The sequence below is a fragment of the Oreochromis niloticus genome, linkage group LG10 (genome assembly GCF_001858045.2).
Source record: "Oreochromis niloticus isolate F11D_XX linkage group LG10, O_niloticus_UMD_NMBU, whole genome shotgun sequence".
Classification (NCBI taxonomy): Eukaryota; Metazoa; Chordata; class Actinopteri; order Cichliformes; family Cichlidae; genus Oreochromis; species Oreochromis niloticus.
In genome coordinates this window covers 13249261-13372179 of record NC_031975.2, presented here as the reverse complement: position 1 = coordinate 13372179, position 122919 = coordinate 13249261, and the positions used below count along the sequence as shown (strand labels likewise).

At 40.9% G+C, this 122919-nt stretch overlaps 4 protein-coding genes across 9 annotated transcripts; 3 read left to right on the top strand and 1 right to left on the bottom strand.

The window, feature by feature from the left end:
• The first annotated feature begins 5622 nt into the window (after positions 1-5622).
• slc22a6l (solute carrier family 22 member 6, like) lies at positions 5623-10777 on the top strand. Its single transcript, XM_003446762.5, has 11 exons — positions 5623-6049; positions 6140-6633; positions 6721-6824; positions 6949-7103; positions 7197-7365; positions 7473-7596; positions 7682-7797; positions 7892-8106; positions 8191-8299; positions 9723-9926; positions 10173-10777. Exons 2-11 carry the CDS (start codon positions 6229-6231, stop codon positions 10258-10260), a joined length of 1689 nt encoding a protein of 562 aa, XP_003446810.1. The 5' UTR covers positions 5623-6049; positions 6140-6228; the 3' UTR covers positions 10261-10777.
• A 1570-nt stretch (positions 10778-12347) lies between these two features.
• Positions 12348-95004, bottom strand: nrg2a (neuregulin 2a). 6 transcript variants are annotated; one of them, XM_005472158.4, is made up of 11 exons: positions 93052-95004; positions 52847-53012; positions 51435-51553; positions 30749-30869; positions 25653-25711; positions 22139-22162; positions 20382-20484; positions 20007-20130; positions 19771-19898; positions 18764-18985; positions 12348-15594 (listed from the first exon to the last, which is right to left on the bottom strand). In XM_005472158.4, the coding sequence occupies exons 1-11, from the start codon at positions 93458-93460 to the stop codon at positions 14940-14942; spliced, it is 2130 nt and encodes a 709-aa protein (XP_005472215.1). In that variant the 5' UTR covers positions 93461-95004; the 3' UTR covers positions 12348-14939. The 6 variants fall into 6 exon arrangements, with proteins under 6 accessions (XP_005472215.1, XP_025766421.1, XP_005472213.1 ...); XM_025910636.1 differs by lacking the exon at positions 93052-95004 and adding an exon at positions 67035-67073; XM_005472156.4 differs by lacking the exon at positions 93052-95004 and adding an exon at positions 63016-63230.
• A 941-nt stretch (positions 95005-95945) lies between these two features.
• Positions 95946-104463, top strand: puraa (purine-rich element binding protein Aa). The gene is made up of 2 exons (XM_005472161.4): positions 95946-96129; positions 100239-104463. Exon 2 carries the CDS (start codon positions 100307-100309, stop codon positions 101162-101164), a length of 858 nt encoding a protein of 285 aa, XP_005472218.1. The 5' UTR covers positions 95946-96129; positions 100239-100306; the 3' UTR covers positions 101165-104463.
• Positions 104464-106031: 1568 nt separating this feature from the next.
• zgc:100829 (SH2 domain-containing protein 4A) lies at positions 106032-122383 on the top strand. The gene is made up of 8 exons (XM_003446764.5): positions 106032-106666; positions 107355-107893; positions 111707-111851; positions 112060-112162; positions 113075-113116; positions 113213-113254; positions 114632-114923; positions 121150-122383. Exons 2-8 carry the CDS (start codon positions 107707-107709, stop codon positions 121371-121373), a joined length of 1035 nt encoding a protein of 344 aa, XP_003446812.2. The 5' UTR covers positions 106032-106666; positions 107355-107706; the 3' UTR covers positions 121374-122383.
• Positions 122384-122919: the final 536 nt, after the last annotated feature.

The window sequence follows — 122919 nt, the reverse complement described above, 5'->3', positions numbered from 1 at the left end:
GGTGTGAATGTCTCAGACCAAACAATCAGAAACCGACTTTGTGAGGGTGGCCTGAGGGCCCGAAATCCTCTATTGTGGCCTGTGCTCACTGCCCAACACCATGGAGCCCAACTGACATTTGCCTTAGTATACCACAATTGGCAGGTCCACCAATGACGACCTGTGCTTTTCACAGACGAGAGCAGGTTCACCCTAAACACATGTGACAGACATGAAAGGATGCGGCGAAGCCATAGGAACGTTATGCTGCCTGTAAAATTGTTCAGCATGACTGATTTGTTGGTGGGTCAGTGATGGTTTGGGGATGCATATCCATGGAGGGGCCTCTTCAGACAAGGAGATGGCTCCCTGACTGCCATTAGGTAATCCTTGGATCCCTTGTCAGGCCCTACGCTGGTGCGGTGGTTCTTGGGTTTTTCCTGGTGCACAACAATGCCTGGCCTCATGTGGCGAGAATATGCACACATTCCCTGGGCAGCTGCATAGGCATGTTTTTCACCAGGTGAAATGCATTTAACCCCTTAAAATTCAATCTGTTACAGTGAAGAATACAAACATAAATGGGCCTCGTGAACTCATTATATTATTTATAAATGAAAAGAAAGAACACCCCCCCCCCCCAGTATTATTAGGGCTACTGTTGAGGTTGAATTTTACTGTAACATGGTTTTATGGTGAGTGTGGATGCTCTCTTATCTTGGCATTTGACCTTGTAAAACTGATCTTATATGACATATACGTCAGCAGAACTATATCTACACTGATCAGCATGAAAAGAAATCTCTCTGTATTAAACAGCAAACATTGAATATTACCTCAACCAATCACTGGGTGGCCAGAAATGAAAATGAAAAACTACAGCATAGAAGGCTAAAGCAACAAGGAGCTGGGTAAAAAAAAAAAATGTTGCAGAAAAAGTGTAGGAACCAGGCAAGAACAGCTTCTGATAGTAAAGACTAAAACTAAACTTCAGAAGAAGTGCTCAGTGATGACTGCAGTTCATTAAAGATACACAGATTGTCAGTGGGAAAAGACAAAGACAGTTCGTGTAACTTTTGTTCTATTTAATGTTGAAACATTTCGTGGGGGCCAAACTTCTGTTAAACCATTTTTATATTCTTTGTACTTTGAAAGTTAAAGTGTTACGAATCCACTTATGTTTAACAGGTTTTAACTGAGGAAGAGGTAAACGGTGAGAAGATGCACATGTTTTGTCACGTTTTACTGTATTACATCAGTAATACAGTAACCTAACTTTTAGAGCCTGTCTATCAGTTTAGCAAGTGCATATCATAAAATGCACCATCTTCAGAAAACCACAAAAGAAACTTTTTCTTCACTGTTCAAATGGCAATTTCCTGTTCTTTCAGACTTTGCGGATTTAATCCCCTGTGATCTGTAATTTGATGACACATTTGTAATTTTTTTTGCACGTTGTTAGCTTTCTACCTCTGATTACTTTTTGATTACTTTTACTACTTTATTTGATTGCATTTTTTAATCTGGCAATTAAAGAATAAAACCTGTGATAAATGTTTCCTTCAGGCTGTATCTGTCTCTCCAGGTGTGAGGTTTGAGCATTTCAATATTGAAAGTATTTTCGTTGCTTGTAAGTAAACCCTACAACTGAATTTTATCAGGATAAACTGAAAAAAAGATGGTGTTGCTGTTTTATTTTTCTTTCTCATTGAATAGAATAGAATAGAATAGAATAGAATAGAATAGAATAGAATAGAATAAACCTTTATTATCCCACGGATGAGAAATTTCAGTGCCTCAGAGCTCTTACAGCAAGGGACAATAAAATATGAAAGGAAGACACAAGGTGGTCCTATAAACATAAGCAACCAAAGTTTGTATATACAGGTAACAATGTACAGAATATGTATAGAAAAATTGTAAAATTGTATGGAGATATGTATAAAATGTACAGAGCTCTCTCTTGATTCTCTTGGTTGCTGTATCTGTTGATGATACTTTGTTTCTCCTCTGAACTGTCATGAAAATGTATGTGCTACTGTGCTACTGTGTGCTACTTTAATTGCAATCATCAGGTTATCCCCTCATCTTTCATGAAGTGACCAGAGCAAATTTTTCATTTGTTCTCCGCTGCTGCAAATCGGGGTGTCATTTCTATCGGTCTGAAAATAGTTACTGCAGCTGTTATTTTTACAAATTTTTCTTCGTATTAAAAAGCTAACTATTATTATCTATAATGCACTTTGCCTATTTTCTGTCATAAATCCAGTGGATGAACTGAATGACTGCACCAAAACCCAGTGAAGGATAAATGGATCATTTATAAAGGATTATTTGGAGATGTGAATCATCCAACGCTACTGTAGTAGAGTCCAAGAATAAAAAAATGAGCACAATAGGTCCTCTTTAAGCTGGAATCCAGCTGCATTTGAAATTCCTAATGTCTTTGTGAACCTCAGCAGAGAAAGGTAAATATGGGTGACTGTATGCTGCAGAGGCTCTGAGGCTGACACGCACACCTCTCGAGTCTCAACATGTTATTGCGCTGACCTCTGTTTCAAAGTGTCCTTCCAGTTGGCAGGTCTGAAACCAAGATGAAAGTGAATTAATTAAACTGAGCCCTGCATTAAAGAACCAACTCAGCAAGTGACACTGATGTCACAGTGATCTCTGGGTCAGAGCCATAGTTGACAGTTTGGCATTCAGTGTGATATTTAGTTCATTTCCCCATGAATGCATATTAATATTGTTATCCATATTCATTTTTTCATTTGTTTTGCTAGGGTTGCATCTAGCTGACATTTGGCACACATGCATCCACGCTGCTTTTATGGATCCCCAAATCTGTGTGTGGGCCATAGTCTGTATATGAGACTGACATAGCTTGTGGGTTTGCAAGTGAATCCTTTGCAGAAGTGGCTTAAACCTGCATTTTTTATAATGGCTCTCAGGAGGTAAGTCCTTTGGTTGCGAATAAACTCGATCTATCGTCTATGTAAACCAGTTTATGCTAGTTTATACTGATGTCCTATTTATTCATTTTGTAGGTTATGGTCACTATTAAATTATTATTATTACGATTATTATTTTTAATAATAACAACAGGTGAGTTTGAGGGTTCAAGACTGAACTTCACCAAGTGATCTCATGGGGGTAATGTCCATGTTTTATATATATATATATATATATTTGCAACCTCAATTGCAAAACAGTTGGGATGCTGTGTAAAATTTAAAACAAAAACAAGGATGCAGGGATTTGCAAATCTCATAAATCTATATTGTATTCAGAGAGCATAGAAAAACAGGACATAGAAATGTTTAAATGTACCCATTTTACAGTTTCATAAGAAATATTAGCTCATTTTGAATTTGATGGAAGTGACATGTCTCAGAAAAGTTGGAACCCCAGCAACAAACGGCTGGAAAAGTAAGTGATTAAAAAAAAACCCCAGCTGGACAGCCTCTAACTGAAAAAAATTCTGTTAACTGATAACAGATCAGTTACATTATTGGGTTAAAATAACATCTTAGAGAGACCAACTATTGGAGAAACAAAGACAGGCAGAGGTTCTGCAATCTCAAAAAATTGCATCTACAGTTGTGGAACAAGTTCCAAATAATGTTCCTCAGTGTATAATTCTGTATGCTTTAAATATCTAATCATCTACAGTATATAATATCATCAAAAGAGTCAGGGAATTTGGAGAAATCTTGAAATCAGTGCGCAATGAACAAGGCTAAAAATCAATAGTGGATCCTCGTGATCAGGCGGCACTGCACTAAAAACGGGGATGATTCTGTCATGGATTCTGTCTGTCATGGACTCAGCAACACTTCCAGAAATCACACAATTCACCCTGGCTTCCACAAATGCAGGCATTCATACAAAAAAGAAGCCATATGCGAACATGAGCCAGAAACACCGCCATCCTTTCTGCACTAAAGCTCAATTAAAATGAACTAAGGAAAACTGAAAACCTCTTTGGAGGTCAAATTAATACAAGTTTGAAACAGATAGGCAGCATCTGGTTTGTTATCAGTGCTCGGTTCAAACACTCTGTATCATGGTGCAGGGGTGTATTGGTCTCTGTTGGAATTGGGGTCATGCACATTAATGGTGAAAGGTATGTAAAGGATTTAGAGGATGATATGGTTCCGTCCTTTTCAGGGAGGCCTTGCATATTCAGCACTATATGCTATTACAACAGCATGGCTTCATAGCAGAAGTGTCCTGGTACCGAACTGGCCTGCCTGGAGTCCAGACCTTTGACCAGCTGAAAACATCAACACCCAGGACTGTTCAGCAGCTGTATCTCTTCTTTTTAACTATTTGATGTTTTTTCTTCTTTTTTCTGTGTTATTGTAAATAAAATAGGAGCTTTTGAGATTTGCACATCACTATGTTTCATCTTTATTTAGATTTTATATAGTGTCTCAGCTTTTTTGGAACTTGGAACAAATGAATAAAATCTAAGCATATGATAGGAATTCTTCTTCTGAAATTTTCCCGCTGCCTTTGTTTTGTCCATGACTAGCTGTTTATTGAGCCATAAACTTAAGTAAAAGCACACCATACCTAAGCCGTCTCCCTAGAGCTTCTTCATTGATATTCTGAGTGGTGCATGTCTGTAGTGCTCAAACGAAATTTACGTAACACTTAATAAATGATAGTGTTTCCCTCAGTTTGGTTCCTTTCTGGTTACTCTGTTGTCCGTCCACATGTCCAGAGCAGCTTTCTGTCTGTGTTTTTGTTGATTGTTAATTTAAATCCAGACTGACAGAACAGCCCGTCTCTGTAAAACATTAAGACTGGATGTAAAACTGCACTTCATGTTCTTTAAATTTCACAGGTCATGCAGAGAGTGTTCAAGACATCCTTTGAATCTTTTTCTCATTTTTATTATCAGCTGCAGTGAAAAAACAAGACTTTTAAGGCTCAAACAGCAAATACATCAAATAAAAAGGAATCTAAGGACAAATCTTTTCCTGGACACACTCACAGCTGAAAAAATGCAAAGTTTATTGTTTTGCCTTGGTGCACCTGCAGCTTCATTCGTCTTGACATCTCATGCTGATCCTTACACAAGAGCACACATTCCTCATAACTAATCACCAAGACACACACCAGGCAGTCTCAGATAGCAACATCTACTCCATAAGCGCAATACAAATACGAAAAACAAATAACTGGAAAAAGATTTTTATTTCTTTTGCCTTTTATAAATGTCTGTCTTACAGCCTTTCCTCTGCATTGCATAGGTGGAAGGACACCTGCAACTGCTGCTGATTGCAAAGCCATACGCGGTCACTGATTGACTGCTAATTCTGTTGTGCAACAAAAGGTTGTTACAGATCTTTCAAATAGTTGAATATTTATCAGCATGATGCAACAAGTCAAACACGTACTAGCTGTTTTTCAGTTTTATTGTCTGAAGGTGTCGTATACCTATTTTGTACATATATTAAATCCAGCAAACTGGCTCTGGCTTCATTTACGAATTCAAGAAGAAAGAAAAAAATATTTCAAAGAACACAAAAGAAAATGACAAAGAAAATCAAATTCAGCCGGCCTGACATGTGTGAACGCACACACACACACACGTTTGTGCTCACACACTGCCCTTCGTGTTATGTAGTCACTAAAGGGCAGGGAGTGCATCTCAGAGTAGCGAGCTGAGCATAGTTATGTGCTCACTCTTGATGCTGAAGCTCACTTGCAGTGAAGGACTTGACGCTGCCACTATACAACAAAGAGTACTCTACCTCGGCTTTCGCAGAACAAGCTGATAATACCTCAAGAATTCACAGTGTACTTCGAGTAATCCAAACTTCAGGAAAGCTTTTGGAATTTGTGAGCCGATTGCTCACTTTTCCATGGTGCAGCAACAAGACGACTTTAACTTTATTTAGCATTTATAGCTTTGTTTTTTTAAGGACTCTCTGTGGACCACTTTGCCAGCATTCATTTGAACTGCATTAATTGTTTTAATGGCGATGCTACAGTAACCAACAGAGTCACTGTGCATTCTTTTTCAAGTTTATCTAATTAGAGAAGACTAACTCGGCAGGTAAGTCTGTTAAACTCTATAATATTTAACACTTTCACAACATTCAGTGGTTGTTTTTCACAAGTAGTGTTTTTTTCAATGTTGTCATAGGTGCCGGAACCAAGTTCTTTGGGAAACAACACATAATCTAGTGCCATTAACATTAAAGTCACCTTGTAGTGTTCTAGTTGTACAAAAGCATGGGGTTCAGTGACCTCCTTGAGCAGGTGGGCAGCACAGGCCGCTTCCAAATCCTGCATGTAACCCTCCTCTGCACACCCGTCCTGATGATGGCCAGCCACAACCTGCTGCAAAACTTTGTGGCTGTGGTGCCTCCTCACTACTGTAGCGCTCACTCAAATCTCTCACAGTCCCAGCTGAGCCCAGAGGAAGCTTTGCGGATCACAGTACCACAAGACCACAGAGGAAAACCGCACAGGTGCCAGCGTTACGTTGTTCCACAGTGGCACCTCCTGGATAAAAATGGGACCTCCAATTTGAGGAAGGAGGGAAACAGTGTGGATGATCTGGATGCTGACCTGCAAGGATGCATGGATGGCTGGACGTATAACATGACTGACAGGAGCTCCACAATCATATCTGATGTAAAACTGCATTTTTATGACACTGTTTCAGTCACCTTGTCATCGCAGTGCAGATGCTCATATGTTGTAATGTGCATTTTTTGCTAGTGGCATTTAGTGTGTGACCTGCACTCTTTGAAGCAAATGGGACAAACCATCTACATGGGAGGCGTGCTTGTGGGAGCGTTTCTCTTTGGAACCCTTGCAGACAGGTAATGTGTAATATTTTGACTCGTCTTTGAAAAGAAAAGAAAAATCTTAATTGCCCAGTGGCATGAGTAATAAACAGTTTGGCAAGTCAAATAATGTTTCACCGATGGCCCTCATGTCTTCTAGATATGGTCGACGTATCCTCCTGCTCATATCTTACATTCTGATGGCGGTCTCTGGAACGTGTGCTGCATTTTCTCCTTCCTTCCCTCTCTTCTGCTTTTTCCGGTTTGGTTGTGGCATGGCTCTGTCTGGCATGGCACTCAACAGCTTCTCCCTCAGTATGATTTTTAGTTCCTTTATTTTACTTGACTAAAGGGATGTTGATGACATGGGCTCCCAATCTTATGAAAATGTCTTTCATCTGTTTCAAGTTGTTGAGTGGATCCCCACTCGTGTGAGAACTGTGGTGGGCACGATAACTGGCTACTGTTACACAGTGGGCCAGCTGATCCTGGCATTGATGGCCTACTACATCCGGGACTGGAGGTGGTTAACCCTGGCTGTGTCCTTGCCTTTCTATGTGTTCTTCCTCTACGCATGGTGAGATGCCAATCATTGAACTGAAGAGTTTCAACTATAGTCACCAATGTTAAAGCTAAAATGTAAAAAAAAAAAAACGTAGCAAAACTAACTAATATTCCTTATAGGTGGTTTCATGAATCCGCAAGATGGTTGGCTTTAAACAATAAGCCTGATCAGGCGATCAAGGGACTTAAAAGTGTGGCTAAGTTTAACAGACGGTGTGATGAGGGAGAAAAAATTGACATTAAGGTAAGGGAATATTTAAAGCTTTGGAACATAAATCTGTGTTGCACATAAACAGACTATATATTAACAATGTTTTTTCTGTGGACAGATGCTCCAGGAGTCCATGAAGAATGAGCTGTCCAGTTCAAAGGGCTCCTACACTGCCTTGGATCTGTTCCGCACACCCTACATGAGGATTACGACAGTCTGTCTGGCAGCTGTCTGGTGTGTGTGTGCTGCTCTTGTAGAAACACTCAGTGACAGATTTACAGCACCTTCTGTGAAACTGCAATGACACCCAGTGTATTTTTATATTTAGGTTATCAACCAGCTTTGCCTACTACGGCCTTTCTATGGATCTGCAAAAGTTTGGAGTGGATATTTACCTGATACAAGTGATCTTTGGAGCTGTTGACATACCAGCTAAAATCATCATCACTGTGACTATGAGTTATATAGGGCGCCGGCCGTCACAGTGTGGTGCTCTCATCATCGCTGGGGTCACTATCTTGATCAACCTGCTGGTACCTTATGGTATGTCAGAACACAGACATGTACACAAGATAAGGCTGAGGAGAAACAAGTGAGTGACCTGATGGATGTTCCACTTTTTTGCAGATCAACAAACTCTGCGGACCTCTCTGGCTGTTGTGGGTAAAGGTTGTCTTTCTGCATCTTTCAACTGCTGTTACCTTTACACTGGAGAACTGTATCCAACCATTATTCGGTAAGTCTCATCTGCCAAAACCATAAAACTGTCAGTAAGGAATCTAGATGACTTTGGTTTAACAATGAAATCTAGGTTTCGCTGAAGAGCAACAACTAAGGATGATCGCTAATCCAGGGGTGGCAAACCCCTGCTGCTTTTTTGTTTTTTATACAGTAGTAGATTTAAATATTCTGTGAGCTGGAAAATCTATTGGTAACACTTTATAACATGACCTGCAAATTGCAGGCAAGTAGCCTGTACTTACGTGCATTTTGAGGGCAACAAGTCAGGTTTTTGCAAAAAACAATGAACAAGTACACTGTAAGTACCCTGCACTTGCATGCAATTTGTGGGCAACAATGCGCAAGTACCCTGTACTTGCATGCAATTTGCGGGCAACAAGTTGCAAGTACCCTGCACTTGTATGCAATTTGCGGGCAACAAGGCGCAAGTATCATGCACTTGCATGCAATTTGTGGGCAACAATGCGCAAGTACCCTGTACTTGCATGCAATTTGCGGGCAACAAGTTGCAAGTACCCTGCACTTGTATGCAATTTGCGGGCAACAAGGCGCAAGTATCCTGCACTTGCATGCAATTTGTGGGCAACAATGCGCAAGTACCCTGTACTTGCATGCAATTTGTGGGCAACAATGCGCAAGTACCCTGCACTTGCATCCATTTTGCGGGCAACAAGGCGCAAGTATCATGCACTTGCATGCAATTTGTGGGCAACAATGCGCAAGTACCCTGTACTTGCATGCAATTTGCGGGCAACAAGTTGCAAGTACCCTGCACTTGCATCCATTTTGCGGGCAACAAGGTGCAAGTATCCTGCACTTACATGCATTTTGTGGGCAACATGTCAGGTTTTTGCAAACAAGTGAAACAAGTACAGGGTACATTCAGTGTACTTGTTTGAATGTTTTTGCAAAAACCTAACTTGTTGCCTGCAAATTGCATGTAAGTACAGGGTACTTGCGCCTTATTCGCAGGTCGTGTTATAAAGTGTTACCAAACTTTTTATGTTTTATAACTGAAGGACAGTCTAAGGATACAATGAGTTCCAAATAATGTCTTTGTCACGTAGAAAACCTGAACTGTACCGTTGAAATTGTGCTGATTTTTCTTATATTAAGAAATCTAAGGTATTAAATGTGTAGACAAACTTCTTTACACTGATATAAAGAGGAGTTTGAGGAGTTTCACTGGTCTGGCCCACTTAAGTTCAAAGTGGGCTGGATGTGGCCCATAATGACATCTCTGCTCTAATATATGGTTTCATGACATTTTAATAGTCTAAGACTGCACATGCACTTCTTTACTATCACTAAAATAATTTACATATTTACTGACCCTCTGTTGACACAATCTCTGACTTTACTGGTGTGTAGTTACGACTGTTTGCAGCTGTTTTATGGTTTTACATCTTCCCTCTTAGTCAGAATGGCATGGGGTTCGTGTCCAGTATGGCACGTGTAGGAGCTATGGTGGCCCCCATGGTGCGCCTCACGGGAGACTACATACCTTGGCTACCAGGTTTAATCTATGGAGGGGCTCCAATCCTCAGCGGGGTTGCTGCTATCTTTCTTCCAGAAACGCTTGGCACACCCCTTCCCGACACAATACAAGATGTGGAGGAGAGGTACGATTGAGTTCCAGGACGCAGCATGTGTTCCTTTTATTTTATCTCTGCATGTCCCAGAATCAAAACATTAATTTTAGAAACAGAACTCAGGAGGACTCGAGAGTAATGTATACAGCAAATAGCAAATCATCATGGTTTACTCAAGGCCAAAAAAAGCACATAAAGCTAGAAGAGAGAAAGAGAGAGAGAGAGAAGGGAGAAAAAATGATATATCCACATTTGAATTTTCTATTTTGCACACAGGGGATCTGGGAAACGCTCCAAAATGTCACCAAAGGAAACAATAATCTTGGAAGACACCGGGGCGAACCTCCTAAAGCCTGTTGCCTGAGGGCATTTGTGTTGTACTTCTGATGTTTTTGTACTCCACATGTTAATGAAAGTAGAGTGAGTGCTACTTTTATCTCTTCTCTGTTCATTTGATTTCCACAAAGTAGTTGGTTCACCTTATGATTGCTGGACGAATGTTTTTTCTTTCTTTTTGTGAACAAATGTGTTAAATCCGAAGAGAACACCACCATGAGAAGAACGCTGTGGACAATCAGACCTGTTTATCTGACAATCAGTAGATTTCAGGATCTTAATCTTACTTTGTACATTTCATTATTATTATTTTTTATTTGTATTTTGAAAGTGTAGAGCGATGTCTTTATTTGAGCCTTTCACAGGTTAAAGACGGCTTCCACTGGTATCTTTATTGTTCTATACACAAGCCCGTATTGGAAAACAATTGTCATATTTTCTTTTAAATCAAGACTTCTCATAATCCTTTTTAAATCTTCAAAGTCTGTCTTTTTTTATGGACGTTTGAACACAAATACTAGTAAAATCCTTTTCAGTCTACTTCATCTGGCATGAGTCATTTTGAGCTGAATTAACTAAAACAAGACAGAACAAGAAATCAAGGATTTAGATTTAAATGAAAGCAGCAGATGAGCCACCCAACAGAAGGCACAAAGTATAAAAACTAAATAAATAGATGCATAAATAAATAGAAAGTGCTTCACAGCAGGAAACTGACATGCCGTTGTTTTTCACTGCCTCAGGCTGAACCCATGCAACTTGCAAAAAAAACCCCCAAAAACAACTTGTGTTCACAAGGCAGATTTCCCATGAATTATGTGAAATGAACCCCCACTCTTTAAAAATTGACACTCTAGTTAATGTTTGAAGGGCAGATCAGTGTTTTGTAGCTGAAGCAGGTAGCTTGGCTGGGTGAGGATTTTGTTTGTGCTTTTCATAAGACAGGCTCCAAGAAATGTTGTAGTTTCTCAGATTTTGAAAAATGATTTCAGAGTCCACTTAATTTATTCAACCACTTTTGTTCTCAGCATGTTGCACGCTCTGGATTTAACACCGCTCTCTAGAGTTCTCACAGTTACCACCCGGAAAACGAGTCTTTTCCCATCAGTGTCATCACGCAAGCAAAAATGTAACGCACAGTAGTTATTAAACGGATGGTGGTCATTGAAAAGAATGATAAGAGTGAATATTATGAAAACATTACTTGGTCTCGTCCTTTTCTTTGAATCGGTTCAGCCGATTTGCCGCTTTTCTCTCAGTTACTGCTGTTACACGGATGTGAGGAGGGATGTTACTGGTAAACAGTGCTGCTGATGCAGAGCACCACTCACACCTGCATAGGGTGAACTCTAGTGTTTTGGAGACTTCCGCATCTTGCTGCTTGTGACACCATCTAGTGGTGCATATATGCCAATGCAGGAGCTGAACTTCCCATCACGGGACGATATCCATGTGAGGGGGAAAAAAAGGTGGAAAACTAAATCTAAAATGAAATCTTGATCATATTGAGGCTTTTGTCTTTCAAGGTTTAAATATTGGACTTGGATTTCACATATTGTAGCTGCTCTCATTTATCAGAAAAGTTGATATTTTGGCCATATTGTGATCCGTGATTAACAAAACAGGCAGCCTCACAATACTAGTATGATTTGGTTCTTGTTCCTTAAAAGATCCGTCTGGAGAGAAAAAACCCAAACAAACCAGGATTTACAATAAATAGACTCATACTTATATCAACATGTATGTTTTCAATTTAAGGATCAGCTCGTACTTTCCTCTTCGAAATAGTTAAAGTTCGCCAGTGCTCTAGCTCTCACGCAACAAATGCGTTTTTGTGTGTGTCTGGCACTAACTGCATGAGCCATCACTTTAGAGAGTGAAACTGCTATCTAAAACCTTTTGGTTACAACATATAAACCCTCGATCACCGTATTAAATAGATTTTATTTCACTGTCAGGTTTTATGCGCTTTCTCCTGAGACACAGTGTGTACCTTGCGCACGCCAGACGAGTCCAACCCCAAGCCAAGAAAAAAAAAAAGAGAGAGAGAGAGAGAGAGAGAGATGAATCAAAATACAGAGCAAGGCGGTCTACAGAAATGACTACAACGTAAAATGATATGAATAAAGATTTATTTTCTCATATGAACAGGTGGATTCATTTTTCATTGTATTTTACAATCTATGACAATCTCGCAAGTTTTTTCTTTTTTCTAGCATATTTCAGGAATGACATGGGGGAAAGGTTCTTTTTTATTGCTGAATGTTAAATGAAATACACTTTCACTGACTGGAAAAGAATTGTCTGCTGCTTTTTTTGTGTGATTTTTTTTTTAAATCTCTTTTTTTTTTAAACCATGCACCCATCTAACCTTGACCACAAGGACATGCAGAGGAGAGGTGTTCAAACATTTCAAGCGAGGGTGGGGTCGGGTGGGGGGGTCATAAATTTCAACAGAAGAGGCTGATTGGACGTGCCCGGTAGCATCTCAAGTGGGTGAGAGGACTGGCGGGGTGAAGGGGCTGTCACATTTAAACTGGAGGTGAAGTCTTCTTTTGCACTTTTCTGACATACAAAATTAGACCCAGAGGAGAGAAACTCAATGAAAACATCTGCATGTTGTGACCGATGTGTGACCAGAGAACATCCTCTATTGCAGTGCCACTGTGCATTTACCATATACCAGTCAGAATTGCAGATCAGTGTTTAAAAGGCATTTTTTCCCCCCTAATCGCAGCATTCCATTATTTTTAATAAGGAGGAGCAGAAATGTACCGACAGAGATGAAACATCAGCTGTCCTTTCTCTGCGAGCCACGCTGACGGCTGTGACTTTGAGATATCTTTCAAATATTTACTTCTCCCTCAGTGGAGGACAAAGGGCTTAAAATGAATTTATTCACTTTCAAAATCATCATTTACAGGCTAAATTTTAAATGACTCCATCTGTCAACAAGACAAAGCAGTACACATTACTATCAGAGGAGAAACTATTCGGATTCTATCGGCTATTACTGGGACGTATGCACGTAAGATGGAGGGATCTAAGCCAAGTGATAAAATAATTCACAGACACAGTCATTCAATGGACGTGACGTTAAGTGAACAAGAAAGGCTGAAAACATGATAGACGGCTGCATAATGGCTTTAAAAAAAATAACTCAGGTAAATATGCATTTGTATCATGTTATTTCATTCTACACTATAGGCATCACATTTTTTCCACACAACACACTACAGTCACCTCTTAGAAAATGATGTAATCAAACAGCAAAATAGAAAGTTTGCATATTTTTGCATCATATGATCCTCCAAAGTTTCACAGCTATTTCATTAATATTGTCTAGTATGCTCTGTACTGTGATCCACTGAGCTGCTTCCACCTGACTCTACTTTTCTCTGCATGGGAATGATCGGGAAACTAGTAACTGCGTGTTAACATATAGGTCCTCAGCATCTGAGAACTTGAATCTTAGGTAGGCCTAAACTTGAGGAAGAGGTTGAGCAGGACTTGAGGTGAAGGGGAGGCGGGGGGGATGCATGTGGAACTCCTGAGACGCTGGTGGCCTTAAACGTGAGCCACGAAAACAGAATGGACACAGAAGGATGATTAGGCGTGGGACTTGGGGTTCGAGTGAAAACAGACGCAATCTTTTTGTTTTGCCACTGCCTCTGACAGCAGGGGTCACCCTGTGCCAAGTGGCTCAGTGTTTGTTGGCCACATACCAGGCTAAAGCAAGGAAAACCTGCTGGGAAATAATCATTTTCAAAAAAAAAAAAAAAAGGACGTAAATGGGGCAGGCTGGGGAGGGGCAGAATAGCTGTAAACACATCAAGCAATGACCTGCATAACATACAACCCTACAGCAGCCTTGCCTGCTCACCTACACTGGGGTCACTGTTCTGATTAACCACTTTTCTGTGAACCTCCGAGACTCTTTACTCTCACTCTCCTGAGACGCCAGTAGACCCACACATTTGATGTTACCACAACAAACAGTGAAGTTCATCTAACAGTCACAAACGCATGCAAGCAACACGCACACACACACACACACACTCGCAGACATTTATGCACACGCAACACAATTTCTCACTCTCTGTGACTCTCTTTCTCTTGGTAGACATTAGTTAGCGGGCAAAAAAAAAAAAAAAGAAAAAAGAAAAGAATCTACATCGCATTTATGAGGCGTTCTAATAAATCCCAAATCATAAAAGAAAACCCTACAGGCGAATCATATTATCATATGTAAACATACACTTTATGTTGAAGTGGTTTATATCGCGTGATATGGAAGGGGTTAGACTTCTCGAAGAATGCAATTTGGAAAGAAAGTAAACAGGAAACCAGAGAGGAAAAACAAAAACATAAATGTGTATAAAAAAATGAGGCGTCCATATAAGAAAGGCTACAAAAACCTCCACTGGCCCTCTGGCATCGGCATACAGCAAAAGGCACCACAATATTACTCTATTTTTTAACATTGTGAAAAAACTGGCACATCTTTTTATGCTGTAAATCAAAATGTACATATAAATAGAGTTTTCCCTATAAAAAAGTCTTTGCTGTTAACTAGTAGACAACTTTTGCTAAAATGAAAATAAATATTTCATTTGTTTAGAATATCTGTCAGTTATATAAAATAAAAATATTTCTTATAGATGCAGGTCTATACTATATTGATTTTTGTCGGTTCATTATCACTCTTTAATGCGGTGTATTGTCCGGTTTGGAGCGTGACTGTGTGAGTCTCGTATGCGTGTTCCCATGCCCACTGTGTCGCCCTGACGAGTTAGAAGTCCGACTGTCCGCCGGCCTGTAGATGGTGGAAGGCTCGGCGTTCATGTTCTGCATACTGAGGAAGGGCGTGCTCTCGCCGTCCTCCTCTGACTCACTATCTGTTAGACAGCTTCGAGACCCATAGTCCCGAGATGCCTCGTATCCTCGTGGGGCCACGTGGCCATTCAGTCTGGATCTCCGCCAGCGCCGGCTTCCAGTTCCACTGGACCCACTTCTCTTTGGTTGCTCCCGAGAGGACAGATACTCCTGGGTGGTCTCATAGTCTTCATCCTCAGCCAGCCGGTAGGGGCTGGAGGGAAGGCTTCCCCTGCTGTCATTTAGATAGGTTCGACGCTGCTGCCGGTAAGGCTCCTGGCAATGAGCATCGTGTAGGGGCACCTGGTAGCGGCGCAGCAGAGGCTGGTCATCCTCCAGGGGGTAGGGATTGTGAACAGCAGGAGGGAGCGACATGGCGTGGCTGGCATTGGGGGATGTGATCTGGAAGGTAGGCACCTGCGGGGGCAATGAGTAATGGAAATCCACTGGGGATAGGCGGGCTGGTGTTGTCAGGGCTGATACGTATCTGTGGTAAATACAGAGAGGAGGAGGTCATAGTTAATTGGAGAAGAACAAAGAATAGTGCTGACAAAGACAGCTGCACATACAGTAACCAAGTGTAATATTCAGTCAAAGCTTAGAGTTTCACCTGAGCAGCACCGCTCCCTGCTGTAGGTGGAACACTGGGCGTTGGCTACAGGTTGCCCCAAAGTGTAGTTTACTTCCGGCAATCCTCTGCAGTCTGGATAACTTTATTGCTGTTATATTTCCTACTTGATTACTGCTCAGACTGCTTTTGCTTTTGTGTGCAGAACTTAAACATCTCTAATGAGAAATATAATATATAATATCTCCACTTGTAAAAGCACCATGGAGTCTCCTCTGTGATCTGCTCTGGATTGCATAACCCAACACAGGCACAATACTGCTTAATGTTCAAGACTGACAAAAGTAAAACCATCATTACTATGTCTATTAATGTTGGTACAGAAATCTTTCATAACAACATGGCTCAGGATTTAGTACACAGACATTCAATGTTTTTCCCCGCAGAGCTTGAATAGCTAACATTTACATCAGTTCTTTGATGATCTACTATGAGCAGCCAGGTTGCAGTCCTGACGAGGAAGAAGGACGAGGACTTAACTCTCTTCTTTAATAACCGTAGGCTCTGGATCAACCTGCCCAACAAGATCAACGAGTCAAATCTGTGACTATACTTTACAAAACTCTTCAAAACAAACTCGCGTTTAGCCGTTCAATGAGCGTACTAACACCGTGCCTAATTGCTGAAGTTAATGTTGAGAATCTATATTTAGACATCAGAAGCGCATACGCTACAGATGCAGTTTTCCCATCATTTGTAATATTACAATTAAAAAAAAAGCAACAACAATTCAATTCAAAACATTCCTGAAAGACAGGTTAGAATTTATGGATGGCTGACGGTGACTCACTTTGGACCTGTGTGTACAGAGTGTTTTATTTATGTATTTTTATTTCCTTTAGGAAACTAGGAAACCTGCTATATGAGACACAAGCCTCAGATATCCCCACAACACCACTCATTCAGCTGAGGCAGAAACTGCCACCATGGTCAAAGACGTACGTGCAACCTGGAATGACTCTGAGGACATGTAATCTGTCGCTGCATCACAACCTAGCGGTCATGCACAGACGCTACATGCGGGTATTGTGAGTTAAGTTAAGAACTCAAGCAGATAAAAGGCAGCACATGTCTTGCTTGGTTAGGTTTTCTTAGGTACTGATAGTTGGCTTGGATTCTGTATAAGAGCTCCAGCCTCCTTGATACATCCATTTCATACTTCCATTTTGGCTCAGCGTTAAAGCCAAAGGTACAGCACAGAATGTTAGTACTGATTAATATATTAATCAAAATGTGATTAGAGTTTGGTCTGACTGTTATGCATTATAAGTTTGGAAAGGTAAGAAAACCATGCTAAGGTAAATCCAATTGATCCCACCGAGCAGACTGTTCTGCTGGATGCTTCTAGACTGTACCACTTTGTGTGAAGCATTTCACTTAGGGGTTAAGTGCATATATTAGACAAAGTGACTTCTGAGAAGTAGTCTTAAAAAAATAACAGTTAAACATAATTAAACAGCAGCTTGTCCATTGGAATCTTATGTCTCTTTTAGGATCAGCTTGTCAGTTTGAGCTATCACTACATAGTACTGTTTTCCATCTGAAATGGATTAGTCGATGATAAGCGTTATCAAGCATGCATGAAGCAAGATACTAGAACTGATGTAGATCCTGAAGACTAAATCTGCCTGAATAGTTCAGTTTCAGCTTGGCAGCACTCACAGCTGCCGTAGGTCACAGAAAATGCAATTCATATTGACAGGTCACAAATGATCTGCGGCAGCAAAACAATCTGTTGCTGTTTTAATAAAACAGACAGACAATAATCGCCGCTGAAGAAATGATCTCTAAAACTCCTAACGGCTTACTGTAGAGCTGCTTTGTTGAACAACAATGTTTAGGAGTATAAAAGCTCACTGATACAATCTACATTATAGTAAAAGTCAGTTTTTACAGTAATGTGAAGCTGCAATGTAGTAGTAATGGGTAGAACACGTTCAGTTAATACAGCATTTTTGTTTCTGGGAATAATGCAGCTACCCTGTGCGTAACACTGCATAAATATTGCAATGCCTTTACAGCAGACCATAGGCTCAAATCACCATTATGTTACCACACTGTTAATGACTTTCATTTGACTAAAAAATGTTTGAGAGTGTGACGTTAAATAAGTGTTTAAGCAACATTCTCACACAGAGCACCCTTTTAAAGCAGGTCTTCATACTAAGAAATAATTTGTTTAAAAAAAAAAAGAAGAAGAGAGAAACCTTAACCCTAAGTGTTTTTTAAAATCTTTGTAGGAGTTGTGTTGAAGCAGTAGAAACCAACCATGCTCCCAAATTCCCAAATTTCCTCTCAGCTCACTGCTAATCTAGGCTTGCTGAGCGATGGATTGTCAGCTGTGAACAGTGCTGGAATTCAAGACATCAGCAGAGACCGAGGAGGGCATTTGGGGATTTTGGATACCACAGTCAGGCAACAGAATAATGTAATGCTGACTACTATTGAGTTACAATACTCACATAAAGAGAAAGACCTAGATGCACACTATTTAGATCTAAGTTTAGGTATGATCTGCTTTGTCATGTGAGAACTTTAGTTTCTCTGTGCCTCTGGTACAGACATATTTACATGAAGTACAGGAAATAAAAATGAGGTGATGAGTATTTCTTCGCATCTGCCAGACTGTTTCTGAATCTCTTCTTTGTGCTAACTTTCACTAAACCTGTCCTATTTCTGACGTAGGCGAGTTTAAATCTGACTGTGCAAAATGGCAGACAAGTGTATTTAACAAAATGTCACACCATCCCTTAAATAAAATAAAATAACATTAAAAGGGAACACTAGCCCATTAGAATTGCATACTGGCCAGTGAATACTCTTCCCATTGAAATGAGCACTGTTTCTCACTCTTGCCTACCTTAGCGTATTTCATCATCATGCCTGCTGTGTGTCAGTTTCCACTGAGTCTCTCAGAGTGCCCTGACTGGCCTCTCGAGGCTGAGAGAGAACCAGCAGAGAGAGGAAACTTCTCAAAATATTCATGACAAACCCAGTGCCATATCAGCCACACAGGTCTGGTCCCCACCTGTCGCTGTGCGGAGAGTCTCCCAGCGAGTCGAAGGAGTCCCCGTACTGCAGCCTCGGCCGATGGGGGTCAGAGTAACCACAGTGTGCAGCGCGCCGTGCTCGAGCCTCCATGCACGCAGGGCTGCTGCATTTACTGGTCCCCACGGATGATGACATCATTCCCGGCGAGTCAGAGAGGATACTGTCAGAATGTTCCAGGCTCCATGTCCGTTCCTCATGTCTGACAATAAAAAAAATAGGTGTTAACATGCACACACCCCACAATATGTCCAAATTTCACTTTTTTGTCATTTTTTTTAAAAGAGCGCTTGATAACAAATCTGCGGCTGTCTCTGGAGGAAGAACATTTCCACAATTCAACTGCAATTCCATGATCCGTTAGCAAAAGTACCCAGATATTCAGTTCTTATCTCTTTTGATCCTGTTCCTCTCTAACCTGCATATGAAAACTTAGTCCCTCACAGCAACAGGTCAGTCATAAACCCTTTGATTAAGTTGCTTCTGAAGAGAAGTCCACAAGAGCTTTCCAACAGAAACAACAGAAGAAAACCAAATCTTCAGTAGTGCAGACTAATACATTCAGCACTCGTTGGCCTCTGTCTCTTTGCAAATTCCCATGTGAGAAATCCTGGTAATACTTTCAGCTGTGACTCCTCTGTCAGCACTACTTTTTCCCCATCTTAGATCACTTACAAAATTAAAATCGTGTCTGTTACAGATAACAAAGCTTGCCTTTTTCAGCAGAAATCAGACAGACTGTCTTACCTCACCAGCAACTGGTTCAGCTACAGCAGCGAGACTCCTGGTGTGTGTTTTTTAACGATTCTATTCAGATACTCTGCGCTGTTAACAATTTACTTACATCTGATTGTAATGACCAACTAAAACCGAGTGTGCCCTTTAAATAAAGGAACTTGTCTCGATGAATCAAACTCTTCTATCACTTTGAGATTGATTCTCTATTTGCAAGAGGCAGTTATGATGACGCGTGTGCTGGATGCTCACCTGTGAGTTGATGAATGAGCTCGTGTGGAAGAGTTGTGAGATCTGGAAGAGGCATGACTGGCAGGAAATGAGCCCTCTGTAGCAGGCCGTATAACACGTTCAGTCGCAGGGACATTCTTTGATATGTACTGTTTTTTGGTGAGTGAAAAATAAAAAAGATTGTAAAGAACAAAATCCATTTAGTGTACATTAGTCTGTGTGTACTGTAATAATGTAAGGAATCCTCGGAAACATACATCTACCATAGGGATATCCTCCGGGCCGGGTCCTGGGTGATTGGGTCCATTAGCTAAGTTACGATTGGGATGTTCTGGACACATGTTTTGTCGCAGATGATTGTGCATCCTGTTTCTTTGTTTCCTGTTGAGAACATCTTGGTCACTCCCTTTTCTTGTATAACCACCTTTTATTAAGACTTTTTGATTTATTGTAACACCTACAGTAACTATTTAAACATGCCTAATAATAATATATTTTAAGACATAATCTATCATTTCCACCTGCTGCATGTCACAAGGACTGGGCAGTACACTAATATTTATGTTTTTGTATATTTATTAAATTAAAGAGCATGAGTACATTTTCAGAAATCATTCATCATTCAGACTTACTTGGTTTTACAGTAGGCAACCACACACACGATGCCCACGACCAACAGAGCCACACAAATACCCGTGATTGTCAGGACTCTTTTCTGGTAGAGTTCCTCTGCCTCTGTCAACATCACACGAATAAACACACACACACACACACACACACACACACACAGAAATGACAGGGAAAAAAAATTAAGCTTCTTCAAGGTGGTTATGGTGTCACTGTACATCTACACATCTATTTTTTTACTAAATCCTGAGCAGTATGAAGCATCATCCTCCCTTCCCTTCACATTTAAACCTCTTCTTTCACATAATCACAAATGCAGCAGATGCTGCTGCTGCTCCCTGCGCTGCAGTAAGGCGGCGTAGGTGGGGGAAGGGCATTGGACTGTTGGAGAGTTAGACTGTTTGATTAAACAACTCTAAAAAACAGCTATTTTAAATTGCACCATGCAGGATAAAATGAAGATTCAATAAGTCTTAGTCTTGGTGTCTTTGGTGGTCTACTATCTCACTCACTTACAGAAGCGTTCATCTGCTCAGGCATTCAGTGAAACACAATGATGAGATCACAACAATTTTGCAAAGAAATTTGTAAAACAAGAGAAATTTGAAATGAAATGAAGATGAAATTTGACTGATGCTTTTGCTTTTCCAGAGAAGAGCTTGTAAAAGGTTGAGGTAGATTCTTTGTTTCCCCTGGGGGAAAATAATGGAGGCAGTGTAGTCCCCAATAAATAATGTAATACGAATGAATTGAATCTGTGCAACTCCTTCCATCTGAGGTTTCCTCCTTTCATTCACCAGCAGCCATTTTACATCAGCATACCAATTTGTGTCAAGCTTCTGACGCCATAAATAAATCACTGAAGTCAGTTTATTTTTAGCTGCAAACTCGGTGATATTTCACCAATATTGCCTTTAGCCATTGATATTGAATTTGAAACAGAGGAAACGATACTTGTGTTAGTTTAATAACACTTATGGTCTACTACAAGAATGCACTTGTGTAGTTGAAGCAGCCAGATCTATTATTAATTTTATACTCCCAACCACAAGAGGACTTTTCTGGAAAAGGTAGCAGGAAACAAAGGCTGACGATGAAAGAGGACAGAAAGAGTGGCTGATAGAGGAGAAAGTGTAGGTTCTAAATATAGCATGGCATGCTCACATCACAGCATTTTACAGCATCCCTGAAGGATGATTCAAACCAGAAACGCATCATGTTTTATACTCCGACATTACATTTCAGCTACACTAATGACGAAATGACGTAAGAGGCATGGTCAGGATCACACATAAAAAGAAAGACTGAGGTGGCATATCAAAGAAAAAAAGAAGAGACGCTAGACATGAGACCAAGAAAGTTGGAAAGATAGATCCTAATATTGAGCAAATCCTTGGGTATAGCTCCAAACATGACAGATCATGCTTGTTACAGATGGAATGAGGAACTAAAGGCCAAGGGGAAAATATGCTTTTGTAAGTGAGACGGAAACTTGAGTTAATGGTATTTTTCCATTGCACACGAATGAGAGGTGGAGGCGATTACATCCATGTTAATGATGTTTGATGAAGGATCAGTTGCATTGACTGAGGGTTCGTCATTGTAATAAGTCATGGCATGATTGTTTGAGAAATCGACTTGTTAATCGGGGGGACGATATGGTTTTACAGGTCACACCACAGACGGAACACGAGCAATGTCAAAACGAACGACATCTTAGTAGCTGTGCTAGCACTGAGAATCAAAACGGATTGTTCCATACCCATAAATTCAATCCCAAGATGCTCTGCCATTGCAGAGAGTTGGAAGGTGGGTGGGGGAGGGGGGACAAGAAACAAAAGACCAGATTAAGAGCGGCACCTTCTAATATAGAAGTGGAGCAAGTACAAATTGGCATTACACAACACTTGTCGGTTATTGTCACAACGACATGTTCAGTACTATGTAAGACGAGACACAAGCATGCAACACACACTTCAAACCACACTACATATCAGTATCACTATATCACTACTACTAATTCTAATAAAGGGATTTTTGATTTCTTTTTACTAATATACTCTTAATAAAACTACAATATTCTGCTCTTGCTTGAAAATGATATCTACTTTATATCTCAGCATACGGGGCCTCAACGAGATCATTTCCTTTTTAATAATTTTTTCGCATTAGCTGGAAAAGCTGACTCACAGTAAGTTTACAGTAAGTAATAAGTTTTCGCTCTTTTTTTGATACATAATACCAGTTGCTGTGTTGGTCCAATTCAGTAATAATGCAGTGCCAAGTAAAGGGGAAAGTTTCCAGATATGATCAAAGGAGAGATGATGTGGCCGTGTGTGAGTCACTTAGTGTTTATTACTCCTATAAAAGGCTGATCCCTGACAGCAACCAGGTGCTAGTGGTGAGCACATCCTATAGATGCACCCACTGTGGTAGGTGTAGGGTTATTTAAGCCTGTTCTGCTTTCGTGGCGGATCTGTTACCAATAGTTGCGGTTCTCTAAAAACAAACAGGACGTACTCGTAATCTTAACAACCAAAGATTGCCTGGAGTCACTACCGCCGTCAGCTTTGTCATCCTTAGTCTCCATTTATAATCACACGTAGCGTCTCCGGCGGCACGTGAGGGAGCTGAATTAACCAGTCTTCTTTTCTTTCCAAATGCAATGATGCAGAATTTTGCCCGAGCATGCAGCCACTTCTGAGGGACTGTGACTGTGTTTATCTTGCGCCACAGTTTTATGTTTTACAAGTAAGTCTTGAGGTTTATGTTTTATGAAGCGCCATTTCATTGCATAACCAAACAAAATCTCCTAAAAGGGAATGGGATATTAGGTGCATAGCAACTGTTTGGGAAAATATGCGTCATCTACCGAGATTACCTGTGCTTTCAGTTTTCTGCTTTCTAAAAATGCAACACTGTCAGTTCGAGGACACACCCATCACATGAACAGGCAAGTTAAAAGGAGTGTATGTGCACTGTGTTGGAATAATCATGAAGAATAAGAAGAATTATGGCTTGACTTTATATTGTATGGCAGATAGAGGCCATAGGGACGTCGTACCAGCTAGCAAGTCCATATTTCTGGCTCCTCACTTGCTTTACTTGGGCTAAAGCAATTCCCAGCTGTTCTTATGACAACATGCTTTTATTTAATCCAAGCACTTATGGCTGAGGAGAAAAAAGCCATCCTCCTTCTCTTTTTTATCTCCTGGGGATGGGAGGCGCCCCTTTCGGGAGGCGGGTTTTTAACTATGAAACGGATGTGCGTGAGCACAAGGGTCTGCTCTTTAAACTAAAATTTTAGCTGTTCTACTTGATTGTAAAGACTAAAAGCCAAGCTGTTCCCATGATAGTGTTGTAACGGAAAGAGGGTGCACGTTTTTTTTTCTCTCATTGCTTTTACTATTTGTTTTTATCATCTTCTGTCTGTTTTTTAAGCCCTTTTTTTTTTAATGATTACTTGGTTGTATAACCATGCAAAGCAAATAATACAAGGCTGGTCTGTGCTTGTGTAGCTGGATGAGAACAGGAAATAAACGCTGTCCTTGATGCACAGCTGCGCTGAAGTTAAACAGAATGCAGAAAAGTGTGTGAGTGTAGGGGGGAGAAAAAAAAGCTCCCACACAACACTGTCTGCTCTGCCAGAAAAACAAGCAATTTCAGCACAGTGCATTACGACTTAATGTGAGATGAAATTACTTGTACTTAAGAAGGGGTTTTTTGGGGGGTATTGTACTCTGTGCCAATATACAACAAACAGAATGCTTGAAAAGTCAGACTACAGGGATGAGCATTAGGAAACTCCAAACGCAGATGCAGTTTGTTATTTTCTGAATGCAATGTTACATTAAATTGCAACCATATGGGCTTGCAAAGGCATGATGCTGCCATTATCCAGCATAAATGATAGGCTTTGGATTTAATTCTATATCATTTTTATACTTGAACCCTGTGCATGCAGTGCTTTCCCTAAAGAATCGAGTCCAGACTTTTTGAAATTTCAGTTGTTACGTTTCATTAATGTCAGGTCTCTCGCTGTACAAGTAATCACCAATCAAGTAATACTGACGTTTAAACACTGCACAAGACTACATTAACAAGAATCCCCACCATGTGGTTCGTTTTTAAAGCTAAAACCCTTAAGGGCAATATCAATCAGGCCATAGTCATCCACAAAACGTCCTCTAATCTTAGTATAACAACGCAGTTAATAGATGTGTTTGCAGATGTTGCCTTGTGGGATGGTGCAGGGTTTAACCCCAGGCTACTAAAGCTGTTTGACATGGCACTCCAGTACAGTGTTTGGACTCTATTTGCCGTGAGAACACCATTTTGTTTCTTCTGAAGCAACATGTTATAGCAGCAGATGTAATTTGCTAAATGTTCTTGTGTGGACCTAACAAAGCTTAGTGTTTTCTACAGGCTGGCTGTGATTTAGGTCCTCCGCAAGTTATCAACTGGTCTCAAAGTTAAACAAATAGTGCTTCACATTTACCATCTTGGCTGATTTTGAACTAATGCGAGGCAGGTGGTGTAAAGTTTTGCGGTAAGTGGGCCTTTTCTTTAAATCAAATCAGTGTGATTTTGTTTTTTCATTTTCATATTTTATCTTGATATTGATGATAATGGTTACGGTTTCACACCAGTTTATCAATATCTAATAAATCCTATAGTAGAAAGAAATGCACCATCATTTCAGCTTCAGCTGGTTGCAGCCACTCAAATAAGGGTTCTTTACAAGCTTGCTGTTATCAGTTAGTGCTCCACCTGATAGAGTCAGTCATTCGTCATGCTTGTTAGTTGCGACTAATTGTTTGGGCCTGGCTTTCCATACAAGCTCTACTTAGGGTCAAACGTGCTTGCATGTTTCAAGCTGATTGCGAGAACAGGCATCATTAGTAAGTGGGCTAAACAAAGTCCTTTTGTAATTATTTTGCCATTAGACTGTGTCGTTACATGCAACTTGCGATGTGCAAATCAACTTGCACAAAGCAAACTCACACCCTGACTCGCCGCTGTCGGCCTCGCTACGAACTCTTATTCTGAGAATGCGCATGCAACGCACTGCACTGAGTTAAAGGGCACACAATATTACATGCAGACCAAACACAGTAACAGACTCCACTAATCTATGCCAGCTTGTGAATGAGTCACCAGAGCAGACACAGACAAAACTATTAGGTAATAACAGGAAATTAATGCGGTCTCTACACCCAGCATGCACGCGTGACACGAGGACAGACTGACAGTGACAGAAGAGGAAATTGACATACGGTAGAAACTGGCCATAACGTAGGTTTGACAGCGATCACCAGTAAAGTCATTTGGACACCTGATGGAAAGAAACAAAGCCGAAGAAAGACAGAAGGAGGAAGAGGAGGAGGGTGGTGAAAGAGTGAGAGAAAGGAAGAAAATAGAGGGAGAGAGGTTGGAGTGAAAAGGACAGTATGAGTAAGAAAAAGTTAGAAAGAAGGGAAGGAGGGGGGGAGAAGAGGGGGGAGAGAGAGAGGGAGAGAGGCAGAGAGACACAGAATTAGAACAACAGAACATCTACAGACAGCAGAAGCAGAGTGTTCCCTTTGGATGACACCATCGTGTGCATGGTGTAGTGCACAGCTCAATGCGTGTTGACCTGAGAAGGAGGAAGAGGAGGAGAAAGAGGAAGAGATCTGGTGGGAGGGGGGGTGGGGAGTGAGGGCAGCAAGAGTCCACAGAGGTAATCCAGTGACAACTGTGTCTCTGTTGTCAGCTGCTCATATCATTTGAACATACTTTTGAAAGGATTGGGCATGTACACCCGCAGTGGCTCAGTCTGTAAGCATCGAGGGCCGAAGTATCCATCCGGACATCTGGGAAGGAGCAGACAAGTGTTATGGAAAAGGAAAAAAAAACCACACACAGAGAGTGACGTTGATTTCAGGGGCTTGAATCCCTTCGCACACATTTCTGCAAAATGTCACGGCATGTTTAAACACACAACAAAACAAATAACAGCAACAACAAAAAAAACTGCTACCAAACGCACAGTAAAGTGCAAACAAAGCAAGGAGGGCATCCTCTGCTGATGAACTTGCCCTATTTCGCAGTTTTAAATTGATCTCAATCTGCACAAAAAGGTAATGCTTAGCAGATGCTGCATCTCTCTGATAGGCTAGTAGCTCCCCCCTCCCCTTACAGAGACTGACAAACAAAAAAGGGTGAAAATATATTTCAGCCTAGGCTCTCATCTTGGCAGAGGAATAAAAAAAGAAGAAAAGAGAAGGAACAAAAAACCCCATAGATAATGACATATAATAACAATAATATGGGCTTTTATAAAAAGAGATAAATGTGATTCAGGATACTGACAGTCCCATGGCTTTCTGAACTCGGTCTATGGGATGAGAGAAGAGCAATTTTCATGAGTGTATGGAGAATAAGAATGTAGCTCGGGATAAACCAGGCAATGTTTTATAGGTAATCAATAAATCATTCCTTGGAAGGCAGTGAAACAGAGCTGAAAGCTGGGAAATGTTTCTCTTTCTCTTGGAGCCTGTTGGAATCCTTGTGGATGTATCCATAACCTGCAAATGTGACTGTTTTATAACTGATACCAGAGCACAGGGTGTTAAAGCAGTCAGATCAGGAAATAAGGAAATAAAATCCCAAATTTTAATTTCTAGCTTGGAAAGAAAAACAAAAGGAAAAAAATGAATATGTAAATGTTTCTTGGTAAACACGCGAGACTGTGATTTGAAGTCAGAGTCAAGACCAAAGTTTCGAATGTGTGGCTACGTTATATTTTTGTTACTGAAGACAGACTATCATCACCGTCAGGAGTGTTGGGTTAAACCATATTTCCTCATTATAATCTCAATTTGGATGAGAAGTTGGTCTTTTCAGGGCGACCAACATTCCACCCATAGCCACAACTAGACCACCGATCCAACAAATGTGATTTACTGGGTTCACACAGTGCCTCCTGGGAGCGCCATAAATATCCGGCAATAAGTTACTCATCCTGAGTGATGGTGTTTAACTGGGGGGGGGATTGCGCCACCTAGGTCGAAGAAACTTGGCTGAAAGATGAAAGAAATAAACTGTCACGGGGTGCAAAGGACCACAGAGGTGCAGAAAATAAACATGTAACTTTCAGGAGGAAAACAAACACTTTGCAATGTTTATGAAAATGTTCTACAAACTGTAGATACACTGAACTCATTACCCTTCTAATAAGTTCCAAAAAGAAGTGATAACTATCGTTCTTTTAAGAAGACATTTCTGTTCAACAACTTTCATTGTACTTGTATCATCATGTATAGAACTGAAACAGTCAATTTATTACATAATAGTAAAACTTCTAATCACTGTGTCTCTGGTGGTTTGCTGCTTTTCCTCATTTTGAATCATTATAAACCTAATTTTGTTGGATTTGGACTGCTGGTCAGACAATATGAAGCAAACTGAAAGACAGAAAAAAAATCAGGTATCTGTAATGAGCATTACCCAGGAGATCTGTGAGATCTGTGGCGTATACGCCCGTAAAACCATCTCAGTCAAATTTTGAGCACCTTTGTTCGAGCAGTTTCAGCTCATTCAAAAATATAATAAGCACATAATTATTTGAGGGAAGCCACAATGTCAAGATTGGCTTGCAATCCAAGCACATCACATGATCTCACTGCCAGCCTTTTTCACCTGATGCCTAAGCTGATATTCTTACATGTTCAATCATCAAATTTCATATTAGGTACCTATTTAAGTAGCTTTTACTTTCCTTGTAAGCAACTAAAAGTGTAGAAAAGTCCCAGATTAGAGCCATACTAATAATCTTCTGCACACCAGAGTCCTGCAGATGGAAATAATTATTCTCCCTTTTTGGCTGCATTGGTCCTGACTCAATGTACACAATTAACAATTACAGTTCTTTTTTTCTGCACATTATGTATGCTTTGCATGAAAATAACAGCAGGTTTCAACTTTCAATACTCTTTACATCATTTCACCTTATCACATCACCTTACCTCCACCTAAAAGTTTATATCTGAAAGTGAAGGAGCTGGGAATAAAAGTAGGACTAGCTGTCTGCAGGACTTGTTTAGCCAGAGAGTAATACCCACTGAAGCCTGGCCTATATTGAATGAGATGGCTGTGGGGCAACAAATCCCTGCAGGCCTTCACTGCGTTATCCAACTTTTCTGGACCCATGCCCCAGCCGTGAGTGAATTAGCTGCAGCAATTGAGTTATTGCTGCCTCCAATTTGTACACAGCGTATTGAACGGCTGTTGCAGCCATGTCCTACTTGCTTGTCGAGCATTCTTCCTGTGGCCAACTGGGCACAGAAAGCCTTGCCAGTGTTTCAGCTCTATATCAAATCAGCCAAAGGATTATGTTAGCATATGGTTGAAGAGAAAACACATCAGAATATCTGACAACCATGCAAGCAGATGTCGTTTGTATTGTAACTACACAATAAGGTTTAACTGATTGTTACAACTAAGGCAACCTATTTTTTTCCTTTTGATTAACTAATACATACAGTTGTGGTCAAAGGTTTACATGCACTCATCATGGGCATGAAGTGGATGCACAAGTTTTAGACTCAAGCCTCCCATGAACTGAAAACTGCTGGAACACCAGCATCACTGTCCACAATGAAGCCAGTTTTACATCACTTTGGACTAAAAGGGGGAAGAAGAAAGAACCTTCTGCTCTCAAATCAACACCTTCAAGCTCAAGTAAAATTTGCAGCTTGCCACGTGGACCAGCCAAAAGTTTTTTGCCCCAATGATAAGAGGTATGTACACAGGAGTAGAGGTGAGGTTTTGAAAGCTGAGAACACTACCAAAGGTCAAGAATGGAGGTGTTAGTATCATGCTTTGGGGCTGTTTAACTGCCAGTGGCAGTGGTACATTCACAAAGTGAATGCAATAATATAGAACTAGGACTACCTGCAAATTCTCCAACTTCACCTCAGATCAACAGCTAGACAGTTGGAACGTGTAGACAGTTGCGTGTTCCAACAAGAAAATGATCTCACAGACACATCAAAAAGTTAAGTTAAAAGTGGGGCTTGTGCCAGGAAACCAACCACTTTAAACAAACTCTACCAATTCTGCCAAGAAGAGTGGTCAAATATCCAGATAGAATTAATCCAGGTTGTTAACTGCTACCAAAAGTGTCTGATTGAGGTGTAACTTTCTGATGTACATTTACATGTATGTAGGAAAAGCAGTGAAAATCCTACATAAATTTAAACTTGTGCACCCAATATTTGTTTTTAAAGTCATGAAAGATGTATGTTGTACAATCATTCCACCCTGGAAAAAGAACTCTTCAAGTAAATCATTAAAAGCCAAAAATACCATGACGTTCATGCCCATATCGAGTGTAAATAAAATTCTGAATACAACTGTATTTGGGCCCAATAAATGTTAGAAAATCTAAATAACTGTCACAGCTTCCAAAGGAACGGTTTTGAAATTGCTTGTTTTGTCTGATCTACAGCCCAAACTCAAGGATTTTTTTTAAAACAGCAGCAGATAACCAGCCAATAGTCATTCCCAAATCTAAAACCAGTGAACATTTGGCTTTTATGACTAAAAATGAGTAATAGTTGATGCAAGTAGTTGCAGGGTGTTTTTCTGATTACTAAATGACTAATCGAGAAAGTGTCTGTTTCATCTTTTAAAATAAATTTTTAAAAAAACAAAAACTGTTAGTCCTCTACAAAGAAAACCGGTTGTTTATCTTAACCTCTCGTGCACATGGTCCCAAATAATGTTATTTGAGTTCGAGGATAACACAAACTCACATGTAAATGTCAAAGAAAAAAAAAGGTTGTTTCTGTGATAATGTCAACCTGTTTTCCTCCTGAAAAGCTAAGATGCATGGTTCCTCCAACGCACTTTACACACAGGTCTTGATCCCCTTTGCCAAATGTAAGCAATGATTCTATTTACCTCATTGGGGGCCTCTAACAGGCATAAATATTTGCTCACGACTAAACCAGTGACTCATGACATTTTGAAAAGCCTTTTAATGTGCGGCCCTCCTGTACACTAAACATGACTTAAAAGGATGAGCACACCACCGCCTCACTCCATTATTAGTGTTAAAATACACAACAGGTGGGTAGTTAGACAAACTGGCAGCATATTCCTGTGATGTGTCGCTGCTGCTGCTGCTGAAAGAAGGAAGGGGAATCGAGCTATACCACAAAAACAAACAGCAAGGTAAAAACTTGTAGTTAGATAGCTGAAGATGATTATCAAAGTCAAGGTGCCGTAAAAGAGGCTCTAATTTGGACTGTGGGACAAAACATCTGTCAAACAACAACGGTCAAGAAGAAAAATACTTGAAAAGAAAAGAATAGAGGAGATTACTCACTTGCAGGAAAGCTGATTTATACCATGGAAGAAGTAACAGTCGCCGCCATTCACACAGTAGGCTCTCTCTGTGTCGTTGCATTTTCTGGCATGGCCTGAGCCTGGAGATGGTGTAGTGGTCACTGAGAAAAAACACAGAGAAGAAAATGACAAATTACCTACAGCTGACCCAGTGGATCCTTTATAACATCAGCTTTATTTCCTTTATAGCCACAGCCAGATGAATAAACAATAATTTGCAGTCAAAACAAGGAAACGTCATGATAAATGAACATGAACAGGATTTTCATTTAATAAAAACTTGTTAGTTTTTCTTGTATCTCTGCAAGACTAATATGACTTTTATGTGTGTATCTCTAGTTTTTTTTTTAAAGAGTTACTTAAATGCCACACTTGTAATTCCACAAGGACTCTTAGTCTTTCATCTACAAATGTAATTGTTTCTCAAAAGGAGTGTTGACATTATCTCAACAAGTTCTATGAGCAAAGATAAATATTTCCCTGACATAGCGTAGGAGGTGTTTATGCCTCGACTCAGGTCCTTGGAATGGCCTGAAATGTCATGTATCTGCACTTAATCCCCCCCCATTGAACAGATATCTGTTTGGGATGAAGTCTGCTCATCAGAATCAAAGTAGGGATGTTTAGAGGAATGAGAGTGCTGAGAAAGGTGCACTGTGGCAGGATTGGGCTTGAGAAGGGTGGAGTGCGCCTCACATGTCAGATACTGACACGTGATTGTGTACCTGCTGTCAGACGATGTTAGCACCTTGGGAGAATGTGGCTTTTAGGCATAGAGAAATCTTCGTTTTACACTGACAATATATTGGCTTCAGCAGCCTGACACTCATTTTATCAAGCATTACAGCATTACTGTAAGTAATGCCAGTCCTGTGAAAACTAAGCACACTCCCTGATTCAGAAGCTTGTAGAAACATCTTTAGCAGCAATACCTTGAATTAATTGCATCCTATACTTTTATACTTTTCATCCCAGACTCTATCAGTCTTTCACATCATTCTGGAGGACTTTTGCCCAACTTGTCTTTACTACATTGCTTCAGTTCATTGAGGTTTTATTTGTTTGAGCACAGCATTCTTAATTTCCTACCAGCATCCCAATCGCGTCCAGGTCTGAACTTGGTCTGACTAGGTCACTGTAACATCTTGATTCTTGTCCTTTTTTAGCCGTTCTGTTGCAGAATTGCTGTGGTTGGGATTATTGTCTTGTTGCAAAACCCACTTTCTGCCAAGCTTTAGCTGTCAGACAGATGGCTTCACATTTAGTCTAGAACACCGATACATAGAGGTGGTCATGGTCCACCAGTGACAGTGAGTATGAGGTGTGTGTGTGTGTATTGTACTGCCATGACCTTTAACAGTTAACATGCCAACTCAGGCTCGTGGAGTCTGAGATCTAGCTTTGGATTTTTGCAATCTCTCTAAACATTGCACAGTCTGATCTTGTGAAGAATTTGACATTTACTTCTAGGAAGATTATGGCTTACTGTTAACATTAGCAACTAGCAAACTGCCAAAACATCTGCTTTTATGCAGGTGCTCACACATTAACTGAACATCAATTAATCATGTTCAATTGACTAGCAGCACCTGGCTGCTATATATCCTCTTAATGCTGAACAAAGCAATAGGGCGTACATAGTACATAGAGTCCCATGAAAACGTTCTTCTTCACATGCCAGGGTGGCTCTTTTACAGACATACTATACCCTCCGGCTGGGGAAATGTGTTGCTTACTTCAGAAGCTCACCTCTGGTTTGGCTACTACAATAGAGGTTAATTCCCATGCTTATTAGGATAGCAAACAGATGATATCAGTCTGTGCGTCATTGCCAGTATGAATGAAGAGCACGAATAAATTAGAACACTATATAACCAAAAAATGTTTTGTTCTTTACAAATGCAGTATACCAAAATATATCAAACAGTGTGTCATTGCTTGGCAAAAATTACTTTGTTAATAAAGTCCAGAAAGTTTTGATGGAGACACAGGTTTACTATAACATCCATCCATTCGATGAACAAACCAAGACATAAATCCACTTGGTTACACTGCATTGAGATGAGTCGATAAAAGCTGTTATTTATACCTAGCATTTCATTTTAGAGGTTAAATTTTATCACGGTACATTTACGATGTCATGCTGTTCTGCCAAAATTCCTTAAAAAAAGTAATGCTCCCAAGACAACACCACACCTATTCATTATCATAGGTCCAAATATTCCTAAAATATTTCCAGGTTTATCCATTGATCAGAACCACTTCATCACCTGATGTCTCACTTGGAGGACTGGTGTGTAAAACACTTCATTAAAAAAAGAAAAAAAAAAATCAGACAAAGCTGTCGGGCAAACCCTGTTTAAAAAAAAACAACAAAAAAAACCTCCCACGCTCAAAATGGAAACTTAGTGCAGGATTCAAGTGCAAAACCTGTGCAGGAACATGTGGACAAACAAGCTGCACAGGGCTGCAACCTTTCCCAGAATGCACCAGTGGAAATCAGAGGAGCGTCGTAGACAGATCATCAGTCTCCACAGGACGGGTGGACGCCACGATACTCGTACTCACACATAATCTACGGTCCACCTGGCGTGCATGTGGGTGGACTGCGGGTGGAAAACAGATGACCCACACGGGGAGGTGGAGAACATGTAAACGTCACATAGGAAAGATCAAGGAGTATATCTGAACCGTGGACAAGTTCTGCTGTCAATGTTTATTTTGCTACTGGTCATACCAAATTAGTTTCACAGTAGTCACCTTTTTTTTCCCTCTTTGTCATCATTTTCAATGAAAAAGTGAAAAGTGAAAAAACAACTAAGTGTTTCTTCCTGCACTTCCAGCTAACCGTTTCTCATAAAAAGAGTTAGATGCAAAATCTCAAAATTACACATATGTTTTGTCTAATAGGGCTGCTAGATACATTTTAACTGACTGAAACCTATATTTGTTAAGATCACATTATTTTTATACAGAAATAAATTACTTAAAAAACCCCCCAAATAAACCAATATAAGATACATCGGTAAGGGTAAGGGCGCTATTTTCTCAGCTGTACTCCATGTTATAAAATGTTCAAAGTGAAGATCAGCCCAGTGTAAGCTAACTGGAATGAGGGCATATAAACAATATACTTTTCATCCAAAATCCCTGTTTTGGATTAAACTTGATAAATAGCTAAAGTTTGTGAAGAGGCTTTAAATCTGGACAGCTGTAGCATGGGGCTTATATTTTTATTGCCATACAGCTGAATGCTTGCAGGTGGAGACCACACATCTCTCCTCAGCCGACAAGGTTCATTTACCTAAACAACAAACACCACCTGCAATATTCAGGGGTTTCCTAGAGGAGCAGAAAAATTCCTGCACACCACGATTTACACTCCATACAGTGAGAAGAACAGCAAATCCAACTGACTGAAGGAAATTACACGCTAATATCGCTGCAACGATTCATTAAATATATCAAAACAATGAAAGTGTTTAATGATGACTTAACAATTTGGCAAAAAATTAACTCCTGGAGTTGATCCCACTTTCAGAAAACTATCCACTTCTATTTTACTGAATCTATTCTCTGCCAAATGTTTAAAATGAATTTAAATGAATCATATAAAAGTATTACTTGCATAACTTTAATAAATGATCTATATAAACATACTCCTACTGGCATGGAGGAATTGATGATTTCTTAAGAAAAAGGTCACTTTACATATTTTTAGCAGGATTCAAGCACTGCTTTCAGTGGGCTTCAAAGATTGCAGTTATCCTAACATTACTATTGGTTTTCAGTCATCAACATCTAATCTATGATGTAGCACAGTGTCCCAGTTTTATCCTCCCCTACTCCTTTTCCCTGCTGTCCTCCCTTCTTTCCTTTGTGTCTTCCAGTTACTCCCACATAGCAGACCCTCTGCGGTAGGAAAAGTGAAGAAAAAGTTCTAGTTTTTGCACACTGTGTACAGAAAGCTTTCTTACTAAAAAAGCATACACATATACACCGTCAGCAGAAGCGTATGATAAAACAGTTGTTGATGTTTACGGCATTCGAGGCACGTAGAAAGTAAAACGATAATCTGTAAAATGAAAAAAAAAAAAAAACCTCACTACCCGTATTATTTTCATAACAGTTATGGCTTAAGCTTGTGAGCAGGATGGCCTAAATAGGAAACATACAATTAATTTCAGAGGCAGACTAAAAGCTTGAAAAAACCAATAGGAGACTCAGTTTTTAAATTGTGTCAGATTTAAAAGTTTACTGCAGTTAAAGGCCAACGCACAGGACCTGAACTGATGCATCTATAAATCATAGGTTCATGCACTTTAGGGTTTATGATAAACTAGTAAACTTGACAAAAGCATGTGTAGAAACCCTGCTGAGCGGCAGTAAAATATCTAAAAACCCTGAAATGCTGAAGACTTCCTTTACAGGGGCCTGTTACTGCTTTACATCTCCATGTGCGCCCAGCAAGCTATAATGCTGGGCTCGACACAGATCTCGTCATAAATATCACAATTTTTTTTTTTTTTTTTGCAAAACCAAACTGTTTGGTTTTCCCGCATTTCTATCATTAGATAAATTTTACTTTTATTCCCATCATCATGCCTTCTGTCAATAGAATAGATAGTATATTTTTAAGAGAAATTGAATGCACCTGGAGTAAAACATTTTATATAACATATGTCTGTGTAGGTTCTCAGTCATCCAGGCCATGGTAATCTAAGGAGCTTGGAAAAAAAAGCTACTGAACTTCTTTAAGTTTCTTGAAGATGCTTCACTCTCATACGAGAAGCTTCTTCAGTTTTAAGACCAAATGGTGGAGAGTCACAGGTATTTAAAAGTCCTAGTGGGTGTTGTCCCTTAGGAGGATTGTTGAGCCACTATTGATCATGTGTCTCATCACATGAGCCAAGGTGTGACAACAACACCAATGAAGCCTTAAGACAAGACCCCACAGGTAACTACAAAAAGTCATCAGTTGCCAAAACAACTTGAAAAAAGGATAAAGCCATTGACTACTCTACATACCACTGTCTGTACCCTGGGGTGCTATACCCTGTTATACTCTGGAGTCCCACCCAGCCACCTACAACATTTCCAAGAACCTCGCCACCATCCTGTCTCCCCTTGAGGGGAACACCCCCCATCACATCAAAAACTCCCCCTACTTCACCAACAAGGTTCAGAAAAGTACACTGGATCCGGATGAAACCATTGTGTCGTTTGATGTGGTCTCTCTCTTCACTTAGAAGATAGAGATCTCTGCCTTACCACCACATATTTTAATACAAAGAGGGTTTCTACAGACAAAAACATGAATGTGCTATGGGCTCCCCAGTGTCACCAATTGTAGCCAGCCTTTACATGGAGGAAGTGGAAAGTAAAGCTCTTAGCTTTTTCAAAGGGACAGCACCTAGCCACTGGTACAGATGCGTGGATGACACCTGGGTCAAAATCAAAACCCAAGAAGTAGAATCATTAATTCTTCACATCAAATCAGTGGATAGAAACACAAAGTTCACCAGAGGAGATACAAAGGATAACAGCCATGTCTGGACTGTGCTGTGTGCATTGAGGAAAATGGAAACCTCAACACTGAAGTTTACCAGAAGCCCACACACATGGACCAGTACCTACTCTTTGACTCCAATCACCCTCTGGAACAAAAACTTGGAGTAATCAAGAAAAGGAACACACACATGTAAAGAAAGCTCTTAAAACATGCAGTTATCCCAACTGGGCTTTCATCAAATTAGCAGAGATGCACAGTAAAGAAGGTCAGACACCAACAGGTCATCCCTTATGTAGCAGGTTTATCAGAGAAACACCAGAGAGAAATGCTCAGACCTCTACACTGGAGAGACCAAGCAGCCACGTCATAAATGCATGGCACAACATAGAAGAGCCACCCTGATGGGACAAGACTCAGCTGTACACCTGCATCTAAAGGATAAAGGTCACTCTTTCGAGGATATCAATGTTTACATTTTGGACAGAGAAGACAGACAGTTTGAAAGAGAGGTGAAAGAAGCCATCTATGGCCACTGTGAACTGCCATCTTTGAACAGAGGGGGAGGTTTACAACACCGTCTGCTGCTCACAATCCAGTTTTTAACACCCACTGACATCTTGTGTCAGTTGATCTCAGTAGGTCAGGGTAAGGCAAGGTCTCACCGTGGTTTCACCCGAAACCTCTGATGATAATTACTCACTCCCTTTTTCACACCTTAGCTTATGTGATGAGGAACATGAACAATAGTGGATAACGACCCTCTTGAGGGACAACTCCCAGTAGGGCTTAAATACTTGGGACTCTCCAATATATAGTCTTAGAACTGAAGAAGCCTCTCAGATGAGAGGTGAAACGTCTTCAATAAACTTAAAGAAGCCCAGAGATCTTTTCTTTCCAAGCTCCTTAGTTTATATATATATTTATATTTCCTGCAATATCTATATTAATATTCAGAACATTTAAGGTATGGTACAGATGAAAGGTGAAGACTTAAATGTGCTGTAGTCGAAATGTTTTTGACCTTCCTCCCACACTTAGGAACACATGATTTAAATGTTCCTATAACAAATAACATTTTCTGCACTCTACTATGAAGAAACATTGCATTAATACAGTAAACGACCATCCAGTCACACACACGCCTTTGAAGCAGTCTCGGTGTCTGCTCCACCTCGATATGTTTACAAGAAAAGGCTCGGGTCACGTCACGCCAACGCCACGATTTCAGGAAGGACGTACATCAAGTGCAGCAGGGAAAATAAAATGAGGGGGGGGGAAAGGAAAGGACTACCACAAAAATATTGCAGGTGATGGTTATCTGACTTAATGGGAAACCCATACAAGGAAATGGTACATGCAGCCTCAGTTCCAGAGATGAAACAAGAGCAATGTTTTCTTTCTAAGATCTACTTCAGCCAATAGAGTGTTTACTCAGGCTGCACCACATGTTTACATGAGATTAAAACTCATGACAAGACCTAACAATTTATTGACTTGGTTAGAGATACACATTTAAACAACAGAGAACATCTCATTTAAGGGTGTGTGATGCAGATTAAAGAAAAAAAAGTGTTTGAAATCGCTGTACTACTGAAATATAGTTAGTATAAGTACAAAGTTTTTGACTTTTCAGGAATACACTTTGTCTGTAAATGAGAGGAGATGACTGGTATGGTAACAGACTGAGTTATTCTTCAAAGAACTGCAATACAACTGCAAACGCTCCAAATGGTTTCCTTTGATATGAGAAGATAATCTTTTTCTTTTACTACTTAACAATATCACACAGAAAAGCCTTTTTTTTCCTGAGTCAGTTGGGGCCAGCACAGTGGAGCAGTGGTCCTGGTTTGAATCCGAGTTTCCATGTTCTCCCTGTGCTCGCACGGTTTCTCTCCGCATACTCTGGCTTGCTCAAACAGTCCAAAGACATGCACGCGGTTAGGTTGATTTGTGATTCCAATCGAGCGTGCATCAAAATGTTAATTGGGGATTGCAAAATGGCTGCTGGTGTGAATCTGAATGTGAATTGCTGTCTGTCTCTATACGACAGCTCTGCAACAGATTGGCAACCCGTCCAGGGTGTAGCCCACCTCTCACCCTGTGACAGCTGGGATAGGCTCCAAACCCACCGTGACCCAGAACTGGATAAGGAGAAAAGATGAATGGACTGGATAACTGGTCAGACCACCAACTATAAAGTAAGAATTCAATGCTTGATCTTTACATTTATGGACTCATAACAGACGGAATTACTGTTGCAGTACAGTCATCCTGAGATAAGACGTATGGAGTACAGTCTTATCTCAGTATGCGTCTAAAAGGACTGAAATGCTTCATAATCCTCACTGGCTTTTTTTCTTCTCCTTTTTTTTCTGAGGGTTTCATTGTTTAGTTGCAGTAAATCACATCAGTTTTGCATCATTCATCTGTCTGACCTCTGAAGAGCGTTCTGTTTGCGTGGACTAAAAATGATCCTCACAATATTGCACATATTCAGTGATAAAATAATTACATGGGTTCAGGTTACAGTTTTATGGTGTGCGAACAGCACTGAACGACAAAGGATGATCTGAGGTGGACTCACCTCTAATCATCGAGCGCGGCTGCGGTGAACAAACCACAGCAATTTTTGTTGACAGTTGGAATAATAACATGTGTCACGAAGGCTGTATGTGTTCATCACTGCCATGCAGCGCAGCTGTTCAGCTGGGTTAGAGTGCTAGTGCTTTTGCATGTGCTTATTAAAGAAAATTGACATCAGTAGTATATTTTTGTATTTTTTTTTTTATAGAAAGGGAGCAATCTGTTTCATTAACTACTAACAAAAATAATAAATAAATAAAAAGCCCCTCTGTTCCACAAGCTCCAGTTATTCCTGTCAACTGAAGGGTTGTTTTCTCCAGTGTGTGAAGTGATAATTAACAGAAGCACAACAGCGGGTAGCACTATTAACAAAAATAGAGTTGTCTTATTCAGAAATGAACAGTTTTGTTATAACTCAGATTTTGTGATTTTTTTTTTTTTTGGCTTTTCTTGTTTCGAGCTGTCATCCTCTTTTTCAGAGACGGCGCTTTCATCTGCATCTGTCAGGAGAAGGCGGGGCGGTAGTGATGAAGCTAAAAATGGTTTCTAAAAAGGCAAAAACTTCGTCTGATCACAGCAATCAGAAATCCTTTTTAGTCTTCTTGTGTTACAGGATAATGCACTGAATCGCTGAAATGCATTTGACTAAAAACAGAACAAAAGGGAACTCGGATAATTAATCTCTACAGAGAATCCAGAAATACCAAAGTCCAAATGACTCAAAGTTCATCAGTTTGTTCTGCTGCATTTTCTTGCCTTTCGTGCCATATGGTGTTGTCTGTCTCCAGTCACGCTACATAATCCCCCTCCCCGCCTCTCAAAGGGGACCAGAGTTCAGGTGTATTCATTAAGGCTGACTCCTTGCTGGACGCAACTACAAATTCCTTTAACCTGAGGAGGACATCAGCTGCTCCGCTAAACAGAATTGGGGGCAGAGTTTGTTTATCTGCACTCGTGTAGCCAAGGTTTCGTTAAGCATGCTTGGTTTTTAACCTTGGGTTTCAACTTTCCTCAGTACTGTAGCCCAGGGGCTGAATTTGACTTGAAGTAAGTTGAACAGAGGTTTCCTCTGGGTTAGTGAGAGCCACAGTGTTTAGCCATCAGCCCTTGCCACTGACTTTGATTAATCCTTCATGGCTCAAGAACTGAAAAGAAAAGCTGGGGGTGCAAGGCGGACCATCTGGAAACCTTCATAAACATGCCTGTCTTTCCACGCTCTCCAAAGGATTCTAGGAAAATCGTAAAAATGAAAAGAGAGGTCCCTTTTGCACAGTTTTGTCCTCTCGAGGCACCCTGTGCATATGCAGCAAGCAGAAATGCGCTCATACTGAATCCTAGCCCTGCGCTGCACCTCACAGCCCGGCCCCAAAACACTGAATTGTGTAATGAAATACATTTTCAATAGGCCCGCGGTGAAGTTACACACACGTCCCCGCAATTTATGACGAATTCTGATAATTTACTTCAGCTTAGCCTAATCTTTTTCACCTCAGCACTGTAGATGAACAGTAAGGCCTCTAAAAATGCGAGACAGAATCAGATTCAGGGTTGGGAAAAAGACAAGGCAGTTATTCAACCATCGGTGGACCAGATCCATCTGGACTTGGTTATGAATTTCTTGTTTTGACTCTTAAAAACAGTGTTATCAAGATAAACAGTATAAATTATGTAGCCTATTTGGAAATATGTCACTGAGCAAGAACAGGTGCGGACATTCATCTCTGACATTTCTGCAGCAAAGCAACGCAGATAAAGGAGTGTGAAGGTGCAAAAACCACTAATGTTCTACAGCTTAACACCCATTACAATGGACGAGCGTGTTATCATTGCAAACCTAAATATAAATCCAAATAATGTGAATCTTCATCCAATCTAAAGAGGGAGGAAACCTTCGAGCCAGACCACAAAAATCAGAAGAGAGAGTGATAAATGTAAATGTACAGACCCTTCAGCAGAGACGTAAAGAGGGTGGTTTCTGCAATAGCTCTGCCACCCAGACAGGCTTTTCCACAACTCAGTTTTATGTACCAGAAACAAAAAAAGTACTGAGTGCCCCCCAACTTCCCTCACCTCCCAACTCTTGGCAGGGAATGCCTGACGTGTCTCCTGTTACAGCTGGAACCGAGATCTTTTATCTTAATACTCAAGACCTGTTCATTTTGTGAGCATTCTTGCTACACATGTGTGCACTGCATTTTGTTCCTTTCTGCTATTCTGCAAAGACGATCCCATCCAAAGAGAACGGATAAATAAGATAAACAGATAAGGAGAGGTACAAAGAAGCAAACTGGGAAGTGTGGCTTTGGTTCAATATAAAGCTGTTGACAGCTGTGTCTGATGTGGCAACAGAGAATGTCCAGTGAGGTTTAACAAAATGAATGAGGAGAAGAAAAAAAGATTATTTGCAGAGTTTAGCTATTTGTATTGTGGGCTGTACTGAATAGCAGCATTACACTTTTAAAGAAGGTGCGGCTGCAGACAAATGAGCCTAGAAAGTAAGATAAATGTCTGGACCTCACAAATGCTACAATAAAGATCTGCTGCTTGAACAGATATTTATAAAAGATAGCAATTAAAAATAAAAAATTGTCTATTGAAATAATAAAAAAATAAAAAAAATGCATACAATACGTGTTTTCACGCTCAGCTTTGGAGCCACAACATATTTTGACAGGAGCTCAAGCCCAGACAAATGTAGGAGCAATGAAAGAAAACAAGAGACACATGAGAAGGACAAAGAGCGATGGATACTGAAGTAGTGCAGGGAAGATGAGAGCAGAGAACGAGAAAAGAGGGCTTGTTGACAGGATCATTAGGTGGAAAATATTTCAGCTTGCCAAAACCAACAAAAACCAAGCATGCTACTTCCACACATACAATATGGCCACACCCAGTCAGTGGCAATATCAAGCATCTGTGCCTTCCAGCATTTTGCACAAAGTATAACATAAGCAAGAGATTTCATGTCAAAGGTCCAAAGAGGAATTAAATTACTATTTACTGTAGGTAAGATGCACGAAAGAGCCCATTATGAATAGCGATGCACTTAAAGCTTTTTTTCAAAGGAAATTTATCCACAATTCAAACTCCTTCAGTACGAAACGGGAATGTTTAGAAATGAACAAAATGGAGCCTGCCAGGAACATTAATCTACCACCCACTCTCAGCAAGACTGCCACTGCCACAACCAGTGTGTCTTCTTTTATATTCTTGTCTCCTATTACCATTTTTCAGTCACATAGCTGATTTGCCTGGTCTTGCCTGCCTCAATCATCCCAGCGTTGAAGTCAAATCAAAGCGCAACCTAGTATGTGATTGCACAACAGCTGCTCACGCACTGCGAGGGAGCGAAGAGCTCTCAGGAAAGACGGGGTATGGCGCGCGTGTACAAACGGGCGCTGTTATGGTCACGGGCGGGCACCAGTATGTGTGCAGCTGGCAACAGGGCAGCACGAGGGGTTTTCCGCACCGCGGTTAAGGACAGGGGTATTCTCTCATGGGCAGATCAGAGTCAGGGTGGCGTTCGAGGCACTTTCACAATCCAAGTGCGGGGATGCCAGTGGCTTTCACTTTTTCCACTCTGACCTGAGAAGCTGTTGTTTACCACATCCTTGAGTTTTCCAGCCTGTAGCCATGGCTACAGTGGTCACAAATGAGCATCAAAAGGTGAGGAAGAGCAACGGGCTAACTCTTCAGAAAGCTTTCAGTGTCACTGTGAATTTACTGCAGCGAGGACTCGGTGGACAAAGATTCAATTCGGGAAAAAACAACAACAAACAAACAAACAAACAAACAAGAAAACACCACAGGGCTTTAGGGCACACTGTATATCCACTTTAGAGTCACTCAATCTGGTGACATCTTTTATTTAGACCCGACAGGCAGCAACTCCGAAAAAAAAAAGCAGATTTACAACTCGAAGGTAACATGCGAGAACAAAACAAATGAAATGATTTGTAATGAAGCGAGACTGACTTCGCTGTGAAGTGTTTATAAAGTTTTAAGTAGCGGATTGAAAAATAATCACCGATCAAATCGATATACTTAAACGTGTTCCACAAACGGAAATTCTATCTATTATTTATTATGAGTCATAAATGCTGGGAGTGGCCAGCATTTCAGATGATCAATTTGATGTCAACTATAAGAAATACATTAGGTAATAATTTAGATATATTTTCAAAGCTTTAAAAGGACACAGTGTGAGGTAGCCATATGCTCCTTTGCCTTCACCTTCAACAGCTGGCCCTCATTTCCAAGGTAGGCCTGTCTTTGCGACCTTGTACCAGATATAGAAGACATATACCACAGCTCCATATTTGGGTCTTGTACTCACAGCTACAGTAGTGGCCAGCTGTTAGGACTAAAGGTTTTCCCTCGGTTATTCCCCGAAAGCCTGAAAGCACACAGCAGCCCTCCTTCGGTCATAAACACACATGCACACACACACACACACACACCACCCACACCTGCTGTATGTCCTGAAAACAGGGAACGGAGCAAGTGTGTTTTGTTTTAGGCTGCCCTCTGTATACTAAAAGATGAGTTCACTGTGAGTGTGTCATTGACCAAAGAGAGGCATTTTCCATTTACACCTACACACTTAGGATTGAATGGCTTCAACACTGATGACACTATTGCCGTACCCACTACTCATACAGAGTCCCCGGGAAAAGAACTTACTCACCCCGACACACACACGATGAATACAGTTGCCAAGTGTCCAACAAAAGGAAGCAGCATGTTGGAGTAATGGGAGGTTTAAGATGAAAGACAGCTGTGGCAACTAAACTATAGTACTGTTACTCTGAGCTTTACGCAATGGAATGGTAAATATATGTTCCTCTTGTACTCAAAGAGAACTTTAAAAAGAACAGAAGACACCCCTGAATTAGTCTGACCCCATTCTGAAAAATGCCAGGTAAGAATAGGAGCAGGGACTTTGTTTTAATGCGAATGAACACATCTGCGCAACGGACTCTTAAGGCAACTTAAAGTCATTACTCTGTCGGCACATTCAGGACCTCATGATGAAATTCATCATTTTTAGACAATCGCTTCTCCTCCGAGGTGCTTCTTAGTGATTTGTCAAGACAGGAGAAGACGGCGCCCAGTCACCCTGCACAGTTGGGGTCGCCATCAGGGGGAAAAAAGACCACCAGCACAGCTGAGGAGGGCTGAAAGAGATTCTTTTATTATGCTATCAAATTAAGGCTCAGATAGGTTTGGTCCCAGGGTACTGGAAGAGTTAACAAAGCCCTGCACACAGCGAAAACCTTGTGTCACCTGCTCACATCACTCAGCTTTTCAAGTGTAACAGCTGCTTCCTTCCTCACACATAGCAATATCCTCACTCATTCACACTAACGGCTTAACTGTCCCGCATAACACAGTGAGATTACCGGACGGTCTCAGAAGTCTGATGTGTTTTGATTTTTAATAACTTAGTTGTTTTTTCAAAGATCTGAGTGAGGACGTCCACTTATCGTCCTGGATCGGAGGGGATTAAAGTGAAGTGACAGATCAAGCAAAATATAATAATCCATTGAGGGACTTTTAGAAAGTGTTTTCTTTAACATATTTTACTCATTTTTCACAGATTCTGATGATAGGATCCAACAGCTGCCTCTTCTCCATGACATTAGCACGCACTACATATGAAAGCCAATAACTCACAGTCCCTGTCAAAAAGCGATGAATTACTGACAGATTAGGGAGCTGATTTATGTTTTAGGAGCGAAACATAACTTGTCTTCTGTCAGATTAACTTCAGGTTGTTAGAGCTGAAGGAAAAGCCCCTAAACATTGGTTAAAATCGATATACTCTAAGATCTGAGGCAGTATTTACAGATGTGCCTCACAGTGGTTGCTGTGGTTGGGCTCAGGTATGCATGTTGTGCAGAAGGTGCCAAAAGACCAGCAAAAGTATGATGGCATCGTTTCCAAGAATTTTCTTGATATTCATGATAAATTATTCTTTCCCTTTGATTTCTGCTTCCTTTGGATGTTACTGGAAGCACTGCTGTACGTATGCACTCATCCATTCATAACATGAGCTGTCTTCTGATTACTAGGTGATGCAGCGCGTGTTCATCCGCTCGAGTCGTAAACGCTTCCGCTTAGTCTGGAACTTCTCACCACACCGGATGCTGTCCACTAATACAAAAAGTCTTTAACAATAAACAAAAACAAACCGCAGCGTAGATGAAATGATGATTCTGTGAGTGCAATAAGAAAACAAGTGATTCACTCGAGCTGTCATAAGTCAAGTCGTAATGTCAGACAGCAAAACAAACAATCTGGTTTCATTTGATAAAACAGGTTTCTTAACACGTGAAAGAGAGGAAATACAGATCCCGATTCTTTTTATATGTCTGGATTAACGGCTTTTGTAAATTTGCCTGCAGGCTGCTGCACGCAAAACTATAGACAATGGCAAACATGACTTCAGAAAGTTTGTTGTTTTACTTCCAAATTGGTCAAGATCAGGATCGTTTCCTTCAGTTTGTGTTCAGTTGTGTTTGCCGCTATATGTTAGATTACAACATTCTGTTTGCTGTACAGAGCCCTGGACCTGATCTTGATTTTGTGGAGATTCTGGCACAATCAGATGGCCACCTCAGAGACACGCCTGTCCAGACCCCCGGACTCCTGGATAGTTTTAAAAAAGTGGGTATGACTAATAGCCGAGCAGCTTGATCCACAGAACCTGACAAGCTGTTCTCCAGTGGCCTGTAAATACAGAGAGCTTGGCAGATGTGAAGGCCCGTTTCCTGCAGACATGGCTGTAGCTTTACCCACAGCAATCAATACAATTGACCGGCTTACAGATACTCCACATTCATCCGAGGCCACAACTAACATCCTTTAGCGTCACTGGAGATGAGTTTATCTTTTCGCTTGCGTAGTAGGATTGAGTAAGTTTTGTTTTTACTCAACTGACCATCGAAAGACGTGGAAGGAGTGAAGGAAGTTGTTGTTTATCCAGTGCAAAGAGGTACTTACGGTAATGATTCACTTACGTAGAACACATATTAACTTACTGGAAGAAAACAGAAAAAGTTGGTTTTTTTGGTTTCGTGTTTATTGCTTTGTGTTAATCATGTCTTCTGTAACATATAAAGTTGTTTTACAACTCGGGAAAATTTTGGCCTTCGGTTCCAAGGAAGGGCTCACTAAACGTATCGTAAACCTTTGTCTTTGATAGACTTTGATCAATGTTTTGTATCATCACCAAGCTTTAACACTGAATGTGAATAAGGGCTATCGGTTTATTTTCCGTATTTGGTCTTGTTGTCCGTTTTAGCTAAGTTCAAATAACAACCAATCAGGAGTTTTCTCATATAATCACAACATATATATAATTTATATATTAGCACATTTTCTGCAGGTGAATTATGTGCAACAGCAAATGTGACAGAGTACATTTAGCCTTCTGCACTGACTTGAGGTCAGATGCAGGATGACTGGGGTGTAATTGCTTGAGTTCTTGAGCCTTTAACAATGCAACAAATTGTAAATTAAGCTTAACGCGGGGCTGCAGAGATGCTCCAGTTCTCGTTTGCCTGCTCAATTGTTTAAGTTATTAAGAGTTTTTGAGATTGCCAAACGGCTTTTTTTCCCCTCTTTTTAACAGCAGGACTGCAAGTATTTGATTTCAAAATGAGGAGCGAAAATACGCAAAACATTTACGCACGTTTATATGTGTGTGGGGTTGAGGGAGGGGTAGGGGCTGAGGGGCATTGTGCATGCGTGAGTGCATGCATGCGCGAAATTGTTGCTGGTGGGCCTCAGCAGGACTGTTGAGGTTGGAGGAATCGTACGTTCAGCTGTGATTTCCATCAACACATTCCTGGACGCTCACACACTCTCTCAGCGGAGCTGCGCACAGCACCCCCCAAGGATGTGACCTGCAGCCTGCAGACACAAATGGCTGTCTCACAAGCGCTTATCACAACACAGCAGCCTGTAGGATAATGGGAGGCCTTAATCTGAAGCCACGTGGAGCTGAGCAAACTTTGACTAGTGTTGCTCCTTCATGCTGGCCCTATGGAAAACAGCGGATGATATGCAACACTGTTCGGCAGTATGCCAGCAGGTTTCACCATGCCAAACTGATTACAGGGTAGAGGTCAGACCACATGGACAACAAATGGTCCCTGGCACTGGGGGTTGGGCATAAGGCGGAAAGCATCATGCTCAAAAAGACAGCAATTGTCACAGAGACTGTTTAAAGGATACATGATATTCCAAACCACCAGGAAGTGCACAGTTGCTCATACGCTGCACACTGTTGTGCATTTTGTCAGAAAGCCAAAGTTGGCGCAAACACAAATAATAAAACATGTGGCCTCACAAAAGTATGTAAAAACTGGTCCGCAGATTAAACTAATGTTTCAAAATTCCCAGGAAGCTCAAATGGAGCCAAAGAGAAGGAGAGAGTATTAAATGGGTCTTAAGACCGAAACATTGATAACGAGCAACTTAAACACTCAACTCAGCAGAACCTCCAACCATCTGTGCTGAATAACTGTACAGTAACTGGCACTTAATCGGTGTGTGTTTCTCTTCTGCTGCCCTAACAAAAAGACATGACTAAAATCCCCGCACAAGTCCAATCAATCAATATTATTGGCAAACTGCAAGGCTGGCGTGAAGCCACAATGTGCTGCATGCCTCCGAATGCATAAAGGGGTTCAGTTTGAGGGAAGGTTCTGCTCACAGCAGCTTCTACGCCATGGTCCACATCTCGACTCGAGATTACACGGGTCTTACATTTGTCTTATATTGATATGGTTTGTGATGAGTCATGACCAGCTGTTCTGTGTACTATAGGAATACAGGAATATATACAGACTCCTTCCTTCTATGGCAAGTGGAAGCGGTTCTCCTAAGAATAATTTTAACTGAAAAGAACAATAACTTTTAACTTTGGCAACACCTCAGGGCTATGTGTCACATCCTGGCACTCCTTCTGTAACTGCTACTTTGCATATCAAGTCAAACACTGTACCAATAAAGACGGGTTGAAAAAAATGTTTTGTTAAGTGTGGTACCGTAGCGTCTTCCGATTAAAACCTTTGTCCGATTAAAACCTCCACAAAAGCTTTTTGAAAACGTTTGAAAAGGTCCTTTCATTTACTTTAAAACATATTAATGTATAACACACAACTGGCAAAGAATAACGTGCAGGAGTTACTGTGAGCCGCTGAGATAAAGATGGGTTGTGGTGGCCTGTGTTCACCATGTGGTGGAGCTGAGTGCTGGTTTCTCAAAGTCTCTGTTCACCAGAACAGACAAGCAGGCAGGCAAAGCCCGGCGCCACACTGTATCCAAGTGCGAGGGCTCGAATGATGCTCTCGTGCTGAGCTGCTATTTGACTTTATTATCTATGCTCTACGGATTTCACTTTCTGTCTTCTCCTTAATAAGTTCAAGCAGTGTTGGCTTGTTTGCATGCCAGATACTGTTAGAGATACACCACAGGCAAGGAGGAAAGACACCCTGAATCTAGATGTCAGGTACTGTACGGAGGTGCTTAGGACAAAAGCTGGAGAGCAGTAACTGCATTCTAAAATGGGTGTGAAACCCTCCTCTGCAACAGAGCGGACTCATGTCTTCCTCTTCATACTTTTCTCTCCCTCACTGTCTGCCTCTCTTTTCCACTGGCTGTATCTCCCTCTTGCCCTCTACCCTAATGTCTTTGTCTGCTTTCTGTCATGCATTCCCTCATTTTGCTCCCCCTCCCCACAACCCGCCCTCCTTCCTTTATCCACGCTATCTTCTTCTTTAGCTCGCTCTGTCCATCTACATCTGCACCCCCTCCCCTCGCTCTCCCTCCCTGGAAGGCACACATACACAGATAATACTGCGGCTACATGCTGCTTCGGCAACATACTGCAGCAGGCGAGCATACTCCACTGCAGCCCTTTAACACAATGGCCATTTCTCTTATGACCTCACAATGAAAACAGCTCTCGGTCTAAACAGATTGCATGTTCTCTGCATCTGAATCAAAATCACACAGTACATTTTTTGGGGGGAGGGAAATACATTTCACAGAGACTCCCTGCAACATGCAATGCATCATTTTTTTTTCTGCATCTGCTAATTTCAGCCTTTCACTAGACTAGCATGTTAATCAAAGCAACATGCCCTGCTTGCTTCCAATTCCTTTTAATACCATATGTATTTTCAGTTAAGCACTCCCACTGCCTATGGACATATCACCCCTGATTCGCCCTGTCTTGCCTTCTCCCCTGAAGCATGACAGAACGAGACGTGCCGTTGTAACACAATGGGACTTTTTTTTTTTTATTGAACCATGAACAAACACATTCACACACACACTCACAATCACACACAAAAACAAAACACACAGAGACAGACATCTAGTGATCGTGGCACATGAAAGGACATACAGTGATGCCATTGTTGGAATATCCAGGAGTGATTTAAGGAAATGACAAAGCATCAACAGATAACAACACAAAGAGAACATAAAGATGCTTTTACACAAAGACAAAAGAGGGACAAAGCTGTGAAAAGGATGACTTGAGATTCAATGAAGAAGTATGCTTTAACCTCAGCTTTGACACATGTGCCGGCACCACATGCAGATACTATCGTGCTCGGCTTAAAGTTGGAACTGTCGGGTGTTCAGTCATGTTTTATCCATTGTGGCTACTGTACATCTCAGCCCACTTGTTCATTGCTTTGTGATATTATGTTACCTTTGATATTGCTGCATTACCAGCTCTTTTCGTCTGCTAAGATCATCATATACATTTTCATGTGCCGCCAGTCACATGTTCGCAAGCTCGCTCAAACAGGTGCTACCACCAGGGGTTCCCTAGGGTCTCGAGCACGATCTGACCTTTCTTATTTACTTGCCATTAAACATGATGAAACTCACCGACTGCTGTTTATCGAATTAATTTTTCATAAATGTTAGCGCAGTATGTATTGCATCACTGACCCTTTAAATATTAAATGCACATAAGTGAAAAGGAATATATCACTGCACTGGAGAAGAGCCAAATCTCACGACAAGCAATATAGTGAGAGTCACACAATCTGGCTGTGAATCTCAAATGAAGCCTTTTAAATGTCAGGAAACTTTTAAAAACGATATTAAGCCCCATTTAAACACAATATGGAGGACTTCTTTTCGGCGCAATTGTTTGCTGGAAATCAAACTTGCATGCTGAAACCCCTGAGAATCTCCGTGTTTCCAAACACAATGGGTCCTTTCTTTATCTGAAAAGGCTCTAATAATGAAGCTCAGCTTAAGTCTGTTAACTGTAAACAATAGCTCTGAAAGGTGGCCTTGACAAATGCAAAACAAGAAGGTGGAGGTGATTATTGTGCCCTGAGTGCGCCCAAGGACAGGGTGTGATGGATAAACTCCAATCCCCCTCCTTTTCCCAACCATTTACACCTCCATCAGCGTGGGATGAGTACAGCAATCACCCAGCTGTAAGGTCAGCAATAACGAGAACATCTCCACTGGTCCGGCACGAGGAACCTTTCTTTTAAAGTCACTCATTCTTCAAAAATAGTGAATATGTGGATGTTGTCAACTAGGAAATCTCTCACTCGGAATAGCGTGAATAAAAATATGCCGTCACGCACGATAGGTGTGATTAAACAATCACTATCTGCGCTGACTTGATTCACTAACGTCGCATGCTCATGCCTGCACAGTATCAAAGTCTTGCGCCATTACTCAGCGGTCTACAAAGAGAAAAGCCGGGTGATCTCAGTGGAGGAAGTTGGATTTCCTCAAGCACATCCAGCAGTTTCTGACTCTTGCATGCCAGACAACCATATAGATCTCTGACAGTCCAGCACCAGATAACATCAAGTCCTTTCTTGAAAGGATGCAGAGCAACATAAATGTATTAGCTCTTTAAGGTCTTTGAAACTCTTTCTTTCTTATATTTTGATATATAAATGTATTCGCTTCGTCTACTCAAAAAACAAGCTCCCCACAGCAGCCAAAAAATTCGCTCCCCGTACTGTGAGGAACAAACACAAGCTCACTAACCCACTGAATGGAAGCAGCTGTTATCAAAACTCTTTCATCTGATACAATACTTTGCAAAAATCTGCAATGCACACACACCACTACCACTACTAAACAAGCCTGTTAGATTCTATCACACACACTGAAGATACTTTTTACAACTCTCATATTCTGTCAAGCTATGTTTCAGATCTAAATCTGTAGTCTGCTGCTTTTGCTGCGTGTCAGTGACGGTCAAAGACACTGTGCAGTACAGTTTTGTGGGGTTTTGCATTGCAAGCGAAGAATGGTGAATGAAAGGAGATAACACACCATACATTGCATTTAAATTCCATTCACCCCAAAGTGCAATTCTGTTTTCCACTGATTAATAGGCCAAAACCACATGTGTGGACAGTTGTTCTTCATGCGTGTTACTCTTCTTGCATGCCTGTTTGTAATGGCTCCTTTGGATCTCTCAATTGGCAGGAGAACAGTTATAACAACAACAACAATGCCAGTACATCTGTGCCGCTTTGCCTGTTGCTTAGGAGTCAGTACTCACTGCTTTGGACGTTAACAGTGCCAGTGGAGTTGTCCTTTCCCAGCGGGTTCTCCACCACACATGTGTAATTCCCAGAATCCTCCAGTTTTGCTCTGCTGATCTGGACTCTGGAGTTTTTCCTGTGGGTGACAACACTCACATAGCTGAGTCAGGGGAATCAGGGCAGGGAGGAAATAGCAAGTGAAGGCAACAAGTGGAAACACTGAGGGAGGGGTGCCGGTGCATGACAGGGCATGGCACCAGCTCTTCTGTAATAAGGATTCATGATTACTTGCTCTGGAGAGTGGGATGACTTTTTTTAATAAGAAACCGAGGAACAATATGTTAGAACTAGCTGCTGTGTTGTTTTGTAGCTCTGTTTCACGTCGATATTGTTATATCGCGGCCTCCTTAAGTTTTAACCTTTGCTCAACAGTAGCCACGGTGAGTAATTACAGGACAAGGACACAGAAAACTGTCATATTTCCTTTCTTCCCTTGGGTATTTCTTATTTTCAAATGATGTTTTAAATCAATAAAAAACATAATTACAAAAAAACCCCAGACCATCAGGTATTTTTGATGTTAATTTACAACAAGGTAATAAAGCATCCTCCCCCACCCCCCACACTGCTGTTATGAAAGAGGCATTTATAAAGCTTTCCACAGGGCGACCTGAACCACAGAGCTAGTTTAACTCTGTGTGTTCCACCTTTGATCTGTTCAAAAGCTAATTTATGTGTGATCTCCAAAAATAGTCTAAAGGCTGGCAGTAACAAAGCTGTGGCCGCACAGTGTGCAAAAGAAAATCAGAAAGAAAATAAATATAATTTGAAGGGTTTTTAAAAAAGAAATATATATATATATATATATATATATATATATATATATATATATATATATATATATATATATATGAGGGCACTATCTCATAGTCTTGTATTGCTAATAATAATATATTCTTTGAAGAGGGCCGAAACAGAAAACAGCTACTGCAGACGTAGCTCGCCCTCAGTTTTATCAGGTTTAGCTGGTTTAGCTGAGAACAAGTCAGCGACATCACCCTGTATGTTTCAGCTTTACATAAAACATTAGCCCCCGGTTGCACTCCTCCAAGCCAACTTGACTAGTGCTAACTTGCACTTCTGCCACATTGGGTGCTTACATATATGATCTATTGCTTTGAAATGCAACTTTTTATTTGAATGAGAAAGTTAAATAAAAGGAAGGATCAAACACTAACTGGATCACTGAGTCATTACAGTGCACTTCAATGAAGGAATTATCCTTTATAATCCCAAATACTATTAAAAAGAGAAAAGAGGGGGAAAACTGCATCAGCCCTGCCTGCTGACAGTAACGTCACCCACGGAGAACCTTTTACCATACCGCCTATGTTGGGTTTACAGGACTCGGTTTTTGATTTGTACTCACTTGCCGTTCTTTATTCTGACTTTTTTGCTTTCCTTCAGCTCGTTGCCATCTTTGAACCATCTGTAGGTAGGGGCAGGGCTTCCTGTGGCCTCGCACCTAACCGTGAGCTTGCTTCCCTCGTCCACTATCATTGGATTCCTCATCGGTTTTAACTTTGGAGCCGCAGCTAAAAATAGAGAAAGACAAAAAGAAAAACAAGTCAGTGTTAATATATAGACAAGGACTTGATTATGGTTTGGTTTGTGTGTAATTGTGTGTTTTAGGAGGAGACAAAGAGACTGCAACAGAGGCGGTGATTGTCTCTACGGACTGAGCCAACAGCTCTCTCATGTAACCTCCAGATGTTGTCACCAGAGACATGATCAGCTTTACCTCAAACTAATAAACAGGCTGATTTTCAATCTGGCATCGCTTTTATAAAAACACCTGAAGCAATATTTAGCAAACATCCATTGGCTGATCTAGAAAATCTGCAACCACAAACTTTAAAGCCAATCTGTACGCAAGAAAAGCCAATAACATTATGACTCCATAACAACTAGTCTGCTGTCATGATGGGAACAACAAAAACAAAAAAAGGATTTTGTTTGTTACAGTATTGTACTTTGCAAGAGCACAGAACCATTGTTTTGCCCAGAAATGTTAAACTTTGAGTGAATTTCTTGTGTGTTCATTTCTTTCTCTGTATGCTCATATCAATGATCAGTGCCTCGGTAGTACACTCTGTAAATTCTTCAAACTTTCCTTTCCCCTTTCTTTTGTCCCCAGAAGAGAAAAAAGATTTTAATTGAAATATGAAAATGATCTGCATCCAAAGCACACACAAAACACACAACACAGACACACTCACTCATTCACACAAACACTTGCCAGCTGACAGCTGCACACATGTTTAGGAGAAAACTCATCCAGGGCGGAGCGAGAGGAAAGAGGTGAACAAGGGTCAGCCAGGGGCTGGCCAAAAGCCCCCTCCAAACCCTAATGCACACACACACACACACACACACACACACACACACACACACACAATTTCCTGCTCCATGTGTAACATTTAAAATTTCATGCATTTGCTGAGTTGAGTGGTCCTACAAATTGCAGCTATTTGTGGTGCATCAAAGGATGACAGCTGAATGAAGACAAAGCATGACAAGCAAAATGAAGTACACACAGGTAATGACTTCAATTAAACACTGAAATAGCAGCGCACCGAAATTATCCCTTGTTGTCCTCTTTTTTTAAAGAGACTGTCCCACTTCACTGACCTGGTTAAGCGACATGTCTGCACAGAGAGAAAAACTCTAATGATGCTGCAGTTTTCATGTTTTGTGTGCGTTTAAGTGGGCAGCGGGTGACAGTGGTGGGTTTTGGTGCAGCTACAGGCATATCTGTAGATTGATTATATCTACATAACAGCATTTTCACATTTTAAAATGTGGCATTACAAACGTATACCTTAAGAGTTGTTAAACAATAACCATCACAAGTTTGTGCGCTACTTTTGAAGGTATTGTTCCTTGTCAGTTCTGCAGAGGTCACTGTTGCTTATTACTGATCCTACCTCAATATACTCCATTATTCACAAGAACAGAAATGCAAGCACTTTCCGGTGCCATGTAAGCCAAGCAGATGTGACATTTAGGAACTCTGTTGCAGCCAAGCTTGTCAGTGTGTCCTACAACTGACAGTGTGTCCTCCACTCTAAATCCTGACACAGACCTGTGCTCGATCTCCCGGGCCACTTGGCGCTAATTCTCCTGACAGGAGCAGGAGGTCAGTGCTCATGGTCCCAGTCATGGATCTCTCAGTACCGGACATGAAATGATTCCTCAGCTGAAGCAAAAGTATGATGTAGACAAACCATTCATTCTTGTAAATAGAATTTTGCTAAGAACACACTGGGCTCGATTTGCAAAATTCCAGCTAACATTAGGCTAAAGGATACATCCTTCACCTCAGATCATTTAACAGCAATGTTCAGGGTTCCAAAGTAACGTCTTACTGTAATGACATTTTTCAGTAAGGAAGTAATGTAATGCTTTACTGCACTAAACCCATTGATTATTATAATTATAAATAATAATTATAATGTAATTATATAATTATATAATTATTACTTATAATAATCATTATTATACAGTTATTACTTTATAATTAATTATTATACTTGCACTTCAAAAGGTTTTTCAGTTATCTGTTCACCTGGCGGTTAAAAAAAAACCCAACAACAACAACAAATACAAACGTGCCTTTTTCTTCCCCTGCGCTCCTGATACAATCAGCTGAATTCAGTTTGCCTGCAGGAGGTGTACAACTTTTAAGGAGTAGAGATACGGACATTTTTTATTTTTCTTGCACGAAAGGACAAGAACGCTGAAATACTGAAAACCGCCCCCAGGACAGAAATAGCTGCATTATACTTACATAACACAACTTGCAAGCATCTGCACAGATAGCATGCTAATGCAAAGCTAGCAAAAATAAATAAATAAAAGTGATGACAAAGTGAGTATATGCCGACTCCAGCCCAGCAGCCAGACCCTGAACTTGTTGCTCATGTTTTGAGCATTGTAGCCTCCCTTTCTATCTGTAAATGTCCCTACAGTAGAGTCACTGTGGCAACCGCTTTAAGCTCTCTTTTGGCTAGCCATATCTTTACTTCATGTTCATATGTAAATGCTAAAATGAAAGATCCTGTGTTGGTCCTCATTAGTATAGGGATTTGTGTTGGTCTGTGGGACTATATCCTCAGGTTTATATGTTACCTGGTGATTATGAGACTATGCCTTTCAACTCATTTAACAGAATAATGTGAAAGTAATCTAAGAAGTAGTTTGACAAATTACTTTCTTTGGTGAGTAATTAAGTAACTTACTGAATTTAACTGCTATTAAGAAAAGTAACAAGCAATGTATAATAAATTACTTTTTTGAGTAACAGTTGTTACTCACGTTTTGCCAAAAACATTACTGATATTTAGTGAAGTAATCTTAATTGCTGAAGGTAATTGCTAGATAGCTCGAGTTAGGCCTCAGAAACCAGTTTTAAACACAAAAGAATGTAAAAACCATGATTATTCTACAATAGTGAATACTATAATTAGAAAGTTGTGCTTGTGTTGCACACACTGCTTTTTTCTGGGATCAAAGAGAGAAAAATGTCAGATTTAAAATAGATCCCAACCAACAGAGATCAATGGAAAAGCTGGTATTTTTAGTTCAATAGCTGCCATTTGATACTAAAATTACTGGAGAAAAACAAGGAACTTTTATCTGTGAACAACATCCTGCTGGAAAAGACTCCTACACAGTGGAAAGTCGCAGATGTGCCACTGTAAGGTGGCACGTACTAACTTTAATGAGCTTACGGACTCAATGTGGATTTGTGCGCTGCAACTGCTTGACACATTCGGTTCAGTTCAGTTCAATTTCATCCAGTTCAGTTCAGTTATATTCACATAACTCCATCTCACAACCGCAGTCATCTCAGGGCACTTAACACTGTAAAGCAAAGACCTTATAGTATTATAGAGAAAACCCAAAGATCCCCTTTGAGAAAGCACTTGGCGCGACAGTGGTTTGGGACAATAAAACCTCATTTATGCAGCAAGACATAAATGTGGCTTTGCAGAGAGTCATAACGTTATATAGGCTTCACATTTTGTATATTACCGTTTAAAATCAACTCTGCAAGTGGGGCTGGTTTATCGACAGCCTGCAGCAAGACCATATAGTGAGTGCAAGACCCCTGATGCTCCAGATGTACTTCATTAAGCATTTATTTATTAAATCTAATATATTACACAGGACTGGAAACTCAATGGAGATAAGACTTCACAATGTAGCCTCCTGGTACTCTTCACATTGTGGAGCTAATGGAAAATTACCAAAACTGAATCAGCTGTGCTGTCTGTATTGATGAATACAGTAAAATACAGTACACATGTGTCATGTTTAATAAGCAGCTCACTCAGACACTTTCAAGGACTTTTATTTCAATTTAATTAGGCTATTATTCTCTACTTTTCTATCCAGTGACTTGCAAAGCTTACAGAATTTACATGGGTTCCAATTCTACATAAATGAAAATACTGCGCATGATTTCCATACACACTCAACTCTGCCAGACCCAGCACTTTGCCTGGGGACAGCCTTGTCAGTCATAGTGAGGAGCGGGAATGAGGCTGAAACGTATAGAAGAATGTTTAGTGCTTTGTCTGGACACAGGTCTGTCCTTGCCAAGCAAATTAAACAAGTTTTGTCCTTGACTGGAAAACTTCCAGGAAAACAGAGCTGCACTTTTCATCAAACAATAAGCCAGATGTGTGAGAGGGAGTACTCCAGTATACGGTGCTAATGAAGACGCAAGGAATCTTTGATATATGTTTAATTGTAACATTAAACCATGTATACATTAGCACAAAGAAGGATTTAAAATCCATGTTCTTTGTGATGTAGTAGCTGAGTTCTGGAACGACACATGGAAAAAAAAAAAAACCACTATTCAATCAACAGTTTGATGGACATTATTGTGCTGGCTGTGCAACAAAGTAAAGCCCAAAATACTTTTTTTAGAGAGCATGTTCATTTTACCAAGTGTAATTAATGTTTTCCAACTAGATAATAAAGACTCGCTATCCTTGAAAATAAAATAATTTCTTGGGGACAAGCGGTTGTCTCATTTTCCATTACAGCAGTGGAAAAAGTTTCAGGGAGTAATGATAAACCCTCGCCTCAACAACAGCCTGATTTTCTCTATTTGAAGCACAGGGGCAGCTGCAGATATGGACTATAAAAACCCAATTTGAGAATAGAAGCCTATCCGGTGTGTCAACAGCTCATGTCTTGGGTAACAGTTGGAAACCTCAGCCCAGAGAGTTGTTCAGAAACAAAGTTACTTGATGAATTAACAACACAGTGCTCTTATTGAGTGAACGATTCTGTTTTACTTCCAGGAGCTTAGACAAGGAATCTGAGGCATGCCTTTGTGTTTTCCTTTCTAGACAAAGTATCCCTGATTACTCTGGTGTTATGTCACTTCACTGCACGTTGTCAAAAGACAAATTACATGGTGAGACAGCCAGAGAAATGGGTTTTGCATGTGGGAATGGTCTTCAAGCACCTCACACTAGTCACTGTAACTCAACATCTGTTCAAAGAGATCATTTCAACAGCCTCCCAGCACATCTAGTGCACTTTCACCAAATAATTATCTGGGACATTGTTTATATGTGACCTCTCTCTTACCAACACTGCATGTCAGATTTTAATTGTGACTACTGTTCTGAATAATGAACGTTTGACAGAAGTGATAATGACTGCAATTCAAAACTCTTTTGAGTAAATAAATCCTGGGTTTAATCGCTTCTCTTTTCTGGTAATTTTCCTATGAATTCAATGCTGGCACGTGAGTTAAATATAGTAGTCAGTCAGTAGTCATCAAGACTCCAAAGCAGGGCACAAAAATAGACTAAACATTGAAGATGCAATTGTGAATTCAAAAGGTCTTATCTCACCCCATCTGTATTTTGGATTATCGCACTGGTTCACTTAGGACCAAAAGAGGTTCTTCCATTTAGATTTGCTTACAAGCAGCAGAACTGGCTTCTATTTACAGTTTGTTGAACACACAAAAGGCAAACTTTTACCAGTCCATCTTTCACAATGTTTCCTCCATGCCTGCCAGTGCAGTGCTTGCAAAACCATGTTTTTTTCAGAGTCCAAGTACTGTAGAATTGTGTTTGCAACATTAAAATATATGTGTGTATATAAAAAATTAAAACAACCTTTATCATGTCTATAGCACAGTCCAGAATCATTGCTTCATTATGGCTCAGGTCTTGAATGGTCAAGAGTGCTGCAGCCCACCTTAAAAGCCAGGAAATGCCATTGGGCATCCCTAATCTAATAAAAAAAAAACTGATGTATGTCGTTAAAATTTTTATTCAAAAAAACAAACCAAAGAGGCTGTTGGCCGTAAATTGCTAATGCTACCTAGTCATGTGCAAAACGTTAAAGCCAATGTGTGACCCACTGGGACACAAGCTTCCCACACTCTGGGAATCACTGACCTCCACCGTACAATTTTGCATTAATGTTTTATTGATTATTGCATGAATTGTTGTTTAGTTGTTTTGTACTGCTGAGGTTTTATACATTTCAGTTAGTGATAATTAAAGAGTAGTAAAGTAATTTATTTATTTTATTTATTAATCACAAAAACCATTCTTTTGTAAGCTAACATCATAAAAGCTACAGCGGGTAGTGACGCAGTGTGACTTGGCAAAATTTTTACCTCAGGTGCCCTTCCTGACAGAGTCCCAAAGGCAATAGTGTTTCCTCCTGGGATCCTGGGAATCTTCCGTTTGTCATGTGTAAACCACTACACTATTAGCATATAAATTTGAAAAAATAAATAAACTAAATTATAATTCCATGTTAGGGCCTTACCCTGTGCCTATTTAGCTGTAAGTGACATTTATGTTCAGGAAGTTTCCATTATATTTAATCATAGTCGTTACTGTTATGTTCAATGCCCCAACTGTGCTATGATAAGCGCCATGCAAATGCTTTACACAAATCAGAATTCCTTGCTATTTGATTCCCAGAAGCTTCCGCCTTCTGTGTAATTTAAATATGACATGGCATAACAAATTAGAATAAACAAATGTCTTATTTAAAGTATTTTTACATCGATATGGGAATGAATGCGAAAGGGATGCTCGCATCAACACCTCCCTACATGGCCTCACGAAGCTTTTGACTACTTCCGGCCCTCCATTCGTCGCTTTAAACTATGCCTGGGTATTTTCTGGTTCTTGAGTCTCTATCTATAGCTTTGCCTGAAAGGGTGAGGAATTTTGGGGGTTTTTAAAAAAAGGGGTGGGGGGTGGGGGTGGGGGGTAGGTCTGGGGGGTAACTGATGAGAGCCAAACAGCAATAAAAAGAAAGCAAGACGGAAGAAAGAAAAGCTTCTCGTGTGTTGGTAGATCAAACAAGGGCAGCAGCTGGAAAGAGATTCCAGCAGGATGCCCGTGATACTCTGTTTCTGCTAGATGTGTAATACACTTTCAAATGACTGTAGGGATTTGACTACAGCCATTACTACAGCTGCTGGTCTCCTAACCCCAGCTACTGAGATTGGTGAACAAACATTGTAAAGACAGAGAGGGACACAAAGATGGGATGCAGAGGTCTACTTTTATGGGAAGACAATTCTGATATCCCACAAACCTAAACTTTATCTTAAGTTATTTTTAAGGCATTTTCTTTCAGACAACTTTTCCATAAGACGTTTGCAGAATGGCAGCGAACCTAACATAAACACAGGCACAGTTATTGAGAATTGAGAATCATCTATAATCGATATCGTCTTACTTATTTTCTCAATCCTTTTTCCTGTTTCCAGCAGGAGCTTGTAATAGCACATTAAAACAAATATATTCTGTAAGAGCTGTAAGAAGCAAGATCACACCTGAATCAGAAGCTGAGGCTGTCTGATCTTTCACCATTAACTCCTCTGACTATTGGTTCCCATAAATTAGATTACTTGACGTAAACTCTGGAATTCTTCAATTTAAAGGTGTGGTTGGTGTTAGCACATGGTAAAAAAACATTTGGCACAAAATGAAGGAATAAGCTCTTCACTTCCATAACTAATTATTACCACCCTCACTACGCACGCAAGCCAAAAAAAAAGAAAAAGAAAAAGAGCATGCCTTGTTCTGTCTTGGTATTAGAAGTAGGAGGAAGTCTGAAAAATAAAATATTTTTCCAGTTTTCCCCTTGCTCTGGTGTCTTACTTGCCAGCGAGGACCAACGCTTTAGCAGAAATGTCTTTGTTGGGACCTGTAGAAGTTCTGCCTTTCCCACCCTAGACCTGCCTCATTAGAAAACTTGTGCAATTTTCTCCAAAGAGTGTCAACTTACAGACACAATATACATAGCCCTCAAAGGCAGAGATGTGAAAGGAAGTCATCATGTAACACTGTAGCGGGAGTATTCCCTAAAATCAACACTGAAATATTTTCTGGTCCAATTGCTGAAAAAAGTAATTATAGCTGACAAGTACCTGCTGTGAGATGATATGCTTAAAATAAAATGCAAAATTTCATTTTCAGGGAAGCTGAGGAGCCCAGGAGAATTCTGTCTTATTTTTTTAACCCAGTGATGTCTGTGATTGATGGTGGACAGTTACACCAAGACCAGCCGTTATCCAGCAATACGTGACCATATTCCAGTGAGTGTATAGGCAGCAGATAGGTAATCTACAAGTCAGTCTTAGCGTTACATTACAAGTATGCTGCAAGTGCGCTGTAAGTTAGCAAGCTGGAATATCTGCATACTGTATTCTGTTTTGAACTAAACAAAGACAAGTAGAACAGATGAGAACATATAGTGTTGTTATTGTTATTAAATGCTGGCAAAAATTCCATAAGGAATCAGATCAGACTGAGGAAATTTATAGAAGCTGATTCTCTCCAAGTACAACAGAAAGGAGTGCGTTTTTCATTTTGGAGCCAAGGCTCATAAAACACGTCTGATGTTGTGCTAGTACCCTTAGTACGTATACAGTAATCGTCATCCATGAGAAGGTTTTCATTTTGATCTACTTTGAAAGCTCAGTTTTAAAACAGGTGAACACGTTGCCTCGCACAGGTTATCCATTTACCCGTCTCTGTGATGAATGAATCCAATTTTTACCAAGAAAATTCAAAAATCAAATGATTGTGCTCTGGGGGATTCATAGAAAACTGACATAAGACATGTATCAACACGCAACAGCTGCAAAAAGACATTTACAGTAACATTAAATGCTTTGTGCAAAATACCACAATAGGGAAACACAGTTTGTTTCCATTCATTTTGTGACAAGCAGAGAAAATAAACTAGAAGATACACATTACGTGCAGCTGTTTTCTGTGTGCACAGCAGCTGTGCGGCAAATTCTCTCACACACACAAAAAAAAAATAATCTGCAAGTACTCCGAGTCCACTTTCATTTGGGGAGTTGTTTACCTGACATGTTTATAGCTCATAATCACACTTGGAATGACGACTGGTAATTATTTATATGATCAGATCTGCATGTGTAATAGAACGATTATATAAAGTAAATAGGACAAAAATAGCTACGATAGCATATTTAGGATGAAAGGAGTGCAATTTAAAGAATTAAGTGGTGTAAATACACTGTTTTGGGGTTTATTTTGGAAATCATATGACTAGTCTTGATGGTTATCTATCTTGGAAGCTGACAGAACTGAGATCAGTGGCATCAAAATGACTATAAAGATGAAGAGACCGAGCCTAAAATAGATTATCTGATCAAACGGAAGATGACACATGGTAGCTACAGTAATAAACAAAGTACTGTTTTTAGGTGGCACTAAAACAGGGATTGTGCTTGCCCATGACCTGAGGTCAACCTACAGTGACATGCTGCAGCTTGTAGGATCCTCTACTGAGCAAGCACGTCGACACCTTAGTGACTCTGAAAGACAAACAGCTTCCATTTTATTCAAATTTCATAAGTGGCTTCTAGCAAAAATACGGAGACACTTTCACACTGGATGACTCACCACGAGCTAAAATTCTGATGAGCACTGAAAACACAGCTAAACCCTTAAATTATTAACCCCGTTAAAGACTGTGTAATGAAACATGATTTACAGCTACACACACTGCTTTTAAAAGTATAAAGCACTGTGATACGGGAACAGAACTGTGAACTAACACAAACCTTTAAAGCGTGTTGTAGCCAGTCACTAGTTTTCAGAGACCTTCTAATAAAACGACACTTTGGCCGTTTGAGGCGCAGGGATTAATTGAAAGCTTATTCTATACACAAGTCCTTTCATTTGACTTCCATACAATCCCAAAGTGCTGCCAAAACCAGATGTTTCTCTTTCAAGCTGACCACCTGAGAAGTCTTTTCCATGTGACAACCTAGCGGCAAGCTTTGACAAGCCAAGGGAATACTTACTTTCCCACACTTTCGTAATAAAGCTGCAGAACGCAAACTTAATCTCACTTGTTCCCGTTCTCCAAATCTTTCTCTTTGTCACGCTCTCTCTCTCTCTCTCTCTCTCTCTCTTTCACACACACACATACACACACACACACACACAAAGCAGAACACACGTTACACAGAAATCTGTCATTTAATTTTACCTTTAGTGAGATCGGCTTCTGTCTCCTTTTGTCCTTTCTTACCCCCCCTCTTTCTCCCTTTTTTATCTTTCCTCTTTCCGTTCTCTGTCATGCTGTCAGAGGTTAGTAAATCCTTAAGAAAAAAAACAGGTAGTCCTTTTTGGGAATGTGTGGCAAGTGGGCACCACCAGACTGAGCCTGTTAGAGCGTCTCTCCTGCTATATAAACTGGCTCCAATAAGAGGAGGGAGAGAGAGGAGCAGGAGGGGAAATAACTGTAGGAGGAGGGAAAAAAGTAGGTGGGGGAGGCAAAGAAAGCATTTCCCATTGCTTTAAGGCAATCAACTGTTGTCTTACTGGATCTATCAGATAAGTACAGCGTCTTCCAGGCCCAGAAGCCAAAGCTGAGGACAAAGTGAGAGATTCAGGGAGTACACGTGAAAATCTGAAGTCAGCCCATTCAAGCTCCATGGCTCTGTTTCTCGTGTCCCAGCAGCATCCTCTCCTTTGTAACGAAGCGTGCAGAAAGTGAAGTGAGACAAGTTAAGCTGTCCACTTTGCACTGCTGACCTCAGCCACATAATTCAGGCAGAGACTTGCCCCTTACCAGGTTGATGTTTGGGGTCCCAAAACACTTCACATCTGTTTAACATTTGTTGAAAACAGATTCAGTGAATGCATGTAGGAGAGCGGTTTGTGCGCGAGGTGCCAAAATGTCAGATTCCAATCAGGGACAGATTGCTTCTTGCAGAACTACACAAAAATCGGCTCTGCCGGTCTGCTCCCCTTCCTCTCTCTGTCTGTTAGCACCTCTAAGTATTACAGGCAAGTTTGAGCTTGTCTCTGGGTGTCTTTCTGCCTTTCACTGCCGCTGTTAGCCAGGTGTCATCAATGTCCACGCAGCAATAAGTATTTAGAATGCCGGCTTTTACAGTAAAAGTAAAATTTTATTCGCACAGCGCCTTTCAAGATAAATATCACAAAGTGCGTCACCACAAAAATGCTAGAACGTCAAAATAAAATGTCTGATATTTCCTTATCTCTGAAAGTCGAATGTGCATTTCAGTTTTTCATGCCTCTGGTGCATTCTGTGTATTCAAAGAATTTAGGAATTTGGGGATTCATAATTCAGAGGAATTTAGGAAAATGGAGAAAGTTGAAAGCAGTGTTGGGTAAGTTACTTTAAATTAGTAACTTAGTTACATTACTAGTTACTTCTCTAAAAAAGTAACTCAGTTACTTCAAGTTACTCGTTACTAGGGATGGGTATCGTTTAGGTTCTATCCGATACCGGTGCCAAACCGGTACTTTTGAAACGGTGCCGGTGCTTAAACGGTGCTCAAACCGGTGCTTAAAGAATGGAGAACACAAAATTGGTCCAAAAACCTCTCATGTTCAGCTGTTTTTTTTGTAAAAAGATAACAATGTTAGCCTTTTCTGCAGCTATAGGGCATATATGGTCTCACTCTTGGCTGGAAGCAGTGCTTAATCAATGGAAAAAACACAAACTTTGTCCAAAAACCTCTCATGTTTAACTGTTTTCCACTTTTTCTTTGGTCATTTTAGCCTTTTTGGCCAGGGTGAAGGGAGTATCTGCCATCAAACAAGAAGACAGCCGCATGTAACTACGACGGTGTTTGCTAGTTCACCTTACATGCATTAATTTAATAACGTGGTTAGCCTGCTCAACGTAAATTACACACGAACAACATGAAGCTACTCACGCAGAGAAGAACGGCTGCTGCTGCCATCATCATCCGTCATCATTTCTGCTACACTGACAGGGCTAGGGGCCAGGACTCTACTCTTCGGGTTTTTGGGGGATGTTGCTAACTCCGGGTCCGATAACAGGCACCACACCCGCAGTAGATGTGCACGGTGTGAGGTCTCGCAGCAAGCTAACAAACACGGCGCATTTCTCGGCTTTAAAAAAACCGCTATGCATCGCCAGGTGTTTCATCAGATTTGAGGTGTTACCTCCTTTGACAGTATCACAGTATCAGCTTAAAGCACTTGTTGCAGGCTGCTGAGTTTGCATCTTTTGCTGTGAAGTACAGCCAGACTTTTGATCGCTTCGCCTTGGGCATTTTTAATCTGTAGCTCTGCTCTAAAAGAACGTACGTACCTGGCCCCGCCTACTATCCTCGGAAACGTAAAATGATTGGCTAGAATCGGCTCAGGAAAAAAAAAGCACCGAAATAAAGCACCGAAATGTGCGCTGCTTTTCGGTCTGGTTACTACCGTTTATGTCAGAACCGGTGCGACACCGGTACCCATCCCTACTCGTTACTTTCAGAGTAACTAGTTACTAGGGAAAGTAACTTTGGTTTTACTCAGAATTCTCTTGTTAATGTGTTGCTTCCGTAACTGGATACCCAGCAAGGTTCCCAGTCTTCTAGCTTGCTTACTTGCCACAAGTGCACTGTGCCACCTACCAATAGAAAGGAAAAAATAATGTGCACATTTCCACGAGAGAAATCCCACGCCTGGACCGTCGTTGACCGCCGCCATGATTCTAGCCTGCTTTTTACATCCAACACAAAAACTGCAGTCGTGGTGCTTTTGATTGTACTCAGAACTTGGGAATTCTGCCTTCTGAATAGGAAGATGTAGGTAACACCAGACTGCAGATGAGCTGCATACAGCGCTGGACTGGGACAAAAAAATCGTCCCGGGCATTTTGACTAGAGACCGGCCCACCATTATCGGGGCGACTGTGGCTCAGGGGGTTGGGAAGCGCACCTGTCACCGGAAGGTCGCCGGTTCGATCCCCGGCCTTTCTGTCGTGGTCGTTGTGTCCTTGGGCAAGACACTTTACCCTACCGCCTACTGGTGTTGGCCAGAGGGGCCGATGGCGCGATATGGCAGCCTCGCCTCTGTCAGTCTGCCCCAGGGCAGCTGTGGCTACAACCGTAGCTTGCCTCCACCAGTGTATGAATGTGAGCGTGAATGAATAATGGCATTGTAAAGCGCTTTGGGTGCCTTGAAAAGCGCTATATAAATCCAATCCATTATTATTCTTATTATAGGAAAAATCATAAAGCCTTTGAATGAAAACAAACACTGTTGTGACAGTGATGTACACTGTTCTGATGGTATATATGTATCAATCTATCAATTGTTTGTTGTAAGACTCAGATAATTATTTTTTTAAAAGCGAGACATTTTAAATGAGAATAATAAAGAAAAGTATTTCCTTGTGCCCCCCTTTCCCTGTTAATGCCCTACCTGGCCCCCTGGCAAAACTTTGCTAGACCCGCCCCTGCACAGTTACCAGCTGTCAGCTACGTAGAAAAGGATCCTGGTGTTATTTGTCTCTCAGAAACAGTTCATAACTTCCCTTCAACTCATTCATGTCACCTAAAAGGTAAACCTGTTTCTCCATCACCTGTTCAGCTCTGATGATTCAGTAAGGACATCTCCTGGTTTCATCTGCATGTTTCCCTCTCACCAGATAACTAAACCGATATCATGACCAGCAGCTTTACAGCTGTGGCTCCAGCAAACATCAGCTGATACTAGAAATTAATATTAAATAAATTCTAACAACAGCTGATCAAGCTTAAACGTGCTGCTGTTGTTTAGCGCGACCTCAGCTGGTTTCCTCTTTCTGGCGCAAAGTGGGCGATAAATAAACAAGAGAGAAAAGCCGATCAGCTGATCATTGATCAGTTTCGTGATTGAAGTAGAAACGGGAGAGAACGAGAGAAGAAGAAGCAGCTGTGCAGCTTCAGCTTTGTGTCTTTTTCATTGTAGCTGAAGTCCGGGACAAACTGTTCCTTTTCACCTCAGTACGAAACGCGAAATATTTTCTCTGAATACCAGACGATTCTGTTTTTTACGGGACGGTTGGCAACTCTAATAATTAACCGTATGAACAAAATAAAGTTCAACATCAGTAACATAGCACCCACCCAGCTGTATAGAAACTCCGTCATGCTAGCTAATACGCAGTACGAAAATGTCATCATACCGAAAATAAACTCCACCTAAACTTGGTTTATATCTGACCCAGATAGACTGCAGGTCATAACTTCTTACCTGAAGTTCAGTTCACCTGACACGCGGACCGGCGGCCGCTTTGGGTCTCTCCTCTTGCCTCCCTTTTCCTTCATCCACCTGCTGGCCTCCACCACTGGCTAATGTTACTGAATCTGTGGAAGCTCCGCGATATCCACCACACGAAGTAACGAGTAACGAGCCTATCTAAATCCCAGTAACGAGTAACGCGTTCCTGGTTTTGGCATAATAACTAGTTACCGTGCTCGTTACCACAATAATAACGTAGTTACTGTAACGCGTTACTTAATAGCGTTACTTAATAACGCGTTAGTCCCAACACTGGTTGAAAGTCAGTAGAGGTACATGTGTGGCTCCAAAAGTGGCAGAAACCTAAATATTAAATAGACAATCACCACCCTGCCTGACTCTAATATAAAAAGGATATTTTTCTCTTTGTATTTGTGTGAAAAAGCATTTAATGCAAACATAACTACAACATCAGTTAATCTGTTATCTTTAGTTGACATAGCTCAAGCTGTGACTATGTAAAAAAAAAAGGAATGTGCCATCGAAACAAGAGCACAATGACTCAATGAAACTCATGTTTTTAAAAAAAATCTGTAGATGAGTCACATGTGAGACCATCCCGGGGTTTGTCTCAGTCAAGTTCTCAGAGGATTCTTGACGCTGCTTGGGAGTAGGCGGCGGCAGCAGGGATTGAAAGGGGCAGCCGAAGGGTCATGTCTTAACAGGTCAGCTCACTCAGTGACATAAGCTGTGGGCAAGGAACCTGGAGAGGTCGAGTCAAGGCCAGTGTTTGACATGCCAGTAAGGTTCAAGGTGGAGATTTTTCTAGATCAAAAACAAATGGCTCTTAGATCTGCTTTCCCTCTCTTGTTCTCAGTGATATAACAAATCAGCAGCTGAAGCTGTGGACTGTTAAGGGGATGCAGTATCACAGAAAACTGCCCCTTTACCACCTTTATCCCCCCGCCCCCAATCTCAAAACGCACTTCCTCCGCCTCTATTCTACAAGATGAGACTTGCTCAAAGAACTGCTTGAGTGTGGGTGGGATTGCGATTTATGCATCTGTCATGTACGCAAGTATTTGTGACGTCGAAACCAAAAAAAAGTGTGCCTTTTAGGATGACGTGATGCAGATTTGGGAGAAGATTAGTCTCTCAGGGCATCGCTCATCATGCTCTTCTAAGATCTCCAAATCTCTCCAAATCTCTTCAAATGGAACCACAAGATGTAAATGACACAGGATGACATCACCTATGATGGTGTACTGTATTTAGCTATAGGGGCATTTGTATGATGTTGATCTTGAACAGCAACATGTACCTTTATGTTCTGTAAACATTTCTTTTAACGCGTGCTAAAATCTGCAGCGTAGAGCGTGGATGCAAACGAATGAGTTTTACAATCGCCTGCTTGCCACAAGTGCCTCCCATTGGGACGGTTACATAAAATATGCAAGAACTGCATGAGCATACACATGAAAGTCAGGGGAGGTAGACAACAGTAGACAACACACTGTGAGAAAATTATGTTTTTAAGTCCAAAACCTAAGCCCTGAACAAGGTCTAGCGTTTTGTATATGACCTTGTGGAGTAAGTCTGAAATAAGCTCACATTTTACACACCCAAACTCAAATACGGTCATGAACATGTAGATCTCTTCTTTTTCTTTTCTTTTTCTCTACACTACTCTAAAGCATCTGCTGTTTTTCAGCGGCCGTGGGCCGTCCTTGGATCAGGGTCTGTAGGTGGAGAGGCACAATGGACCAGTGTGGGAGTGGCAAAACTTTAAGAAAAAAAAAGAAAAAAGGAGCCAACCCCTATAAGTTCATACATAGATCCTCCATAGATATATGTCCTACCCATAAATGCTTCATAGATCCCATCTCTGGTTGTCTCCTAACCCCTTCTTTGCTTCTCCCAGAAAAGGGGAGATAGCTTCCCTGCATGATGGAGCTGAGCTCCAGCCTCCTAACAGCAGCATACCTGCACATCATCACGCTGATACTCCTTTAAAAAAAGCCCTTTCAAAGGCACAAGAGTTTATCTCTTTAGACATAATGGCTTTAAACAGCCATTAGCTTTTTTTTTTTTTTTTTTTTGGAAAGTGTATACTCAGGACTTAAAGCAAGGCAAAGTGCCTGCTTTTAACAAACATCTATATTTTTGATTGACAGAGGTGAGGCAAGGGCAGGGGGGAGAAGAAAGAGGACAAAACCTTCTACTAGAAGCCGAAGTAAAAAAGAGCTAGAATAAATAGAAAGCATGGAAAAAAAACAGCAGTAATGGAGGAAGAGAAGGGAAAGACGGGGTTAAAAAAAAAAAAACCATGAAAGAGGGAATTTGTTAGTGAAACTAACGTGCCTTTCAACAGATGACAGAAAACAGCCCCACCTGCTGCATTCACCTTTTTAACAAGGTATCTGTTCCTCAGCTGACCACACGCTGAGCTGTGCTGCTGGAATAAAAAACACATTGTGCCTGAAATAAAGACATGCTGTGTGGTAGTAACCAAAGAGTTTGCAGCAAACCCAGATTTGTCTGCATAAATTTGACAGCCGCTGTTTGCTCATGTACATGTGCTATAAATGCCTGCACAAGCGGACAACGTATGGCCAGCAAAAGCCGAGGAGGGTCGAGACGCCGTCGAATAATGTCACCTTGCGAGGTGCTGAGTGGAGTGGAGACGTGACACAAATCAATGTCGGTGACATCTGGAGTTCCAAGAAAGGGGCTGTTTTCTCAAGGTCAGCTGCGCCAAGGTCAACGGAGATTCCAAATCTGAGTGTTACTAATGAGTGTGCTCAGCAACAGCTGGGATCCGGATCACAGAAAAGAGGCCACAAGTTGCTTCTGCTGCCTCATTTACAGCATGGCAAAATGGTTGGATGCATTCAAATCAAGCATGTCCGTGTGGTATTTAAGGGGAGCTGCCAGAAACCAGAGGGAAACAACAGCAAAGAACATAAGTGTTAAAACAAGGAAGTGATCCTGTGTGGATTCAGCTCTTTGACGTTTCTGCAGCACATAGCTGTCACCATGGCAACCGCAGTCTTAAAGGTAGCAACTAGAGTATGTGAGAGAGGGATGTGGAGGGGCGGAGAGAGGATGAGAGACCAGGAGAGAGCAAAAGCAGAGAGGATGCTAGTGAGAAAGTAGGAGATAATGTGCGAGAAATACAATGGGAGGAAGAGTGAGGGAGGCTGAATTGAAAGACAGGTAAGATAAGAGGGCGTGGGGGGACGGGGCAACACCGCGAAACAAAGAAACGCAGAGGGAAGCATCTTCCGAGCAGCTGCAGCCTGGCCACTGTATCGCTCCATAAGAGAGATGTCCACGAGTAAGCCTGTGCCAAGCCTGCTGGGAAGCACTGCAGTAGCATCTCAGAGAGGGAGAGATGACAAACATCAGCACTGAGCATGCTCCACTCTCAAGGCCACTGAGAAAATGAGATTTCAGCTCCTTAGCCTCCCAGTTTGTTCAGTTCTCCCGCTCTGTACCAGTCTCCATCCGTCACTAGCTCGCTCTGACAGACACGTGACATCACCAACACCTCTCACAGCTTTAGATGTGGCTCCACAGTGGACAAAATGTGACTGATGTGTCTGATAACTGATTGATTTAATGGCAAGAGGCATCTTCCCCACTTACGGCCACACTGACTCACACTGTGACAGGTTTGATTGCGGCTGAGAGGAACAAGAGACGAGCACAGCAGCTCATCAGCCGGTGGGGCATGATACTGCAATAACAGTCCAACCCTGCCACCAGATTTGATCTCTGTGCCTCCCAACTCTAACCGACTGTCTTCCTAATCTGGACGGCCGCCAGAACGGAAGAGGAGAGAGAATGGCAGCCATACATTAGTGTCAGACCTACCATTAAGCAGATTTTGATTTATGTTACGTTTTGCTCTCAATGCCTGTACTGCAGGCAGACAAACACCTACTCGCACAGAAGTACTGTTGTGTGTGCTTTTCCTTTGTTTCACAACTGAAAACTGATCCCTTTTTTTTTTTGGTTTGTTTTTTGGCCTTGCTCATGGTAATGTGATGAAGTGTGGGGTTATGTGTGCTTGAGAGCAAGAGAGAGACAAAAATTGTGTGTGCACTGAATGTGTTGCATGTGTGTGCAGGAAACTGTACAGAAAGCTGTAGAGGATGTCAATTGCCTCTCGACTTCCAGTGGGGCTAAACTGGCAAACTCTGTAAAACAATTTTCTGCTCCCTGATGATGAAAATAAATATCAAAGTCGTCGAATTTCACGTTCGCTATCCACATCCTTTCAGTTGGATAAGAATTTCTCATTGCTAAGATTAAAATAGAACAAATATTTTAAATGACAGATGCCGTCTGAGTAGCTGACTTTGATCCTCTTAAACAAAAAAATCCGCTCTATCTTCTTAAGGTTGCCTGATTGAATCTCTCTCCCTCTCTTGTATTCATCCACCATTTAAACATATTTATTTTCTGAGTCTCTTTGTCTGTCTCGCTCTCTCTTTCTCTCTGCCCGTCTCCCTCCCTTCTGCCAAAGGAGACATAAAGAGGTTTGTGTGACGGAGCAGATTGACTTGAAGATAGAGGCTGGAAGCAGATCTGCTCTTCCACCTCCTCATTCTGCTCTATCTCTCCTGCTCTCACCCAGATGAATAGACAAACAGTCTCCCACATGCTCTCACAGTTTATCAAACACACACCCACATAGAACGAGGTCTTCACGCAAACACATATGTGCGCTCTCGCCAGAGAGAACAACACACACTCAATCTAAGTGTCCTCAGGCTGACAAAGTATACACTGTCACACTCAAATACAAACAGACCCCCTCAAACACGCTCGTACGCATACGCATGCAAACACACAGGTGCATCCGCATGTAAATAAAAGATGCACGTGGGTCACTGATGCATTTCAAATTGACCTTTTTCCACTCGTAGTGTAGTAAATACAAACCACTTGCATGTAGTTTACTAAAACGGACCTTTAATTTGCCACATCTGAATCACAAGATAGTGGGGTTTTTCCATTGCGCACATTTTCGCTCTTAAACTGACAAAAAAAAATTTCCCCATCTTACCTGGAGTTATGAAATGCATATAGAGCTATTAATAGTATACCAATCTGTTCTATAACAGCACAATAATAACACCAATACCCCCAAATTTCCATGACTGACTTACACTTACATTGCGGATATGTAAACATATCTGAAATTTTTTTTTTAAGTGAATCCACCAATGACGTTTTCATACATGGTTTAAGACCCAAATGTAAATGTGCACATGGGAAAACACGGGAAGGTTGTTTTCTTATCAGCAACCGCCCCCCCCCCCTTCAAAAACATACGCTCATCCGTTCTCTGCTTTGCATTCTTCACATCAAATCAAATTCCTTTTGTGCTCTGCACTTTTCTTTATCTCCAGAATGTGCTTTTAGAGAAGCACAAACATGTCACAATGAGGACACTGTGAAGTGTTTCACACACACTGAATAGAGCTCCTTGGTCAAGTCATTTGCAATTCTGTTTTTTGCCTCGTGGCTGAGCTTGGGCTTATCAAAACTCTGTCTTATCTCTTTGTTTGTTTTTCACCAATCTAGGCTTTTCCTGGAAAACAGGCCACTACGCATGTGTAAGCTTAGATCATGCTTTGGCGGCATACTGTAAGCCCAGACCAAGGTGGTCTCAAATTGAGTGAATTTGATAAGTGGGCAAGAGAGCTGGCCCAGCTGATGGTGCCAGTATGGCCTCACACTGAGCTCTGGCAAGCCAGATGTAGCTGACAGGAAGCCAAGGCTGTGGTTGGGTCATCTCAAAGCGACAAGATGACTGCAAAGGCACACACACACACACACACACAGAAAAAAAAACCCCTCTCTCTAACTCTCTACAAGCAGTTAAATCCAATGCCGAGCACAGCAGCGACTGACAACCCCGGCACTAAGAAGGAGGTCAAAGCTAGCTAAAGCTCAAGCTCAAGGCAAGCCACCACCAGCTTAGTGATGGAGGTGCGGTACCAAAGCTTTAGCTTAAATTCTAATAGTTGAATTTCAGCCAAGAGTATTTATTATTGCTCAAAAAGCCAAGTAATAATAATAATATCATGCTATGGTTTAGATGGATAAAAATGAAGTGCTAAGACACTGGAGACAGGGTCAGAGTTTCACTGACTGCAGTGCAAAACTAAGGTCAAATAATTACCCAGTATTTTAACCAGAATGACCTTTCACAGTTTTAACAGGGCACACAGAGAAGTCTACCGTGATATTTTTCAAGGTACGTTTTGTGTTGTTTTGCATTGCTGGCTTTCCTACAGTGGTTTCCTGGCCCATGGCCATTTGCAGTATGATAACTCCTCGCTTCTAAGCCTAATGTCATGAAGACAACAAGGGAATGAAAAGAAACATGCCTAGACAATGTGTAGTAAAAGTACACATCCCAACAGATGTGATGGGGAAAAAGCGGAAACAAGGCTACGGGGCTCACACTGCAGGGACTTTCTGTAACACTGATCTTACTGGCTTTTACAAGTACAACAGACCTCTGTGAGGAATGCTGCGTTCTCATTTAGGGTAAAACACCCCCAGAGTTAAGGGGTATCAGTATCACAAGGGAGATATTCCCTCTTTTGTCTGCATTTGCTGCAGCGAGGTGATGGTAGTGTGCTGGTCTGTGGGCCAGCTGGGACACATCTCAGTTTCCCTCTGCACACACACACGCACACACACACACTGAAGCTTGCTCTACGCTGCTCGCTATCTTTCAACAACAAGCTGAGCAACGACCAGACGGAAAGAGGTCCTATTTGTGCAGGAAGATAAATACACTTCTGCACCCAGTCCTGTCCCCTCCAGATTAGAGCAACATAATAATGAGCAGGAGCACTGGTGGAAGGTCAGAAGCAAGCAAGGCTAAAGGACAGAGGAACAGCCAACTACGAAAACACACACCCTGGCATGCATCACACACGCAGGAGTAATCACACATAGACGTTCTTGCTTTTTACCTTTTTAGAATTTCAGAAATTTTTAATGATTGCCTAAATTTTCTGAAACACCTTCGGGGTTGGGGGGGGATTACTATCCTACGTCATACTTCCCAAATCATTCCACTGGAAAATGTCCACAGTTTACAACTTGATGGCGTCACAGTTTGTAGACCAGTTCTTGGACAGCACACAAGGATTGCTTTGAGCGTGGGCGTCAAGTATCTAGTCATCTTATGGTTTGATGATTAAGAATGAAATATCCGTATATATACTGTAAATACCGAGGAATACAACGGTTGAGTTGTTGACACGTTATTCCTGGGTGAGTCAACAGCGTCATGATCTTCTATCAGCTCCTCCTCGGTATTACATTCAGTCATAGACCACAGAATTAGGCAATTTATCTCCAATCTGCTAATGATGCATATTTTCGTTAGTTCTGTGGTAACGTAAACCTCTGTCCCAAGGTCGGAGACCCCTGTCGAAGGAGACAGGATTTTATCTTGGTCCACTTCCAAACACCGCTAACAAGCCATTCCATTCTGTGTAAAGTTGTTTCATGTTAAGACACACATCAATCCACACCTACAACATACCTGAGGAAACAAACCTTCTCTCAGGATATGTACTGTGTGTGTGGGGTGAACATGGCCGGACACGTCCCTTAAACACACCGGGAGGCGCCCAGCAGGAGTGCCAGCAGCCCCTCTTTTCAACACTTCGGCACGCTGCACACAAACACCGTTGCCCTTCCCATGGTCCTTTTGTTCCCTATCATTTTTTTTTTGTTGTTTGTTTGTTTTTGGTTGAAGTTCCTGTCATGGACACGATCAGCTTTCTATGCTAAAATGCATAATTGGCTGTCATATTACACAGTTTTCGGACAAATGTTTATTTCAGTCTATTAAATTTTACAGAGGCTGCATGTCAGTGTTCATGCTTGAATCACGTCGCAAATGCAGGCAAGTTTTGAAACTAGCCATCCTACAACCAGCTGACGTAGGAAAGCGTGCATATGCTTGCAGACTCAGAATTATAGCAAATGTATTTAGAGAAATTCAGCCAATTATCCAAAAGGATAACACGCACAAGCACTGGCAAGCAACAACATCGAGCTGGGAATGTCTTTTTTCCTCAATCTGCATGCATTCCCCATAAAAAAAACAAAAAAAACCCAGTAAGTGTTCAGATTCAGATGAGGAAAGGATGAACTATTTCTGTATGTACCTTTTAAGAAGGTGGACTGAAATGTGAGATATCCAAATTAACAAAACAAATAAACTACTCTGAGAGTAATGTGCTCCACGTTCTAAGCAACACTCTGTTCCCAGTGACTGAACAAATTTTACTACCGTGACATGACCTAAAAAGAACGTACGTCTGTCATGAAGTAGTGACTAAATAAAACCTGCCCGAATCTACTGATAAAACCAGCAGACTACAAGAAACTGATGCTTGATGAGAGTGAAGCAGTAGCCCGGGGCCTATAGTAATTGAAGGCCAAAGAGAGAGAGAGAGAGAGAGAGCCTCAGTGAAAGGTTATCATCCGTACTGTTCTTTACTGCCACGTTGTTTCCTGTGAATCTACCGGACAATTTGTTGAGGTGACACTGTAACGAAGAATCGCCCAGAGCTACAAATGGTTAACTGACGAGTCGGTTAAAAAAAAAAATGCTGCTGCAATAAATCAAATTAAGGCTGTGAATACTAAAATACACAAATCACAAATGAAGTCATGTTTGCCACTGCTTAATGCAACCTGCTTCTTACTGTTGCCCAATAATAAGAAGCAATAATAAGCTGTGCTATAATTCTTCCAAAGACTTGGCACTTTCTTGACATTTTACACCGTCAGTTGATACTGTTCCTCTCCTTCTCCAGCCAAAACAAGCTACACAGCTATGGGTACATCGAGTCATAATTTCCAACGGAACAGCGAGTGTTGCATTTGTGTTTTGATTATAGTGTTTGTGTTTTATTTTAGGGATTAAGTAAGACTGTATTAACTCCTGTTTTCCACCACAGTGTCATTGACATTACAAACACAGTGCACATGTATTTATACTTAAAAACTTGTGTGGCGCTCTACAGTAACTGAAGCTAGAGCCAAAGCTAAAGATGCCGCTGAAGACGTTAAGCTGTTTACACAAACCTTTTATACCTTGTGATTGAGGAGCTCTATTCTCGTCTATAAACCAGTTTATGGAATGTTTATGGAATGTGTTTTCTTCCATGATACGCCCGCAGCTACGAAGATCGACAAGCGAAATGTGTGCCTGCCAGCTATGCCCTTCCTCCTTGGACTGAGCAATAGTAGACTACTTCTGCAACATGCCAAAACAGTGTTGATCTCAAGAGTAATTTGTGTGAGCACAATCATAACCACAGGCCTCCAGCTTTAAGCAATTATTCTGCTCATAAGAGTTATCAACCAAAAGTGAATCTAGTGTTCTGCAGGCTGCAGAAACAACAAGTATCAGACGCAGGGAAAAGAGTAACCAGTTTAGTATTGGGGCAACCCAAGAAGCTTCACAAGGCTTCCGATCAAAAAAAAAAAAAAAAGAGGTTACCCGAGTAGTTTGTGAGTTATGCCGTTCACATGTATTAATCCAAAGTGAGATTAATTAGTATGTGATATGATTAACCTGTTGATCGATGTAAAGAACGCAAAATCTGTATATAACAAAGTTAATAGCCCAGAATTATTTCCCCCAATTTAGTTGGAATGATGGATAAACTGTATGCAGTGCAGATTTCCAACATTGATTTACACTCATTTTATAACATGCCATACACAATTCCATTAATGCAGATGGGCCACATTGTTTTTTTTAGTGTCAATGAATAATTAACTTCTAATGTTCTGTTGTTCTTTGCTCCAAACAAAAAGACTAGTCTGCAATCTAATCTTTTTCATACTGAAATACAGCATAAGTTAAAAAAAAATCATGTTTGTTTTACATTTATGCATGTGCAAAAGTCTTTACTCATTCCTCATTTCTCTATGTTTAACTTCCAAGGAGCCAGACTTTCTTATTTGTCTTTAAAAGTGGTCTTGAGCAATAGTTCTCCAGACTTTCTGAAGGTCTTTCAAAGTTTTTCTTTGGACATTGGCTGCTTTTTCACTCATTTTCAGTCCAGTCCTTGTACCTGACCATTTTCAGAGGAATGTTTATTGTTTGTTAAGCCACTTAACACTGACCTGTGACTCATTCAAGCATGCAAAAGGCACATAACTCAAGGGATGAACCAGTGTTGTGTTGACACGTAACAGACAAGTTAGGCACTTTGTTACTAACAGCCTGTCTGAAAAACACATCATTTGTTCTCATTTCTTTACTTTAATCTATGAAACATTCCAAAAATAACACAGTTTGACAGGCAGAAAACTGGATTTTTGCACTAACAAAGTGATTCCCAAAGAGCTATTAGCTGAAAACGTGCGTGTCCTTACAAGATTTGAGCAAAGTAGAGAACAAAAGAAGAAGTGGGAGGCCTAAAAAATGATACACAACAGATGACGAGTGTCTGAATGTAACGTGCTTAGGAAAGAAGGTGACATAGGACCCGAGAGATGCATCGGTCCCTTCAGCTGATCCATCTACTGTTCAATGATGTCTCGTTAGAAATGGTCTCAGTGGAAGGGTAGCTGTCGAAAAAACAGTCTCAAGGAGAAATGGCTGAGGTATGCCAAATTACACAACTGGACCAAAAATCTGGCAAGAGGTATTAATCCATATTTGAAATTTGTGTTTCCAATCATCAATATGTACTGAGGAGGTCAGGAGGGAGCTAAAACAGTGAGTATCTACAGCCATCTATAAACCATGGTAGAGGCTCCATCATGGTTTGGAGCCAAAACACACTGCCAGTTCAGTAAAAACTCGTATCAGTCATGGATTGGCCCCCCAGATCCAGGATTTCAATATTTTTGAAGCAGTGTAGGATCGTCTTGAAAGTGAACAGAAAGAAACTCCAAAACAGATAACATCCAAAGAAGAGCTTTGCATGTCCTTCAAGAAGCCTGGAGAACTACTCCTGAAGACTACTTAAAGGAACTACAAGGAAGCTTCCCTAAGGGGTTCAGGCTGTGTTGAAGAATAAATGTGGTCATGTCAAATACTCATATTCAGCCTTGTTAGAATTGTGCAAATTCTCTTTTGCCTTATATGCTGCATTTCTGTGTGCGCTTGCATATGTTTCAATAAATTCTGCACCTATTTCACATTTTTTGAGAGAAACAAGGGGTGGTAACCCACAGCACTTCACGTTTAAAGATATGATCTTGTCTCTTTTTATTTACTGATTTCTTATTTAATGATAATACCAAATGAGTTTAAGAGGTTATTTTTGGCGATAGCCTTTCATGGCGTGCACAATATAAAGAAAAAAAAAGTTTTAAATATTTAAATACATGCACTAGCTGCAGCCTGTGAAGGAAGCGTATTGCAGCCCAAGATAGCTGCAAATTACTGAATAATTCAAAAGGCTGAGTAAACTTAAACTGCCTTCACAAAGCAGGAGGATACAAGTCATAAAGATCAGGCCAACGTAAACACACTAAATAGGGGTATAAGGTGTGGAAACGTGCACTGCAAACCAGGTATGTGTCCTTTTTGTGTGTGTGTTTTTCCATTTCATTGGCAATTAGTAAGTTTTTTTTCTTTTTAAATTTCAGTACAAGTCTTATGTTATTCAGTGCTAGCTCTGAAGTATTCCTGTAGTAATACTGTAGTATTTGAAAGAGTCGATTCTTTGTATTTTAGGAATATCCACCCCAGGGCATTCAGGGGTATGTTTTTCTACACAACTGTCTGCGCAGAATTACAAGAGGGCATCTTTTTGTCCAGCCTAACACTGCACATGATTGTCTCTCCCTGAGGGACTCCATTGCAGTTAGTTTAGTCACAGAAAAACATCCGCCTATAGCTGACTGCAGAAGTAACAGCATAGTTCCAACGACAGGAAAAACAGATTGCCTTTGTCATCAAAGTAAAATCCAAATGGCTGTGAGTTTCACAGTTGTTGTGCTGTTGATATCTTCCGGACTGTACAGCGATTGTGGCCATTTGAGTGCTGCTGACACTGCTCCAGCTGTAGAGGCAAGGAGCCTAACAACTGCTGGGACATTCCCAACGGACTCATCCCTTTCAACTTTTTGGTGTTTCTCCCGCTTCCTCGTCCTGATCCTGATCATATACTGCCTCATTGTGGTGAAGGCAACATTCTTCAGTGGGTTGAAAAACTCTGTTTAACTGCTAAAAAATCCACTTGCAGGGTGTAAACTGTAGTTAAAGAGGCCAAAGTCGAAGAACTACAGTATTTCCAACATTTGTGTTAGACTAATGTTCTCTTTAGTGCCAGATGTTCTTTGATTTCTTCTTTTTTTTTATCTAAAATTTTCCCAGCAAGTGTTATATACACATTTTGTTACTAAACTGCTGGCCAGCAATTTTAGGTATTCAGCAAAAATAACTGAATTTATAAAACTAAAAATTTATAAAACTTATTTATAAAAATATGATAACACCTAAAGCTGTTTACAGTTTCCCTATGCTTATCAAAGTTCCCCTCTTATACCATCTCTCAAGGTAGTCCAAAGAATAAGCCACTGGCTGTTTTATAAATATTGACCTACTTAATTTTTTCTAATGCATATTCTTAATTTACACTTAAAAGATGCCACAAAGGAATCACAAACAAATACCAACCTACAAACTTTTAACTCGTCAGGTTTATTACTGACGATGTAGTCAGTAGATATATATTTTTTTAAATGCAGATCCTTTGATGTGGCTCTAAGAGGTTTAGGACATCTGTTTATGAATGAACTGACACATCCCAACAATATAAAAAAACCCTTTTCGAGCAGATTTTCATTGTGTTGTCGTCGTTTAAAGAAACTAAGCACATCTTCCCAGTTCCAAAACACCAGTGTTGGGTAAGTTACTTTAAATTAGTAACTTAGTTACATTACTAGTTACTTCTCTAAAAAAGTAACTCAGTTACTTCAAGTTACTCGTTACTTTCAAAGTAACTAGTTACTAGGGAAAGTAACTTTGGTTTTACTCAGAATTCTCTTGTTAATGTGTTGCTTCCCTAACTGGATACCCAGCAAGACTGCCAGTCTTCTAGCTTGCTTACTTGCCACAAGTGCACTGTGCCACCTACCAATAGAAAGGAAAAAATAATGTGCACATTTCCACGAGAGAAATCCCACGCCTGGACCGTCGTTGACCGCCGCCATGATTCTAGCCTGCTTTTTACATCCAACACAAAAACTGCAGTCGTGGTGCTTTTGATTGCACTCAGAACTTGGAAATTCTGCCTTCTGAATAGGAAGATGTAGGTAACACCAGACTGCAGATGAGCTGCATACAGGGCTGGACTGGAACAAAAAAAATCGTCCCGGGGAATTTGACTAGAGACCGGCCCACCATTATAGGAAAAATCATAAAGCCTTTGAATGAAAACAAACACTGTTGTGACAGTGATGTACACTGTTCTGATGGTATATATGTATCAATCTATCAATCGTTTGTTGTAAGACTCAGATAATAATTTTTTTAAAAGCTAGACATTTTAAATGAGAATAATAAAGAAAAGTATTTCCTTGTGCCCCCCCTTTCCCTGTTAATGCCCTACCTGGCCCCCTGGCAAAACTTTGCTAGACCCGCCCCTGCACAGTTACCAGCTGTCAGCTACGTAGAAAAGGATGCTGGTGTTATTTGTCTCTCAGAAACAGTTCATAACTTCCCTTCAACTCATTCATGTCACCTAAAAGGTAAACCTGTTTCTCCATCACCTGTTCAGCTCTGATGATTCAGTAAGGACATCTCCTGGTTTCATCTTCATGTTTCCCTCTCACCAGATAACCAAACCGATATCATGACCAGCAGCTTTACAGCTGTGGCTCCAGCAAACATCAGCTGATACTAGAAATTAATATTAAATAAATTCTAACAACAGCTGATCAAGCTTAAACGTGCTGCTGTTGTTTAGCGCGACATCCGCTGGTTTCCTCTTTCTGGCGCAAAGTGGGCGATAAATAAACAAGAGAGAAAAGCCGATCAGCTGATCATTGATCAGTTTCGTGATTGAAGTAGAAACAGGAGAGAATGAGAGAAGAGGCAGCTGTGCAGCTTCAGCTTTGTGTCTTTTTCATTGTAGCTGAAGTCCAGGACAAACTGTGTTCCTTTTCACCTCAGTACGAAACGCGTAATATTTTCTCTGAATACGAGACGATTCTGTTTTTTACGGGACGGTTGGCAACTCTAATAATTAACCGTATGAACAAAATAAAGTTCAACATCAGTAACATAGCACCCACCCAGCTGTATAGAAACTCCGTCATGCTAGCTAGCACGCAGTACGAAAAAGTCAGCATACTGAAAATAAACTCCACCTAAACTTGGTTTATATCTGACTCCGATAGACTGCAGGTCATAACTTCTTACCTGAAGTTCAGTTCACCTGACACGCGGACCGGCGGCCGCTTCGGGTCTCTCCTCTTGCCTCCCTTTTCCTTCATCCACCTGCTGGCTTCCACCACTTGCTAATGTTATTGAATCTGTGGAAGCTCCGCGATAGCACCACACGAAGTAACGAGTAACGAGCCTATCTAAATCCCAGTAACGAGTAACGCGTTCCTGGTTTTGGCATAATAACTAGTTACCGTGCTCGTTACCACAATAATAACGTAGTTACTGTAACGCGTTACTTAATAACGCGTTAGTCCCAACACTGCAAAACACACACAGAGAAAAGACACATAAAGTGAAACAGAACACATGAGGAGAAACTGTAAATGAAAGTAAGGACTGCAAATCACCGTCACACAAATATACAATAGAAATAATATATTAGTCCTGTGATATACTGTCCTGAACTGACCCTGAAAAGAATAAGCAGTTAGGAGAACAGCTGGCTGTCTGGATGCTCAAAGAATGCTGTTCAAATCGTGCTATGTGCATTATTAGCAACATTCTTTTACAAGGTTGGATGATTAGTCCACACTGCGTTATTTTCAGCTAAGAAACTGCTCAGTGTCTGGTACTGAAGAGATCCATGGCTTTTATTCCATTTGTTTCTCTGGTGGGGTGGGATACGCATTCTCAATAAATGCCAAAGACAGTAATAATTAATCTGTTTATGACGCCATCACTTAAGGTGATTAAACAGAAATGGGAAGCTTTAACAAAAGATTTAGTGAGAGAACAGTGAGGTTGAGATACACTGCTTAACCTTTGCTAAAATTTTTTGCCCTGTTGCTGCTTTTTTGCGGGGGGGACTAGGCTGTGGGCCCAGCTTTTAGTCTAATAAATAGTGCACTGAACACTGCGACTATTTAGTGGACATAGTCAAATATTGTGATCTCCACTACCACTGCAGTACTACAGTACTTGTGACTTTGGGGCCCTGAAGCTTCAGCTGTATTGTACAATAGGAAAGAAGAAAGTAGTGACTGAAAATCACAGAAAAACACAGCAAAGACTACCATACAAAAATATAATAGGAATCATATATTAGCCCTGCGTTGCCTTGAACTGACCCTGAATCGGATAAGCGGTTGTAAAGATGGATGGATTGTTTGTTTCCCTGTTTGGGTGGAAGGAGTCTCCATAAATGCCACAGACAATAATATTTAATCTGTTAATGACGCCATCGCTTAAGGTGATTAAAGGGAAATGGGAAGCTTTAACAAAAGATTTACAATAGTGAGGTCAAGATGACGTGCTTACTTTTTGAACCTGAATGAACCCCAAAAAAAGGGGGCGGGGTGGGGGGGCTGGGTGACTCACATTCCTCATTTAAAGGTGGCCTTGGCCCTTTGGAAAATTCCAAAACAGCCTTTGCAAAAACAAAAACAAAGCAAAACAAAAAAAAAAAAAAAAAAAAAAAAATGGAGGTGATCTTTGATGGCAGCGTCATTTAATAAAGAAATAAATTCTGTTGTTAAAACCAATTTCTTCCAGATGAGAGCCCTCGCGAAGATTAAGAACGTTCTCTCATCTGCTGACTTTGAGAAAGTAATTCCTGCCTTCATTTCATCCAGGCTTGATTATTGCAATAGCCTTTATTTTGTAATCAGCCAGGCTCTGCTTTGTTGTCTACAACTTGTTCAGAATGCAGCAGCTCGACTGCTGACAGGCACACGTAAATGAGACCATATTTCCCCTGTTTTTGGCTTCTTTACACTGATGCCCGGTTACAGAATTGATTTTAAGATTTTATTGGTTGTTTTTTTTAATAAATGGATTTAAACAGATTAGAATCCTTTTACGTTTTTGAACTTTTAACTATGCATATTCCTGATATGTCTTTAAAGTCAGCTGATCAGATGCTTCTGGTAGTTTCGAGAAGCAGAATAAAACACCTAAATGTGACTGAGTTATTGTTTGTCTTCCCAGCTCGGTTATACTGCTTTTAGTTGTACAGCACTTTGGTTATCCCTTGTCGTTTTTAAATGTGTTAAAGAATAAATAGATTTGACTTCTATAAATCTTGGCAGTGGTTGGTGGGGCTGTAAGCTAATCTAAAAGCCCAGCTCGGTCCACTACATAGTCACAGTCCAGCACTACACTGTAGTGTCTGAGACGTCAAGGCCCATGAGATTCTGCTGTAGTGTAAAACAGGTAAAGAGAAGGAAATGGGGCATATTAGTGGAAGGTTCTTCGTATCAAAAGGCAATGCATCAGGTGCAGGAGGCTTCCATGCCATGTTACAATGCCTCACTGATAAACTAGAATTAAAGGTTCAACCATCCTTTAAAATGTCATTTGGCACTGACACTGTACATTAAATCCAGTGCTAGTGTTTTACAGGGAGCTTTATAAAAAACAATAGTGTCTTCCAGGCTGAATGAGCTGTTTAACTGAATAGCTGATAACATGGACGTGGATGTTTTCCTCTGAGGTATGTCATGAGATCTAATAAAGTTGAAGAATAAATTAAGTATTTAGACTGAACCTGGATCATTTTATCAGAACACACAAATCTGGGTTGTGTGGAGGCAAGGGTGACCTTTTTTCCTCCTTTTGATATTCTGATAGCGTTTTTATTATTTATTTTTTTTTAAATATTATTTTTATCTTTTTGTCTTCCTTCAGAGCTTCCTGGCAGCAGCCAGCGGGCAAAATTGGGGCAATTGTGTGATAGAGATAGGTTGAGTGAGAGCTGATTTCATGTGCTGGTCCACATTTTGCTGCAACTTCTAACCATATCCTCTTTTTTGTCCCTGTTGCTTTAGAAGGATCAGTAAACTTTTTTGTACCAATTCATTAGCACAGTTTTAAAATATAATAAAACTGTAACAGAACTGACACTGGATATTTCTGACTGTTAAGTATATAAAACACAGGCGGAAACCCTTTCTGTGACAGGGTTTCCACCTGTTGCAGAAAGTATCAGACAGACTATCCTCGTGTCCTGCTCTAAATAGTTTTGCCATTTCAAACGCAGCCTTCATCGCAGTTTGTGAATTCAAGCAGGCCGGAGATTAATGGAGATTATTGTTTGCGAGATTAGGTTCCGACTGTAAGACTAATCTGCATTCACACCACTAACCAATCCAAATCTGCTTCTCTGTCTGATGGTAAATTTCAGCCAGCTGTTTGCAAGCTGTTGCAGTATAACAGCCATGACACAAAGATCTGTGGTTTTACAGTTAAGGTAACTGCTCTGGATAAAACATGACTGTTTCTCTAATTATACACAGAAAATATTGACCTGTTTATCAGAGACTTGCAATGCAATGTTTGATAAAAGCTGGTGGAAAGGTGCAGTTTACCTGCAGCAGAAGGTGCATGCACGCTAAAAAGCATAAGTATTGATCTAATTACAAAAAACCCTTTTCCATAAAATTACAAATACGTGAATACAAATAAAAGCAGACATAGCTATTAAATTACTGCAATTGTTTTTTAAATCCACATTTTTGCCAATGATATCACATTCGTATTTTCCTTAATCATGTTTAAGCGAGAAACTGAACAAGCAGGCAGTCTATCATGTTTGTCTACTATCATATCTACCAATATGGCATTGTGCAGGCTGTTATTTCCCCAGTCTCGTGATCTTACGAAACACTTTTAAACTCTCACTTAAGCAGTTTGGACTTATGGAAGCAAATAATAAACCAGATATAAAATTGAAAGCTTTAAACTGCATGGCATTGCAGACTTGTTTTCATAGTTCTTATCCAGCTGAACTTAGAGTAAGCCCATTATTCTCCATGAGCCCAGACATAATTCTGTATTACATGGAAATTTATAATCGTCCAGAGCATTGCTTTGGTGTGTGTGTGAAATCAAAAGCTTATGTTAACAGACATTTAAACTATAGCAAGTATCTCTGACACTGGATATGTTAAACTGCACATCAGTAAACTGTCAGCATTTTGTGGTTTGGGAAGAATTAGGAAGTGATAACTCCATTTTGTGCTTTGTCCAGAGCTTTCCTTGCATCACAAACGGTGCTTAACCTTAATAACCTTAATACGGTTTGAAATCCGTTAGGTACATGACATTCTGTAGCATTTGTTGTCTAACCAGCAAGAACCATTAAGCAAGCTGAAAACCTGAATCTTATTTCTCAAGTACCTGCTACCAATCGGTGCCCGTTCTAAATTACTGATATTAATATAATTTGTAAATCAAATATTGTGTTTGTAGCTGATAGATAATTTATCTTTCATATACCGAAATTGTCATATATTTATGTTTACTGTAGTCAATATATATATATATATACACAAATATTAGTGTGCAAGAATCTTAAGCCACCACTTTTATGTGGCCTTGAACAATAGTTTTTCTTTGGACATTGGCTGCTTTTTCACTCATTTTCAGTCCAGTCCTTGTACCTGACCATTTTCAGTGGAATGTTTATTGTTTGTTAAGCCACTTAACACTGACATGTGACTCATTCAAGGATACACCTAACTCAACCAGTGTTGCGTCTGCACATAACGGACGGCTTAGCAAAGAACCAATTGCACCTTTGCATTGCACTTTGTTACTACCATCCTGTTGCAAAAACACATTTTCATTTCTTTACGTCAATCTGTGAAAAATGCTCCAGTTGGTATATCTTTACAGACACAAGCTAGTATTTTTCCACTAACAAGGTGATTTTCAAAGATCTATTAGTTGAAAACTTGGTATGGTATGCAGTGTGTCCTTAAACAAATTTGAGGAACCTGGACAAGGAGAGGACAATAAAAAGTGGCAGGTCTACAAACTAACCTTTCAGCATATTTCTATACTCTTCACTGGAGCCTCATCATTGGTCTCGGTGGAAGGGGCGTGTCAAGAAGCTATTCTTAAGGATGGGAAAACAAGGAGAAAATACTAAGGTATGCCAAATTACACAAGAACTGGACCGAAAATCCATCAACGTGTACAGAGGCAGACTGGAGAGAGGTACAACAGTGAGTGACTACAGCCATCTGTAAAACACTGTGGTGGAGGCCCGGTTTGGTTTGGGACTGCGCTTCAGCCTGTGAAGTTGGAGAGCTTGCCAAAAAACAGAAAAGTATCATCAGATCCACCATGCAATATGGAAATATGCAATACAGAAAGCATCTAATTGGCAATAGCTTCAATTTTAGCATGACAAACACCCCCAACACACTGTCAGTGCATTAAAAGCATATCTGCATAGAAAACCACACAGAAGAACACCATCAGTCATTGAATGGCCTCCTTCGAACCAGAAGCTAAACATTATTGAATAAGTGTGGGATTATCTTGAGAGAGCAGAACAAGAAACAACCAGCATCCAAAGAAAAACTCTGAATATCCTTAAAGAAGTCTGGAGAACTACTCCTGAATAATCCTTAAAGAGAATACAAGGAAGTTTGTCTAAGAGAGTTCATGCTGTGTTGAAGAATAAAGGTGGCCATACCAAATACTGACTTTCAAGCGCCTTATAAATGTACACTCTGTTTTTGCCTTATGTACTGTATTTCCATACGCGTTTCCACATATTTCAGAAAGTCGCGGCACACATTTCCCATTTTCCCAGCAAAATATAAAGAAATGATAAGTGGCTCAAGACTTCTGCACAGTATTGTACAGTAAGCGTATTGAGGTTCTAAATCATGGAACAGTCATAACTCTTATTTCTGTTATGACTGTTCTTTCTTTTTTTCATATCATGGCTCTGTAGAGCTCATTATGTAACGCAGAAGAGCAACAATTACAAAACGCCACCTGAGAAGAATCTGATTTGAAATTTTAGGAGTATAGAGGAAAGGCTCAAAGCACACCACTTGCTCACTTGCAATAGCTCTGCTGTACAAACAGGTACAACCATGACCCAAATCAGAAAACTTCAACTCTGCCATGACAGCTGCTCTGTTACTGGGGCAGTGTGACTTATGGAGACACAAAAGACAGATATCCTAAATGCTTACCCTGTCACAATAATAGCTTTTAAAAATCTGTCTCTAGAAACGTGGAGCACAAGTCTGAGTGATTGTGAGAAAGTACCTAATGGACAAGAAAATGGGCACCCAATTACTGAAAATGGTCATGCCTTTTTTTTCCACAGATCTTGTGACTATACATCAAGCAATCTTGTCACTGTAAAGTAGCCAAGATGAGATTGAATGGGGCAGAAATTCTTCATAAATGACCATCATGAGAACACAGAAAACAATCCTCACACAATCGCATAATATAAAGTGTAATCTCAGTCACGTTCAGTTGGAAGGCCACAACACTGACCATCGAAAACGCTTCAGTCATTGTGACCTAAACAAGCACACATCCTTTGCATGGCAATAATTTTTGCTGGTGAAATACAGTAAATGAGCACCTTTGTCACAACTGTTTGCTAAATGGCCCCTGAGAGTGTCATTGGGGTGTAATGACCAACCTGTAGATGCATGCTGATTAATGCTGCCACAAGACTAAATTGTGGGGTAGAAGCAGAGCCCAGTAGCCATCAGCAGCTGTCATTCTTGTTCTATGTCTGGCTCTTCTAAGGACCTCTTCCAATTCACAGAAAGATATAGCTTGCAGGCAAAATTCTGCCTGTCTACCACCTCAATGCAGCAGCTGTGACCTGCATACAGTTGGACTTTGCAGTGACAGATTAGTAACAGGGTGTGCATTCACTGCAACAGGTTTACATTGATCTAGCTCAAAAAAACTAAATGGCCAGAATGAGCACTACATAAATACACACAAGTGACAGTGATTTGCATGTTTGATGCATTTTGCAGTACAATGTACAGCTTTTAAAGTGGAAGATTTTTGTCATAGGCATTGCACTGATTTGTACTGCATTTTACTCATACAGTGCTCCCACCAGCCTGAATACACCCACACACATGCACACGCAAAATACAGCTATGTAGGTCTCCTCAATGAGTCTATGGATAGACAAAAAGCTTGGGGGGGGGGGGGGGCACCTACCACATTTGTTTCAGTCTGCACGCTTTTGATTTGGGCTAAAATAAATAAATAAATACATACAATAATGAAACAATCCTGAGATGTGATCTCTGAAAAAGGTTCTGAATAGACAAATGGATGACAATATGTGTGTGTGTTTGTGTAGAGCAGTCTGCCTCCTGCTTCAGTACTTGCCCGCCAAGCCAACTGACATATGTTCAACAAGCTTAAAGAGAGATAAACACAAATTGTGTACTGAGGAATTGGTCACTGGGCCTTATGATGCACTAATAGTGACTATGGCCCACAGTGTAGAGTTCCTTATTCTGGAATACGAGTATATCTGACATGCTTGTGCCTGCTTTGTATATTAAGCGAACTTCCTTTTTAAAAGTGATAGCATCAACAGTGACCTGTTGCAGAGCAGCACTAAACTCCAAGGGAATACTGGCTGTCATGCAATGATACTGAAATGTATACTTGAGTGAGATGTTTATATGTCTGCTAGATGACTGTATACATTTTTTATATACAGTAATGTCACAGATAATGCTACTGATTCAGCCAGATAAACTATAATCTAGCTGAGACATGGACAACCAGTGCGAGGGCAGCATTTTCATAGTTAACATGAACCTGTGTTTGTGCATGCTTTCTGTAACCTGTAGCATACGAAGTGTAATTGTTGTTGATTTCATCTCTGCTCTGACAGAAACCCAGAGCACCCAGCTGACTGAGCCCTGCAGCCATAGTGCAGGTGTTAACAGGGAGTTAAAGTGGGATTTTGCAGGTGAGGAAACGGGTGTAGCAGTGCAGCGTGGGCATAAGAATCACTTTGAAATAAGCAATTATATTTTGCATTGTGAGATCCAGTAAAATTTTTCTTTGTGTATAGGCTGTGGTCTGTTGCTGCTGCGAGAGTCCCTGCTCTTTGTGGATTTTTGCCACTTAACTTTCAACAAGATAGACACAGATGTTATATGAGCTATCATCCCTGATCTGAAACCACTAGATGATATAAAGTTAAGATAAAAGGTAAATTCCACTGAGTGAAGTTATCGGCATCATCAGCTTGCTTTTGCATTAAGATCTGCTACCCTTGAAGTAAACTTTCATTGACCATAAATACCACAATCTGCTCTGCACCTGTCCAACATAGCACATGACTGTAAACTTCACCACAATACTGCCAGCTAACCAGCCTGTATCTAACTGTACTGAAGTACCTAGTATTTCATTGCAAACTTTGAATACAGTACCACAAAATTATGATGCTTTCATTTCCTTTGCAAGATGTTTCACAATATGAAAAAACACAACTATAGCATGTCATGCATGTCTGATTAAAACCTCCAAAGTTAAGGCATTACAAGTAAACTTTAAATGTCCAGTTTATCAAATGTCTGCTCAGCAAATAACGGTTAACTTTAACTAAAATTATTTTTCATCTTCCTCCTTTGCCTAACACATTTCTCTATTGTAAATATGCAGCAACTGTATATTTAGCTAGCATGACACACTGCAATACAAACTGCATATAAACAGTTTGTGTGTGATCATATTTGTTGAATTTATGAAGCTTGATTCCACTTATTTTTAAGTGGGAAATAATTTCAAAATGTACAGAAGCCTGTTTTGCCACTGAAAAAAAATGACATCCATTAATCCATTAATCCAAAACTTCAAGTTAAATATCTCCAAATTTGGGGTTTCTTGAGATATAATAACTTTACATTTTAAGATAAAAACCTAAAGTTCTGATTTATTGATGGCAAAGAAATTTGCTTTTTTTGGTTTGTTTTTATTTTAGTGTTGTTATTTTTATTTGGTGGTATAGTGGTTAGCGTTGTTACCTCACAGCAAGAGGTAACAACTCTGCATGGAGTTTCCATGTTCTCCTTATGTTTGCGTGGGTACTCTCCCATTCCTCTGGCTTCCTCCCACAGTCCAAAGACATGTTAGTAGGTTTACATTAATTGGCATTTCTAAATTGCCCATAGGTCTGAATGTGAGTGTGAATGGTTGTCTGTGTCAATGTGTTGGCCCTGTGATAGACTGGCGATCTGTCCAGCGTGTACCCTGCCTCTCGCCCTACAACAGCTGTCATTGGCAACCCTAAAATTGGATAAGCAGAAGAGAATGGATGAATTGAAGGAAGCATTTTTTCAGTGGCAGAAACAAGATTCTATACATTTAAAATTACTGCCCACTAAAAACTATTTATGAGCAAAAGTATAAACAACATTTATGCTCACTCCTCTTTTGAAGAGGAGTGAGCTACATGCAAAATTTCCACCACAGCAGCTTCATTTACATCTGCACCATTAACACTCAGTAGGGTGAGACGGACAAGGGGATGTGACACGAAATCCCACAATGAGCTTGTGGGATATCATGCCATTATTTTCTTATTACTCCATCCTTTTGGCTATAAGTAAGCAAGTACAGGTAGAAAAAAATAAACGTACTCAATGGTAATTATTCTGCCTATCAGATTTACTCTTTTACTAAAGGTGCAATAGTGCAGTTCCGGGTTTGCTCCAGCCCACTTTAACCCCTGTGTTAACTGCTGTAGGTAGCCTGAGTTTAAGGCAGCTCATAGGAAGTGGAAGTCACACAACCGCATAATTTTGAGAGTTGCACAGTATATATGTTTAACACACTAGACAGCATCTGTACGGTGCCAAAAGAAGGATTAAAGGCAAGTTTTGGGGGTGTGCTAAGAAGACCTGGAATCAGTCTCTGGGCCTAGACAAGATTTTTTAAGCCAAAAAAATATGAACACATATTAAGAGATAGTTAAATGACAAAAAAAAGTCACCATAAAGTTGCTGATCTTTGGTTAGTGCTGAACAAAGGAAGGAACTGAAAGTGTCACGAGGATATTGTTACTGTTTGCATGACAAGCAATAGATGGGGAGGAGAGAGGGGGGTCAGAAAAGAGACTCTGAGGAGATCTGTTAATAGGAAGTCCATCATCTTCAATATCCATGTATAATCACATACTTTGATGGGTTCTTTGAAGTAAATAAAAGGCCCGGGAACTGGGTGTGGTAACTCAAAGTGACACAATAGGTGGCCGTGCCAGTTTGATCACATCACTGACAAGCTTTGATAAGTGCCAGAAAAGTTGACAAGGGGCTGTTCGGGGAATCCAAAAGGGAATAGGGTCCATTTTCTGTTACCTCTCTAACAAGATGATGAGTTTAAAAGCCACAGTGAGAGTGGCACAATCAAGAGGAGAGGGGAGAATTTGTGTCTCATGAGTACAGACTAAGTGGATTTAAGACAGCAGCAGTACAGGACACACATCATATTTTAGGCCACAGTGCTTCAATGGAAGTGCAAATGTGTGTCCTAAACATTGTGGAAGAAGTGTGGAAGACAGGCAAGTAAGATTTTACAGCTGAGTAGCAAACACCATAGCCTAGACACAATGAAGGAACTATGTTGCCTTTAATTTCACTTTACAGACACTTGCACTACTTTATAATTAAAGTAGTAGGGGCTCATTTTAGCCTAGTAAATGGCACTGAAAACAGCATTGCTTATGCAAATCAAGTGATTTGCACAAGCAAAAATCTGTGTCCATCTACATATGTACAATAATTCAGGATTTGAGCGCAGCCTGTTGCACCACAGTTTCCTTTATTTTTTGTACTCCGTAATTTCCACATCCTCAAGAAAATAATCTAACAAAAGAAGAAAAGAGCAAAGCTATTTTCCTTTGAAATATCTGCTGTCAATAAACCTGATTTTCTCAATGGTGATTAACAGGGTCATGATGCCTCACTGCAAACATAATGTCCTGGATATTGTTTTAAAGTTACTCTCTAAGGACAACATCTACAGACCAAAGTTATTTCTTAAACTACCAACAAGAAAAGGAAAATGCTTTAGTGTGACGTGGGAAAGTTGTTAATTCGACATTTTCAATCACAGCATCACGTTTCAGGATTCAGCTACAGCACACTGCTAGCCCTTAGCATGTGAGCATGTCTTTCTGCAGACAGCTCTGTTGCTGCTACGCCAAAGTGTGGTATTAAAGCATTAAAGCAGGGCGGTAGCCTAAATATAGCCTAGGAGCCAATTTGCCTAGGGCAGCGTGATTTTCAACACGTGATACCGGTGATACAGGCCGCTGTCCCTGGTCCTGAAATTGTGCTCGCTCCTTTAAATGTAAGCGTTTGACGTTTCATAAAAGAAGCCACGAGGATATTTGGAAAACCGCAATGATTGTATGACTAACGACAAGTAAAACGTGCATTGCAATGTGTCTGAAATGTCAAAGAATAAAGCAGCTTTCCTGGCTGCAGATAGTAAAGTACACATAAACTGCAATTCCTCACTAGCAACAGTGCGAGGCGCTTGTCTATTGCAGTTCAGGGAGATGGGAGAGAGAAAGAGAGTTTGATTGATCATGTGGGCTATGGGAGCCTGCGAGAGTTGTCGAAAATTGCTGCATAGACGCCCCTTAGGCACCTATCTGGTACCCAGTGACTCCAAGCCATGCTGTGGCCACAATAACCACAATTCACCAGAGTGCCTGTTACCAAAAGCCCCAAGCCCGGGGCTGTTAACACAACGTTGATTCTTCCGGGTTGGACTTCACCGGTATTCCACAATAGGGCTACATTGACTTACCGCAGTCCTCACACAAGATCCTTCCAACATCCTTTTTTAGGTTCTTTCCACTGGTGTCAAGAGGCGCGAACGATGCCTTAAAAACCAAGGGCTCGTCAGTGGGGTCCATGAAAAAAATGTACTTGTGGTTTTTCTTCACTTTGGTGCACGGAGCCTCAGATCCAAATTCCCCCACGGTGACGAGCTGTTCTCGCTCCAGACCCCCGCTGTTTAGGGGCCAAACATCCAGCACTTTGACATTCACACGGTACGGCTCCGCAGAGACGTTCACAGGCGTAGACTGCACCTTGCCCTCGATCACCACGGCGGATTTGTAAGCCTGGTCCTGCAGGGAATTCAAACTCGGGGAGTAGCAGGCGAATGAGACCCCGATGACCAGCATGGATAAATGTACTGAATCAAGCCTCATGCCGCCTGCTTTGGCTCGGTGGTCGCTGGTCGCGTTGCGGCAGGGCTCTCTCGGCTGCGGGGCGATGGCGATGGAGCTGGGTTGAATGAAGAGACAGCAAGTAGGCTCCAGTAGCACGACAGCGCGGCAGACCTTGCATAAGTGTCCATGCCATCGGGATCCGCTGCTTTTTCGGGTGATTTTCAGTGGGTAAACAGTAGCTCTGGAACCGCGGGATGACGCTGGGTTTCAAATCCAGTCACTGCTTTCTACTAATAATAAGGCATCGTAGACATGCTAAGCAAGGAATCGGCGGTTTCACTCTCTCCAGAAGATGCTTCCTATGCTGCCATAGTAGCCTTAACTGCAAGACGACGCCACTCTTATCTTTGCCCAAAAATTGCAGTGGTGGGGTACCGCTATGATGGTTTTCTGTATCATCTGCAGCGGAGAGAAAAGACGCAAAATGCTGCAGTGAACCACAAGTTTGGTAGTCCGCTCGCAAAACAAAAGCCACGTTTCATTCCCCCCACCCCTTCAAAAAAAAAGAAAGAAAAGAAAAGAAAAGAAAAATTTAAAAAATATTAAAAATTAAAATAAAACAATTATTTCTGCTCGGCAGCTATAGCGCTAATACGCCGCCTTCCACCGCGGCTCTCTCTCCGCCTCCCCTACGAGCCACAGACGGACAGAAAATAATGCCGATTGCCAAGAGGCTCCGTCAACAGAAAAAAACGCAGAACTGGAGCTCTGACACGGGCAACCGACGCACCGAAGGGTCGTTCTCCTCACTCCCCAAACCCCGCTACTGTATGCCGATCACTCCATGGTCTTTTATCGGTGGCGACCTCACGTTATAACGAAACAAACGAAATCCAAAATCCATGACTGTCCCTCCTCAAAATCGCATCTCACTGTAGCCAAGGCATCGCTCCAAAAACCGAAACAGGTTCACACGGAAACCGCTGAGGCCAGAGAAATCATATGGCTGCGATGACTAAGGCTGCGAAAGCATTTCGGAGTCTTCAAGAGACTGTTTTGAATGAGTTTTGCGTCTCATCCCATTAAGTCATGCCCTGCATTCAGGTCACATTCACTGCTCTGCCTCTAAAGAAAAAAAAAGACGAAGAAGAAAGAAAAAGAAGAAGAAGAAGAAGAAGGAAAAAAACGCTGTTGAAGGAGGACCGCATTAAATCTATAGAGCTGCAACACCGGGCTCCAAACCACAGAAGAACTATTTTACTCTACAAGGAGGAAAACTGTTAAAGTGTTTAAAAAAAAAAAAAAAAAAAAAAACATAGTTAAACGTGTTCATTTAAGGTAGTTCTGACAGAGCACTTTGACAAACGTCACGTTACATAACTACACAAATTAACATAGGAATACTGATTATCGTCATACCTAATATAACTAAAGTTCAAATTTATAATGGTTTGGTTTTAGCCTAAATGCGGATACATGATGTTAAAGTAACCGCATCACAAAGAGCGACATCTGCTGACCAGAGAGTAGTTGGGAGTCAGTAACATACTTTACATAACTGCTGATGTTCATCAAACAAGCGACAAAGCAGGGTGCTAGATTTGAATTTGGCTCAAAATGAAAGGTGCACAAGATTAAGTGAAATATCCTTTAAAAGGTAAAAAGGTCAGGGTATAAATTCTATAATAAATCAATCTAAAACCAGGAAGCCAAAGACTCTCAAAACGATACTGTAACTTAAAACAACACAATGGAGTTATTTGTGTTTTCATTTAAGTGCACCACCTGCCAGCTTGAAACAGACCTGGCTGCTCTCCGTGGTGCTGAAATTTGAATTAGGCCTATAGAGTGTTAATGTCAAACACGCTCACAATAGACAATACGTTGCTGTGTGGACTAAAGTCCTCCTGTCAGCACCTATAAGTGAGAATGCGCTTTTTAAACAGCACGATACAGAATGCGATGATGTAGGAATTGGTGGAACAAGCATTTAAGGAGCAATCACATAATAGGTAATAGTAGTGCTAGATTTCCCCTTTAAGATCAGAGTTACTTTATCAATTCTTGGCTGGGAATTACTATAAATAGTTACTTTAGTTTTTCAGTGGCAGCTCAAAGAGCCAGGATATAGGACTTTGATACAGGGGTCATATGTTTTTGAATATATTTTTGATAGGAAAACCAATAATTAGAGTGATTAAACGTTTCTCCCACTGAAAACGTTATGTCCAGATGAACAGAATCAACTTTTGGAGATCATTCATTCATTCATTCATTCATTCATTTTGCCACTGGCAAAGTGGGACACACAAGTTCACAACATTAACGCAAAAACTATGTACGGATTTCACTTCTTTAGACGCTACCCTGCATTACAGTTCCCAGAAATGCTGCCCTATACCTGTTACAGTCAAAAAGACAATACTGTAATTCCCCAGTGTCGCCGAGAAGTGGCGCCCTTGAACCGAGTTTCCAAAATTTGCGTGTTGACATCATGCAACGTGCAGCGGCGTTGAATTGTGCGTGTGTCGCTCTTCGTGCCACGACTCGCCGTTTCTTGTCCATCTTGTGAAGCAAGCAGGAGCAGTCCGTGTCGCTGTCACGCAGGAGTCCGAGCGCATTCACATGTGTCTTTTGCCTCGTCTCGCCATCTGCGGCAGGCCGTCGAGGTTTTAAGGCGCTGCGCCTGCAGACTGAGCGGGGTAAAGGTAGGTTATGGAGTCTCGCTCGGTGGAATGACGCTTTATTTACAAGTCATTCGGATTGTTGCTGTGCTGTAAGTGTCCTGACGTGCAGCCAAGCATATGACATTGCTTAGGAGAGTTTACAGAAGCATGAATACTTCACTGTACGACCGATCTGTCTGATCTGATACAAAAAACAAAAAATTAAAAAAAAAATGGAGCTGCATTTGGAGCGATGCCACCGCTTTCCTATGCTGGGATGTAGGGAGAAACTTTGGGAGGTGATCACAGCGGCTGTCTTTTACCAACTGCGACAACACCTTCTGAGGCTGAAAACTGCGTTGGATGCGGTCTCGGGATCCGAAAAAGACCTGCATGTATGATCCACGTCCATAATTTAAAATGGTCAGAAAGAAAATTGGCCAAGTACCTACTGATGATGAATTTATGGCTTAACTGATAAGTTATTCATCATTCTAGTGGGTCTTCATAAATCTGCGTATATAGATGCGTGTATAGTGTTTTAGGTGTAACTTTGTTCAGACAAAGATGAGCTTGTCACAGTAAACGCTTTGATTAGAAAGTCTGATGAAATTCTAAATGAGTGGTTCCATTGCAATCTGAGGCCCAGAGAGGTAAGGCCATTTTAAATCCGACACATTATACACAAACGAGGCCTGTAAGTTTGCAGTGCTGTTCATTCATTCAGTGCAATAGGAATGACTTACCCATTTCGCGTGCATCCACAGCGGTGTTTATTGCACTCATCTATTTAGAAAAAATAATAATAAAAAGAAAGGGCACATCATTTTTTTTTTAAAAAAGACAGCATAGAGTTGACTTCTCTTCAGCAGAAATAATTAATGTAAAGAATACAAGCTTGTACTCAGAGTTTCTTGGGGAGTGGTAATGAAATAATGAGAGAGGTTCACTGTGAGCAGGTGCGGACAAACTTGATTTTTTTTCATAGAAAACCAACAGGCCAACTTCACGCTGAACATCACAGTGATACACGTTACACGTTTAGACTTTAAAATTTTCATTGGTTTAAGCCTTGCGCAGTTGTTAGGTTTTTAATCACAATTTATTCATTTATTTTTTAATCAAAGTGGGAATTACTGGGGAGCGAATCACCCTTTGAGACGCAGAATAGGTCATATTTGAATGTTTATGTGTATAAAAAATATAAAAGGTGGATAAAGATTAAGAGAACGTTTAAAAGAAGGAGAAAATTCGTCAAGAGTATTGTTTCCTCTTAAGGCCCACATGCTTCTGTCTCCTCACCTGCAGCTCTGATTTACACTAGTGATGGACAGAGTAGAAGAGCGACCTAAATTGTTTTTCAGGGAATTTTAGGGGGAATAATTTTCTTCAATGCGACTTCTCTCTTAGCATCTTCAGGATATTTCAACGTCCTCCCGCTTCACATTTTATTATTCATTATTTGTTTAAATAAATTATATTTTTAAATATTTGTAACTTTTTCAATTACCCAATATTTTTTTTTCACAACACGGAATTTTTCTTTAAACAATAAGCATTTGAAATGATTACTATAAACATACAGAATGCATACAGCATTTTAAATGTAAAACATTTCAAATTACTGCTTTAATATTTAACGCCCGATAAATCAAGTAGTATCTGTAAGTCAAGATGCATACATGTTTATTTTTATTTTATTTTACTTTATTTTTAAGTTTCTACGTTGAGTTTGTTTGTATGACTGGCTTCAGTCAGGCCTTCTAACAGTCTTGTGGAAAGGTACAGAAGAAATGTCAACTTTGAGAGGTAAATTAGTCACATATACAATCTCAACCTTTCCATCGATGCAGTTGATATCTATTCTAAATAAAAGTTTGAGGTTCACTGCTCCGTCTTGTTTGTGAAGTGAAGAACGAATAGTGCCTAAAGGATACCCACAGTTAAACCTCTTACCATTTTCCCTTATTTGGACTCGGCGGCGACACATAAACGAGTCTGCAAGAATGAGCGGCGGGGGGAAAAATTATGTTTTAAATTCTGGGCTTTCTGCATTGTAATCATATAGACGAGGCCTAGGACAGCTGTCTCACTGTGCCTGACTGAATACTAAATTTTATTTTCTTGTAATTATACTAACTCTTTGTAGTGCACTTGAATAAAACTCTGGAATCACCATTTAAGCGATTTTTAATATAAAAACTATTTGCGCTGTTTATCTTTGGTCGTAAAATGATTTGGAGGCAATCTAAAGTAGTTTGAGGTAAATATGAAAAAGCGTCAGATATTTTATGCTGGAATTAGAAAAGGCGGAAGAAAGGCTGAAGATTTATGCCAAATTAAAAATATAGATACCCTATACAGGCTTATAGATGCCTCGAATGAAAGGTCTTGGCACTCTTTTAAAAAAAATCGTTTTCCAGGTAAATCGGAAGTAAGACTAAAAAAAAAGATCCTTCGTAAAAAAAAAAAAAAGTATCTTTAGCATTGATTATTGTATTTTATTTTTTGTGCAGAATTTAAGTTAAGATAGTTTTACTATTTGTTTATTTGGGGATTTATTACTGCTTATTTTTATGCTCTAATCGAACCTCAGTAGATCGTCATCTATATGGTCTAGTCAGTAATAATCTGTGTAGGCCCAGATGGGCATGCCTTGATCTTTTCCCATTATCAATCCATGCAGTGGCTTTACTTGAAATGCGCAAAATAATACCAGAGCAAATGAGCTGGACTATCTTAGCCCAGGTCTGCCCATCATATTTCATATTTGCGCAAGTAAGAAAAAATCAAATGAAAGAAAGAGCTTTGACCCGGCGCAGACAATGCCGCCTCTGAACAGCTGAAGAGAAGGAGGCCCGAGTACTAATGAGGCAGGCCTGCGAGCTGCAGGGCGCTCCGCTGAGACAGCGTTCAGACCTTGCTTGGACACCTGGGTGACACAATTTTATCTTAAGGCGTGAACCAGTGGGTAAGATTACCTTAGAAATAGTCGCCACAAAGTCAGAATTTAGAAACAGCACCTTTCTTTCATGAACGTAAGCTGCAGGAGGGGTTGCTGCACTTTCACGCCTTCTGTGTGTGTTAGCCTTGATGTTGGCAGCTGTTTTGCATGTCCCGTAGGCATACCGAGCACGCTCATTGGATGTTTTGCTACATTAAAAAAAAATCTAACCTTTGTAAAAAAAATTTGCACCTTGACAGATTTCAAACTGAGGAACGACTGGTGGTATTAAAACTAGCCTAGTTGTTCAGTCTTTTATCTAAGCAGAGGTAAGTAGCCTCCAGGGTGGGGAAACTTAGCTGAGTTGCTGAAACAATGTTTTGAGACCTACCTCTGCTCATATTATTCCCACACAGTTAACATGGCGGCTCTCTCTCCCTTTCTGACATGATTTGGTGTTATAGAACAAACCCGCTCATTCATAAAATAAAACGGGAATCGGAAACGACAAATTAATATATATATTTTTTTTATTTGTATTATTAGCTATGCATAGCATATATTTTAAACTAAACTTCTTTTAAAATAATTTCTAATTCTGATGCTGATATCAGTGTTTAGTAGCCTAGAGATGATAAAGTCCAATACAATGTATAAAAGGTAAAATGTATTATAAATTATGTGGAATTGACTGGCGCCTAGAGTGAAAACTAATTATTCGTTACAGGCTATTCGTTTTATCAGACCCGCTATTATTTGTATTGCTGCTAATGCGGTCCTGTTAAATAATATGTAAAGACCGATTTTCTTGTGACTTGTAAATCAAGATTTATTTATTTTTTATTCTTCAACTCTTTGACCACAAACGGTGATCTGTAAACTCGTTAGCACATCACACGTAAACAGATACACTTGTGATGTGAAGTCGGTGATGCTTTAGAAGGCTATTTTCTTCGATAAAAACTTGAGGGCAAGCTTGGGTCTTTCCAGGTTGGAAAAGCACCTGGCTTTTCGGGAGCTGTACAGACGAAACGAAACTTAAGTGGGCTGGTAGACGCATTTCCTCCAACAACCGTAGGTTTCGCTTTCAATGTTATTGACAGCTTATGACATTAGTCGTGCGGTGTGGCATAAAGAACATTAAAACACATGGCAATCGCTCTGCGTTAAGCGCCCTTCTCGTTTTATTTTTTATACTTTTGTGTAGATCTCGCGAGAGCTCCGGCTCGCTGTGGCTGTGCAGCAGACAGAGGGAGAAGGCAGGCAGGCAGCATCATGGCGGACAGAGACAGTGGAAGTGAGCAGGGAGGAGCAGCTACGGGCCCAGGCTTCGGTTCCGTGCACCTAGCGACAGGAGGGGCGGGCTCGGCCTCCGGGCTCCAGCATGAGACCCAAGAGCTGGCGTCGAAGAGGGTTGACATCCAAAACAAACGTTTCTATTTGGACGTTAAGCAGAACGCGAAAGGCCGCTTCTTAAAGATAGCAGAAGTCGGGGCCGGTGGAAACAAGAGCCGCCTCACTCTCTCCATGTCCGTGGCGGTTGAGTTCCGTGACTACTTGGGGGACTTCATCGAACATTATGCCCAGCTGGGTCCGAGCAACCCGGGGATGGTACAAGACGAGCCCAGGCGAGCCCTCAAAAGCGAGTTCTTGGTCCGAGAAAATCGGAAATACTATATGGATCTGAAAGAGAACCAGCGGGGACGGTTTCTGAGGATTCGACAGACCGTTAACCGGGGGCCCGGTTTGGGATTCACGCAAGGCCAGACGATTGCTCTGCCTGCCCAGGGACTTATTGAGTTTCGTGACGCTTTGGCTAAACTTATTGACGATTATGGTGTAGAGGACGAACCTGCAGAGTTGCCCGAAGGGTCATCGTTGACTGTGGACAACAAACGGTTTTTCTTCGACGTCGGATCCAATAAGTACGGTGTGTTTATGAGGGTAAGCGAGGTGAAGCCAACGTACCGCAACTCAATTACAGTGCCCTACAAAGTGTGGTCCAAATTTGGGAATACTTTCTGTAAATATGCCGAGGAGATGAAGAAGATCCAGGAGAAACAGCGGGAGAAAAGGGCATGCGAGCTGCAGCAACAAGAGGAGATGCAGCAGGACGATGGAGACGAGGATTGATATAGACAGCAAACAAAAAAAGAAAAAAAGAGCGAGGAAAAAAACATGCCAGAGTAATGAAAATAACAAGAGAATTATAATTAAAAGAAAACACTCTACTGTATAATGAAAGAAATCTAAAGATTTAACTGTATTGGTTTAACCAAGGGAGCATCACCCACAATATAAGAAACCTCCACGACCTGACAGTTATGACATGTTGTCACTCATCGCTGGATGTTACCCCACTTAACCACCATTAATACAGTAACAGGCTGCTAAACAAAGTAATAACATTATATTTGAACATTGTTTCCTACTTGACAAACGATATTGAACTGTTTATTTCCCTTATTAACAGAAAACTTTTGTACCAGTCAAAGCTATTGTAAAGAGGAGAGGAAAAAAAAGTGTTTGCAATGTTCAAATTGAATGATTGCCGAGTTCAAAGGAGAGACAAAAAAAAGTTTCCTTCTCATGTGAGTTAAATGACTTCAGCACAAATCAGATGTTTTAATTTTTAAACCAAAATTCCAAAACTTTGTAAAAGGTTGTCACATGTACTTGCCATCCTATTTACCTTTACCTGTGAGTAGAGAGGTGTTTACACATAAATCATATGAGGGCTAGGCCTGCTTCGGAAACTGATAAGATTTCATGCAGTACATATATATATATATATATTAAAAAAAACAAAACAAAGGAACGTGTAGGCATTTTCATGAAATGAAATAAGTGCTCTATTTATTGTGCAATATGCATTGCATATAAGGAACTGGTCATTGGATCTTGACATTTGCCAGAGGCATTCAAAGATATATTAATATTGTAACTTTTGTTTCAGTTGAAATTGTTGCCATGCAGATGGATATATAATAGACTACCTTTGTGTCTCGTTGTTAATGCAATGTGTTCAGTTTAAAGGTACTAAATGTGTATTTGATAGAGGAAATGCAGAGACAACATGTAGCAAATGGCCTGAACTGCAGATTATTTAACAAGGCAAAAGACCCTGAATATACTGTGTTGATTGGCATGGTAAAAACCAGAAGAGCGCAATCGGTTAGTACATATGAAACAAACTTTTTGTGATCTTGTTTAGTCATAAAAGTCTAAATGGTGCCAAGGAGTGCTGTTGCTGCATGTTTATCTGCACTACGATTTCGTTGGTCTCCCAAAATATTGGCTCAAAGACCCTTCCATACGTATCTTTATCTGCCTATGTTGTATGAATCTCAAGTTCGAGGACTGGGGGGGGATTACCATCCAAAAGGCTCGGTGTAGTTCTAGTGGAAGTTGTTTCAAAGCATGATTGTAAAAGCAGCGACCTTGTGAACAGTAATCGAAATGTCACCATCACACTATGAGGAGGGCCACTGAGGCGCTTGCCTGGCTTAGCCGAGGTGAAGACAGCCTGGTTCACCTGTTGGTGAATGTCTGTTATGTCATTGGATGTGCACATTCCTTTCTTGCGTTTTAAGATCTTAGGGTGTGAAGTTCAGTGTGGGGCTACTTTGGATACATTCTCATAGCTCTGCTTTAGATTTGTAAGCCCAAATACCCACCTGGGGTGATGAGATTCTGTTCTGGTCTAATTGTAAATATTTGGGCTGCCACACGGAAAACAACTGGTTCTAATCCAGTTCAGTCGCATCTCATAGATGTGTGATAGCAGTTTTATAAACTCTGTCAGTAAACTCCAGAGAAACTGGCAACAATCAGATAATGTCAGATTTACCTCAGCATTGAATTAAATGATTGCTCCCATGTTTAGATTGACTGGAAACCAGCAAACTAGACTGTCCTTGACCACCTATTTTTGGAGCCTTTGGTATAGCCTAAATGATACCTGATTGGGAGCATCCTCTTCAGCATATAAACAACCTGGTGCCTTACACACTCCGCATGCTTACACGCTGGCCTGGTGCTTTGGATCGCAGTTATGGCTTCTTTTTGTTTTCTTCTTCTTCTTCTTCTTCTTCTACTTCTTTTTTCAAATCTCCTCTTTCTTCTATTTCTTGTGTCTCAGCCCCCTTGTGTGCTAGCGCACGACTCGTGGTGCTAAAAGGGTTTGTTACAAACTCTTTAGAAAAATAGGAGCAGAATTCTTAACTTTTTTCTGCTACCTTTCAGCTTCCCTCCCCTCGACTTTATTGCCATCCCCATTCCCTAGCCATCCAGGTATCGGCCTACATGTAAACATGGAAGGGGGTGGTCACCTAGATGCAAGATGATGCAGAAGAGATGGCTCTTCACCAGCCATGTGCATTAGCAGGGAGAGCAGGGGCTGATTGGGAACATCAGTAGTGGCCTGAAATGGTATCAATTGTTACGGGAAAGCCCCACCCCACCCCTTAAAATGCTCGTTTTATGGCTTGGGTTAGTTATGTGTAAGTTGTAAGTTGCTCAATTAATGGGGAGTAGCAAGCATGTCTTGTTTTGTTTTGTGTTTTTTTTTTTTTTTCTTTGTTTGTTTTTTTTTTTTTGTTTGTTTTTATGTAGTTTTACCTTTTCAGCATTATTCCACATTATTTGTAATTTTGGAATGTTTTTGCCCACAAAAATATCTTTTTTTTCTTTCTGTGCAACATTTCATCACTGTGTGCAATATCATATGTGCCAATGGTGGCAATATATGTATATCAATTAAATATATGATTACTATTTGAAAGCATATGGCTGAATTCCATGTTTATTTCTCATGAAGGAATTGTACGCCTTTATTTGCACACAAAGCTCCATCCTGGAGGAAAATATAGTAAACCAAGGTCTTAGCAGCCTGTTGAGTCAAGCAGTTCACGTACGTACTTTAACTTGAAATCGAACATTGTCCCTGCAAGTATGCCCCTCTCAAGGAAAAGGGTAAACTTGGTTAATGGTTTGTTCAAGGTAGACTGTAAACATACAATGGAGTTTTTTTGTTTGTTTGTTTCTTTGTTTTGTTTTTTTCTTTCTTTTTTTTTTGTGAAAAGGAAAATTTAAAAAGAAGAAAAAAAAATCCCTGGAATCTCCATTTTAGCTTTAAGCTAAGAAAAGGTGCTTCAGTCCAATCCTCATTAAGGTGTATGGTGAACTGTCTTCAGTGGTTGTTGTGTGTAGCACTTTGCTTTCCCAGGTTAATGAAATGCCTGACCAATACTTGTTTAAAAATGATCTCAACAAAGAATGTTGTTCTCTTTTCTGTTACCTCTTTTTATTTAAAAAATGAGGTTATTTGATTTGCTCATTTGGTTTTTGATGCATTCAATATAATTTATGTACATTTGACAAATTATAAAAAAAGAATAAATTTAATTTACCCATGAGGGGGAAAAAATCTACATTCAAAATGTATGTGTTTTTCATGTTTCATTTCTTGTTGTGGGATGGGGGTGGGGGAAATCACTGAAAAGTCTGTTTAATTTTTATGTAGTGTTGTCTACAATGTCTGATTATACATTTGCAATGATACTAATTGCTAAAGCTTAATTTTACAGCCTATAAAATGCAAATTTTGCAATGGCGAGTACCTGATGACTCATGTCTTCTTAGAGATTTCTACAATAGTACTGTATGTGTAAAACCAGGCTGTAAAATAAAGCGTTACTTTGTTCTCTGACTATCCCGACTATGCAATTTGTGATCATCTGTATGCAACAGTTGCTCTTCTGTGAGTTTTTCTGTTAATCTAAAAACCAAAAAAATAAGACTTTATTGATCGTGACCCAACAGAACCTGCACATGTTTTAAGTTAAATTTTTGTAATGATTGTTTTTCTTTCTTATTTTTTTTTCTTTTTTAATACGTTTGGTGTCGGATTTAAGCTAAAAATCAAAGTTAAAGAAAAGCTTAAAGTTGCTTCCAAATGTTTTTAGGATGCGTCTCAGTATTCTTGAGTTTATAGCTATTTATAAGTAAAACTGATTCCCTGTAACAAGTTGAAGTCTTGGTTTAATTCTGTTAATAAAATGAAATGACATAGAAAATGTTAATTATCATTATGTAAATTCTGAAAATTGGCCAAGTGATATCAGCAGCACCCTTTGGGTTGCTTCTAGGTCCTAAATCATGGAGCATAGAGGCAGATTTATTTCTGGGCCATCCACATGGAGTACATTTGTATTGCTTCAACCAGTCTCCTATCAGCAGAACCCACATAAGAGTAAATACAGCATAACGAGCTGCGAGGTCCATTCTCTAGACATGCCCAAATGGTATTTCTCCAGGACATATGTATGTTTGTGCTTTGTTGTTAGTTGATAGTCCCAGCCTGCCGGATGGGATGGAGGGTGAAAGAACTGAAGTGGATGTGCTATACCGAGATGGACTCCAGCCCAGATGCCAGCTTACACTCCGACTTTGCTCCTCATCCCAGAATCTACACAGAGAACTGGTCTCTGTCGTCACAGCATGACTAAAGCATCCAAACAAGGATAAACCCCATTTAATCAAACAAAAATTCCCTTATTAAACATAAAACACATTGTAAAGTGTTCTGATGGTGTTTAGTCTGATCCAAGGTGCCACACTTTGAATCTATGAGAGAACTTACATTTTATTAATTTTGAAACATGACCATTATCACATGAGCACTTTGTCACCGCTGACTATAACAAATGGCTTGCTACAAAAGCATCCTGCCTGTCGTTACCTTTCAGGTGCAGGTGTCTGCATGCATTGTATATTTACGCTGTTTTGCAGTTGAAATTTATGGAGCCATGCGGTCAGTGTGCACAAGCACCAGTTTTTATCCAGCTTTCATTTAGTGCTGTAGTCTGAGGTAGTTGAGCACTGGCTTGGGTGGTGACGTAATCCATGGCAGGCTCCTTTTCTTTTTTTAAAATCACAGTAATTGCTTTAACCACTAGAGGCCGCTCTTTACCTAAAAATGAGTGGCTCATAAGCAGAGGAGGACAGGCTTAGCTGAGAAAATTTCCTCTGGCTTGAATGTGCAAACTATCAACAGACATGGTAAATTGAACAGCAAACAGTTACTTGCATAAATCCTAGAAGGCACATCGGTTGTTTCACATAATGCTAGAAGCTGTGCTAAAGTTTTGGGTAATGCTAAACGCAAACGTTAGCAAATAGCATTTCTTAATTAAAAGGCGTCGTTAAAAGGGAAGAAAATACAGGAGGAAGGGAGCTATTTTTTCTTTGTTGCATTTTTTTAATATTGTTTGTGTAGAATTATATGTGTAAGCGAAAATGTTTTGAAGATATGTAAAATACGTGTGTTATGAACATGAACGCATGCCTTTCTTTCTAGCATATTTAAAGTGAGAGTTCAACTTCCTGAGAGCAACTCAGGAAGTTGAAATGTGGCCTTAAATGTAGCCTTAGTGTGTGTGTGTGTGTGAGAGAGAGAGAGAGAGAGAGGCTGTCAGAGAGAGAGAGGAAGGGAGAGGGAGGTAAAGAGATTATGGAATGCTGTGATGTCATCAGCTCAGTCATACACACAAAGACGAGGAGGACCCACAGGCGCTGTGACTCCCTCAGCTCAGTTAGCATACTCTGCTGTGGAGCGGCTGTCTACATCCCACTGTGAGTACTTCAGCAAATTCTAACCTTCTCTTGCAACTCCCTTTTTGTTTTGTAGCACTCATTTTCTCCACTTCACCCCCTCCCCCCTGTTTTCTTTGGTTTCCTTCTCTGCACCCTGCGGTGTGTTTAGCAGACACCAATCTGTATTCCACCAGTGTGATAGTTTTCAGTCTGAGACGAGCTTTCTTTCCCTCCAAGTGCTGCCTATGTGGTAGCCATTGTTTAACTACCCACTGTGACTGGAGGAGTCCATTTCAATCCTCTTGTTAGACAACCTGGCTCTCGCTGTCCAGTGCTATGACCCAGATTTTTATCCCTCATTACAACCAGACACTGGCCATGTTTTAAAAAAAAAAAAAAAAAAAAAAAGAGGCGGGGGGCCGCTATCTTGTGAGAGTTTTAGAGAGAAACGAACATGGTTTTGGGGAGAGGAAGGAGCAGGGTGGGACACTGATGTCAGAAGCAGTCCCATTCCTTTGGAATCTCCTCCCATTCTGGGTAGCAGACTTTCTGTAAAGTGTTGAAATTGGCTTTGGGCTCTTCCGTATTCATGCAGGGAAGGACAAGACAACTGCCTTAGATATTTCTAGGAAATAAGAAAAGAAGTTTCTTAAGAAAATATGTAAGACACTGCAGCTTTGAAAATCATGCAAGATGATCTTTACTGTGTGTTTTGTTTTTCTCATAGATTGTGCCAAAGATGACCTCCAAAGAAATCTGACATCTTGATGGGGAAACTGAGCACAATATAGAAAGGAAGCAGGATTTGTGAGTGTGTGTGAGAGAGAGAGAGAGAGAAAGACAGACAGACAGAGTTTGTATGTGTGAGATAGTACAGCCTGTACAAAAGCATGTGTAGAAAGAGCAAGAGCCTTAATTCATGAGTTCAAGAGTGACTATAGGGACAAAGAAGAAGCTACAAAAGTCCTCTGCTGACATGAGACCATAAATCATCCTTACACACTGTACACTACGAGAAGCAAGCTTCAACTGCTTGCCAAGTGGTACCAGGTTAACGCACCAACCCTTCGGCCGCCAACATGCTGCAGCAGATCTTAAAGGACATGTACATTGACCCTGAGGTGCTGGAAGCCCTTAACGAAGAGCAGAAAAAGACACTGTTCCTGAAAATGCGCCAAGAGCAGGTGCGGCGCTGGAAAGAGCGGGAGGAGAAACTGGAGAGAGAGGGGGGCGACGCAGAGTCCAAGAGAGCAAAGCCAAGAAAAGGTAACCACACTGATCCATCACCACCACAGCCGCCACCTCACCCTTTTTAACCTTCCCTCTTCCTGTTTATCTCGAATCTGAAGCTGCAGGGTGCAGCTTCAGGTTTTTCAGGCCTCCGACTGTCACGTTTTCACAAAGGTTCCACAGGAAGCCATCTGTTTTCTTCTGAGCAAGCGCTTTTGGAGTCCTTGGAGTCGAGATATATGAGTAGTGTGCTGAGAATTATCCGATAGAGCGTTACAAAGCTTGATAAGGGAACCACTGAAGCATGTGTACGTTGGCTGTGACAGATATCCTAAGCTGCTGGAGTTTGCATGCTCCCAATTACCTGAACAGCTGTTTGTCAAAACATGAAGTGAGCATCAAAATAAGTTTTGTTTTGTTTTTTTTTGGGGGGGGGGTTGTTTTGTTTTTCTACAGCTCGTCCTAAACTATTGCAGATCTTTATTTAAATATCTGTTATAATTGCACTTTTTATTAAATGCTTCACCCTCCACAAGGTGAAAATAGTTTGACCGTATGGTCTAATTTCCTTGTCTTCTGAGCCTCATTCACACAGACAGAAACTCTAAATTAGATCATTTTATTTCCAATTGAAACATTGCAATGTGAGGTCCCAGATGTTGCTCATATCTGGAATTCTGTATTTGATGACAAATAAATGTCAGAAGAAAACATCCACAGGACAGGAGGAGATGGCAAAATAACGCCTCTGTAGGGAAATTTACAAGTTAAACGAAGAGTACATGTGTTTATCAGGTGCTGACATAAGATATGATAACAAATACTGTCTTTTTCCCCATACTTGGTAAATTCTTTTGCTCAACCTAGGTGGTGAGAGTATGCATGGGAAAAACAAAACAAGCAGAAACTCAGGAAGCTGCAAGCCTGTCGTGAAACTGGTTTGACAAAATCTTGCGTGTCTGCATTTTCTCTTGTACGTCTTTTGTATTAAGGACTTCTGGAAGAAGGGCGTTGCGTAACAACATGAACATAACAAATTGCTCTATCACCTTAATCCAAACAACAGGGGCAAAGTTAATTTATTTGGATGAGTGCAGCAGTTACTTAAACCACAGTGATATCACAGCATGACTTAAAGCCAGTTGATGATTGACACAGTGATGTGTTCTGTCTGGTCTTGGTTAATCAAAGCACTTTCTATCAACTGTAGTACAGAGCGAGAGAACAATGCACTGTGTCTTAATGACCAGTGCAGCCATCTCTAGGAGGCTGTAGGTTGAGAACACATGGTTACAACTCTTCTCCACAAACACAGCTTTTTTTTTCTTCTTGCATGTAGAGGAAATGGTGGATAGTTGATATTTCTGTGTAAAAATAGGACATGAGTCAAGACTCAGGCCTTTAAACAATTAGCAGAGTCTGAAAGGGGAAGTTAGCAGGAAATGTATGTGTTTGAAAAACAAAGGGAGACTTTGATTTTTCCCTGGATGGCCTTGTGGGAGAGCTGAAATGCCAAATGGGTTTTTTAGCAACAAAATGAAGCTCATATCCTGCTCAGCAGTTGCTCCTGTACTTTGTGTTTTCCATTAGTTTTTGTTTTTCTTTAGTTTTCCGGTTTTGCCTGTCGATTCAGGTTAGTTTTGGTTAGTTTCCAGTGCAGGCTGTGCTCGTTTTGATTTTGTTGTTGTCGCAGGTCTAATTAGGTTTGGTGGCACTTTTGAAATGTCTTATTATGACAAGGAGCGCACTTGTCAAACTGGAGGATTAAAGAACCTCACAGAAGTACATTAACACAATACAACAATACAAACACATGACTCACAGTCACATTTAAATCCTAGTCCAAAATAATACACACACAGCAGTGCCTTATCGGGCTGTTTGTTCTGACATCAGACTGAGAGAGACTAAAACTAAAGACATTGCTATTTTTTTACTTTTCTAAGTACAATTTTGTTTCTGGAAGTGCTTTTGTGGTTACCACGAGGTTGTCCTCATGGTAATGAGTGTTTATGTGCTGACTTTGACTGTATGCTGCCCTATTTCTTTATGTTGTTGTTGCCCTTTGTTTATGTTGTACTTAGACTGGTGACATTTACACGAGGCGGGAAAAACTGTGATTAGAATCCCTGATCTTGTTCTTCAGCAACAGATTGTTATTTTGAAGACCGATATATTCTGTTTATGAGAAAGTGCAACACATTGTTGCTGACGACAGTGGAAATGCCTCCTGTACATTCTGTCATCACATAAAATGTAGCATCCTTGTGCTCAGATGACAGGCTTCGTGTCATGTGCGTCTGACGATTGTTTTGGGGCTTTTGCTGTCAGTTTTTGTTGGAAATGTGTTTAGAGGTATGTTCTGACGGCTGCGTCATGCTGGTATGCCCCGCTGGAATGTGATCCACAGGGTTGGCTGGCAAAACCAGTTCACCATGAAAGTAACTTCTCAGTGCTCCAAACATAGTTACAAGGAAGTGACATATGGACAGATGACAAATTAAAGGAAAAACCCAACTCTTGACATCTACTGTGATTAAATCCAGTGTCTTTGTTGGCTCACTGTGGGTCCATGTTTTCCCCTTACACAGATGGGTGACTGCAAATCAATACAAAGTTGTTTTGAGTGATCACATTTAGCCTGTGACGAATATCATTTATATTCTGATCGCACGCTCGACCCCAGGATAACAAGACAGCCCCAGGGCATAAAGGATTACTGAGTGGGTTGATGAGTATGAGAATAATGTGCGTTTCAGTCCAGCTTTAGTTATATAACACCAGTTCACCAACAAGTCTTGTACTGTACTGTAATTTAGACAATATTAGAGAGAAAGAGAGGGCCTAAAATGAGACTATCCACTATGAGCGCGCGCTTGCCGATGGTGGGGAAGAAGAACCCTCTTAACAGGAAGAGACCTCCCGCAGAACCAGGCTCTATGAACTATGAGGTCTTTAAGAAGGCAACCTGAATTTTATAATGTTGCCTAAAGAGCTCGTGTATAGCATGAAAAGCATCAGTTCTAAAACAAAAGTAAGCATTTGCAGCTTAATAACCTTTTATCGTGTGAGAAAGACTTGTCATTTATACACACACACACACACACACACACACACACACAAATATGTATCTCCATCCCAAGGAAACGCTACAGGTTTGTTAAATGTTGTGATCACTGCAATAACAGAAAGCTGCAGTAAAATCAGTGAGTAAAAGGAAAGACAAAGCGATAGGTCAGAAGCCGCGAGATAATCACAATGATCAGTGATCTTTTAAGTGAGCCGCGTTACCATACAACACGATCACCTTTATTTAGACTTTTTTTTTCTTTTTCAGGCGTATATTATATTTGGTTGGAAGCCGCTGACCCCATCTAGAAAGCAAAACAGCAGAGTGAATATAATAAATCAATAAATAAATGAATAAGTCATCATTTATAAATCTATAAATTATTCTCACCAAGACGGGACTGTGATTAAGAATGTCTTTAACCAGCACTACAAGTTGTTATGTGAGGGTGAAAGTATGCTTATGTCGATCACTAGTTATCAATGTTAATAAAATATTTCAGAGTAATCGTTTTAAAAATCAGGGGTGGGCTTTCAAAATAGTCCTTCTAAATAGTCTATTCAATATTTTATCATGTATTCTGTTGTGTTATTTTGATATAGCCTTATAAGATTTGTAGGCATATCCCACCTTCACATTTATATGCTTTTGTTTGTTTGTTTTTTTAAACCATAATTTTTTTTTTGACAGGGTCACTGAGGGAAATTCAAAAGCACTTTCAGTTTTGTTTCAGTAGCTAGTTGACTTGTAATGTTTAAGTGTGTTTGTGTTTTTAACAGCCAACAATAAGAGTGTCAGCTGGCAGCTCGGCCGGGATGGGGACGTGGCGGTTGTTGTGATTGGGGAGGTGGATGAGCTGAGCTCCAGATTCATCTGCTCAGGATTTGGAGAGAAGAAGACTCCGAGCCTGCAGAACAACACGAGGTAACACACATTTGTAATACAAAACAGACAGTGATGTTTTTTTTTTTTTTTAAATAAAGATTAAAGGCAGAGAACAACACGTAACATAGAAGAATCTGTGTTCCAGTTTTGTTTTTCTTTTTTTTGTGTGCATTTGTTGCTAACAGACTGTCATTTAAGGAGATTTGGTTGGGTTTTATACGTGACACATTCTGTTTATGTTTTCCAGCCATCAAACTATACTGAAGGACAGAAAAAACACGGAACCTGTCAAGACTGAGAGAGAGAACCTCCTTTCTAAAACGCAACCCGGCGTCTCCCTGAATCTAAAGGTGTGTGTAGCTGTCTGTGATCCTTAGAAATCAAATCATTTTGGTTGGAGAGAAAAAAAGTCATAATTTTTTTTTATATCAAACACTGCTATCGCCTCTTGATTTAGATAAAAACATACACCTAATAAATATGTTAAAGTTGATTAAAACATCATATATAATAAAAAATGACTGAGATGGAGTGGCCTTTCAGATCGACATAAAATAAAGTTTCACGGTGCTCTTTATCTCTTATCCATTCAACTCGTTATGTCCATCTCAATCTCAACACTGTGGTGGAGTCATTTTCTCTTCTCATACCCACAGAGCAGTTTGTGGAAACTTTCCATTAGGTTCTTGAGCATAGCTGGTGAAAATCAATCGCTGCCCTGTTTCTGTGTCAAAATAATGTGCTGATGATTTCTGGCCTGGTGATATTTTAGGGGTGTGTGTGTGTGTGTGCGCGCAGCAGTGTATTAGTTTTGGTGTGTGTGCCTACGAGCGTGTCTTAGGGGTGCTGCTGGGTGCCTCCTTTTTTTTCTTTTTTTTTTTTTTTGCTATCTCAAAAAGAGATTTGCTGTGTTGTCATGGCAACCATGCACACACTGAGCCACAGCGAGCCAGCGTACATGGTCTCATCTGGCCTGACCATGATGTTTCTCTAAAGCTGCTTGCTGCTCATTCAGTGAAAATAAGAGCCCATCATTGTTTTTCCTACAGAAACAAAACCACTGCACAGATATGTTTGGGGTTTTTTTTAAAGCAACTTTTAATCTGAAATATATTCACATGATTAAGTATTTTATCTCATCTCTATTTCTTAAACTCCTTTAATTATAGACTTAAGAGCTCATTCCAAGCAGTGAACTCTAAAAGTTGAGGAAGATGACGTGTCGCCATCAGTACTAACTACCATGTCTCTTTCTCTAACAGCAGGGGAAATGTGAGGAGACGAGCACTTTACTCCCTCTGCCGGTGAGTTGGCGTAACTGCCTGAACTAACAGAGCTGTGTGCTCTCACACTGCATCATTGCCCGGATCACTCATGTAATGTCTTTGTTAAACCCACAGGTGTCAGTGAGCGAGCATTCACCGCCTACAGCAACTGCAAAGGTATCTGTGAATTAAAGTCATTGTAGATGTTTTGATCTCATTCTAGCTTTTTGAAATATTTTGAAGTAAAGAAGTGTTTGCATAACTGTGCAGAAAAACACTTTTTAAAAGACTTGTTTCAGCAAGGTGCTTTATACGATGTGCAGTAAAATCTTTAGCTCTTTGAAGCACAGCCACCACAGAGTGCCTATATGACTTTTTGTGGCAGTCCCACCCTCTGAGTCACAGGAAATGGTGGTTGGGGCCAGCTGTCCCCTCGCTCCCAGCCTCTCTGCAGATCATCTTTCTCCCGGCATTCTCCTTCTCTGTGCTCCCGCTTGTCTAAGCTGCCGCGCCCCTCACAGTTCTCTCTGGGGAACAGCTGAACTGTCCTGTCCTCCCACTAGCTCCATCGCCGCTCCAGCCTTGTGTCGTTTGGGGAGTAGGCTTGCTATATCCCCTTGCTTTCTTCTTCTGTGTTTATGTGCATACAAGTGTGTGGGTGCGTGCGTGCGTGCGTGTGTGTGTGCGCAGGTGACACGCTTTGCAAGAACAGCTGAATCACAGAGGCAAGGCAGGATTTCTGGACTGCCCTAGAACAGATGGTTGATGAACTTGATCAGGGAATTAAAACGCCAGAGATAGAGAATGCGTCAGTCGCAGATGGATGGGATTGTGGGATAGTCTCCTGAGGTTTGGGCGCGTGAGCTCTCCTCTGTTCCGTTTTTTTTCTTCTTCTTCTTCTTCTTTTTTCCCCTCCTCTTCGCCACAGACAGAAATTTCTCTCCCTCACATCTTATATCCATACCAGCCTCTCTCCATTACAGGCCCCAGCACATCTTTGGCCCACCCCATGTGCATGTGGCAAGAAAGCATTCACACCTTAGGAGGTTTGGCAAGTGTGACAGCCAAGAATTCACAGCATAAGCCTTTCTTTATAGGATTCATAATTTGGTTGAATGCCTTGTTTATAGATTGAATGATTTGTTCCTGGAGGAGAAAGGAAACGGGGGCGCTTTGGTGATGTAGCAGTGGCTGTTGCTAACGCCGCTGCAGCTTTTCTCCAGTTGATTTAGAGAGCGAAGGAGTCGTCGTGAGGGAGGAGGAGAGAGTGAGATTGTTGATTAAGAAGGCGTAAGATCAGGAGGCAAGATTAGCAAGGCTGCTTGATTTTCTAGTCACCTTATAATTTTCTCTCCAAACATCCTTAAACTCTTAATCAGTGGTCATAGTTCTGCATGTTTCATTACGGCACCATGTTGTCACTGGAGGATTCTAATTTAGTGAATCATTTATCCAATGATTTAATCAAACATGACAGTAATTCCACTGTATGTGAATTAGCTGTCAACACCGATCGCACTCCCCGCTTCTCTTTTGTCACTCCTCACTCTGCAGCTCGAGTTGAAGTCAGCCAATGCATCCGAGGAGAAGTCAGTTCCCCAGCCCTCCATCTGCTCCAGGCCTCCCATGAGAGCTAACGCTGTCAAGACGAGACTGGCTTCTGCAAATGCGGCACCAGACTATGTCAACACGAGACCTGGCCCCACAAATCCGAGGCTGGCTACCGCCGTGCCATACTCTTCTCCCGGCAGCGCTGTCAAAATAGACTCTGGCATGACGTCATCAACCAAAGGGAGCCTGCACTCAAAAGAACCCCAGAAGCCGCAGGAGTCACCGGGTGGTAAAGGTGAGTGAATTTAACTCGGAGATAAAAGTCCATGTCAGATCTAAGGTTGGAGTGAATTGATGACATGGTATTGTTTTAACCCCTGTGATGTACTGGGAAAACTGTATGGTGTACCATCCATCTTTCCCGGTATCAGGTGGGAGAGGCTTTAGACCCCTTCTACCTTTTTTTTGTGTGTTTTTCTTCTTCTTTTTTTTTTTCTCTGTTTTCCTGTAATCCAATAAGCAAAAGCAGCCATATTGATTATGATCAGTGTCACCGTGGATAAACAAAACTAATCAAGATTTGTGAGAAGTGCATGATTCTTATTTCTGGCTAAGTTTCATATGTTGCGGAAAGCCTGGACCCAGGTTTAAACACATGGGTTTAAAATTGAGTTCACAACATGGTTACTGCCTTACGTGACAATCACCACCGCTCTCTGAGCCAGCCGCGGCTTTTTCTCTAAGAGTAATAATAGCTTTGGAGAGCTGAGCAGAACCAGTCTGAACAAAGTTCATACTAGATAAATTTCTCTGTGCTGCAGCAAGGAAGAAGGATTTATTTCCTGAAACCCAATGTGCTCGCCAAATAGTGCCTCAGCCCCCTGGAATCTTTATGGACTGGCAGAGTAAAAGAGGCCTGCCTAGAGGGGGGAAAAAAGGAAAAAAAAACAAAACGTATGCGACTGGGATTTGTCCCCTTGTACCATGTTGCTCGTGCACACCTGCTCTTTTGATAGCTTCTCTATTGTGATCAGTTTCTGTCAACAATTAATTAGTCAACAGCAGTGGCAATGCAGTCGACATTTGGTGGGACCAAATCTGCTGGATTTGAGGGTCCAATCCCCCTTCCCCCCAAAAAAAATCTAAATGTGAAAACCAATTTCCTGATGGAAATTGGTGGCCAGCAGGGGTGTTTGCTCTGCTCTTCTCTCCTCTCATTTTTTTTGCCTCTCATTCCATCCTCTCCCTAGCCCTTCCTCTCCAGATCCTTTATTCTCCAGTCTTTTCTTCAGAGCTTCTTGCTAAGTTTGTGAGCAAATACAAAAAAAGAAGAAAAAAAAAATTTTTTGACCTTGATGGAAAATATCATGAGGTCAAGGAAAAATGTGAAGGCGAATTATCTGCCAGCAGTAAAACTAAAATATTAATTCCCTAGATGACTACTCCAAACTCAACTTCACTCCGTGTGTTCTTCTGTGTTGTTTCATGGAGGCAACATAAATGTGGGTAAAAGTGTAAAAATATGCCTTTGTTAAGTGGTAATTTAGTAATAAAGAAAACAAAAGATACCAGTCAAAAGATTAAAACAAAGGTTTGTAAATGATGCCTTATCTATCCTTCTGTGTCAATCTTGGCAAAGGTTGTTCTTCAAAGCTGCAATACTGTGTAAAAGTCTTGAATCACTCGTTATTTCTTTATATTTTCCTAGGAAAAGGGGAAATGGGTTCAGCGAATTATTCAAATTCAGCATTCAAATAAAAGCTTTGAAAGACCTTCAGAAAGCATGGAGAAGTCTGGCTTGTTGAAACCAACATGGAACGAAATAAGGTGTGAAACGAGACTTTTGCACAGTATTGTATATTATATTAATTTTGTTTCAATCTGGGCTGAGATGAGGTCTTCCTGTCAGGGTAATGTATCAGTGATTTTGTTTCTCTTTTAGTCTTTTATGGGCTCTGTTCCTCTCATGCAACTTCCCTTTTGTGGCAGTGTTAAATAGGTTTTTTATGTTGTAGAGATGAACCAATTTCTTGTTTCAATCTTGCTCGAGTTATCGTTGTAATATCTAATATACCTGTTGGAAGCTCATCTACCACACAGTGACCCAGTTAAGTATAAAAATGGTCATTGTAAGGGTGAAGTTAGCACCATCCAGTGGAAATCAGTGATACTGTAGGGAAAGAAAAGTCCAGTTGAGCAGAAAATCTCATCTCCATAAAGGTCCCTCTGCTGGAAATATGCTCTCCCTACACCACATGCTCACTGCAAAATGAACTTGGAGGCTGGCTTCCTCCAGAACCATTTTTTAAATTTGGAAGAAACAAAGAAACCTAAATAAAATCACATTTTTCCTTTCAACGGTGATTGCAGCAGTTTTATTGGGGCAGTTTAAGTTTATACCAGGTAGATGTCGACAGTGTCAGTTTACTTCAGAAAGCTATACAACAAAAGCAAGTTCCCAGCACCTTAACAGGAACTGACTCATAGCTGCGTGACTGTCTATTGGTTTACCCACATGTTGTTAGCATTTCATAAAAAATGGGGAGGGGGGGACAATCCTGAAAATGTTTCTTGCCCCAGCACCCCGCCCCCTTTTTCTGATTATTGTAAACATTGAAGTTCATTACAGGTTTTTGGCAGTCAAACCCATACACATGGGCTGACACACTCGTGAGAATGTCACAAAAAGACAAAGTGTGTTTGTTTTTTTCTTGTTTGTTTTTTAGTTAAATGTGGATCTGGATGCAAAGATGTATTTTAAAAGTATGGCGGCATGTGCGTCTTCACCCACTTTAGTGGTTAGATTAGTGGCTACGTCTATGCTCACTGGGCGCTAGCACGACATTGAATAAGAGCAAAATGTGGAGGGAAGAAAGGGAAAGGAAACCCAAAAGAACAGCTGGTGTGGTGGGAGTTGAGGTGGGTTGAACACAGTACTGAATAAATGTGTTTGACTCCGGAGCAAAAATACTGACACAGTGTCTGTCCTTGACAATGGCAGGAAGCTTGTTCCAACAGGAGGAGGAGGCCAACAAAGATGAGGCTCATGCCTCAGCTGTTTTCATTTGAATGTGGGTAATGACAAGGGTTCATGCATCCTGAGCAGTTAACGTGGCTCACGCCTCACTTTCCCAAAGAATAACTAACTCTGCATTAGTGACAGTATAAATTTGGATTTACAGCTACAACGAGGAACATAAAACTCTGAAATCTAACACTGGAGCATTCATGCTGTAAATGGTATACACAGGTAGATTGGATGTCATGACAAGCCAGTATGGTTTAGGCTAACCCAGGAGGATAAGACGAAATCCAATTTAAAAGTCTCAGGTTCTGGATATTGACAGGATGCTGTTATCCCATGTTTGATAAATTTTAAATGGTTTAAAAAGATTAAAGGGTTTACATTAGTCAGGTAAGAGGTTGGGGAAGAACAAGAGTCTCCAAGTCCGTATATCTCGACAAAAGCAAAGGAAAGCCTTGCTATACATGGATTGAGTTCCTGGACCCAGAAGGATATGAATCCAGATCAGTTTGTGATATTTTCTTGAAAACAAGAATAAGACATTAACCCTCCCCCTTTCCACCCCCCCCCCCCCCCCCCCACACACACACACACACACACAAATTTCAATTAGATACCTATCTGTGACGATATGGCATTAAATTTTGGGCCAAGTCCCACCTCTGCTAAAATGTTTGAGTAATCCTGCTAATAAACAGAGAAACAATGAAACCAAACCAACCACAAAACCTTCTTGGCAGAAATTGCGAGTGAACAAATAAAATGGCAATTAAACCCTGGTATTTTTCACAGTGTTGATGTATTTATAACAAATAATCTGGTAATTAATGGTGGTGAGAAAAATCCATATTTCTCACCAGTTTTCTCTTCAGTTTCTTTTGGCAGGAAACAGACTTTTTTGGAAACAAACAGGTGTAACATCTGCGTGGAGAAAAAAAAAATCAGTTCTCATGCTTGAAAACATGATCACTGAAAGCCTGTAAATTTGAAAATGAGCCTTACTGTTAACTGGGACTCTGCACAAAACGTGAAACCTGTGGGAGCTCAGTGGATAGCACTGTTGCCTCACAGAAAGAGGTTCCTGGGTTTGGACCTGTCCTTCTGTGTGGAGCTTCACCCTGTGATCGCGTGGGTTTTCTCCTCTTAAGTGCTGGGCCCATTTTGGCAGCAAAAATAAATCCTGAATCTTGAGATTTTTATTTCTTAGTTAAAGTTATAAAAACTGTTAATACTTCAGATAATGAAGGTAGGATGGCAGACCTGGTGCAAGAAATAAACCTATATATGTTGAGACGGCCCATTTGATTTGAGGATAGTTTCAAGAACATCAAAGTCTTCTGCAGCTAATACATGCACGCGTGTTTTTGTGTTTATAACTCTTCCCTGTGTCTCCGTCCGCTCTCCTCTGGCTTCACCTTCAGAGGGAAGGACACGCATTCCAGCGCTGCTTTCCGACTCTAGCCCTGGGCGACGCTCAGCCAGAGCTGATAAGTGACAGGGGCCCCAGCCCCCATGCAGGAGCTTGCCCCAACGCTTACACACACGCATGCACACACACACACACACAAGCGCACCTACACTTCTCCTCCTCCCCACCCTTCAGTCCACAGACGTGCTGCTGGGGAATTCTGCCCTCTGCCCCACTTCTGCCCCCCACCTCCCACCCAAGTCCTCCACCCACACACCCCTCCTCTTTCTCTGCGAGACATGTGGACGTCTTTAAAGAGATAGATTAGTCTTTAATTTTTGTGCTAGCCTTATCATTGACACTCCTTCCCGCCCTTCTTCTTTGTCCTCTCTGTACATTTACGAGCTGCCCCGGGACGTGATGGGTGGCATCTTGAATGCTCGATTGGGAGATTAATCAATCTCAACAAGCAATTCGATGCAGAGGTTCTCTTTAATTTAAATAGGTGTTTTCGCAGGTAGTTTTAATGACTTGTTTCGGGGGACGGACAGAGCTCGGGGTGCAGCTGCTGAGGAGAGTTTCATTTAGTCCCTGCCCATACACCAATCCTCCCTCTCCTGCTCTTTCTATCTCTCCGTCTCTATTAAGCATTCCACTCCAGACCTGCAGGAAGGCTCTGAGCTCAAAAAACTCTCTGGCCATGAGTGTGTGTGCGTGCCCGCGTCTGTGTTTGTGTGCATCTGTGTGTGTTCGGTGCGTGCCTGAATGTGTGTCAGCCTCAATTGCTGGAGCCTATCCAAGGTTTCCGTGGTGACCACACAACACAACGAGACAATCAGAGGCAAGCCCACGAAACGCAGCGAGAGGACATTAACACAGGAACTATGGGTCAGGGGGCAGAGGAAGGCAGGGCAAAAGGAAGGTAGAGGGGAGGTGTTGGAGCCACGGGGAGAGGTGCACGAGAGAATGAGAAAGAGGAGCGAAAGGAGAGTAAACAGCAATAAACAATAACACAACCTTAAAGGCTACTTTAGGTCTCTCCCTTTCATGCCTGCAAGACATCAAGAGCTTTAAAGGTTTCCTGGCCTCAGGAGTGCCCATGTGGTTTTGGCTGTACCTCACCTCTGTGTGTGTGTGTGTGTGTGTGTGTGTGTGTGTGTGTGTGTGTGCGTGCGCACTATGCCGTGGCGTTAGTCAGCGATGGCCGCATGCGTGACTGAATCCATGTGCAGTGGGTGGGGGGGGGTGTCTGCATTCGTGTTTATGTGTGCGAGAGCATGCACGGACCTGAACGTAACGTGAGAATGTGCGTGTCTTTTGAAATTCAGCTGTTAGAAACTCTGTGCACGCCTGTGTGTGTTTTCACTCTATTTTCTGCGTGTGCGCACGTTTGTGTGTGTCTGTAGTCACGCACACGGGTGCTCTCACATATCTCTGTCCCCCGGGGATGACGCTAAAAATATGTGGCTCCTCAAGCCTTCTGGTGTCTGAGCAGCGTCTGTCTGCTCTCCGTTGCCGTCCCTGCGGCCCTCCCTCCCCTTCGTTCGTTACTCCTGTTCCCTCCATTCCTCCCTCAATTACACCCTCTTCCAAACACAGTACCTCGGCAACACACGCACGCACACAAAAGCACAAACTACACCCAGCTGTGTCCCTACTACACTTCCACTGAGGATGACCTCTGCTCAGCCGTAGCGGGATAAAGGAAAGCGAATGAAAAGGAGAAAAAAAAGGCAGAAAAGGGTGAAGAGCGAGCTAACATGGCATTGCGGGAAGGGTAGTGGTTGATTCCTGCTTGGCCAACGGCTACTGAACATAAAATCATAAATAAGTGATTTGCAAAGCATTTAAGCCCTCTATCTAACTGAAAACTGTGCAGAGACACACAAACATCCCTCTCTATATAATATATTTTTTCATCTTAAACTTGATACCTGGAACATGTGGCATGTTTACCACCGTGTTGCATCACCTCTCCTTTAACAAAGCTTTGTAAGCATTAGGGAACTAAAGAGATCATGTTGCTGTGGTTTTAAAGGCAAAACGTAAACTGTTGTGTGTTGTTTTGTTTTTTGTTTTTTCTTCCAGATATCGGCGAATCAGAAAAGCTTCAAAAGGCTAGCTCAGAGGAGCCTAGGACGTCAGGGAGTGCACCAATCTGCGCAGGGCGTGGCCGTGTGGCTCAGCTGATGAAAACCTTCAGCGTCGATAGCGCTATAAACCCCGCGCAGACCCCTTCCCGTGGGATTAAGCCACCCCTTCCCTCAAAACCTAGCCACTTGCGTCAAACAAGCACACCTACTGTCAGGTAATCCGTACACTGGTGAAAAGGCACCCACCCAAGCTTCATGCATCCCTGTGATTCAGATTACCTACTGTGATGCCTCATTCAGAGGCTTAATGGGATGGACTCCAAAGGTGGTTTAGAAGTGGTAATGTTTGCATTGTTGCTGTCACTCTGAATGCACAGTGATGGAAATGCTTGAATGTAATGGTTTTCTTTTATTGTTATTATTTTTTTTGATGCTGCAGTACTGTAAACACTCTTTAAGTCAAAAGAATTCCAAAGAAGTGGATTGCATTTGAAAGTTTTTAAACATTTTGCCAGGAAAATGATGGCGCACATATTTTCACATGAATTTACTTGTTACTGATGCTTTTCACTTCGTACAAGCATGAAAAAATGTGCTATTTTTCTAAAAGTTTTTACCCTAATTCACAAAGCCCGCGCACACGATATTTACTGACAAGTTGCCTTTTCTTTTGATTGCTTATAAGACAGTTTACATTCGCTGGTGTGCACACATGCCTGGTTCTGTTTTTCCTCCTTATTTCTGTCTTCTTGAACAAAAGAATGGGCATGGGGGGGCATAAGGGTGTGAAAGAAGGCACAGTAGGGGCCTCCTTTATCTTGCTGTCTCCTCCCTGGGAATAGTGTAGAGTTGTTTATTTGTCATAATGCAATGTATGTCTCCCTCTGCCACCTGGCAGGAGGCTCACTGCGACCTGTTGTGGACCAATGACAGTGCCAAATGCACTCATCTGTCACTCCCAGTGGATCAAATCCTGGCAAGTTAGACAGTTGCTGCCAAATAATCCAGCTTTTCATGTTTTTGAGCTGTGTGGCTGTACTTTTTGCTTATTGTTTTTTTGTTTTGTTTTTTAAATTTTCCTATATGAGGAGTGAGATTTTGTAACGGGGTATTTAACATTACTGCAATGTTCACTTATAAAATGAGGGACATCTTTTTTTTTTTCCTCTTTTTTTGATGTCAAGGTTGTGTGGTACAGTCAATGAAACAATAAAACTGCATAACTTGTACACCTGAGTCTTTTAAAGTTTGAGTGTGTGTGTGTGTGTGTGTGTGTGTGTGTGTGTGTGTGTGTGTGTGTTTACCCTCTTAAAAAAACCCTCTCACTCTGTCTCTGTTTATTCTGTCTGGCAATCCTTCAGCTAATCTGCTGACTTAGCCTCTGAGAGCAACAGCCAATTTTTCGGGGTTCTGATGTAGCCACCAGATATTCAAGCCAAGAATGTTGTCCATTAGTCATTGTTTGCAAAGATTAAAAAAAACCCCAAAACAACCACTTTTAATGAAAGTTTGTGTTCAGTCTCTTTTTGATGTAAGCTTTTCTTTTTAAATCTGCTCCAATGTGATTGGTCAGTTGAACTTGAACTAGAAACTAGCTACAACAGGTAACCAGTCAGATCAAGAAGCAATCTTGTCCCTTTCCTACTAATTCTGAAATACTGGATAATTCTGTTCATAGAATTTATAGTTTAGCTTACTTTCATCACTGTAATCCCAATAAAAAAGAAATTTAAAAAAATGTTTCATGTGGCGTTCAGAGGGCAAA

What these genes read in the sequence shown, in the direction of transcription:
- slc22a6l (XM_003446762.5), top strand. Translation starts at nt 6,229, where the DNA reads ATGGGGTTCAGTGACCTCCTTGAGCAGGTGGGCAGCACAGGCCGCTTC. An exon ending in CAACCTGCTGGTACCTTATG is followed by an intron (nt 8,107 to 8,190) that starts GTATGTCAGAAC and finishes ACTTTTTTGCAG; the next exon opens with ATCAACAAACTCTGCGGACC. An exon ending in CTGTATCCAACCATTATTCG is followed by an intron (nt 8,300 to 9,722) that starts GTAAGTCTCATC and finishes CTTCCCTCTTAG; the next exon opens with TCAGAATGGCATGGGGTTCG.
- nrg2a (XM_005472158.4), bottom strand. Translation starts at nt 93,460, where the DNA reads ATGAGGCTTGATTCAGTACATTTATCCATGCTGGTCATCGGGGTCTCA. An exon ending in GTCAGAATAAAGAACGGCAA is followed by an intron (nt 51,554 to 52,846) that starts GTGAGTACAAAT and finishes TGTCACCCACAG; the next exon opens with GAAAAACTCCAGAGTCCAGA. An exon ending in CACTGTTAACGTCCAAAGCA is followed by an intron (nt 30,870 to 51,434) that starts GTGAGTACTGAC and finishes GTTTTTTCTCAG; the next exon opens with TGACCACTACACCATCTCCA.
- puraa (XM_005472161.4), top strand. Translation starts at nt 100,307, where the DNA reads ATGGCGGACAGAGACAGTGGAAGTGAGCAGGGAGGAGCAGCTACGGGC.
- zgc:100829 (XM_003446764.5), top strand. Translation starts at nt 107,707, where the DNA reads ATGCTGCAGCAGATCTTAAAGGACATGTACATTGACCCTGAGGTGCTG. An exon ending in AGCCTGCAGAACAACACGAG is followed by an intron (nt 111,852 to 112,059) that starts GTAACACACATT and finishes TATGTTTTCCAG; the next exon opens with CCATCAAACTATACTGAAGG. An exon ending in CGCCTACAGCAACTGCAAAG is followed by an intron (nt 113,255 to 114,631) that starts GTATCTGTGAAT and finishes CTCACTCTGCAG; the next exon opens with CTCGAGTTGAAGTCAGCCAA.